The 144,179-nt window shown below is 30.6% G+C and overlaps 1 protein-coding gene and 1 long non-coding RNA gene across 10 annotated transcripts; both read left to right on the top strand.

Moving 5' to 3' along the window:
• Nucleotides 1-40,578: 40,578 nt before the first annotated feature.
• LOC121114036 (uncharacterized) lies at nt 40,579-117,817 on the top strand. 9 transcript variants are annotated; one of them, XM_040707853.2, is made up of 23 exons: nt 40,711-40,959; nt 51,770-51,874; nt 52,358-52,503; nt 99,963-100,212; nt 100,922-101,363; nt 102,127-102,279; nt 102,385-102,564; nt 105,358-105,387; nt 105,531-105,707; nt 107,832-108,068; nt 108,329-108,442; nt 108,700-108,876; nt 108,939-109,106; nt 109,607-110,230; nt 112,752-112,943; nt 113,468-113,631; nt 113,721-113,901; nt 113,967-114,080; nt 114,155-114,862; nt 115,090-115,617; nt 115,677-115,832; nt 116,385-116,798; nt 116,866-117,817. In XM_040707853.2, exons 5-23 carry the CDS (start codon nt 100,928-100,930, stop codon nt 117,294-117,296), a joined length of 5,184 nt encoding a protein of 1,727 aa, XP_040563787.1. In that variant the 5' UTR covers nt 40,711-40,959; nt 51,770-51,874; nt 52,358-52,503; nt 99,963-100,212; nt 100,922-100,927; the 3' UTR covers nt 117,297-117,817. The 9 variants fall into 9 exon arrangements, with proteins under 9 accessions (XP_071743180.1, XP_071743179.1, XP_071743184.1 ...); XM_071887079.1 differs by lacking the exons at nt 102,127-102,279; nt 102,385-102,564; nt 112,752-112,943 and having other exon boundaries at nt 40,579-40,959; XM_071887078.1 differs by lacking the exons at nt 102,127-102,279; nt 102,385-102,564; nt 112,752-112,943 and having other exon boundaries at nt 40,579-40,959; nt 113,462-113,631.
• Nucleotides 117,818-125,571: 7,754 nt separating this feature from the next.
• On the top strand, nt 125,572-126,777 carry LOC139904844 (uncharacterized). Its single transcript, XR_011779092.1, has 3 exons — nt 125,572-125,787; nt 125,838-125,953; nt 126,026-126,777. It is a non-coding gene; the product is annotated as an uncharacterized lncRNA (long non-coding RNA).
• Nucleotides 126,778-144,179: the final 17,402 nt, after the last annotated feature.

Raw genomic sequence — 144,179 nt, 5'->3', positions numbered from 1 at the left:
TACAAACTTGCCGATTATATTTCATACCTTCCTCACAATAAATGAGTCAATATCTTTATCTGACAAAAGGGATATGTTTATCTTATGATACTGAATGTATGACGTCACATTAAAAAGATTAATAGTGTTAGGTTATTTCAATTTGAACCTAGTCCAATATCTCCAACACTTTGGATAGTTGATTTTGCAAATTTACCGGAATGTTTGCATATATCTGAACAATTGTTACGGAATTAAAATGTAAATAAATTATTGATTTTATGAAAATGTTCAAAATACAAAATTTTTGGTAGTATGCAAAATCCAGACTTAAAGGAGTATTATAATTGTAGCAATGGTACTTTTCCCAAGTTGAATTTATGGCTCAATTTTTTTTAGATCTACTGTTGCAGGTTGTCCAACTATGACAAATCGACAATAGAAACCTATTTGACTTCTCTGAGTATATCCTTATCTACGATGTTTGAATCGGAACTCTTTGAAACAATCATTTCTATTTATTAGAAGGGCCTAAAAGTTAAAATATTTACCATAACAAAACCTGAACTGATCGAATTTAGATTATATTAAAGGGGATATTACAATAATATCTTCCTTTTTTCATATCTTCCAGCTGATTGTATGGTGGTAACAAACGATTTTAGATTTGCTCATACCTAATTATGCCAAACTGTCAAATGGAACACCATTCAGGGCGTCCACAGCATTAAAAATATTATACAAATATATTTTTATTTATTTTTTTTGGGGGGGGGAGCTTGGTTTTTGGAATTTTTCGAAAAAAAGTTCAAAATATAACACGTTTTGTAAAAATTTGAAAAATGTAATCTTCCTGAAAAAAATTTAAGAAGTAATTTTTTGGGAAAAAAGAGAAATAACTAAATTTTTTGGAAAAAAATACAATATGGAATTTTTTGAAAAAAAAACAAAATTAAAGATTTTATAAAAATTTCATATATTTATATTAAATATTTGGAGAAACAATTCAAACATTCACAACCCTTTAAAAAAAAGAAAATTCGGTGACAAAATTTCAAAAATTCACAGCTATAAACAAAAAAATTCAAATATTAAATTTTTCTAAATTTTTTTTTTAAATCAACAGCTTTTTACAATAAATAATTTTTTTTTCCAAAAAATAAATCCAATATATAATTTTTGAAATTTTTTTCAAATATTAAATTTTTCGGAAGAAAATTTCAAAACTTATAGATATTAACAAAAAATTATACTATTGGGAAAAAATTTAAAAATTATATATTAAAAAAATTTAAAAATTATATTTTTATATATTTCTTTTTAATTCAAATATTAAATTTTCTAGAAAAAAAAAAAAAAATTTGGGGTTGGGGTCCCTCCAGTCCACCCCTGCGGTCACTCCTGCCATTTGACGCCATCAACCTGGTTGCCTCAAAATAGGGGATTTAAATTTATTTATTAACATAAGTATTCAAAACTTATTTTTTATAACTTTAGATGTTTGAAAAATTCGGATATAGTCAACTTTTCATCCGAAAAATATCAATTTCTGTTATCACAATTTAGTTGCATCAAACACAGTCAAATCTGTTTTGGATACTTATGCAAAATAAATAATTTTGAATATCCCCATTGAGCGGCAACCAATGTTCGATTAGACCCTGTTTTTGACAAATCATTGTTGATTTGTACTCAAAATGTTTTTGGAAGAGGCACTTATTTTATATATATATATATATATCCGTATTGATTGAAAAGCAATATACAATGAATTTAAAAATAAAGTTAGCTGCCAATTAACAATTTTTACTTATAAAAAAAAGGCCTTTTGGAAATTTTCATTCCTATGAGCTCCTATAAAATTGATACCAAAAAAGGGAAAAATTAACTATTTTGTGTATTAAAAATTTGTTATTTAGAACGTTGAATTTATATATAAGCGTATTTTTATTTCATTCGAATTTGACTGAGCGTTTATGGAAAGAGCATAAAGTCATTTCTTATCTTTATTTGTGGAAACATGTGTTCCAATCACATAAGTGTGAATATTATTTTTATTTGAGACCCATAACTAAATATTTGCATAGAGTGATAATTGACTTTTTTGATCTCTCTCCCATGGATCTATTTCTTAGTTGCTTTCATTGCCATTTATTTACCGGAAGTTTTTTTCCCTGACATTTTAGCCTTGATACTAAAAGAATAATGGGAATTGATTAGTCATGAGTATATGTATGTATGCATGTAAATACATATTTGGTTCGTTTTTTAAAAGACTCTAATCAATCTTTACGCAAATAACAAAATTGGAGGGAATTAATATTATTCAAAATAAGATAGGGAAATTCCTATCTAAATTTAGGCAGTTTAAGAATTAACATTAATTTGTGTATAACATTCCTTAGAGTTTATAAAAATAAATTAACATGGATACTTAGGTGATTATGTGTCTTTAAAACTTCCTTATTTCTGTCCTAAAAATAGTATAATTAATTATAATTACCTGTGAATAAGGTCAAGTATTTAAAGGGAACCAAAGGAAGTTAAATTCTTTGCTGGATTGTTCAAATTTGGAACCAATGAAGAATTTTTACACATATTAAAGCCGTTTATTATATTTTTAGTTAAATATTCAGTGAAGTAAGTAATAGTATCACTGAATTACCATTTGTAGAATTTGAGTGATTAGTAGTCAAATGTAACTTTTATTATGTCTATTTCACGCAGGACCGGCCTTAGATCACTTCAACCTATATAGTTCTAGTTATATACAGAGTGAGGAAACAAACTTATAGTATCATTTAATAACGACTCTTTATTTTAATAATAAGTTTTTTTTTAAAGCTCATGTAGGATAAGATGTCAGAGTAGGAACAAACAAGGTAAGCGTGATCAATCTCCTCCGGCCTTGATCTCAATCCCCTGGATTTTCCAGCTTTGGACGTCTTAGAAAATAATGTCTGCGAAACATATCATCCAAATTTGGATTTGCTCCGTCAGTGCTGTCATCATGACAGTGTGGTACACCATGGACACGACTTTAATCATTAAGAGCTGCCAATCTGTTCGCTGGCCTGTTGAGGTGGTTATTGTTTGTGAAGGAGGACATATTTAATAAAAAATATGGATAAATAAAGTATTTAAACATAGCAAAAGTTGGTTTTGAGAAGTTATTTCTTGACTTCATATAAATCACCTGTTTCGTAAATTAATCGTGCAACTACAAGTTTTGTACGACACTTTGTATGAATATTATATAAAGGTGTGGTTTTTTTTGTGAGCAATGCATTTTGTTTCTACAAAATTTAAAATTAAATTAAAAATTTTCAAAATGGAAGGAAAATAAATATCCTCATAAATTTATATTTTCCCCATAGCCCACTCACCATAAAACTAGCCTTCGTCTCCGTAATTAAAATTATCCTTACCCATATAAGGATTTCGGTCCCATGCAATTCGTTTTGCATTGGATACTACTCTAGTTTAGGACAGCCCTGCTAGAAATTTTAGAAATTGATTTTAATATAAACTGATACGCTCTTTTAAAAGTCTGAGATTGATTTGATCAAGAAACAATCTTTCCCATAAATTAAGTCGTTTAAGCAATAAACGAAAAAATTAGATATCATTTGATAATTTAAAAAAGTGGATAATGGAATCAGTTAATTACTATTTTTAGAATTTGAATTGATTTGTACTCAAGGTAGGTGTAATTTTGTTTAAGATTCCCTCAAACTTAGAAAGTCATCTATCTTATCATTTTTATTAATTTTGAAGTCAAATGTTCATCCTATAACTATTTAATTATGCATATAATGTAATCACTTAATTACCATACGCAAAAGGTGTAGTATTTGAGACTAAACTTTTCTTATTAAATTGATTATTCATTCACTTTTAGAAATATGTTAATACATTCAAATTTATTTTCTGAATAAATTAAACTTATCATCATATTAAATTTTACTCGATTAAATATAATCAAGAATTATTAGATAATATTCTGAAGTAAAATATCAATAGCAAGAATTAAAAAGAAAAATAGTTTTGATATAACATCATATCATTAACTAGCTTCTCATAAAAGAAAAGACAAAATTTATGAGATCTCATCTCTCATATAATATGGTCAAGTTTTTTTACCCTCACATTCATGGAAGAGATGGAAGAAGGGGTTCATGCATGAGGAGGACCTCTCTGTTTTATCTTTTTTTGACTTGTTGGTGAAGATTGTTGATAGTGCGATACGATATTGTAGCCATCTCTCTTTTGAATCGGTGAATGGATTTCTCATAACCTCATAACGTTTAAGTTCTATTCAGCCTTTGGAGCCGTTTGAAAACTAACATACTTGGTAGATTGTATACTTTCATTTTTCTGACTTATGCATAAACTTGGGGCTTTTTTTTTTTTTTTTTTTTATGCTTTTAATAAGACATGACATAAAATTTTAATCGTTTGGTCGTTTGACTCAAGATAACTTTTTCATGTTGGCCCTGATATTTGGAAAAATCTATGATTCTTTTCATTTCAATATTTTTCCTACAGGTGAGTAGTAGAATGCCTTAACTTCGGAATGGGGGCATTAGGGAGTTGTGGCCCCATATATAATATGGAAAAAAACAGTCTAAATTTTATCCTACATACTACAACTACAAAATTTTGATGATATTCTAAATTATTGTGCTAAAAAGTTGGTTATTTTTAAATGGGCCCCTCCGACTTAGTACTAATAAGCGGTATAATTGTATTATAAATATTAAAGAAATTGTATTTTCATCCAAAAGAAGTTGAATATTTTTCAAAAGTTCATAAATGGAATCTTAAGATAGTACACTCGCAAAGAAAAATCCTATTAACGGTACTAGCACCTCCCAGCATTTAGAGTGCATTTCTTCAGATATAAGTATGGTTACAGAACTGTATATGTAAAAAGTCCAATTTAGCTATTCAGAGGAAATATTTATGAATTACGTCTCCTCTTTTTCATTCTTGTCCTAAACGATCAGGGACTATTTAAAGAAAAATACTGTTTTTAACACACTTGCAATAAATATGAAATATATATTTATTTACTTGTACCTGAAGTGCTCAAATCTGGTCAGAAACACGACTCAGACTCGGAAAAGGTATACCCGAAGCTAGTTCTGATTAATGATATGTATAAATAAGAGCTCATTTGAGTTTGCAAATCAATGTTGTTCAATGCACTTACAAAGTACAAGAGTTAATTAACAATTTTAGCAATGCGGTTGAGTTTATTTTTTAAGGCTCAAAATATCAGAATTTTGAAGATATCAAAATTTTCCTTTTAGTCTATAGATATCATTTGCTAAATTTGAATCATTTAAAAAAATCTTTAGATGTAGCTCAACGGCTCTTAAGTTTTGAAGTTAAATGTATCTTTATTTTGATGTCATCTGTGTACATTACAGCTTGTTGTGAGACATATCAAATTAATGTACACAAATTATTTGTAAACAATATTTCATAAATTTGTATGATCACATTGTATTTACGTTTAAAAAAGAATGATAAGTGTAATCATATGAATGGTAGCTTAAGGCCTATCTGTCTGTTATTCAGTTTATCACAGACAAACAATTCAACTGATATATACCATAATGCGCATTGTGCAAGGATATTGTTTACTAAGATATACATAAAAGTGCAAATTTGGATGACGCTGGCTTGTGTGTCCTTTTTACGACTTTTTTTGAGGAAAAATACCCATGTATATAACTAAATTTTATAAAATATGTAAGACACTTTTGGGAAATTGAGAAGGAATCTCTTTTATACAAAAATGACATCCAAAGTCAATTGTAGGTACATTAATATAAACTCATACTGGGTGTGTAGTTCAAATCTGGAAAATAAAAAAGAGAAAAATAAGGAAAATACATCATTGGAAATGATAATTTATCTCATAAACTGACGGTGTGTTTATTTATAGAAATAAATTAACGAATCAATCGACAACGAATGAAAAAAACTTGATATTTCTAAGTGTCTTAGAAGCCGAGAAAATACCATCTTAACGTCAACAAGGAATTTTAGTTGGAGCAACTTTGGACGCTGGCAAGAAACCAACCGAGATTGTCATGTTACCACGGATCCTGACCAACTACCCGGACATGAACGTAGTGTTCCAGCAGGATGCTACGCCTGCACAGACGTCAAAAAACGCCCAGAAGTGTTTGGACGACAGCTTGCCTTTCTGACCAAAGAAAATATTGCTTCCTTCTCACCAGATGCCAACCCATTGTACTTCACTTTTTGGGTGCATGTTGAGTCTAAGGCCTGCACTGTTCGTCACCCAATTATCAACAACCTCAAGGACACCTTCAACCAGCACTGGGATACTTTGCCTGAGAACCACATCTGTAATGGGTACAAGGCCTTCTGTGGCAGCCTGGAAGCTATCATTGCTACCAAGGGGGACTATATCCATGATTAGGGTTGTTGATTTATTTGTTAATATTAGGCTACACCTGGTAATTCGCACAGCATATATCCGGAACTTGACTAAGGCAAGAAAGCAGACTATTGACAACGTAAGAAAGGCCATAAATTTTATTGCCATTGAGAGGAAGCCCCCCCACCTAATCACTACCAAGCACTCAGCATCGGTGATGAGCTGGGGATTTGTTGCATTCAATGGACTGACGATGCCACACATCTGGTTCACAACGGGATAAAGGCTCAACGCTACAGAAAATGTCGAAATATTAAGGACCCATTTGATTCCCTGGATCAGAGACTGGATCCAGAAGGGAATGAGGTGTTTCAACGCTTTGTATGCAACGGCACACGCAGCAAAGATTGCACCGTATTTTAGAGACCAATACTTCGTGCAGACCAATAATAGTTTGGCTTCCATGCATTCCAGATGTGAACCCGCTCGACTTTTCCTTCTTACCGAATGCCAAGGCTAGGGCCTGCCGGACAAGGGTACTGAATCTCGAAGCTCTCGAGGCTTAAACTGATAATCATTCAAACTCAATGAGCACCAATCACATTATTAACACCTGACGGAACTTCTGGTGGTGCATGGATACTATGTTCAAAGTCGATGGAGCTACATTGATGATAAGAAATGCTTACATATGTTCCAACATCCGTACAAAGCTCCCATAGTTTCACAATTAAAACTTGTTAGGATTTCCTCAAAGTCAGAAACAGATTACGAATACGTTTTTTTTTTTAAAGTCTGGAGCAATGGATTTTGGGGTGTCATGTTCTAAGGATTTTAATTATCCCCTTCCCTCCCTCAACCATTAAGAAGAGTCACGAATAATTACTAAAATGCTGTAAGGGATATTAAGTATGTTGGATGTATTTGATGATAACTTTGTCGTCGTTGAAACAGAAGAAGAAGGTTCAACTCTTTTTGCTCATTCCGTTATAAATTACAAGTGAAAAATACTTTTTGTTGTTTTTTACAATGATTCCTTTTGAATGGGTAATAATTAGAGTGATATCATACATATGTACACAGTAGATTTTGTAAAAATCTACTGTGTACATACAAAGATAGGAGCGGTTCTTTGAGCAATAACTCGACGACGACTACTTGGCAAAAACCTAATAATTATATCCAATCATCTCGCTTTTAAGCATATGTATGTTCATAGATACTGATCAAAAGAGTTGGTTGGAGACAAAAGACTCGTGTTCATAGGTACATTGGATCATTACATGTGGTAATTGAATCCTATAAATAATACCTATATATAAAATATTTTTTTATGCAAAATCTCCTTTGTAAAAAGAATAGAAATATTTTGTTAGCAACCCCAAATGTATGAATTTATTTTTTATTTCATCGCTAAAATAGTTATTATTCATGTCTCTTTGTGTATCGTTGTATAAAGACCTGATCAGTTTTTTTGTTTTTTTTACATGTATTAGAGTTGTATAAGATATGACGTAAAACGAGTGCGAGATGTTTATTTGTTGCAACCTGACTATGACGGATAATTTCGAATCGTGCCATTTCGTATGAGTACTCATGGGGTTATTCTTACTTATAAAAGGATCTTTATAACTTAGGGTAAACTAGTATGTGGAGCTACAAATTCCTACCAGCTATTGAAATAGTCAAGTAATACACGGTTCAATTATCCGTGTGTACTTGGTTTAAAAAAATACAAAAAAACTTGAAACACATTTCTATAATCTTGTTTCATTTACATCGTTCTGGGTCACAAATAACGAGAGATGTATAAAATATGTCTGAGATAGTGGTAGAAGTTTTTTTAGTTGGGAATAAGTCATTTTTTATCATTTCTATTTAATTCTTGAAGACAGAACATCTACTTAAAAGTAATAACTAATACATGTGATCATGAAAGACAAAGTGTAACAATGAGGGTTTACTCAGAAGTTATAAGTGTAAGTCCTCGCTGAAATTGAAGCAAAGTTAATCGACATCGATGTCATTCCAGCCTATATGTCCTTGCTATATAAAGAGTTGGATTTGTATTTATTTCCTTCCTATCACAGCTGCTTGCAGGTGATTTATTAGAACGTCATGACTACGAAGGTTATTTCCTACCAAATATTTTGCATATTGTCCTGATTATCACGGGTTTCTTTTGTTTTTACATGCCAGTTCTTCATATTTTATACAATTCTAACACGGATACTTTTTTTTTCTTTTTTCTATGTCGAGTATTGACGAAGGCTAAGGAATGGATAATAAAGGGTACTTGCAATGGGAAGAATGTAAAGTTTGAGGGTCTTAGGTTTTCAACGAAATAGAAATGCGTCAAGAGAATCAATAATCAAATGAAGTAATCAGTTGCATCATATCTAATAGATTGCACAAATTGTGAGTGAAGATATAGCAAGAGGTGAGAACTGGTGACTTTGGACTTGCAACTGGACTTGGACTCGAAAAGTTATTTTATGCTTAGCTCAAGAAGAACTTGAACACTGTGGACCTCAACTTCGACTCAAAAGCTATTTTATACTTAACTCAAGAACAGTATTAACACTGTGGATCCTGTATTATTAAAATTATGGACTTGAAATGAGCCCAAAAAAATCTGAAAACTCGAACTGGACTTGTTAAAAATATGATAGAACTTGGATTGTGCTTTACAAAAATATTCAAGGACTGGACTTATAAGCTATAACTTGATACTCGACGTGGACATGCAGTAATATGACTTTTTCCACCTCTAAATATTACATACTAAACCTTTTTTGTGTATCTTTACCTTTCCTCCAAATAGAAAAATAAAAAAAGGACCAAATTTATACTTTAGTCTATGAACCTATTACTGACGAAAAACGATTTAGGACAAATAGAAACAACTCCAGGATCTATTTCATTTATTTATCACTCAAATAAATGAATTATTTCATTATTAATATCAAAAGATTCCTGATACCCCGATAGGGGCAGTTAATTAATTAAACTGTCGTCAGTATCAATAGCAGTAAGGTGTATCAAGGGATATTTAGCTTGTAGACATATTTATTATTAAATATTGAAGAATTATATGAACATATTCAGAGGATTTTAATTACATGAAAAAGAAATTAAAGACAAAATTATCATAACTACTAGGGTAATCGCAATTATTTGTGATAATTATAGAGTCAATGTGGATGTTGGCCCCATATTACATCTGAAACAGCCTAATTTCACTGTTTCTGTACACATTGGACCTTTGCAACGTCTTAACTGAGAAGTGGACCTAATACGGATGAATCCATTGTCACCTCTAAAGCTTTTGCTATCTGATTATATCAAAAATAAATGAAGACCGGGTCAATACGACGAGAGAAATTACAATCAAGCCAGATATACATTTGTTCTAGGTTTCATGAGTTGACAAGTTCGATCGGCAGAGTCAATTCTGACCAGTTAAATATAGGTCACCGCCATTTCCTATCTAATTATCCCTCCATAGACGGCTATAATTCCATCAAAGATATCAACCCCTATTATGCCCTTGTTATATTTAGAAACACTATCAGGAAATGGCAGGTTACCAAACTTGTTTTCAACTCTGTTTTACCCTATTGCCCTAGAAAAAATTGAATATTTTTGAACCTGACACTTTCCAAGTAGATAATATGACATGGTTTTAGATTCGACCCGGGTTTCACTGCCAAAATTGGAAAAATATCAAGTATTAAATTCTTATACGTAATACATGTTTTCAAAGCAATTTTATGCCAAAATTTGAAGTCAAAAATACAAAATTTGCAATGGTTTTTTATATATACTCATTTTTGTCAAGGTATGTCTAATCTGACGTAAATAAAAACCTCTCTTTACCATTTTCAAGTTCTACATAAAAATGAGTCAAATGAGTTTTGAGAGCCTATAGCTAAAAATGAAGGCTTCTTCACGGGTCAACAAGTTAGGTTGATAGAAAAGATAAAGATTTTATTATTGAATGTGACAATAACTGGAATAAAAGGTCATTGGGATTATAGAGGAAATGAATATGCAGATTTACTTGCTGAGAATGGAAGAACTATGCTTGAAGAATCTGGAGTGGAAGTTCCCAAAAGTGCAGTTTTGTCCGAAATAAATAAGTACATTAGGAAAACATGGAAACGGGAATGGATAGAAGACACAACGTGGCGACAAGGAAAATTCTTTTTAGAGGTGCCTACTTCGGAGTAGAAACTTCTTAAAACAGGAGAGCATCTATAAACATGATAATTGGCTTCCTAACAGGACATATTCCTTTAAGGAAGCATCTAAAGGTATTAGGAATGTTGGAAGATGGATCATGCAGATTGTGTGGAGATACAACTGAGACTCCAATTCATATATGGGTAGTGTGTGATGCCCTGGAGATTAAAATGAGGAAATATGGAAGACTCAGCCTAATAAAAAAAGAAATTTTGCTCTACATTGAAGCCGTTAAGAGGACTGGATACTTTAATGACGTTTTTTTTTTAAATCAGTGTTGTTATTTTGATAGACTTTTCAGGACTTTGTTTTGGTTTTATGATTTTTTATTGTAAAAAATGTAATTTTAGTAGATGAAAATATATCCCAGTCTTAGGAGTATATCTTACACGGGTTACTGCATTTAATTGGGCTTCCGTGGCTTTAAGGAGAGGTGGTTACCCTTTCTAAGTACCCTTAAGGCGTTTAGTAGTAAAAGTAACGAGCAACTTTGAACAGTAGCTTCCTATTTTGACAAAGTACGAGTTTGGCCTAAGATTAAACCTTCAAACTTGAGACACCTCAGGTTGATATTCATATACATAGAAGAAAATTTTTTTCAATAAATACAGACACAATCAAAAAGACACAAAGGAATAACACCTAAATTATCACCATTGAATGATTTTTCCCGTTCAGATATTTATGTTGTAAAAAATGAACGAAAAGAATGAACGGAGTTCATTTTACGCTTAATCACCAAGTATGGTAGAAATGCATATAAAATAAGATAACATTGATCTTTTTTGGCATGAATGAGTTAAGAAACTCTTAATTTTCTCCATTTTTGTCTGTCTATTTTTCATAAGATCCATTCAAAAAACAAATCCCAGTAAACTGAACATTTATATTTTATTATTACCAAATTGTTAGATATGCAGAACATGACTTGATAAAAAAAAATGTATATAATACTTTTTCCTTTGTTGCATGTACATACACTTTGTTTTCTTGGCCTTAAGATAGTTATTTTTGAGAGAAGATTAATTTTTCACATCAATAGTACTACCTATATGATGTATATACAATAAGAATACATGAAAAAGATTCATTTCTTTAAACTAAAGAACAACAGATAAGTTGCAACGAAAAATAGGTTAATGGTTTAAATCATCATTTTTCTTGTCAAACATTTTTTTTATTATTATTCTTGCACTCATTTATTCATTGAAACCATAGATAATGACCCTTTTGTGTAAAATTATTTCATATCTACCTACTTGAACACCCAGATACTCCTTTGGTCAAAAAAAAGATACCATAAAATACGTGATACAAATTTTGCAACAAATATTTTTGCCTCTTGAAGTATTACCGCGTGACACATTTGACTCCTATTTATTTTTTTATATTAAATAGAGTGAGGACGTAAAACAAGCAGTTGTATTTAATTAAAAAAAAATTCCCACTTATTTTTATTAACAATGTTTTAATACGAAACCAAAAGACAGTTTTTTTTATCTAATGTCTCTAAGTGTAAAATGTCAAAGCAACAACGAAAAAGGCAACGCGTGTGCGATCTCCTTTGCGCTGGTGTCAGTATCGAGAAGGCTGCATTTGCATCTCCATCTGGACTTCCTTTAGCATCAATAAGTATATTATAGCCCAACACAGCCAAGAAAACCCTAAACTTCTACAGCAACAATATGGCTGACTGACGTCTGACCTTCCTCCATGTGGTTCTTATCCAAGTCAACCCCATGGACCTTGCAGATTTGGGGAACATTTTTTGAAAGAATATCTGACAATGATATCATCCAGATTTGGACTTGCTCCGAGTTGCAATCATGACAGCGTTGTCCACCGTGAACACGACCTTCATAGGTAAGAGCAGACAATCTATTGGTCGGAATTTCCAGGTTGTTGTTGCATGTAAAGGAGGACATATTGAATGAAAAATATAATTTAAAAAATATCACAAAAGTAATTTTGAGCTATGTTTTCTTGATTCTATAAGAATCACGTGTTTTTTTTTATAATTTAGTCATACTACTTCAAGTTTTGGGTTCCCCACTCTGCTGGTTCGAACTTTAACATAAGTATTAACTGTGTATCGCAGATATATATCTAAATAATAATATAAAAAAATAGTGAGGAATAGTGTACATAAGGATATGTGAAAGAAGACACATATTATGAGTCTATTTCGAAAAGAGTCCTTCACTAATGGTACTTTCATCATATTCATTATAAATGATGCCAATCGAGTGTCTGAAGGTTTTGTTAAAAAAAACGATAATCAACCCTGATAGTTTGAAGAATGTTTTGGAAGAGATCAGCTACAATCAGCTGTGACAAAATTGTAGAATTATAATACTAAGTCCTTGTTGGACTCAGAGAAGAATTGTGGATCGACATCGTAATAATTCTAAGAAATAAACAAGGACATGAACAAGAATTACTCGGATGTCAATCCTCAATTTTACTCTACGTCCAACAAGAACTTACAAACATAACTCTGCAACAAATCTTTTATGAGCCCTCGAATGTTCAATCGAGCTTTAAATATAATGGAATATATTTAAGAGAGAAAGTTTACTACTAAAATTTATTCTTCAGATTAACAATTACAAAAAACGGGCAAGTTACAAAATTCAAAACATCACTAGTCGTGATATTAGTTGAGGCTTGAAGAAACGTAAGAAACTCCATCGATGGAATGAAATAAAAGTTTCAACAGTAAGGGTAAATATGCCAAAATTATTGGCCGCAGAAGTTGCCTAGAATCCACCGAATCATATCTGTGTTGGAGTCATTTCAACTCATCCTTCAAAAAACGTACCCACATATAATAATTTTAATGAATAAGGAAATTGCATTTTAAATAAAACTTTTATGCAGTTTTAATTAGGAGTGCATCCTCCTTGCACTCAAATTTTATTTTGAATTTGTAAAGATTGATTGTTCTTAATTAAATATTGTATCTAATATGTTCATATCCTACATGATATTTATCTATATACATAAATATGACGTAGGTGGGTGGGAAATAACAAACATTTACTCACAAAACCACTATAACTAAGTTACGAAAAAAAGAAAAGAATTGTTCCTCATTTTCTGTTAAATTCAAGCCTCTCAATCCCTATGATAATAGACAGTTTTGGCCAATACATTTCACTTTTCCAATATAAAAAATTTATTCTAGATGTTACAAAAATGGTCTTGAAGGTTGAAACTTTTTAACATAATTTGTTTATCAATGGACACCAAACAATTCCATCTATACCAGGGGGAATGATTACTTTCATCATTGAGGGGGCTTAGCCGCCCCCCAAAAAAAAAGGAGAGGACCCCTCGTGTCAACTCCGTCCACTAATGATCAAAACCGATCGAAAATTACGAAGTCCAAGGTTGAAAAAATAAAGTGAAGAAGTAAAAACTAACGATCCCAAAAGTTTGAAAAAGTCTTCAAAACGACAGCAATGTCCTTCATGATCAAAATTAAAACATAAACATTACAATGTAAGCAATTACATACATACATACACCGTTATATAATTATTTATATACATAGGTTTATTTTTCAAATAAATATAAATACCCCATACGTCACATTGTGATTACACTTAAAGAAATGCTCAAAGCTCCAGTTCTGATATGAATTTTTACAAAAGTTAGGTTTTTTATATTTTAATAAGCATCTGTAATTTATTTTATTTATAAATATTGTTTGTATCTTCAAAGACGACAAAATAGAGGCTAAAATAATTCCTCTGCTGGAAAAACATACGCGTCAGAAAACCACAACATGGATCACCAATCACCTCAAGAATAACCGAACAGCGGTTTATGGCATTAAAAAAACAATTGGAAACCCAAGAAACAGTTGCCCAAAAGTCTGGTCAATGTCAGAAACGCACATTAAGAAGAAAGGCCAGGATTATGCTTGTCAAAAGCTGCCTGGCTAGAAATCCAGTGATGACGGTTTTTGGCATGAACAAGAAGATAAATGTAATTGAGGTTACGTTCAGAAGAATAATTAAAGATTACTTGGTAGCAAAATTAAGAGCAAGGAGGAAGAAACATCTCATTACGATGGTCACAATGGAGATGTGGTTATCCAGAGCCAATCTTCTTTTTAATGTTTCCAAGAACATGTGGACACGAAGCTCCCCCCATCTGAATCCTTTGGATTATTCTATGTAGACAAAGGTCGAGAGAGCTATCTGTAACAAGCCTTACTGCCTCTCATAGAAAAATTGTAAAAAAATTACACTTAATTTGTATAATAGAGATGAAATGAGTAAAAATTTTGGCCTGGAAAGTTATTTGACTCTCACTAAAATTTATATTGATATCGTGGTAGATCCTGCCTGTATCATTGCTTGATACGAAGTAGGATGTGCTGATTTCATTCTTTCCACTTTGCCTCCCTCTCATAGCTGCTTAAAACAAATTAAATTGTATATCCTATCAGGTAAACTACACTCCTCCATAACATGTTTCCAATTGTAAAGGTTACATGTCAATTTTCATTTTTCTATTTTTACATGAAAGAAGGGCATATTTTTTAGAACTCTAACCCTTGGCATCTCTTATAGGAATATGTTTTTATTCCTTACAACGCCCTCGAAACACCTTCATGATTCGTTATTTGACTAATTTCCATGTTATCGTCTGAGGATAATTAATTAGTATTCATCTTAACTTTTTTTTAGTACTTACAATTATTATCATACTGGGTTCTATGGAACCTTGAGCATATGTGAGTTGCTCAAATGAATATATACATATTTTATGACTAATGCATTTATGACTAAAATGCACTTAAATACATAGATTCAGGTTATTTTTTTATAAAATACCATAAATATATCTTATGGTATGAGACTACATTCACAATGCAAGGATAATTCAAATACAATTTCATACTTAGGGTTCCTTACAATCTAAGCGTTCCTTACAAAATATTTAAGATAAGTATTTTATAACTATTATTAGTCGTAACAAGTTTAACAATTAATATTAATATCATTATGATCTATTATGAATTATGGAAAAGTATGAATGAAAAGGATAAAGAATCTTGGGCAACCTTAAGGCGGGATTAGCAAAAAAAGACACTGCCAATATTATAGGCGTGCGTCGAAAGATTGTTTATAATGTGGATAAGGCCATGAGCACTTTTGGTTATCTTATGAGTCAAATTAAAGTTGGTAGACAAAGCACAAAAGAGATGCCGACATTCTTACCAGTTTGCGTTTGTGAACTGACAATTAGGAAGCCTGTCAATGAAGATCTTGGCATCAAGAACTTCGTTAAAGTCCCTTGACACCTTAAAACATCATCAGCGTTATTGAAAAGGAAGACAATATGTCGTTTGAATGTTGTTGCCTATCTAATTCCCTGATCTATCGTGCTTGACTATTTATTTTTGTACATTGTCGAGAGAAAGTCCAATTCTACAATTAATTTAAATTTGAATTTTGTAAAAGAAGCCATTATAAGAACTTGGGACATACTTCCTGAAAATCAATTCTAGAAGGATGATAGTAGTTTCTGCCCACCTGTATAAGTCATGATTCCTTGTACACTTTTTACTTTATTAAAAATAATAATAAAACTAGGGGCTTCATAGTAATGATACAAAAAGAATTATAAAAAAAGAGATGAAGGATATTTGAAATTCTACTATTTTACAAAAATTCCGCCCTCTGCCACAATACAGAGCACCAAGGAGGTTCGAAACTTATGACATACTTTCCTCCTCCACCTTGGCCTTCATGACCTATGGTTGTGGGCGTTGGCCTTCCTCTCTACGGCACTCCACACGTAGTAGCCAATTGGGTTCCAATCGGGGAGTTGTTCGGCCACATCTCCTCAGACCAAAAACCATCCACCCCTAATTTGTTGGTTAAATACTTTTGGGTTATCTTGGAAGTATGAGGAAGGATGCCTCATCTTGTATCCATAACCAATGTTCAATACTCTAGGCTGAGGGCAGAAAAGTCTTCCTGCCCAAGATGATTTTATATTCAATGATCTTCAATGTCCTTTTTATCCACACCGGTGGAAATGATTTACCGTCTGAACCAATGACACCAAGCATCACTGCATTAGCTGGTTGTTTCGAACATCCAGTGAATTTTATCTTGGGAGGGAGTGTATGGGAGTCTTGAGGATGTATCGAAGGCTGCAGGAGTAGTTGATTGGTTCAACTGTAAAAAAAGTTTTATCCAAAAAAAAAAATTATCACTCTCCTTTTGGGTTTCTTTAATTTATTAAGGGGATCCTAGATCGTTCCAGTCTCTTTTGTCAGTATAAAACTGTCAACCCTGAACTGTATGGGAGATCTAGACTTGAGGCCCCACCCCTCCTTAACGATACGCTGGACAGCCGTTTTGTGAACCCTGATATTCCTGGCCATTTGGTGGATGTTGTCACGAGGGTTCGGGTCTACCTTGGCCTTTACATTCCTTATGAGGGGATGTGCATACCTATTTTGGTCCTCCCGACCTGTGACGATCGACAAAAGGATTCGGTTTAATTTCAGACCTTCTTAGTGTAATATACAGTGACCCCACTGATCCCAAAGTGACGTGCAATCACAAAGGTATTGTAACCGGCTTTGATGCGCGCAGCATTTTTTGACGAAATTTTTCCGTTGCTGTATCTTGGAATTCCTGAAAGACCTACGGCAGTTTTTCTTACTTCAATAAACACCTAAAAGGAAACCAGTTTTTCGTTATTTCTCACTTTATATAAACGCGCGATATTTAAAGCTTATCACCTGTATAAAAACAGTACAAAGACTTCTGATTTTTTTTTAGTATGGGGCTATGACCAATGAGTACTTTGGATTTAAATGCCCTCACTAAAAAAAAAAATCAAATTCATTTTAACATACGTGCGTTTATATTTTATTCAAATCTAAATATATACTGAAATTGCACGTTCTATGCTACATGCATACACCTCCAATATTTTATAAATACGACTACATTTTATTTCTTAGATCAAAATATTTATATCGTATACAAGATTTAATACTATAAACAGTACACCCTGTGACTTGTTGTCCTTTTTATAAACAGCCATTCAGGGAGACACATTGATATATATTTTTTTTAAGTAAAAAATCAGGACAAACGCATTAATTGTAATACACTTAGATATTGCAACAAGCGCTTACATACTCTATACACAAACAGTTACTTTTAATATTTTGATCAACTAAACATTGAAAATATATTATGTACATACATAAATATACCATTTTGTATCGATTAAGGAAGTGGATAATAATTTAATGGATATTTCTTAATAAATTTCAGTTTACTTCAAAGTTAATTCAATCTAAGATTACCAATAAAAGTTAATTTTCTATCTTGAAGCAATTATTATATTACATCATTTGGCAAAGAATTTAATTGAAGGATAGATAATGATTTTTTTTTTAAATAATGATAAAAACTCTAAAGTCATCATTAATTTATGGAGAGTTAAATCAATGCATCTAATGATGGGATAAAAGTGGAATGTAACTAATCAAACATGTTTTTGTTTTTTTTTAAATATATAAATATGAAGTAAAAATGTCAATATTGGAGCATTTTGTTGGCAAATTATTAGAAAAGTTCTTTCATTGCATTTATTGGCATATTCTAAATCAATATCCAATTTCTCAGATCAAAAATGATAATGATGGAAGACCGTACGTGTCATCATAAATGGTTTAAATAATATTATACTATAGTATGTTTGTCCAGCGTTGCCCGAGACACTAACAAAATAAAACTAATTAAAAACTTTTCTACTTAACACAAAACTCAAAATAAAGAATGTAAAGTTTTAACAAAAATATTGTCATGTTGGTTTTATAAGTATCAGTTTACTAATATTTGGGCACTATTCTTTAACCCAATGAGGAAGTAATTTGCTTTATTCAGTATTAGACGTCAAATTGTAGTCTGACAACCGTTTCCACTGAGCATCAAGGAGCCCTCCTAATATCCCAAAATACACCCCAGCTCTCAGGTTGTACATGTGAAGTAAGGGCCAAAATACAGCTTAAACTGCACTGCCGCCACATTTCCTCACATTTCTAGACACCAGAGAACCGTTTTCATATTCAATGATAAGCCCCAGGCCACATGTTGTACAGGTCAACTGCTGGCCCCAAGTCAATTTAAGTTTATCTGCCAGTGCTTCCCTGAGCATCAAGAACCCCTCCTAATATTCCAAAATACAACCCGGATCTCAGGTTGTACAGGTGGATTACTGGGCCTCAAAGCAGTTTAACCTACATTGCCACTGCATTTCTAAGGACGAAAAACTACTTCTATATACACCCCAAACCACAGGTTGTCTATATGAGCTGCTGGTCCCTGAGGTATGTTAAATTCTTCCCCCACCGCTTCCTTGAGCATTAAAGGACCTTTCTAATATAAAAATACTCAGGTTGTACAGGTGAAGTGCTAAAAAATGCAGTTTAAAGGCTGCCATAGCCTTGAAGATAAAATAAAATGTTAACAGAAACCATTGTTAAATCCATTAAGAGTAACATAAAATAATTCAGCAGTAGTTTGACCGTGATTGAATGACAATTACACACACACAGACAGAGGCCTCCACATTTAATATATAGACATAAATGGATAGAAGCTCTGGTTTGTATGAAGTATAAAAATTAAAAGATGTGGCATAATTAGTATACCAACGATTTTTTGGTGCGAAAAATGTGTTTTTCTACAAACATGTTGGACTCAGAGTATTGTAAAAAGGACTCCAGAGCTGAAGCAAATAAGTTAAAATTATTTGTATATAAGGAACTCTGGATTATCAATCAGGTTGTTCAAAAACGGATAGATCGATATTGCCCTGAGTGTACATTCATATATAAACAGGAAGAATTCACATGAGACACTATTACTGATGTCCACCATTTTGAGGGGCATAAACAACCAAGTTTTAACACAATAAAAGCCCCTTTTGTCTTAGTACTAACCATCCGTTACTAAACTGGGATATTACATACCCCAAAATTTATCAAAATTCTTCTTATTTATTGGAGTCTACATGCATCTCATGGACAATACTTTTAAGTACGCTCCTTAAACATGAAATCTGATTATATCCAATTCATTATTTATCTTGAGAATGCCTTGCTTAGGATTTATTCGTATATTAAGCCATTTTTATTTGAGGCTTAGTTAAGTTAATTGACTCATTTCTTGGCTTTGTCAACCAGATAAATATCACTGCTTCTTTGACCTCCCTACACATCCTTGCCGATCTTGAGGCCCTTTGGAATAAAAGACCAAGAAGTCCACTGTCCTTTACCGGCTTCCCCACCACTTCCAGGCTTCCTTTCAAGGCTCTTGTTGTCATTTTTTGGCTATTTCATCTGGGTCAACAAAACGTCGTGGCTTGGTTTTTCCTATTAATGTCTTGGATCCTTCTTTTTTTTTCCTTCATATTAGGACTAAGGTGGACAACAGTAGCTATAAAATGTAACATTATAGCAATCATTTTTTATAATACTTGTAACCTCATCAAAACTCATGGGTACTAAAATAATTCAACAAAATTCGCATAAAGTAATTTTTTATCATATATATAAATTCAAATGTTTTTATTATAAGAATAACAAATAATATATTTTTGAAACCCCCAAAACTAACGTGGTTAAGATTATTTTTAAATGTGGATTATTTTTTATCATTGTCTTACATTCATACAAGTACTTTTAGTACTTTCATCTAATTTACGGGTGGAAATGGGGGGAACAGTTTAAAAAATGATACAATATTAAAATAATTTCGTGATTTTAATCCTTCAACGGTTTATCATGCAGTTTATTTTCATTTTTGGTAGGTTCTTTTTTTAACCAGATCAACAATTGTGTTATAAAATGGATGATAATTAATTGAGATTTAAAGAAATTAGCTAACTATTCCGGTGTATTTAGATGTCAAATTGTACTAAAAATTTACCCTTTAACAAAAATATATCCCTTTAAGATATAGCTTTATTATATTTGAATCAGACCGCATATTTATTGAAAAAACTTTATTATATTATCGTACAATCGTATTCGTATTTGTAATAGTGTAGACAATATTTAACTATTGCAATTGTTAATTTTCTTATCCTTAATGGATACAAAAATAAAAATAATTTCATAGGGATTTGCATTGCATATTACTTTGATTTCACTCAAATATCACTATGTATTATTGACATCAGGTAGCATTCAATGCAGATGTTTTGAAGTTTCATCAATATTTATTGGAAATTTGTCCATTTTATGTAGTAAAATTATCACCTATGAGCCTATGAGAATTTTAGATCTTGTAATTTTGTATTTCGAATTTCGTCTTTCTATCATTTTACTTTTTGTAAAGTAGATATTTGTTTGTCCCTCCAGTGTGGGGAAGATTATGTAGAGCGTAATAGTATCTTTAATGGCTTGTTTATAATACGGAGTGATGAGTATCTTGACTTTGCATAGATAGTGGTCGTTATCTCCCAATGAAGAAAACATTGACACAGCCCTTACTTAGACCTTTTCAATGGGGTTAACTTAATAGTTTTTTTGGAATGATTCAACTTTGATTTTCTATAGTAGAATTATAGGAGGAAGGCACTAGATAGAGAATATTGCCAGAAGAGAGAGTTGGTTTCATATCAAATTGATCTTAGATAAGTAGAAATAAAATGTTCTTCATTATTCTTGGTACTATTTGGACAATCGAAGACATATAAATGCCCTACTGTTAAACTTTTATTCAATTTTAAATAGACTGTTTTATAAAATGTGATAAATTAAGTATTTATGGTTAATATAACTTACAGTTTATTTCATAAACTGTAAGTTATTACTTGTTTAAATTTCTCCGAAATAAAATAATTTATTCACTTCATATTTTCATACACTGGAGAATGCATTTAGACCAACAACAAAAATACAAATTTGATCAAAATAAAAGCTGATCTATAAGATCAAATTTAAGATTTTAAATTTCATTTATAGCAAATTTTTCGCTACACCCCCAGAAAAAGGCTCACTATCTCAGGAAACAATCATCTAATTGCAAAAAAAAATAAAAAAAATACTTGGGATTTGCAAGTACAAAGAAACATATAAAAATACTAAGTTTCATCAAACTTTTGTGCAATTTGTTGTTAAATGATCAATTTGTAAATATTTGTAATTCCCAGTATATAATACAAGAGTGGCGCCTTCATGCAGTAAAATAATAAAACTTCCTGAATGGTAATCTTATTTAATATATTTATTAGTTTTAAATTCAAATTCAAAATTATATTTGAGTTATAAGAAAAATAAAATATGTTGTAACCCTAAACTACAATATGCGTAAGCAAATCGTACCGGGTGAATTAGAGCTCCATTATTACTTGCAATGAATGCTGTATTATTAACGCTAAATTTTCACAAAATTTACCAGATTTCATATTATTGCTTACAATTAGTCAACAAACAACGACAATGAAGGAAAAAAGGAACGGATTCCAGATCTTCTCCACGCCCATCAATCTGTAATCCCCCACTAACCCACCATACCCCCCCATTTTAAAGGAGGTTGTGAAACCCTGGTTCGATGTCAACTATCCATAAGGAGAATAACGCCATAACAACTCAATCTGAGTCCAAGAGTACCCTCACTGATTTCTGGACCCCTCATTACTGGACTGATCAACACTAGACAATCAAAAATGGGGCTCGGTAGAGAGTAAGGCCTGCAAAGTCCTCCACCGTTAGGTTAATTCTCTCCGTTGAGAATTAGTGGGCTAATATGTCCAATTAATACGTAATCATGGTGTGTCAGACCTTCAGACTCAGACTGGAGGGTATGGTGGCCGAAAAAGCAGGATATTTTGAGAAATAACTGTTGATATTATGAGGTATATTGTAATAAAAAAAACCTCGTGATACTACCTGTTATGTACATGTTGTTCCTGATAAAGTTAATTTTAATCTTACTATCAAAAATGGTACGATTCACCTACGTGCGCTTTACATACAGCAAAGTTCATCTTGTGGCTAATATATGTTTTAATTTATTTTGCTCATGGCCCATTTTCCAGTTTGAAGATCATATATGCAGAGTTCTTATAAATACATTGTTCATTTCTTCAACACGTTCCGACGTTTGACGATTATCAGACGTGCAAATTCACTTTTTGATATGAGGTAAAATTCAATGCACTTTTGATAAAACCATGTTTTTAATTACATATTGTGTTATGCGTGAAGACTGGACATATTGTAGCTTTTTTTTTTTTTTACTTTATTCCTTTTAGGGACATGTATGTTATGCACGTGATAAAATGGAAAAATCATGGTTTGAAGAATCTGATCAGGATCCTTTAATTTTAGAAACTCCTTCTTGAAATCATGGGGAGTTGAACGAACATCTTTTGATATATTTTCAGCTTCATTTTCATACCCTGACATGTCGTGATTAAGCCTCCTCTCAAAGAAGAATTTTAATGTTGTGATAACTCACATAATATTATGTACCTAGATACTAAATAAAAGTAATTATGGAATTACCCGCAAAGTCTGTAATATATTTTTGCGATGAAGGGTCATTATAAATTATAAATTGGTACATAAAACTTGTCCATAAAAGTTTCAATTGGAAAGTTTAGGATCGTCATAAAACGGAACATATTCTTATATGTGTATTTAATAAGAAGTTGGTAGATTAATGAACAAATTTAAGTATTATTTACTACTTTTAATGTCTTGGCATGACGTTACTCCTTATCTTTTTTCGCAAATAGATATAGAGAAGACGGGGAACGTTCTAATACGTGAAACTTGCAACAATCTCTTATTTTTCACACTTCAATAAAACTACTCCCATAAAATTTACATTACATCTGTACAATGAAATGCAGCTTATTGTAGAAAAAAGTCAGAAATTTTTGTCAACTTTTCTTCAAGATATTGCGTAAAAACTGGATAATTATTATTGTAATAAGGAAGTCAGTTTTTCACTTTTTTTCCAGTAAGTCATATTAATATAATTAATGATTATTTTGCTATCAGATTTTAATAGGTGTTGTAAAAATTAATCATTTATTTATCCCAAAAAATGGGGTAATAAAATGTATCTCACGTTGTATACATGCAATTATTTTACACTAGACGGTGCTGGAAAAATCAGATATCGAACTTTAAAAAAAAACCACAGTTTTTGAGTTTCTTTGAGCGATCATCAAAGATGGACACAAGCAATGAAAACATACACCATATTTCAGTATTTTTCTTCTATAACAGCAAAAATACAACCCAGATGACTAAAATTGTGCATAGTATTTATGGTCCTGATACTGTAACACTCAATCACGCGTAATTTTGGTCTCGTCAGTTCTGTTTCAATCATTTTAATGTGAACGATGCAAGGCCAATTGTCGAAAATGTGGATAAATTAATGTAAATCGTTGTGTCCACCCGTCATGTAAGTACTATTTTGATTGCCCATGAAAAGAACATTCATGAAAAAAAAATCCATAAACTATAATGGATTTATATTATATTAATATTATTTCAAAACTCACTCATTGAAAATAATTTTGAAATGTAGTAACTCATTACAAAGGAATAAATTGCAACTAGTGTTACAATTTTCCTCCTATTGATTAATTTAATATCTTATTTGATATACAGAGTGTGGCAATTTCAGTTCCTTTTTCCAAAAGGCAATATCAGAAGTTTTTTAATAATAAAAGTTGAAATTTTGTTTCATAATTTTACTAAGCATTTGAAGTTTTGTTTTACATAATTTCATCAGATAACTGACGTCTCCCATTGTCCATACACTGAATAAATCGTACTTTGGTATTTTAATACCCTTGATATTTTATTCTATTTTTCAATAACTTTTCACTAAGACATTTTGCAGGGATAATTTTTGTACAAAAAGATGCAAAATGTATGAAACAACATATTTCATTTTATAGCTGTAGAGGATAAGTGCTTAAATAATTAGATATGTCGCAAAGGTCATAAATATAATGATTTTTCCTACAAAATCATGTTCCAATTACTTAATTTGAACAAATTGCACCAATTTAAAATTATTGTAAAAGACCAGATGTAATGGCACAAGTTTTAAGCTCTCTTTCTGTAAAGTAATCTGTAAAGTTATTTTTGTTCAAATAATTTAGAAAATTTCAAATAATGAAAATAAATTGAAAAAAAGGATTCTTGTATAATTCAAATTGAAGTAACTAACTAATTTTTATAGGTCGCATCCATAAAGTCTAAGGAGCTAAATTACAATTAGTTTAATAAAGAAATATTTAGTCCTAACAATTTTTGGCAATATTTATTTTCGACCGAAAATGTACGTTCATCACTACTCCAATGCTTAAATCTTTCGAATCCTGCCTCTAGAATGAAGCCACGCCCATCTCGCTCCTACATCTATAGTATGAGTGCAAGCCCCTGTATTTATGTTTTACAGCAAGCATGTTTTTTATCTGGAGGGGCTCCTGAAGAGGGTTGTGATAGTTAAGTACTATGATCTATAATAATGATCATTGAACTATAATATAAACCTCCATATATATGCAGATAGCATGATACATTGAAAGTTAATGATTCAATACCTTGAAATATGTTATTTTGTACTAAAAAATATTCCTTAGCTTAATTTTCTGAATATATTGCTCAAACTTGATTTTTTTAAAGTGCAGCTAACCCACCTCTTAAAAATTAAGCCGAAAACTAAAGGTATTTCATCTCTCTCTGGCCTCACTTACATAATATGTATTGAAACATACCTTAAAGAAGCAGTATTAAAGCTGGCATTTGCAAAGTACTTTAGTGAGAGGACCCCTTCAAAACACTGTTAAATGTCATCTACTTGGAAATGTGTCAAACTATGTTCTTCATTTTTTGTAAAGGAGAAGTTGATTCGTGACCTTGCAGTTTATTTTTGAATTATTTTTGCATATCTTATAATTAGATTATAAATCCATATAAAATTATATCTATAAACCTATATTATTTTGTTCTTGCTTAAAAGATCCACAACTTTTTTCGTAACAAAATGATTTGAAAAGGAATTCATTTTTTTAAAAGTAATGTTCTTACTTTCAGGACTTGTTTTGAATGCATACCACTTTATCTCTGCTGGATCTTGGGACATTAAATGCCTTAGATAATAAAAAATTAATCAAAGTCTAATATTTTTAATCAAAAGGCAAAATAGATAAAGTCTTCTTGAAATCTTGTATCCTATATTTATATATGTATACTAAAGTTAGTTCCTTGAATATAAAATGTTAATTTATGTCACAAAATGTCAATGACTCCTATGTTTTTTATATTCAGCTGTCGATTTTTTTATTATCTTGTTCATTATATGTGTTCTGTTTTAACAGGTAGTAAAATTAAATGAACATTTTTGAAATGCAAATCTCCTGTTGTATGACAATATTTGCTGATAAGAGGTTTAAAAATTAGGGGATTTAGCACCTGAATATAAATTTTTCAGAAAAATATCGGATAAAGGGAAGAACAAGATCGCTTCCAAGCCTCATTTCTACATAATAGTATCGTTTGAAAATCTTCACAAGATTGGAAGTGATTCCTTTCTTTCTATGGTATCTCCAAAACATAGACAAATCTTGTTGTTTTTTTGTTCTTTTCAGTTGGAAATAATATATTTTCTTTTGCATCTAATTTGTGTTGAGAATCTTATTTGGTTCAACTCAAATAGATAGTTGTGAATAAGTAGTCAAATGAACAGTAGTTTTATAGCTGAAAAAAGTTGATCAAACATTAGTTACTTTCGGCTTTTTATATTTTTAAGGAAAGGTTGAGGGATACAAAGTAAAGTGGTAAATATGCATGTCCAATGCCTATTGATGTTTATATCATTTCTACAAGATTATCTAAGATTTTTTTTCTTAAACCACTGTGCTATCCCACGAACATACTTTGTATTTATTAACAGCTGACAAAATAAATCTACAACTATCCCGCATTGAGATAAAAAATATACTGTGATAATGAATTTGACACTGTCAAAAAAGAGTTTACTTGACTAAAATAATCAAATCGAACTTCCAGCTCCAAAAAATGACCCTTATGTTTGCTCAGCGTAAGCACTTTGTATATCTTATGTCTATACTCCCACTAAATTATACTTATTGTATCCCGTAATCTTTCCTACAAACTAAATATAAAATTGGCCCAAAATCAGTTGGTCATCAGCCAATTTTCCCCAATAGTTGTTGGGAATTGTACAATGCTTAGCAAGAACTAATTCAAATTCAAACAATCAACGTTCAATGGAGTGCACGTAGCTCAGTGAACAATATGATTGTGAGAAATTATTCTCTTGAACTCGATGTGTGTAGGCTCAAATCAAGGTCACTCCTCAAAAAGGAAATATACATTATATATATGGACTTCAAAGAGAATATTTAGGTGAGATGTAGTAATTCTAATACTATAATTTTACTTATATTTAATCAGCGGAACTCCAATTACAGGAATATTAAAAAAAAAAACAACGTTATAACACCGATAAACGGAAAAGAAACAGAAAAATTGACAGCTGACAACAAAATACAAGGTAATTGTTTATGTTAGCGAATTAAAGTTGTCTCTGACTTATTTTTTGTGTCCGAAACGTAGATTGGTTGAACTCAAATTAGCCCTTGTTAAGGGCTGCGAACAATCCAAGAGCTCTTAAATAAAGAAAACTCCAATATATATATATAAGGAACTTACTAAATATCACTTGATTTGGAACTTTTTTTCTTTCTCTTTTGGAGGAAGGGATGCAAAATACCTTTACTAAAGATCACATCGTGATAGGCATTGAGAAAAACTTTTATTGCATGCGTAACTCCTTCAAAGTCAGAGTACCCTGCCTCTACACTCAATGTCACATATACATAGGTATTTAGATTCAAAAAAAGATATTCAAGGCACACACTACCTTATTTCCTTTATCGAATACTATATATTCTAAGCCCTCCCTAAACATGTCAAATAACTTTGTTAAAATCATTTCGATTTTCGTATATATTAGTTGGACAAATCCTTAACGAATGACCTTCGAATATGACATGGGAATAAAAATTTAGCATGCAAGAACTCCTTTGAAGCCCGACCCATACCTCAATCTATACTCAATGTCGTTTATATTTAGATTCAAAAAAGATGTTCAAAGCACAGATATTAAATCATTATTTTTTTAAGGGGAGTGTTTAATTACTAATATAATTACCATGGATATAGGAAGTGTAATAATAAACAAGTAAAAATAGAAATGACTCTTCAAATATTTTTGCTAGGTATAAATAGTATCCAAAAAATGTAATCTGGCTATTATATATGTGATACGTCAACACAAAAGCAAGCTATAATTATTTTTCTCAAAATTAAGTTTGTATTATATTTGACGAGTTATTTTATATTTTCATAAAGAAACTATTCCGATTAATCCTTGGGAGCCTCCACCAATTTCACATAAATTCATCAAAAATCATTCCCATAATGAAAATTTTAGAAATGGATGGATTTTATTTGAATGGGGATATATCAGCTATATTCTATGTACATATATGTACACACAAAAGCAAGCAATATTTAGATTTCTCAAAATTACGTTTGGATTGGTTTTTTTTCAACAAATGCTTGTTAACTTTGAACAACAAATTAATATTCGGATGTATCCTTTGAAGGTCCGCAAATTGCATATAAATTAGCAAAAAATACGTCACAATTGATTGATAGATTTTAACTTGAAAGGGACATATTGTGGCAGAATCAAGTCTTTAAAATCAAAGGAAGGTATTAAACTATAGTCAATATTATGGGGTATTTTAAATTTTAGTGTACAAATTATATATGTGATCAGTCAACATAAAAGGAAGCAAGGACAATTCCTCACAAAATATAGTTGGGATTGTATTTTTCAACAAATTTTTGTTAACTTTTAAAAACAAATTATTTTGACAAGTTATAGGTCAATAAATGATTATCTATATGTATATATTACATAATTATTAATATTACTATAGACTCAGTTGATTAATAAAAGAAAAAAAAGGGGTGTAAATTGCTTTAATTTGAAGGTTTAATGGTTATTCCACCAATATATACAATGGTTTATATACATTTTTATGGGTGTGTTACATGGATAATAATTTGATCAATTGCACACGTGTTTTTTATGTAATGAAATAAGACATAGTAACATAGTTCGATTAGTCGGAATAATAGAGTGGAAATAGTTTGTCTGCTTTAATAAAAGAACCGCTCTGAATTGCAATTTAAATGTCAATCAAGCAATCTTCTACTTTTTACTTTTATTTTGCTTCACTTTCTCTTTCATAAATTAAGAGAAACAGATTTTCTAATCATTTTTAGGAAAATCAGTATCATACACCTAATTGTCTATTAAAGCGATTATTTAAAAGTACGTACACAAGTTCATAATATTATATAGATGAATTATTTACGAGCCTACTCAACCTGTTTTTTAAACTTACAGGGTATGTATATGTAGCTAAGAGTTGAAATTGGTACAACCTATGACTGTGAGTACGCACAGCATTTTGTACATGTGATTTTTAATGGTGAATTTTGAGTACTGCGTCTACTCAAGTTTGAGTTTGAACAAAATATTAATTTTGAAGTTAGAGCTAATTCGAGTTTTGATCATTTCTATAGAGGGTAAGTATTTTAAATCCGGAAAATTTAAGGATAATGTATATTATAATTTATTTCCTAAAATTAATTCAGCAGCTCAAAAAGATTTTGCTATTACACGGGATTCATAGTGAAGGGAATCACTGAAACAACCCACCTCTAGCTTCACCACAGCCTCCACCCTGACCCTTAATCTGGTACAGGTGTTGATAAAGAACTGATTGACCATGCTGGTGACTGCCTCGAGAATGGGAGCCCTCAAGGAGTGAACAGTGTTATTTATACTTTCATTGGACTCTCTCTCCAAAACACGCTACATATAGTAGTCCAAGAGGTGCAGATCCGGCAGGCTAGGAGACCATATATATTTTGCTCAAAACATAAAGTTCTTAAAAATGTTGGTTTTTCCTGAATAAATCCTGTTTTAATTATCCCACTTGAACAAACTGTACCAATTTAAAATTTTAATATGACACTGTAACTATTAACATTAATTTCATATCTCTAGTATCCTTATCTAGAGATTTTTTGCCTTCTTTGGGCGTGTGCCCGGTACGGAGTCACAAAATAAAGTCCACACAGCGTTCGTATTTGGAGGACATCTAAAGTAATTTATATGATTTCTTTTTGTTTTGTCAGCTTAATTTGAGGATGTGACCTTACTATCCTCTCTAGAAGTTTCCATACTTCTCTTTCTGCGTAATGATATGTAAACAAGGACTTCAAGCCCTTTAAAAGTCATATATTACTTTATTATACATGCATACATATATATTTTGAAGACATATGTAATTATGAATATTAGTTGTAATAAAAAGTCATAAAATTAAATTTGACTAATAATATACACTTCATTAATGTCTATGTAAGTACATTTGTTTTGTTTTCTGTCGGTTATTTTTCCCACCCTTTCAGTCACGGTAAAGGAGTATTATTATCGTTACTTATATGTAAGTATGTTTATGTAGTCATTGATTTATTAAATCACCTCAACTTTCAAAAGAAAGTTTAAAGAATTCAACTGAAAAAACCAAAAAGAAAATTGTTTTTACAACAAGGCAGTAAAAAGTATAAAAAAAAAATTATATTAACTCGATTAGTCTTTATAAGGGGACTTTCATAGTTGAAATATAGTATGGATTTTGGTATATGAAGACACTATCATCAAAATGAGGACTTGATTTGGTATTCAGCTGACAACTTTTCTACTTACTTACCCCTAATAATTGTGCTTAACGTTGGCCGGTTGTTTTATAACTATTTCTTCATAAGCTGAGAACATTTCTCTGCAAATTTAAAATAATAACTCTATATTGGGTTATAACTGGATACCTATCAACTGATTTTGGGCATTTTTTTTTTTTTTTACTTTTAGTAAAAAAGATTGCCACAAATAATCAAAGTAACGATGGGACAAGTTTTTAAAATGTTGGTCCTTATTTATTCAGTCCGTTCTTGAGACCGGTCCTCAACTGTTGCTCCTTGAATTTTTCCTAAAAATGTGGATATTTTATTAAGCTACTGAGAGCATTGAACATATTTTGTAAAGAATATTAATGTTTTCATCATAATGCAATATAATAGGTGCATTTATATATTTACTTAGTTATATAATTTAGTCTAGTATATAACATATTCATTGAAAAAGGGGGGGGGGGACTTTAATGACGTAACAAGGGAGCAATTTTACCTTCTTTAAGAACTGATATAAGGAACTAAACTGGAGGGGATTGGGGTCCTTACTCCTAAATAAGGATCGATACAACATTAACAATAATAATAATAAAATTTAAAAAAAACCATCACTTTGTGATAATTGTGTAATTGGCTAACTACCAACTGATAAGGGACCTGTTCTCCCTCCACCTTTTTAAGGCAAAGTTAAGAAGAAGGATGGGAAATATAATAAAGGGTTTTCAATGACAGTGCATTATTTGAGAACACGCCTACTCTTTCAGCACTGAATGACAAAAAATTGAGCGAATAGACTTCCGTTATTATGGAAAACTTAGATCGGCAACACAAATTAAGGACAATGAACCTATAAAAAGGGCCATACATTGTACATTTATACAAAGGACCTGTAGTGGACCCAAGATATCAACATTCCCTCCCCCCCCCCTCCCCAATTGAAATTAAGATATCTAAATGTATTTGATTCCAACTACGATTTTCAATTATGCTATTAATGGGTCGGCCATACATAAAATATTTAATTTTTTGTATTCTCTTCACTTCATGTTCTGTAAATGATTTACCTTTCTTTTTGGAATCAACTTTTACAATTTGTTTATACAAGCTACTTTCTATTAGTAAAAATTTTCAACTTGTATACGACATAAATTTATTTATATAATGTGTAAAATTGAGATTTTATACGATTTGGTGCTTTAAATTGCTTTTAACAAAGGGTATGGAACTCTACAAATAAAGAATAATTCTCTTGTGATAATAATTATAATATTTGGTAATTGGATTTTGTGTATATTAATTGGGTAATTATTTAATGGCCTGTGAAAATTAAAATAATAGTATCTGTTGATAACTTGTAATAAAAATGAATGTTGTTACAACTGAATATGACTAAGTTTTTATATCTAGTGGCGTGATGGTGAATAATTCCCTTCTGACCTTAGAATGAAAAAGAGAAAAATAGTTTTAATTTTTATTCATTAAATATTTATCATATTTTAATTATATGATAAATTAAATTAATTAAATTGAGCGACATAGCTCAATGGACAACGTTCTCTCCTGAATTTAATGTATGTAAGTTTGAATCACTGTTGCTCCTAATGTTTATTTATACAAATTCAGTTTATAATCCATTAAACGAATATAAATTAGAAGTTCATAATATGAAGAATTAAGAAACATTCTTTTCAGTTAATGGTGTTAATAGTACAGCAGCTTTTCCTCATTTTCGATGTTTTCTAAGTCTAAATGCAAAAAGTATGCTTTGAACGTAACTCCTATTTAGTTTTTTTGCCACCCAAAAGAAATAATATTTTGAGATGTTGTGTTTGTCACTTTAAGATCTTTATGTACAATAATTTAATTACTAACAGTCAACTACGGAATAGTTTAATGTCAATTAGTGTTATTCAATGGTTAAAGTAAACATGGGCTCTGTTAAAGAGATGATTTAATAAAGAAGCTTTATTGCTTTTAAATGCGGAAATACTGGCTACTTCGACAAGGTTTTATAGGAGGGGGTGATTTGGCTAAAGGGGTTATTTTTACCGGAAAATATTTGTATTTATTCATGAGCATATAAATTGTATTTAATTCATTTGAGTATTAAGAAAGATATTTTTTATGTTTGAATAGAAGTGGGCGTAGAACCCCCCCCTTCCTAAAAAAAAGAAATACATAATCCTGTCTACCCTTAAGAAAAATCTCTATTTCTTAAATATATTTCCTTACAAAAGAAGGGAAATGAAAAGTTTTAACTACAAGATTAAGGAAAGATTTATTCACTTGTTATCCAGGCTACACTAATGAACATTTATGTACCTAAATGTAATTAATTATTCCTTTTATTTCAAAATATAAATGGTCAGTATTCACTTGTAAATATGTACAGTAAACATTCCCATTTATAAGACATGCAGTTATTGAGTAGCTTCCCTTTGAGTAATTTTCAAAAAAACAAAAAACAATAATGCCTTCCTAATGCATTTCCTTTTTTTAATCACACAAATTACGACAATTCATCCGTCAGAGTTGGACACTGCTTCTAAAATCATTTATATCGATTGACTCGTTAAATTATTTTGTCAAAGGACTGACTCATTTTCAACGGTTATTCACACGCAACCTTTCTCCATTGTCTCTCTCGTTAATTCCTGAGTAGTGAACATCCTCTCCTATATAGATCCAAACTTGATTGAACATTTGTGTCTGCTTATAAAAGATGGAGCTTAACTATTTATGTTTATAATGATTTATTGATTAGAAATTTGACCCTAGACGAGTGCGACACTTTGTGTAGTTACAACCTGAACAGTGTAGTTTTATTTTCTAAAGCTGTTATCATTACTTGTTACTTTTTGAGGAAATAATATTTCATTAAAAAGGGTGTGATGAAGAGAGTCACTGATGTTTTTTTTAAGGAGACATGATCCTTGTAGGTCCCTTTTTGGACTATGAGTAAAATTGAGGATTGATATCGGAGTAATCCTTGTTTGTGTCATTCTTAAATACGGAATAAAATTTTTGAATTTATTTTCTTCATTTCACAGCTGCTTGCAACTAATCTAATGGAATGTCTTGACAGCTACGGAGCTCTCCTTTAAAACCTTCTTTTAATTGTCAGAGTTACTATATTTTGTATTAGGCATACAGGAAAAGTCTTATTATTTACAACTCTTTGTATATTATAACAAACTATTGGTCAGAGCTATAGTAATTGATTCCGGACTTGAATCGGACTCTGATCTATAAAAAAAATGAATAGAGCTCTGCTATTAATCCCTTCTCTTACAAATATATTATTACAAGATGAAATGCAATTCATAAATTATTACTTAAAACTAAGATTTGAACCAGTCTTGGTTATCCATAACTTATCTGAGACAGAAATTGCTCGTAATTCAAAGCATTACTGTCTGTATACAGATTTTTATCATGATGTTAAAAGAAATTCCTTCAAAAAATATAGTCCATTATATTAATTGCATCAAATGAATCACTTTTCCATCTTAATTAAGAAAATATTTATTAATTTAAATTGAAATAGCAAATTAAAAAAAAATACTTTTTATAAGATAAAAAAAAAGTCAAGACGCTTTTTTAAAGTGGGTATGTATTCTGAGAGTTTTTTGAGTTCTTTTTTTACATTATCTTTTCTACTATTTCCATCTTGATGTAAAAACATACAACTCAAATGTCCAAGTGCATATATATAATTCGAAAAAATAAATGGATATAAGTCATCTCATTTGAAGAAAAAAAAAACCTTCAAATCAACAATGCATAAAATAACTAAAATTTATCCACAAAAGTAGGTGAGCGAGTCTCAACTCAAACCATGCAAATACTACTGCAATTGACTCACTTTGCAAATTTTTGGTGAATTTATAAGCCTAAGACGAAATAAATTTCCGTGAATTTATGGGCAGCCCTATCAAATTTACTTTAACTTTTGACATTTTTAGTGTTGGGGCTCGCAATAAGGGTGAATTTTGGTGGATTGTATACCTAAAAAGAATAAAACAATGGCTCTCATACTTGGTTAGCACGAGCTATTATGGATTTATTAAGACATGCATCAGATTATATAAAGTGACATACCATTAACCTTAGTCTTTAACAGCCTCTCCTAGAAAAAATATATGTTTTGATCGTTTAAGAACCCACTAGTATTACGCCCTTAATAATGGTTCTCCCTTACGTCATTACTCCATGATTATATTTCCACAATCCTGAGCTTCTCCAACTTATATTTATTGACCATATCTCTCAAATATTAACTGAAGGTAAAGACTAAGCGTTTATAGAGATGTCGAAATAAAAGGGTTCTAGACGTGTAACATGGCGTCAAATCGCTTGTTTCATCTATAGTTATTGTCCAAAAACGACAAATAAATATCAAAAAGGACATTTTGGAAAAATTTTAAGGACGATGAGGCAGGATATAAAACATATTGAAATCCCTAAAAAAATTATTTTTGAGTTCATCTTAAACAAAAGGAAAAATGTGAAAAACAAATTCAAATTAAAAAAATATTTATTTTTGAATCGGTTTAACTTATTATATTTGAGCAATTTGACAATGACTCATGGATGTCTAACTCCATGTAATATTGAATCAGTGGATCAATCAACAGGAAAAATACAATTTTTTTATTTCGGACCTTAGAATGGGTACAAACTTCATAAAAAAAGGGATAAAACCATGTATTTTTTGGAAAAATCTAATTTTTGGAGGTGTTATATGAATAATCTATTGTTTCATACAAATCGGCAAAAACAGAAAGTTCTTAGTCAATAACTATGAATATTTAAAAAAATATCAATTTCTAACCAAAAAAAATTAAAATTCGATGAAAAAAAAAAATCGAAAATTTTGATTATGATCCATTTTCAAAACAACTAATACTTCGTACCAGCTAATCGAGTGGCGTTAAATGTTACAACAATAACAGCGTCACAATTTTTTTAAATTTCCTAATCCCTCCCCTTTAAATATCTTTTTTTGTTTCATTTCATTTTTACCATTCAACGATCTGAAAGACCGATTAGTCGGTCTTACTGTCCTAGTTATCTTTTTATATTCTTAACTCGTAGCTAGGATTAAAGATTATACAAACGAAAAAATAATTAAAGATAGCTATAATGTATAATACTCGAGTATTACTACGTCATTTCAGCTGTTGTAGTTTCCATTAAAGGACAAGCCGGTCGTATTAGGACTGACTGAATCCTTTTATCATGACCGGAGTGTTTGGTTAGTTTTAGACCAGACCAACTCTAATCCCAAGTCAATAAAAGTAATCAACCCATTTTTGAAGAAGATTTGAAATGTAAGCACGTATAATTTGTAATTGAAAGATTTTTTAACATAACTCAAGCAATTATTATGATTCCTTTTCATAACCAATAGAAGGTCAATTAAAAAATAAAAACAATATTTGAACAATTAGGTACATTCTTTTGAACAAAAATAATTTTCCAAAAAATTCCTAAAATCTCTTCCCACACTCATAGCAACGATTTCAAAGCATTGCCTATGATTTGTCGAGGAGCTCTATCAGTTATGAAGAGCTGACAACGAACAAGCATTCTTTTGGAGTCTTTCCTTGTTGTAATCATGAAATATTTATATATTTATTTAGATGTTAATACCGTAATTTTAATTATACTGGTTTATTGAGCAAGTATTTTCTGTATTATCTTACAAGGATGATTTTTGAACACGTAACCCACCTGTGTTCACGAATCCTGGAATTTACAAACATCGTGTGGAAAATGATGAATATTCATTTCAAACTACATACACGGAATTTCTGAACTTTGATTTTTTTGAACGTGAAATTGACTCCTTTAACCTGTGAACAGCTCCCCAAAATAATTATTAAATTATAATTAGATTATTCAGAAGAATCGACTAACTCCCAATTGATTTGAAAGGTTGGACAAAGAGCCGAAGTAACCCAGTACGGTATAAGTAAACTTGTATTATCCGAAAAAATATATGACCCAAACTGGTTTTGGGTACTCGAACTCCAAAACTTATTGTATTGATTAATACTTAATCTTAGTTAAAATAAAAGGTATTATTGTTATTGAACCTAACATCTCTATTAGTGATTAGAGATTGGAGCGACATCTATATACCCAGTTGCATCACCTCGTTATTGAAATAAAACTAATTATAACTAATGATTATGTTTCATTAGTAATAACACTTGGTTATACAATGTTTTAGCATTAGTAATCAGTAAAAATTTAACCATAATCCGGAGCTAATTATAATTAGGTATTAGCTTCGGGTAAGTGCTAATAAAATTAAAGACAAGTACCTGTCAATAAAAAAATTCGAATCTGGATATATTCAAATATTTAAATCTAAAGATCTGAACCCACTTGGATCCGAGACAATGTGCATCCATCTAACCTTTAATCTCAGAACGATTTCGTCATATCTTTCAACATTTCCTCTCATAGAAAAAAAGGCTTTAATCTGTAGGTATTGAATCTTTCATAATATTTTTCCTTGCGATGCAAAACCTTACTAACAGAAAAATTTGCATATATTTCTTTGTCAGCTTTTTCCTGCTTTCCCCTTATTATCAATTTTTTTAGGGCTGATTGGTGGAATTTGAATTGGCTCTTGTTAAGCTCTGAATATAATTGTATTTATTTAAGAACTGCGTAGAGGTGAATAATTTGCTAATTGCAAACAACTGGTTTTTGGGTTGTTTCTATTTATTTTGAAAGAAAAAGTTCAGGGATACGTGCTAGGAATAAGCTTATTCTTCATTTAATTGTTGAAATAGACTAATTGGTCATAATCTGAATCTATGGGACTTTTCTAGTTTTTGAGGAATGGCGTAATTGTCTAAAAAACCAACTAATTACGGCCTTTTTTTAGAGGACAGTTTGATATATAGTAAAATTGATGATATATTAGTGTACACAGAGTTTATCACTTAAAATCAAATTATTTAGTTAAAATCATTTGGGTTTAGCCAATTTACTTTCAAAACACTTATTGTATAGATATTAACGTAGCATTTCGCAACCTTTCCTTTAATAAAAATAAAAAAGACACATAATCAGTTGGTAATTTGTAAATTATTAAATCATTAGCCTTAACTATTATATATTTAACAAAAAAATGAATATACACAGTTTGACAAGTTTTATTGGAGTTCATCAAATCTTACTTCATAACACTAATAGTTGAAATCCCTTCAGTATGACAAATAAATATTTTTTTTATCTTTATACACTATGGTTCAACATAAATACATTGAATAAACACAAATAATTCAGTGCAAAAAACACATATTTCTGTTTAGCTTACAATCTTAGAACCTTTATTACTAAATATAGAATCTAAACGAGCTGGCATAAAATTAATTATATTTTGAAGAGTCTCCAGAGGAATTTTGTACCACTCTCTCTTTAGAAATTTCAAATTTCGAGGAACAGAAGGCAGATTGTCAAGCCTGTCTTTCAAAATTCACTAAAGATTTTCAATTGGGTCGATATCTAGGCTGTTACCTGGCCAAATCAACTTAATCCAAAATTGAAGATTTACTTACTTTGAGCCATTACTCAGTCACGGCAGCAGTATGTGCAGAAGCACCGTCGTGCTGAAAAATCACGTCAGACCTCCTGTGAACCAATTTTCTTAATGCAATTGGACCCGTAGATTTTGTTCTGGCTCAAAGTGGTTCAAAATGGCCTTCCGATATATTTGAGACATAGCTATGAGCTGTCAAGGAATTCTTTGAGGTAGTATGTGAAGGTTAGAGAGCCTAGAAGCTGACATTGCTCCCCCGACTTGGATTCAACTTGGTATCAACGGGCATAGTAGTATTTTCCCGATCTCTTGCCCAAATTCGATCTACCTGCTTGTTTTGGATACAAAACGGAGGAAAGGGTGACTCGTCACTAAAGATAGTATTTTTCGAGTCTTACGGAGACAGTTTCCTAGCCATTTTCGAGAACTCAAATTTGGCCTTTTGAAGGACTTGCAAACAAAAGTTTTTCTCAGATATCAGTTAACAGTGTCCTTGGAGCACGTTTCGCCAGTCCCTGATAAAACAATTTTCTGCAGCTTTGAAGTCTTTTCCCCAAAGATTTGATAATAATATTTTTTGCTTTGGTACTAAGAAGTTTATTCCGTCCCTTTTCAGTCTTGTCTCTTAGTCTACCGACTTCCTTGGACCTTATCCACCATTTCTGAACAGTTCTGTATGGTATATCCATTTCACTAGCAACGTTTTTAATTGATGATCCAACATTTATTCTACACACAGCCTCTGATCGAACCTCCAACTCATGATGCATTACTGGGCTTGGACTTTTAAATCTTCACCTCTGCTTTTGAACTGCAAATGAGTTGTACTGATGGCATATGTAGTTATAAACAGTTGTATTCAAATCTGGTTTTTTTGTGTGTGTACTTTTGAAACTTTTTATGCAACAAGTATATTTCTTCGAATTAGCAGGAGACAAATCGGCTAATTAATCAATGTACCATTTATTTTGAGGCCATAAGATATTGGCAATTGGTTTCAAGAAAAAAATATTGATCAGATGGAAGGCTTTTCAATCTTTGATCAAAATAGACTTACAAAGCAAGTAATAAATAAAAGCTAAGTTGATATTTTATTAATTTGGAACCTATTTTCTTTCGCTTTCTGAAAGAATGTTGATATATATTTATATTGTAGACTTCCTTGTGATGAATTTTAAAATTATAAGAATTGCAATTCGTTAACCCAGCGCAAAAACAAAAGCTTGAACTGAGATATTTGACTTTCAATATTCGCCAAAAAAATTCAATTAGTACAAAGGGAATAATACTTTTTACAGGCAAATTGCTGTCTGTTTTTTTTGAAGTAAAGAAGTGTTGTAATTATATTTATTAACACATAATTACACACCACTGTAGCTAATAGTAAGAATTTCCATCACTATTTAAAATTGGAGTTTCCATGTAGTTCTTGTCATCTCCAATCAAGTAACATTCCATAATTATTTAGTTTTTAGCTTTTATCAATGACAGAATTCTACTAGCTGAATCAGAAAGTCACATAGAATAGTCATGCACTGAATAAACTTATGGTGCATTGCAGTTAGCTTATTTTCGCTTCTGAAATATGTAAACATATATTTATATTGTAGACTTCCTTGTGATGAATTTTAAAATTATAAGAATTGCAATTCGTTAACCCAGCGCAAAAACAAAAGCTTGAACTGAGATATTTGACTTTCAATATTCGCCAAAAAAATTCAAATAGTACAAAGGGAATAATACTTTTTACAGGCAAATTGCTGTCTGTTTTGTCTGTTAATCAACAAATGGGTCAACAAACTATCTTCAAGCAACGTGAAATATACGTAACAATTCCTTGATTTTGACATATCAAAAATACATTGGCTATTTATAGCTAAATTTGCTACAACAAAATGATTTCTTAAATATATCTGAACTTTCATAATTTTCACCATGATTAGATACTGATTTCATGAAAAGGGACTTTTATGTACAGACCAAAATTATTATTTGAGTTAAAGTATTTGTATTTGAAAATTAAAAAAATGCATTGATAGGTTTCGTGACTTTTATATTACATTATATAATGTATTTATTTGTGGGAGGATTTAGAGGATATTAAATTATAGAATCAAGGAGTTGCTTCCGCTTAAAAAAAAATAGGAGCCAATCCCTATCCGGATATGTGGCCAAATTTGCAATTACCTTTGATAATCCCTTAATTATTATGTTTCATATATTTATTTATTTTTGCAAACAGAGGGAAATCCTTTGTGTGTATCTTTGTCATATGATGTGGGATTTTTTGCAAAAGAAATGTTTCAAATGTACATAATAGATAAAATGTATGGAAAAAAAATACCTCATCGCATTTCTGAATAACACACATTGGTTTGTTTTTTTAGCAATGCGGATTTCGATGAGTAAAGATGAGTAAAAATAGTTATTACACGTAGAAGAGTGCGTGTAAACGCTCCCAAGAAAAAGATTCAAGAAGAAGAAAAAAAAGGACTTCTTGATGAATTATAATTTCCGACAACAACAACGCGCTCGTTGAAGTCACCGGCGGTTTTTTATTATAATAAAGCATTTCTATGTATAAGATTGGATTCCTCTTGGAAAAAAATCTACCATAGGTTCTTTAGTTTGACTTTATTTTAGCTCGTGTAAAGTAAAAAATATATTCATTGAATAAAAATACGTCTTTAATTTTAATTTTTCAAATTGAAAAAAAAAAAAATTAGTCATATTTTTCTATAAAAAAAGTTTTTTCGTCAAACGTGAATTCTTCCTCTGTCTATTTCGTAAAGTATCGATCAATCATCATAGGAAAATTGTACTAAAAAAAAGATATAGATCCAAGTCAACACATATTTGTTGAGTTTTTAGGTAAGATAAATTTATATTTATATCTGATTATTTTTCGCAAAAATAAATAACAATAAAATGAATTAATTCATTTATTTTATTTTTGGCCATAAATATACCATTCTCTTCTCAAGTGATTACTAATTAATTAATTTATATAGAGAAATAATTATGCCTCGTTTACTTATTTACATTAGACATAATTATTAATTCGGCTATTTAATGCTAGAATAACATTTTAGGTCTTTAAATTAGTGACTCATGGCTAATCACAAAAAGAGGAAAACAGATAAAGTTTGGATTTCCTATATATAAGTATGGCTTCAAATTTTATAGGATGGGGCACTCTTATATAACAACCCATATTTTGTATCTATAAGGAAATGATCATTCGATTACAAATTAACAAATTTGTAAATTTATAAAGTATTTGTAATATGATTTGTTTTGGGGGAGGATTGGAGTATAATAAAGAGGATGGAGGCTCCATATGAAGGATCTTGAATATCTAAAGCGATCAAATGATCTTTTTTTTTTCCTCCTGTTTTGACCATTAAAAATCCATTGTTATTAAAATTAAAGCTTCAAATGGTCCTAAAAAGTGTTACCTACAATATTAAGGCATAAAATTTTATTTTTTTCTTGTATAAGTATATTTACAATTTTTGTAATTATTGCTCCATGTTTGAAAATAACTTGTTAAGTATGTAATGTCCCATTTAAACCATGAACACCTCTCAAAATATATAATAAAAAGTTAATAAATTAAATATTTTTCTACGAAGTGTTATGAAAAAATTAATTAAATAAAAAATTGATATATGTGACACTTTTGAAGGACAAGAGTAAAGGAAAGGAAGGGAAACAAAATGTCTTCCGTATTGTTGTTATGTAAGGGGGGAGGGAATTAACAGAGTTATTGGTGTGACGTCATATTATTATATATTAATAATTGTTAGAATAATAAGGGTTGTCGATGACTATTTTTATACATAAATATTTTCTCCTTATTAATTCATTGGAAATGTTTGGTATTTTTTTACAAATTTCTTTTTTTTTTATACATACAATGTAAAATCAAATATATGATGGAGTCAGAAAACCCGTCATGGATTTCCTTTTTAATTTGCCATTTGTTAGTGTGTGCTGTATGGACATCATTCAATTGTAAATCCACACACTTAACTGCATTATTCAGTTATTTTTCACTTGATCCGTCATGCAGTTGTAAATTAGAAATTATGTTGAATATTTATTTGATTGCTGAAGTGATCACATTTCATTTTCGCTTTATACATATATGTTTATGGATATTTGCAAAGTTTTTTATACAAAATAGAATTCATTTTATGCGACAGTTATTGGAGTGGATAATATTTGTATATAGAATAGTTATTTACAAATTTATTTATGAATATCTACATATAGTTACCTCCCAAAACACATTAAATCAAATGAAATAACCTATTTTTTATAAAAAAAAATTAAAATGATTACCTATAATCATTTCTTTAATAAGTGTGGATCAAACATTTATGGAATTAAAGGTAAAGTGAAGAAAAATTTATTATTTTGTCTTCAAAATCTTTTTAAAAATCAACTACGAGTATATCCATTAAATTTAAACTATTTATTTACTGATATAATGCACTGGTTAATTAGGAATTTGCCATTAAATGTACCAATGAATCCATTTCCGAATGTTGTTAATAATTACCCCTCTAATCATCGGATTCTATAGGTCGTTTATTGAAGAAAATTATTTAATAAAACTTATCGATCATTAATTGAAGAATATGGATCTGTAAGACGATCCATTTAGAGTCTTTAAAAAAATAGATATAACTACTTTTATGTTTGCTAATTACATGTTTCATAAAACAACTTGAAGATATTGTAGAAAACTGATCAAAAGTTGAAATAAAAGAACTTTTTTATCTACATTCCTCCCAAATATGATCATCTCTCCCAACATATTGTTCTTTATAAATAGAACCAACGAACAAATGATCTCGAAAATAGCTGTAAAAACTATGAATAACTCAAAGCAATGATAATTGCAATTAATAACTAAAGAAATTTGCAAGTGGTATAATCAAAAGGAGATTAATTAATGAAAAATGAGTAAGCAATTTTCTATTACCCGATTTTCTTTTTCTATTTCCTTAAAGTATTTTCCACCGAAGAAAAACAGAACAATTTATACTTTTTTCGACAAATTCCAAGCATTTTAAGCCCTCTTAGCCCTGTTAAACTGACTTGTAGTCAATTACAGGATATGCTTGATGCCTGTCACATAGTATATGTATATAATTTTTGTTATTTTATTCTTGAAAGGGAAACTACATTTGAACAAATGTATCTATAAGATACTTAAAAGCCCTCAGGGCAAGGCTTATATTTTTCTTCACTTTTTACACGTCTCATTAGCCGAAAAGAAGGTACAAGTAATAACAAGTCAAGAAATCAAGACATTTAAAATAGAAGGGAAAATGGGTTTACATATTCGTGTTGAGTTTTGGTCTGGAAATCCTGGTGTAAAACTCTTGAACTAATTTTGTCCATATTGTGTCTACACCGGTCTTATAGTAGTCATATTTGGTCTAACTTCAGCTGATGCTATTTTTGTATTAAAATCAGGCCCTACTAAAAACTTGAATACAAAAAATGTCGGCTTTCGATATTAATTTCAATGCAATCTCAACCAGAATATCGTTCGAGACAAAATTACTAATGACTTGTGTTTTTTTTTCATTAATTATTCAGTCCATTCTATTCTCAGGACCAGTCCTTAACTGTCGTTCTTTCGAATTTTGATTCAAAATCTAAATGGTTTATTAAGTCAAATAAGATATATCGGACATATATGTATTAAGATAATTACACATAAATTTCAAAAAATATATCTGTTCTCATTATATTTTAACATAATACAAGCATAACTATTTTGACTTAGATGTTATATAACTTATTGTATTATGTATCGAAATAGTTCAAAAACGGAAAAATATTTCAATGGCGTCAAAAGGAATGGATTTTACCATTCTGACCATTTTCTTTAAGAACCGAAAAGTGGGATTAGGCTGGTTGGGACCGGACTGAACCGACACGACATTACTAATGAGTGAACCGGGGAAAAATCGATCTCAAACCAAGTCTCATCTCTATTACTCTATTTATTTCATGTACAGGCTTACTAAGATGGGTCACTGGCATGCAATATCACATATAAGCGAGCTTTTTTTTTACACATTACATAGATAATTATTATTTTTACTTTTTTTTTCTGAGTTGAATAAGATTCCGTTTCTTTAGAACCCCCCCCCCCAAATTTTGTTGTTGTCATTGAGCGGACTCATATTTTTTGAATGGAATGTACATCATATTTTTTCATTAAGGCAGAGGTCAAACAATTAATGTTTACTAATATATGAATTATGTGTATATAACCTAATTACAAGGCAATTTAAGTATGTTTGATGGACCACTAATGGCACACATTTATCTTTCTTCACTTTTTCTTTTCTTTCAACTTAGTATGTTATAATTTTCTTAGCATATATATTATAGACAATGACTTAAAACCACAAAATTAGATTTTTGCCATTATTTTTTTCTTATTGTTTTTAAGCCTTCTTTAAAAAAAAAAAGACAAAATCATTCGTCAGGTAAAACGTTGTAAAAAAATATATATACGAATTTCGATTTTTCTAAAGATTTCTTTTTCTTGTATGACATTTTTTTATATAAATCCGAAACTTTGAATTAAAATGATAGAAATTATTCCCTTTTCTTTTTTAGTTCTGGCTAAATTGCAGCCTAATTTACTAAAATATTAAATAGTAAATATTTATTTTTAGAAGTTAAGTTTGTCTACATACATTTAACAACAGAGTGAAAAGGTGTAAAATTTTGCTCTACCTGTATTTGTGTCCCTACCAACATTTCAAATCTCAACACTAGGATTTAGCTAGCTACAGATTTTTTTAAATAGCTACAGATTTTTGGAATGTAAATCGTAAGCATTTAAAAAAAGAAACCGAAAATTAAAATAGTAACCCAAATCATTTGAATAATATTTAAGAGGGGAACAGCTTAGCTGTTAAAATATTTTATTAAAATGAATTCAAGCAGCTTTAAGATATAGTAAGTAAATAAAAGTCTACCTAATTATCAAACAAAACATTGATAGGATTTACCCCCGATGTCTAACCTCAATTCTACTCTGAGTACATCAAAGGCCCTGCACTAATAATTTTCCAACAAATCCTTAACATTACTATCATGCATTTATGACAGCACCCACTCGTGGTTATATTTTATACGTAGATTTTCCGTCCTCAAGAATAAAATTAAAATATTGTTTAAGTTGTATCACTCTAACAAATTCTTGAGATTTACAACTTTATCTATGTACTTGCTAAACGTTAATCCAAAAATTACTGCGGATATTCTAACCTTAAATGTTGAACAAAAAAACAGCTAACTATATTCTGACAATTGTATGCGGAACATGCTGTAGAAGGCTGCTTTAACATCCTAGTTTATATCCAAGATTAAATAGCATTATATTTGGATCTAATTCGCTATATGCGAAGAAAATATTTGTTGGAGTTTAATTATTTACTACAAAAAGAGGCATATATTATTAGCATTATAGGAGATAATGTCCTTATCCAATTTGAATTTTTATCCTTTACTAATATTGTCAATTATATCTTGTAAAGTAGTGGTAACAGTATTTATAATTAGAAAATAGTCCACGCGGAGGCGAAATGATGGAACTTGCTTGAAAAAAAATTCCTACTGTACTATTATTTGAGAATAAAAGGTTGAAGATGCATAAAAAAATATATCGTCATTCCCGCTACATTTATATATTTTGTATTGACAGCTGTCGATTTATAGATTTAATTCCCTTATCAGTGCTTTAACCAGTTATCGGTCGTTTTCTAATTAGTATGTATTGTTAGGATATAAACAATTTAACACAACTTTAAAAATAATAATTCCATAGTTGGAAAGAATTGGTATTACCAACTGATTTTGGGTTTATTTCCCATGTTTATTTTAGGAGGAAAAGTTTCAAAATCCAATAAAATTGATATGGCCATGGGAGTCCCTACAGCATCAATAATTACTTATTATTGCTGTCAGCTGTTGTATCCCTATTATTAGTATTTCAAAGATTATTTTAAAATTAAAAGGAAATATTTTCCAAACATGGAACCTATTATTCCAAATATTAAATAACCAAGTTGCTCAGCAGTTTATGTGAGTGACATAATTGACCAACTAACTATTTCATTTGATCAATATTTAAAAAAAAAGGTTGAGAGATTAAAATAAAATAGCAATATTTCTATAAATAAACTTACTTTACAAATACCAGTAAATGAATGAACATCTTGTTAGTTACCAACATGTTTCAAATAGTACCATTATGCAAATATATATGTACTATAAAAAATGAATAATTTTGCAATTTATTTCGTTTCGTTTGTATTTCTATTATTTTTTATTTTTTTTTGCATACACGTCGTAGATACAACATATTCTATCAAGAAAGAAAAATAAAAAATAATTAAAAAGTTTCACTTTCATAATATGTTTTTATATACTTACATGAAACAATATAATAAAAATCAGCTTTTAAAAGTACTTTAGTATCTTACTTGGTGCAGACATTTGAGATTTGTACAGCTATTTACTTGCACATAATTGTTGTTTGGACATATGGCTAATTAGAGTATAGGAGGCTTTGATTCTCCTTCTCGTTTCCTTAATATTGATATACAGACAAACCTGGTATAACGGCCAAATATTTTAAACCGGCAAATATCCCATTTTCATATTTAGAGTTCTTGCTTTACTATTTTTCCTTACATGACCGCTTATTTGTTACCCCTATGGTACTTCTCTTGGGATATTTATCGACCCCACAGGCTGAAATATCGATTCTATATCTTATATGCATCATATTTTAGCTCCGCCTTCTTTATCAATTCTTGATTAAGCATTTAGTTTTGGTATCCAATTATTTTATAGATAATACTTTTGTTATATCTGTGTTAATAACCAATTCGGAAATTAATTGTCGAGGTTTTAAAGATTGTTTTTCATACGTCCTTACTATGTACATACTCCCCACGTTGTTTATGATAAAAGGGGAATAGAAGTGAAGCGAAAAATGTGTTATTTTCTAAAAAAATCACTACTTGCTTGATAATAATGTATTCACTACAGTCTACAAAGTTTAATATCATTTCCTCAAACTCCCGATTTATATTCGAAATTAGCATGTAAAATCAATCAAGTGATCAACTTATGGGCTAAGCTTATAACTTTTTGATTTGAGATCTTACAAATAAATGCATAAAAATTACTTTTCAACATTATTCTCCATGACTTAAATGCACTTTTATCCATTCTTTTCAAACAGGCTTTCATGACGTGCATGAATCCCTTGTTGCTGATGGATGGGATCAACCCCTGCATAAAAGCCCATTTGGTCCTAAAACCTGTTCCTAAAATATATTATTTTAGTTAGTGAAACAGTTGAAATTGCATGGAGACAAATCTAGAGAATAAGGAGCCTGAGGGAAATTTCTGATATTTTTCTGAGTAACCAAGTCCATGGTGTACTTAGAGATATGATGATGAGCATTATTTTGATAGGGCAGCCCATCAATTCACCAGCTTTTTTGTCTTTTCTTTCTAACATGTTTCAGAAATGGTTGTAGGACATCAACATAGTACTTTGAGTGGCTTTTAGACATTTAGTACTTGTAAATGATACCCTTGAATTCAAACAAGACAATGAGCATTTCTTTCTTCTCACTTCCAACAACCTTGGCTTTTATGGGGGATTAATGAAAACTGGATTCCTTGTTTTCAGGGGTCGTATACAGAACCCATTTGATGAGTGTACGCTGGTAAGATATTGAAAGTTAAAAATATCATTAAGGCCCTTGCGGGTTTCTCAACTTGGACCAGCTGTTGTGCTGCCGTTGTTATTGTTGAAATATCTTTAAAATGGGCAAACAATAAAACTATGGACGTAGTTCTGCCACCCTAGCCTAGTCACCCCTCGTAGAAGATATCTTATGTAAGAACTACTAAGAGTCGATAATTTTTTTATTCCTAAATATACATTTAATGATTGGGAGGGGACAGCTAAAAACTCAAGGAAAGTATTATGATCTGAACCGATGTAATATATTTCATTTCGTTATTGCAACTTTGAGTCTTCTTGAAATAATAAGTAGTGTTGATAAGATTCGTATAAGGGCTAAAATGTAAATATATTTTTATCAAGGTCAATAACCACTCTTTGCAATACACACAATAAAACGTGTTGCATTTCCGCAATAACCTTTTTTCCTATTTTGCACAAGCCTCCCAATGATTATTAAATAAATAGAAAATATATTCAGTTACTACCTAAAATTCACCTTTTGGCAGCTTTATAAGTATAAGACTTTTAGGAGAGATATGTTCATTGTTCAAGGCTCTAATGATTAGATATTGACTCATGGAATACACACCATTATAATTAGCAAAGTTATATCATTCTTGTGCCTCGAGACATAATTATCCTCTTGGTCAGTGAAATAAGGAAACGTGCGTAGGTCATATTATATTAAGACCTTGAATTAAAAGGCACAAAGGATGTTGTCTTGTGAACTTGCCGATTATTTCTACTTCCGTTGCATTAGGATTGTTATTTGATGATATCCATGGGGAAATCTACCCAAAACAGAAATTAATTAAGATTATAAAATAGTCCTGGTACTCAACCAATACAAAGTGTTACACCAATCTCTTTGAAAAGATATTTAGAAGCCCCTTATGACATTGAAAATAAATTCACCCTTGACCATGAAATATACATCCCAGCCATCATATTTCAAACTATGTACGTTAAATGATGTTGAGCCTAATGTATTATTGATTTAATTGGGATTGCACACACCCTTCTATGGTGACGAATTCTCAACCAACCCAGAAATACCAACAAATAAAGATCTGTAAAGCCATTACAGATTTTATCTTTCATTAAATTGGTTTTATAGCCTCCATGAATATAAACGCTATTTCTGTTTATATATTATATGTAGTATTGACTCATGTAAATACATACCCATCTATTAAGATGTGACCTCCTCAAAAGTGGGGATAGAATGAGTCGACTCCATCTTTGTTTTTCTACATTTCTTTCATTCGTAACGAATTATGTAGATTCGTTGCTCGCGTTGTATTCTGTAGGCATGTAATAAAGACATATTAAAGTATAAATATATATATATATGTACTAAGAAATTGTTAAATTCTTCAATTATATTTTTGTATATATATATACATAGTCTGTAAAAAAAAGATAAATAACGATTCAAAAAGAGACGCAAAGAGAGAGGGAATGGATCCCATTTTACTTTTTTTTTCACCCTTTCATCAGATACCCTCTCTTAAAGAGATAATTAAAGACTCATAAAATAGCTCAAATGTGTAATATTTATGTTCGTAAAAATGTTATATTTCGTATATATTTATTGTACAATATTCTATGACCCTGGAAACCTTGGTGGTCCCCATATTACCTATGTATGTTGTAGAAATATAAGTTTCCCTCCTCTTTTTTGAATATAAAGAAAAAAACATTTGGCAGAAAATCCAATCATTTTCCGCTATTGTAATGGTAATACTTTGCTATAAATGACAATACGGAAACCGCTTTTTGCACAGAAAAAAAAATTAGACTAGGGTTATCTAAGCAGATTTTTGTTTTGTTTTTGCAAATAAAGAAAATTATAATAATACTTTGTGATTTATACAGTGATTTTCATGAATGTTAATTATCGGACGTCACAAATGAATAATTATGTATGACACATCCGGTATTTTCAAGAACAAAACAAACATGTATTTTTGACAATTTAAAAAAGCTTTCAAATATAGATTTATTTTTTGTTCAAAAAAAAAACTAAAAATCTGTATATCCATGAGGAGTAACATAAAATATCTTCTTCTTCATCTATTCCAACGATATCCCCACCTATAAGTTTTTGTACATTTTTGCATATTTGCCACTCCTTTTTGCCAACTTCCTTCTTTTTGTTTGCATTGCTCTAGAGTATGATAATTTCCTGATTTGCTGATGATATTTGGTGGGTTTATTACAAATTCTGGTAACAAGTTCCTGTGTTGCAAAAAAGAAAAATCATAATATAGCCATAATGCTGGGTTGCTTTAACCCTAAAGAGAAAATGAGGCTTCATTATTGCAAAAAAACAACAATAACCAAAAAGCAATAACAATATTAGTTAATAATGAGCAGGAAATGTTGGTTTTTCTATAGGGAAAATATTATTTTTTTTGCATTGAATCTTTTTCGCATCGAAATAAATTTCATTTTAACAAATTATTATTTAACCAATCGGTGTTTTTGTTGTCGAAATAGTCTTTATCATAGATTATAAATTTTTTGCAAATTCATTCTAGTGTCAAGTTGCTTATTTTTGCAATAAGTAGTTTGTTTATTTACCTATTGCTAATATTCCTTCACAATGATTTTGCTCTTTTTATAAGTAAATTATTTTGCAATATCCTACTAGTTTGTCATTATAAGTGCCTTTAACATTCTTAAATGGCTTTTTTTTTTTGCAAAAATAACAAAATATGATTTAGTAACAAACATATGTTTGTTTTATTTTTTGGAAAAAATGGGTTTGTGGGAGGTTTAGTGTTTTTATACTATGTACATTGTAGATTAATATAAATTAATTGAATAATCGGTAAATTCTTCTTCTCCTTTATTTTTCCTTTTTTTAAAGAAAAGGGGGAGAGAAAAAAAGGAAGAAAAAATTTATCTAATTATAACTAGGAACTAGTTAAATTTTTTTCCCTTCCCCCCTTTTTGAAAAAAAAAAGAAGAGGAAAGAAAAGGAAGATAATTCAAAATGGTTTCTACGAATAGATTGACAATTTGAACGTAGGATTTTTTCATTATAAACATTACTACATATAAAAAAGACGAAAATATTGAGATGGGATCAGTGATTTCTTACGAATTGAATCCAATGGATGATTATAAATACAAACATATTAATATATAATAGAAGATTTCCTATTGAAAAAGAAAAAGACTCACTTATCGGATGGAAATTGTCCATCAACCTTTCTCCTATCCATTATGGGAGTGACATGACTACTTTTTCATGTCGATAGAATCAATACGATTTCCCATTTTTATAAATACATAGTCTTATTATTCTATTTGTTGTGTTGGTGGCACGATTTGACAAAAAAATATTTGTACATACAGACATAAGAGCAATCTTTTAAATAAAATTGTCAATTGACAAAAATATTTCTATTTAATGAATAAATACTCATTTTTATTAAATGAAAGAAACTAACGGTGACTTTTTTATAAGTTTTACTACAGAGTGATCTCACTTATTAAAAGAAGGATTTTTATGAAAAGATAAATCGGGTAAAAGCATGCATAATATCACGTGCCCCATTATATATAACTATTAAACTTTATGAGGCTCTTACTTATATCTCAGAAATAGTTGAAATATTATTACTTTACTGCAAAAAATTAGGGTGTAACCTGAAGGGGCTTAAAATGATGTTGTTCATTAAAAGTTACTTAAAATAAGTAAGAGGGGTTTTTATAAGCCCATTTTGTTACACATACGATGTATGTATATATATGGCTTAACGTAACACTTATATGAGAGTGTATCCCAAGGGTTAATACATATAAATTTCTTTCACGATTGAGAGTCCATATTCATGATTAGTCTATTTTTTTTGTTTACAGAGTGAGCGTCCATTTTCATCCGTCAACCCTTGCTTTGTTGTGTGTTATAGCAGTGATCTATCCAAAATAGAAGAAGATTCAAAAAACACGAGCTGGATTTAAAAGGTAATTATATAATTTAGAACCATTTGAAAGATCTAAAAATTTGGAATGGGAGCCTTTCTTCCCTTCCCTCTTTTACAAATGTATTCTAATAATAGAATATTGGTATTAATATTCAATAGTATAAAACTGGTCTCAAGCTAAGGCCAAAATTGTCATATTCTTATAATATTGCGAGCTAATTTTAAATTAATTAATGTTCAATACTTCATTTAAAAATCGATCAATTTTAGATCAGCTCAGACGTTAAAATTTCATGTCTACCCTTAACATTCCAAATGTGTATTGGTATCAAACGATAACACTATGAATTGAAATCAAGGTTAAAATAGTCCTTGATTATTGTAAATTTTTAAACTTACACAACCCAACTGTTAAGAAAAACTGCTTTAAATCAATAATATTTCAAGAAATAAAATATTAATATTTATCAACTTACATCAAATCTTTTTACAAAGGTTTTTATGCATTTTTTTTTTCTTACAGAGTAGAGAAGAAGCTCGCGCTATGAGGTATTAGCCTCAAGAATTATATTCTAAAGTCCCATATATATTTATATACAAAAATGAAGTCAATTCAAGCCAAACATTGTCTCCTTATATTCGCAGTTCTTCTCAACTATTTAAGAACAGGTAAGTTGTATTTTATTGTCTATTATAATAAATATGTACAACAAACTTGGTCGAAAATTTTATTATTACATCACAAGACTTTCCAAAGCTGAATTTCAGAATGGTTCAACACCTTTTGGCGGTTCCCAAATTCAGTTGAAACTTTATTAATACATATTTTTCCCCTTATTACCAATAATGGTGAGGAATTTAATACCTGAAGAATTTTTACTGGTATTTTTAAGTTTTAATAATGATCAAACGGTTCATGTTTTGTTTTATTAAAAAAAATTACATTCCACAAATCAAATTTGGTATTTTATCCTAAATATTTTTATCCTTCTGTATCAAGAGTGAAACAATAAAATTTCAATATTTTTTAAGATAGTTATGAATCATTCTCAATACCTAACACATAGTTACTCTTCATAAAAATCTAGTAAAGTGATATTGTGTATATCAGGGATTCTCAACCTTTTTTTAGCAATGTTCCACTAGTAAATATTTATTCAACTCAAGTACCCCCTTACCAGCACAAAGCATTTTTAGCTTCAGTGACAGGGCGTCCGCAGGACTATATTTTGGAGGAGGGGCTTGGTTTTTGGATTTTCTTTTAAAATAAATCCAATCTTTCTTTTTTTTTTAATTTCCAAAAATTAAATTTTTTATGAAGTTTATTTTCAAAAATGATTAGCTATTCTCAAAAAATTTCAAAAATCCTTAGATATTCACAAAAAAATGTAAAAATCCATGTAAATTCTTAAAAAAAAAAAAAAAAATTGGCAAAAAAATGAAAATCTACAGCTGTTTACTAAAAAAATGTGATTTTTTGGAAAAAATATCAAATATTACATTTCCTTAATTTTTTTTTTTTGGGGGGGGGGACAATACAGCCCCTCCAGCCTACATCCTGCGGACATCCCTGAGTCATTTACCACTGTTAAAAATTATTTCAAAATCTTAAGTACCCCAAAAGATACGCGTACCCCCATTTGAGAACCACTTGTCTATTTGATATAGTTAATTGATACTGGGTTTAATTATCCTCTCAAAAAATTCAAATATATGAAAATACGGACATTTTAGATGTGTATAGGTATTGGAGAACCTTTAAAACCAACTCTCTTGATCAAATATTTTACAAAAAGGATTTTTATACCAATGCGCAACTTTTTCCAATTATTTAAAAATTAGAAAAAGTTGATCAACCCCTCTCAAAATGATTGACCCCCATGTACAATTTCCAAATATAGCTTACTCATAAAATATTTTTGGCAAAAAAAAACTGCAAATTTCTCTTTTTATTTGTTGATATTATTTGATCAATCAAAAAATGATTTTTTAATTAAAATTTCGTTTGTTATTCGGCAAAGAAATAAAAAGACAATTTAACTGTTTATTGTCAAAATATATTTTTACTAAGGAATTGTTTTATATTTCCGCAAAAATGAAAAGAGTTTTCTATATATAATATAGTATACAAAAAGTTTTATTATGTTATTCAATATGGAAGTAAAAAAAAGAAGAGAGGAAGAAAATAACTTGCACACGTCACAAAACCAGTTCGGGGTCAATGATTTATAAATGATCATTCAATGGGTTGGGGAAAGAAAATAACGTGCAAAGAATGAGAGATTATGACCAATTGTGTATAATATGTAGCCATATTCTATAAGAAAAAGAATTAAAAATTTGTAAAAAATATATATTTTTTTATAATTTAATAGCATCATTTATTTACTAAAAGAAATGCAAAAAACTAATAGACTTGTAAAACGGAAAAAATGCATCTCCTTGTTGTGAGGTTTTTTTTGTAGGTGTTTTAACTACTTTTAATTAATAATAAAAGGTTGGGTGAGTATATATACTTTCTAGCTGTGATTCCTTTGTTTTTTTTAATAAAATATACAACATATTATGCACAAGTTGTAACTTGTAAGATCAGATTGTACAAGTTACAACCCAAGAATGAGGAGAAGCATTTGATGAAAATAATGACAGAATTGAATATAGAATATATTTTATGACTGTTTTGATGAAAATTTATAATTGATAAGTAGTATTCTGTGGCATGTTATAAAGTTCAAATGCCCATAGTTAGTTATTTTACTTGTAAATGCATAATAAATGCATATCTTTAATAGACAAAAATGAAATTATAGTCTCAATTAGTGTATTGTCAGCCCCTTTTATGCAATCCAATCTTTAGACAGTCCTAGTGAACGGTTATTAAGACTGCCAGTCCTTCAGACTGTCAGTACTAGAACTGATTTAAAAAAAGGAATAAATGAAGTTGAGTGACATTATCAAGCAGTTTTCAGTACGAAACTGGCCTGGACCGAAAGTAAACTGGACAAAACTGAAGTCTTCAGTCCTTAATAAGGATTCATACAACACTAGTCTCAATTAATAGTTGATAATTTAGATGACCCATGTATTAATGAAAGAAAGCGTTATGACATGTACAGATTGTAACTTATATAATCTACTTGTACAAGTTACATTTCTTGCAATATCCTCATCTCAAGTACTGTAAGCCCTTCATTTATAACTATTCATATAGTTTTTACATTGCAACTTGTACAGTTTGCTTATACACGTTACAACTTGTACACAACATTTGTATATAGGAATTTTCATATTTCGAACTAAATTCATAAACATATTGAGTTATATTTCTGTTTACCGTTCAAAAAAAATTTACAACGTGAGAAATATTTTAAAAAAATAAATTAAGAAAATGAGAAAAATTGAATGCAAATATTAACGGAAATAAACTTTTATTTATTCTTCCTTATTTACTGACTTGGATTTGCTTGGAATGTTAGTACTGTTGTTGTTCGGTAGGTAATTACCAGGTATTTTTTTTACGTAATGGGATCTATGTTTGTACCTATCAAGTATGCATGTGTCATCATGCATTGCTTGACATATACACCAAAAATAGAAGCATTTCGGATGTCACGTTACTTTGGTTGGCTTATTATATAACAATGAAAATTCCTGGTCTGAAACTTTAAAGAATAAACGGATCAGCTATTGAACATTGTTCATCAATATTTGTGAATAAGTTGTAAAACTTATTTTGAGTAATTGGCTCCCATGTAAAGTTGTTTCGTTTTGCAAAATGTTCTTTGGAGGAAGCTTAAAGTGCAAAAAAAATCGGTATATCAAGATAAAAAGTTATCAATGACCCTGTTCTTAATTTTATTGTATCTTCAAACTTTCCACTAAAAGTAAATAGGGAGGGGGGAAGACCCATAATCAGTGCATAGTTAGCTAATTTTTCACAATAGTATAAATATTATTTAATCACTGTTGAGAATTGTTCACAGCTTTACAAGAGTTATTGCCAATTCAACCAACCTACTTTCAGGACACTAATAATGAGAAAAGAAGCGAAAAAATCAACAGCTTACAGCAAAATACAATGTAGACTTTTGTATTAGTGATGTACATAAAATAATTCAAAACTTGTTAAAATGTTGATCGTTTTATTTAAAAAAAAGAAAAAGAAGAAGAGCTCATTCAAAATGGCTTCCCTAGATTGACAATTTTATTATAAGAATGGAACTAAAAAAAATATAACAGTTCCTTATTATGAACACGTAGATGCCTTCATTTTGATTCATTTCTTCATGGTTTTATTTGCCTCACCTCGCATTTTAGGCAATGACACCAAAAACTCTTCATATGTTTGTTACCCATGAATAAATCTAACACATTATATTTATTGCAAATAATATTATGAAGACTCCGAATTCCTCAACTTGATTTTCTCCATTTATGTACATCTTTCTACATATATATTTGTGTTTTAAGCATCAGGATCATCATTTCCCTTGTCACATTCATAGATTGCACGCATTTTGAATCAAATTCCTTAGCATTCCTTTGAGTCATGATATTAATCTTGCTGTTTTGAAAAGGATATAATAGTAGAGGTTTTGTAGAAAGAATATTGATCATTCTAAATGTTTAACCACAGAAGATATATATACACACGGAAGATTGGTACATAACTTTTTTTTTTCTTTTCGTTTCCTGTTCCTTCCATAGTTGGTTAAAATATGGGCGATTTTGTAGAGAACCATAAACATGAAATGAAAGAGGGAATTAAATTGCAACAAAAAAATTGTGAAATAAAATGCTTTAAGGAATGAAAATACTTTTTTGATCAATCAATATTATGTCATCAGAATGATAATTAATAAAAAAGCCTTGTGGTCCTTAAAACATTCATTTACACGACTTTTCAATTCAATTATCCCATTAATTTGATTACTATTTCAATAATATAAAAAATAGCCCATACTTGGTCTGTAAAAAAAAAAGTATGAAGAGTATTTTTTGCTTTAACAAATTAAAATCTGCTACTTTTTGACGTAAGAAAAATATTATCCCAATGTCAGTAGATGTTGTAGGAAAGGGACCATGTACATAGAAAAATATCTATGGAGTAAAAAAATCATTTTAGGGTACTTTGGGGGGGGGGGGGTATGGAGGGGCCATTGAGGATAGAGAGAGAAGAGAAGAAAACCCAAGCTGTTGACGTTGATTAATGGCTTGATGATATATATATATATATACATATATAACTATACAAGGGAATTGAGTGAGAAACAAAGGGATATGATGCGTTGTAAATAGATACAACCATTTATTTACTAAATAACAAGTAAACTGGGAGAGTCCAACGACCCATCTCTTGTTAAAAAGGAGTGGATTGATATGTGCCTATTTGTATTGGGTAGTTCTATCTTTATAATCGAAATAAATACAAGGGTTTAGCAAATTGAAGAAACAAAAAGTTGGTTATATAAATGTAGCAAAATGTAACTATGATAAATGTACATAAATCACCCAACTTCTCGACATAAAGCTATTGATATCCACCAAATTATGTTAAAAATGTATCTACCTATAACTAAAATGGATACAAGAGTATAGTAAGTTGGATATGGAAAAAGATTACTCGTCAAAAAGTGCGGGACTGCACTTATTATAAGTACACATAAATCACTAAATATCTCCCCTCACTGAAATTGAGTCTGTCTGTATTAAGTATATAACCATAACCGAAATAAGATTCAGCAAATTGGATGGAAATATATGATTGGTACACAAATGTGGAGGACTACGCTTACTACACATGTACATAAATCACTTAACCTCTTTGCAGAAGGATTATGTAGATATTAGCAATTTATATTCATAATTATGAAAAGGAAAGCGGTGCATGAAGAACGGCAAATTATGCTAAGGGAAAAATTACGTCACCATCAGCAAAAACCGTTAGAAGAAAAAAAAATAGACTCATAGTAATTGAAGGATATTTAGTGATAAATTGCATCGAATAAAACGAATAAACAACTCTTTTTTAATTTAAAAAGGAGAGATGTTCGTAGCCATTTTGAAAATTGGTCCTTGTAATGGGTTTGGAGAATCTTCTTGGACCGGCTGGCTTGCTACAAAACACACATATTTATAACAATATGTAAATATCTATCTCTAAGCAACTCCCGTTTGTTTTGTTAGTATTATAAAATCTTATTTTTGAGAACCGCACCTTTGCTCCTAACCCGGTTTTGTTTTTATCATTAACTTTTAACAACATGCTTTAAAAGTATCAAAGTATGTAGACCTATAAGGCCAAAGTAAAAATAAAAATGACACTCCAAACTTCGAGGAAGTACACGTATAGTGTTGTTATTTACTTAAAGTCATTTAAATAGATTATTCAAACTTATCTGTATCAGTACATAATATATTCAACAGATAAGCAACCCACAAATATTTTTACGAGTTTATATTACATTTTAATTATTTCACGAATTATAGTTAATTTCTCAATAAAATTATTATAATTACTCATTTAATAATTTGTCTCATTACCTAATAGAATGAGAAATTCATAGATGGTATTTATAGTATGTGCCGTATGATCACAAAAGGATGGTAAAATGATTTTTATTGAAGTTCAGTGTGGATTACATTTGTATTCTATCAACAAATTATTCTATTTAAACTTTATCAGAGCCGCAAATTGTACTTAATATAACCAAAATTGATTGTCATAATAAAAGAATCATAAATTGATAGATTTTATTTGAAAGGCTATATTCAGCCCAAAATAAATATTTTAAACTAAATAAAGGTTCTCAACTGTATCAAAACAGTTCAGTTACTTCAACTCATTCCAGAAATTTAAATACAAAGTCCTATAGTTGACCGAAACAAATGCTTATGAATTTTTGGGGGGTATGCAGGGCACCCTGGGTGTAATGATAGCCTTTGGGCTAAGAAGATTTTCAAATCATTGAAATGTATTGACAAACAGTAAAAATCAAGTCATCAGTAGGTCCCTGGCCTTTCGTCCTTATATTAAATCGGCCCTGGCTGTATATGATGTAAAACATTTGTTTGTATTTTGTATTTTTTTTTTTTCAAGATTATTTTTATCTTCACTCGCCAAATAATATGTAATCTAATCAAAAAGAGATATATGTATTATATGCTACCATAATCGATTATGGATCCACTCAACGACAACAATTTATTCCTTTTCTTTTCTTAAAAGGGAAGTCATTAACTACATAGGTTAGTATGCTCCTTTAATATTCATAAAGAAAATACAACCCCCATAACATATGTACATAAAGTTCATTGGGTCAGGTCATATGAAAATTATAAATTGAAGAATGAGCTATGAAACAATTGTACATTGAGGGGGAAATATCATTTTCTCTTGATTCGAAAAGGGATTTCCAAGAGTTGATCCACCATAAGATCTTTAATCTTTACTCCCCTATTCAACCTGTCGTCAAATAAAAGAGCATAAAAACAAACATAATCAATTGAAATATATGTATAGTTAGTTATTCAAACTCATTCCTAACTATTGTGTAATTTAGTGCTGTTACTGACGTCCTATTGCTCAATAAGGCGACGACATTTTAAAGGCATAGTTTTTGTTGTATTAAAATAAGTACGGGATTGATTCATTTCTTTAAGGACTAAGATTTGACCCGAAATCATATTAACTTTAATAAGTACAGAGTCGAATACTACAATAATTCCATATGGAGTTGTGTTTGACTCGGAATAATTGGCATTGAATACAACTCTACTAGTAAGAGCCTAGTGTAGATCAATCAACAGCTATCAAAACATATATAGACATCGTTATATTTCCAAGGATCAAGATTGTTTTTTTTTAGCCTTTCTTTCAAAAAGAAATATAGGTCCAAAATCAGTTGGCGGTAGTTAGATATTTCTTCTAAGTTGATGCTAGTCTTTCTCCTTTAATGATAGTAAGTTAGCTTACAAAGAAGCTAGTTAGAGTTCAACTAATCAACTATCAAAACTGCAAGTATAATAATAGGAAGAGAAGTCGAAAATCGACAGCTGGCAAGTGCATATATTATTAACTTTCATATAACTGATCTTAAACTAACAAGTATGAAGACTTAGTACATATTTATTCCTCAGCTATTGATTTTTTTAATAAATGAGAAGTCTGGGGGTTGATTGGTTGAACACGAGCCATCGATTTTTAACAGATGTGAACAATTTCATGCTATTATAGTTGATGAAATGTCCGATAGGTGAGAAGAATTGACGAGATACTACTAACCGATTACTTCCTCTTTTCATTATTTATAATTACGGAGAAGGAAAGGTTGAGAGATACAATTTTAATCACATCTTAGTTAGTGCGGTAACATCATGTTGAAAGAAACTACAAAATAAATAATAAATAAAAGCATCCCGAAAAGGATTTATTCCACAACTTTAAAAAATGTTAATCACAGACTTCAAAAGAAATAAATCATGGATTCATCACGAAATTACGTGACATGGTTTCTAAAGTTATTGTATCAGTCCATACGTATGTAATTATAGTTAATTCTTTGCGAAATTTAATGTATATATAAGTATAGGTATATGAGCATGCAGGTATTGTAATAATACTCCATTAATTGATTGAGGGGAAAGAAATATTACAGTTATATATTTATTCGCAAAAAAAATGAAGACATTTTCTCATGAATTCTCCTTCTATCAACACATGCAATTCCGAGTGAAGCGATTAATTATTATAATAATTAATTTCTTTACACCATTGTTCGGACCGCAATTATGTATGTGGACCTCATGCTTGGCTATGTAGCTATGTCCCAATGTTATACTTCAATATCCTTTTATGTATAAAACGTGTACGTTTATATACATAGCTGTTAAACAATAGTATATAAAAATACATATTATATATAGAAATGTACGTCGTCAAATTAACAAAAATTATTTGATTTAATATTTGTCTTGATTTTCTCTTCATTTTATTATTCGCACTCCAATTCCCAATTATCCATAAGCAACAAATTATTCTCAAATAGTCTTTGGTTTCCGTATACTCATATATAAATACATACTTATGTTAGGCATGAACGTTTCTTGAGCTACTTTTTGCAATTTTCTACATACTTATGTTACATGGCAATTTAATTACATACCGCAATCCTTCCTTCAAAACGAGACAGAAAAAACTATTCCTTAAAATTGGACTATAGATTGATTTCATTGGCGTCATAAATTGCATCAGAAATGAAGAAGACACCATTTTGGAGGATCAAAGTTGATATATTTACTACATAAAATGAACAAATTTCCAACACATCTTGATGAAACTTCCTCAAATGGCTCGAAGAATAGATAAAAACACAGCATCTGCATTTAATACTAGTTGATGCGAATGATAAACACTGAAATGTGAAGTTAATCAAAGTAATATCCATTCAATTTCCTAAATTTGTACATTATTTTTGTCGTTGAAAATTAAGATAATTTGAGAAAAATAACATATTATTTCCGATTAAATAGTTAATTTTTATCTACAATACGGTAATAAGATTATATAACAATATTATTCCCTATTTAATACATTTTAGGGTCATGTATATATGTTAATAACACAAGTTAATTAAGGATTTTTTCACTATTTTCCTTAAAATTAATGAGAAAGGTGTTTCCTCACTATAAAATTTGGTTTTTAGGATCCAAAATTGGACGACGTCAAAATTGTGACGTCTCGGGAAAAAGCTCTGTTCTACACTTATGTACAAGTTTAAGTTTAATCCATCAACTTAATAAGTTACAAATCTCGAAGAAACATCGACAATTAACAAAAAAAAGTTATTGTTTTGGAATTATCAAAGCCATAAACCATAAAAAAAAAGATAAAAAAAACCCACTCTTTGTCCACTTGGTTTCTATCTTTGGAGGACACCATTGTGATATGTATTTAATATAAATATGTGTTACTATATGATAATATAATAATTCGTTATTGTCATGCCTAAGTAATGGAGAACTGAAGGCATATGGTACGTAACAAGTAACAAACTATATTAAAACAATGATATCACGATAAAGTAAAAATTAGCGCAATGGTTATGTAATATATTTTTATAAGCAAATGAGGAATGAAGTTCATGAAGAAAGGATCCGGTGAGATTTATTGTCTGTTGTAGATCTTCTTTCATCGGAGCAGCGTACAAAAATAAAGCCTTAATGTGGGAACTATTAAACAGGGTTATGCGTACATATATGTACATACTTCACAAATTAACGATCTTCAAATCATGATGAAGGATCCATCTAACTTTATCATCACACGTTTTTCAATAAATATGTACAACTTCTTGTATGTACCTATACATGTGATTTAATATTATATCCGGTGGATTCATTAGAGAGTAGTCATATCAGGAGCCACATGAAATGTACAGGATTTCACCACCGATACACTAGAAAAAAAATCAATACGTGAGGGTTGAAATTCGTCTGAAATGGAAGTATGGAAAGAAAAGAAAATCAGGTATATTTCCTTCTGAAACATTAAAATTATTTTGATATTTTACAAGATCGAACTGCTTTTAATATGCTATAGGATATTTAGAGTATCGCTCAACCTTTCCTTTTCTAGTACAAACGAAAAAGCTGCCCCCCCCCAAAAAAAAAAGCTCAGTTGGAAGTTAGCAAAAATGATTTCACTCTGTTCGTCATTTTTTTTATTGGAGCTGTTCTCATCCGACGTTACCGCAATAACACAACAATTTACACTGAGTTACGACAGTTTCGAATTATTGAATAATAAGTCCACAGCTGCAAAAGTCGCCAAAGTCAGTTGAAGGTTTTGGAAATAAGTCAATCACAACAACTGTTTCTTCATCTATTAAGTATCATACTAATCATATAAACTTGAGACATTTGTTATAAAGAAATTGATTATGTATTCCAAGGATCAAGTCCGAAGGATATTCAAACTAAGTAAAGTTTTTTGAGTGCGTATAATTCAAAATTAAGAATTATATATTGCCAAAATTATTTCAAGAGAATAATACAGTTGGATCTATGTGACAAAGAACACATGATAAGTTGTATTCCTGCCCTTGTAGAAATGGGCCATAAGTACCTACAATATAACTTACTACTTCATGTATTCATCAAAGAGAATAACAGATCTGGGGTTATGGAGTCAAAACGAATGACCCAACTTGGAATAAAAAACAACTTTATGGAGTTGAAATGAGTTCAAAATCACTTTTAGGACTCAAATAAGCCTTGATGAAAATATTCAAAGAATTAGACTTGAACTTTTTATCTAAGGACGTTTTACAGCTCTGGAGAATACATCAGGGAAACGAAGGGCAATACATCCACACCTAACAACAGAATACACTCTAAATTTGTATGTTAGTAAGTTAATGCTAAATGTTATGAAAAGGATAAAGGGACCTTTGTATTATTTCTTCCTGTAAAGTAGTTTCCAAGATATAGATATATAACGGAAATACGTTAAGCCCTATAAGCTATAAATTATGATGATATAGAAAGTATCGAATGCAATCATGTAGCATGAATATGTCTTATTATTATAAAAAACTTGAAGAAGCATGTGAAAATAAAATAAACGACAAAAAAGTGTAATTTTAGACTTAATTTCTGTAAAGAAAAAAAAAGTACTTGGGATTTTCTCATTTATTGTTCCAGTTATTTGAAACATAATTTTATGCAGCTCTCATTAAATGAATACATTTATAGATGTAAATGGACAATGGATTAAAGAATAAGTAGATTGGTATATAAACCGTTATTAAGGCCTACGTCCATGAAGCTAACGACTCCATACATATATATATAAATGATTTTTTATTATTAGGATTTCTTTTTGTAATAATGATTTTATTACGGATAGATATCGAAGAATTTATTAATAGATAAAGTAATTTATCAGACATTCATTATCATATTCCACTTCATCAAAAAGAATCCCAATTATATTTTGGAATTTTTTTTCTCCATAAACCAAAAGGAATAAAAAAGATTATTATACCTTAGGCCAATTTTTAATCTTATCATGTCGTGCCTCCTGTACTGACTGGTGGATTTTAGTTATCCTCTTTGAATTGATATTTTTCGTAGAGTTTCCCATATCTTTAACGTCAACACAAAAGCTATCGTGAACAAATATGATAAGATAGGTGTTTCTTTCTGCCATTAAAAATACATATGTTATAAATGGGTCAAATTATAACACAAATTGCCTTATTTGTCATTGTTTTGAATACTTAATTATTAATTTTAGATTTCTTAGACTTGTATGTAGCTTATTTGGCTTTGTCATTTCGAAAAGACCAAACGGTTTATCTTATATTATATTTATTTTTATAATGCAATTTTGGACTTCGTGGACTTATTTTATACAAATACTTATCGTAATTCAAAGTATTGCCGTTCTATTTTAACATTACGATATGCAAATCTTCATTCCTACCAATGGATAAAATTGTTTCACTTTTTACAATGCACTGTTAAGCATTCATTGTATCAAAAACAAAAACATTTTGACATGTATATGCCCATTTAAAAAAATAAGACCCTTTTAAAAACCATAATTCATAATTACTTTCCCTCATTGGAATGGAATACATAATTAGCAACGAATGACCTCCACGGTGAAACTTTTATGTCGTTTGTTTAAGTAATATAATGGGTTTTCCCTCGTGAAGACATCCACTTGGCATGAGATCTATAAAAAAACAGTATAAAATATAAATCAGTTATATTTGCAATGCAAATATTAGCATGTACAATTGTTGTTTTTCTTATTACATAGGTGACATTTTCACATTCAAAAATGGTTATGAACCTTTTAACGCCATACGTGTCATATTTGATTAATGAGTTTTCAAATCCTGGATTTGAGTAGTTTAACTATTTTTATGCTAAAAGAACTTCATGGATGAAATTGCTAATATATAATAAAGAGTTAATTTAATAAAAATACGTGTAGATTTCTTAGGTATGTCCTTTCAGTGTTGCAAAAGTATTGCCTCATCGAAGAAATACTAGAACCACGTCTTGTTGTTTTTTTAATTATTAACATGGTTTTACGTGTGTTATGTAAAAGAAATCTTTCTTTTTTACAAATATAAGATAAAAAATCGGTTAGCTATTTTTTATAAAAAATACTTTTTCCATTTATTAATCAAAAACTCGAAAAATCTTCGATTTTGACTAATTTTCAAAAAAAAAAACACATTTTGGTTCTCAGAAAGAGAAAACAATATATTTACCAAAAAATTAGTAAATTCTTACCAATTCAATAACTAATTGTGCTCTACAGGGTTAAATATAATATTTATTACATGTGTCTTTTATTTGTCTTGCTAATAACATCTACATAAAGATCAAATGTTTGGTATAAATTCTATAGTTGCCCCTATTTTTGAAATATTTAAAAGTGTTATCAACTATTATTTTGTTGGGGGTTAATTTTGGGATTACATAATCTGTCATGTGCAATTCATAATGAACGTATAATGTATGTATAGGCAGAAAAATGTAAAAAACTTAGCTTTACGTATACAAAAAAAAAATTATAAAAATAAATGTTCTTTTTTTAAATATTTAATTTAATTTCTGACTAAAATATGTGGAAATAATATGAGTATATAATGCAGTTTTTTTAACTTGAAAAAGTCTTGAAATTAGGCCTATACTTATGTATGCAATGATATGAGTTTTGTGAAAATAAGTCGTGCAAAAATGGATATATTTACAATACAAACCGTTCTAATATGAGTCTCACAAACCACACTATACAGAATTAGTTATCATAAAATAATTACGTATCCTATTATACAAATATTTATAAAAAAAAGTAGGAAACCAAAATGAAAAGGTTCGTATCTATTCAATTTGAATAATGTAAAAGAAAATGAGGGAAAAAATCGTGGTAAAGATTTGTATTCATCAAGATTTTCTTTACTTTACTCCTTCTTTCCTCTCATTGGCTATAAACCAAGTAGAGAAAATTATTCAAATCCGTCCATCCCATGATGATTGAATAGTCTTTTGTTTTGCAATGTTATGGTGTCGTGAGTTACACACTTCTGGGTGGTTTCCTTAGACACGGTCCTCATGATTTGTGTGCTTGTTGTTGCTGCTACCGCAGCTCACAAGATAAACCACACACCACGGGAAAGTAAATGAAATTTACCTGCATATGTATGTACAAAAAATAAACAGTGCAAAAAAATACAACTTATAATGTGTGAAAGGGAATGGGGAAAAGTTGACTTTAAAATAAAGGAAATTCCATCGGTAATTTAGTGACTTGTACTTGTATTAGGGCCAATGGATTTTGCAAGTTGAGAGACTACTTGACATTAAAAAAAAAAAAAAAAATTATAAATTTTTACTCTTTTTAACAGAAAAAGGTCCAAAATCAATGGATAGTCAATTATTTCCAACTGTGGAACTATCCTTCAACAATATCATGGAATTGATCACAGTGCTTAACAAGCTACTATCCATAGTGACAACAGTTGATTGTTCTACAGTTGATAGACGATTGAAAAGAAAGTTATTATTTACTGAAATTAATTAGCACACATTTTAAAAAACGACTTTTATTATTAGGGATCCTAAAATATTGACGTCACGCAGTAAATCTGAAGAACAAGTCTGAATCTGACTCAAAATCCGTCTTGTAGAACAATATTTACTTAATGAAATAATCATAAATATCCAACTAATTATATCATCATCCATTTATCTTCATCAATTGTTATTAGAATTTACTCAGGCCTGATAACAACTAATGGCAAACTATTCTCAAACATGGAAGATACGTTTTATTAATGGGTCAATAGAAGTATTTGAGTATAATATTAGTCAAAAGGATGCAAATTAAAGAGATTGGAGAGGACGGATTTTAACTACAATGGTAAAACCTCCACAATCAGAATTATAATGGAATAAATATGCATTATAATCATTCAGAATCTAGCTCTTGTTGTTTAATTTAGATTTGACTTCATAATATATATACATATATATAGAGAGAGAAAGAGAGTTAATTGTTTCTTCAAGATTCTCATTCGAAACCTGATGAACTGCGCAATCATGATAATAATGACCTTAAATGAGTTTAAATACTATATAATTTAATTATAGAGAGTGTATAATCAAAAACCAGCTAGATAATATGTAAAGTTTGGAAAAAATACTTCCCCTCTGAAAGGAAAAAAAATATTTATTAATATTAATGAATCTACTAATTATAATTAGACAAATTCTTCCTAACGTGAACCTTTGTATAGGCAATGATGTCTACGTATCAGAATAATAATCAAGACCACCAGGTAGTAGGCATATAATTGTATGTAGGTCTTGTTGCAATAATCATTAAGATTGAAAAAATAACAACTACATATGTGTGTATATACATAATCAAATTTCTTTTCTACTAATTCAAGAAGATACGGCAATTAGAAAAGTTATTGAGTAATGGTTATGGGCTTTTAACCCAATTATTATATTTTTTCTTTTCCTTTCTTACATGGGTCTTTAAAAGATATGTACATTCAAGTATTGTTGAAACTTGGCCCCATATCCATTTGGTTTTTCGGTTTGATCTTAATTGATTTTTGTTGTAGACCAATTTGGTGCAATATTTTGATAGAAACTGCTGCCTAAGACTGTTGAGCTAAATTTAATCGGTTTTTAAGTCATATAGCTGGGGTTTTTTTTGTATTTTGTCTCACTGATTGCATGAACGTCTGCAGGTGGTGGACTGGAGGGGATGTAGTCCCTCTGCCCTAAAAGGGGGTAATTATTGCTTTTTACCAGAATTATTTTGCTCGGGATTAAAAAAAATAACCTGAAAATAGGAGTAAAAAATTTTACGCGAAAATAAGGATAAAAAACTTTTCCCAAATTTTTTTTTCTGAAAGGTTACCAATTTTTTGAGAAAAGCTGTGGAGTTTTTAAATTTGTTTCCAAAAAAATAAATTTGAAATTTCATATAATTTTTTCGTAAACAGCTGTGGATTTTTGAATTTTTTTTACAAAACATTTAATAATTGAATTTTTTTTTCAAAAATTCTAAAGAGAAAATCTAAAAATAAATAAACAATTAAAATTAAACTGAATTTTTTTTCCAAAAAATGTAATTTTTGAAATACTTTGTGAATAGCTTTGGATTTTTCAAAAGAATTTTAAGATATTTAAGAGCAAGAGCAATAATTACTCAGATGTCGATCCACAATCCTACCATGACTCCAACAGGGACTTACAATTATAAAACATGAACATAAATACTTTATATTTAGATGTTCTCTCCACAAGAAACAAAAAATAATTATAACAGTTTTGGAGAAAAAAACAATATTTTTGTATAATTCTACGGATGAAACACTTTAAACGGCATTTGACTTCATTTAACAATGTTCAAAACACGCATGACGTCATTAACATTCTGTAAATAAAATCGCTCAATACACAATTTACTTAGATATTGGTCCAAACCGAGATTTTAAAGGTCCAATAACAATTATAATGCTCTTAGAGAGAGGTATAGGATGTGTAGGACATACCTCAACACTTGAATATAGATTTAAGAGTGAAATTTTAATCCTAGGACGAAACAGCAAAAAAATCAATCATTCAATCTACAAATCATTTCCAGTTTGTATGTACACTCACATATTTATGTATTTACAACCCATAAACTTAATGAGGGATGTCTTAACAACGGCAACACATACGAAACAAACATTCCATGATGGTTGTAGGGCTAATTATCATAAAAGTGAAAATAAATAGTTAATTGGTATTATAATAGTATGTGCTGCAAAGATACACAGAGGGGGTAGGTACATTGCTATTATTCATGAAGTAACAACAGGATTTCTCATGAGAAGGAAAGGGAATAAGAAACCACACGGGTTAATAGATTCGTTCTCTCAGAATAATACATAGAACGGCAGAGACTTCATTATTATGAGTAGAGAGGAGTTTTCCCTAATAACAATTAAGATTTAATTATTAGTGATCAACTTAAAAGGAAAGAAAGTTATAAGGAGGGAGAGAGAAGAATGGATACAAAATGTATAAAATGAATATTCAAATTCATTTTCAAACCCTACTGCCTATAAAATACCCACTATGATAATGACCTTGTAGGCATTAGACGTTTTAATTAGTCTGCATATCCTACCCATAACTACATTTGACAATAATGTGGTAATTAAAATGACTTATGTTGTAACTAAATAAGACGTGTAAATTGTAACAAGTTACAATTTGCTCACAACATATGCATTTCATATTTTTGGGTGAGATGGGGGAATTATTTTGAAGGAGTGAATATAGAATTGAATCCTATACTATCAATCATTCAATCAAATAGGATGATGATATTAAAAGTATATTTATAAATATACAAATATTCAGTAAACCCTTGGATTAACAAGTAACATCCGTGTTAGAAAAGTGTTCAAGGTTCAAAATATTTCCATATCTAAACTGAAGCTTAGTTATTTATTATACATAGAGTGGACAAAATAAGTATTAGATTTTTAGTTACTTACTCTAGGGGGAAGGAAATTTTTAACCAAGAATTATTGTTGCATTGACCAGCGTCCTTTCAGATGCAGGGAAGTTGTTATATCAACTTAGCAGAGAAATACCTCCAAAACATAATGTTTCCGACCCCACACTTGATGGTGGGGTTGGTAATCTTGGGGTTATACCTAACATTTTCCCCCTGGACACATATTTTTTTGTTCGAATAATGTATATCACTATTAAAATAAACGTATTACCAAAATTTTAAATTATTATTTTTTTTTTTGTGAGTGGAAAACTAAGAAAGTTGACAAGGGATCAAATACTTATTTTCTCCACTTTACATATTGATGTCTCATAAAGATGAAGGGCTCTCACATTAGAGGTGTGAACCTTTTTGTAAGAGTGATAAAAATAAAAAAACTTACTGCATACTATTCAAGAAAAATGATGTCGTTATTATGTGAATTGAATATGAAAGATGGGTGCTCAAAACACTCGCAATTATAAATATCACTGTATTTTATAAAAATGATTTATATAATACTAGATGACGTAAGAAGAATCATACTTCAAAAACAAAACAATCCAAAACTGCCTTATAGGCTTATAGATATAAAATGCAGACAGCAAGGATCAAATTTGTATTATTTTGGATGTTTATTAAATCATACATAAGCTAAAAATAAATATTTGAGACTTGATATTGCATAAAATATATAAATTAGTATCAAGCAAGGGTCCAATGCGCATTAGTAGTGTACTTGAATATATAGTCGTATTAGCATCCGTATATTATATCCAATTGCAAGAGGAAATAATCGTATCTAGATCTCAACTTTTTAAATTTTGATAATTGTATCTCCATCAGTATTTGCATATCTGTATTTTTAGATATTCGATGTATCATGAATGTGCAGTGTTGGTTGTCCAATAGACCACTTATTAAACTGTTGGATATTTTGTTAACTACTCCAGAACTCATTAAGAGGAAGCCTCAGGCTTAATTGTTGTTAGAATTTAAAAAAATATATACACCAAAAATTTATTAATTATCAACCTATAATATATGATTTAGACCGTGATTATTTGCTGCCAGATCCTCTTTTTAATATAAGCTCGAAAAAAAGACAACCAAGAACATACAAAATTCATAACACATGTGCTGAAAAATTCTGGGCTTAAGAACGAAAACACGTTGTTTTTTTTGTTCAAAATTGCCTTTTTTAAATGTATTTTTTTAAGGTTTTAATTAACTGAAAATAAGGTAAATTTTTTTTTTAAAAAAAAGTGCCTTGTATGTGTGAAGCCCAGGACCTTTTCAGCCCATGTGTTTTATAGGTTGAAGACCATGAAGATTTCTTTGGAAAAAAATGGATATCAGATGGAAAATTGATAAATTTGTAATACTTTTGCGCAGACGACTACCAAATTTAAGTTGATTGCATATGAAACATTAAGTTACAAATTACATATTTTAAAAACGTATGTACGTCGTTTATACGTGTCTTAAAAAAGATATTAATAAGCTGACGACTGTGCGAGAAAAGTGACTCGTATATAAGGTATAGAAAAGAGAGAACCAAACTATTTGGTAGTTTAATAAAAGGAGTTTTTAGTGGAGGTAAAATAATTCTGGCCGAAGTATAATTTTCCATGAGTAACTGCAATTCAATAGTACACTACTCGTATGACTCTTCAAAAAATAAAACGTATCGAGGGAAGATAAGATAGATAAAGTCATTCCTTGAAAATACTTGGGTAAATGACGTCATCAGAATACACTTAGTGTAGTAGCAACAACATCTGTTGTACATCCACCCTCGTGACTCACATTGCCTTAAAAAAATAAAGCATCCATATGAATCAAATCGAAGGTTAAGGTGTTTATTGATCGTCTTACAGGAATTTGTATATTTATGTAACAATAGACATGCGTACTTTTATAAATAAGTTACTTGCCTTTAATATTCATATAAGAACATTGATTTAAATTGTCTAGAGCTTCCATTTTGATAAAATTATACAGAATACAAATTTTTATAATTGGTAAAACGTTATTTGTTATATTAAACAGAAAAAAGAACTAAAATTAGTGGATAGTTAGCTGAATAGTTCCTTGTGTAGGAAAATATCATTTGAGTTTAATAGTAGAACAGCTGAAAATCCAAAATACAAACATGTTTTTGTTGTAATGAAGATTGCATGAACACCTTTATTGTATCGTACAGCCTTTTCTCCAAAAAGAAACAGAAAAAGACCCAAAACCAGTTGGTAGCCAATTTCGCCTTAACTATGGAATTACTTTTCAACAATTGATGGTAATTGTTCAGAGCTGAACAAGAGTTAAGTCAAATTTAACAAATGAACGTTCAAAACATTCATTTAGGGAGAAAACAGAAATGTTGTCAGCTGATAATCAAATACACTGTCAATTTTTGACAAATAGAAATATACCAATGATCACCAATTACATTATGCCAACTAAAAAAAATGTCAAATGTTGTGTAGACGTCCATAATGTTTGTATACTATACTTGTACAAAAATAGTAGAGGGCAATTCGTTTCATTTTGAGTTCCTGAATATTTTCATCGAATCCAGTTCAAGTCCACAGTATGTAAAATATACATTAAATAGTAATTTATATCCTTTAAAATGACATTCGAGTTCAAGTTCTGTCGTGACCCTCAGTTTTCAATTCCAAGTCAAGTATGGAGTCTTAAATTGTGGGATCAAATCAGAATATGGATCAAAGTTTAAGTTTGAGTGTATGCCCCCCTCCTTTGATTGAGAATTGTTCATAGCTTTACAAGAGCTATTTATAATTCAACCAATTAAAGTTTAGTATGTGGGATTATACCATAGAGATAAATATACATAGTGCAAAAAGCAAGGGATTTTTTTTAAAACCAAAAGTTAGCTGACCAAAACAATAGAAAATATTATTATCGCTCCAGATCTTGTAGTGAATTAACCTTTACTTCATTAAAAACTGAAGAGTTCCATGAAGAAAAATATAATTAAATGACTACATTTATGGAAGGAATATAAAAATATTTTAAGCACCCCCTATATCCTTAACAATATCAATGTATTACTACTACAATTTCAACTACGATGGCGTCAACTTCTTCTTCAAAGCGTCACACTTTATTTTATTTAAATAGGTTACACTGTGTCACATATAGGAATACACGAGAACAAATAATGAGGAATTACATTCCGTGTAACATGAAAGGTCAGCTGTTGCATAAGTGTTCATAATATTTATAGTTGTCTAATTATGAACAAATTTGTAACTATATTTAGGTCTTAAAAAATGAAAATGAAATGTTGTATTGTTAATACTTACAACTCAAAACACTTCATTTACACACATAAAACGGTATCTCACGCTTTTTTTTTTTGTTTGGGTACAGAGTAAGTACATTCCTATTTGTACTATACTTATTTTCCTTGCGTTATTATAAACCCATAAATTAGCTTGTACTTTTCTCTTATAATTAATTCTTTTGTTGTGTATTTATTAGATTTCACTTTAACTCGTCAAAAAATGTAATATATTTGTGTACTAAATTTGTAAGTTATGAATCCGTTCGACATTAATAACAGACGATGAGGTTTCGTGAGAACTATTTCTACATTTCCTTATTATGTAGTTGACAGGATACAATGTGTCTTCAAATCCAATAAAAGTGGGAAATATACATTAAATCACTTGGTAATTAAGCAATATTTCCTGTATTGTTGGAGTCGTCTTCATTTAATTCTACAACTGAACAACAGATCATTCTAATAAAAGCATATTCCTAACAATGACGTAATAGGAATTTAGCTCTCTCAAAGGTTTTATTTGATTCCTGAGTCGTGAACATCCCTTTGTACTAGACTTGAGGATTTATGAAGGAGTTATAATTTTTAAGTCCTTGTTGGAATCACAGTAGAATTGAGGATCGACATCGGAGTATTTCTTCCCAATGTCATTGTGCATTCATATTATTAACTATTGAATAGTCAAACATAATTGGGAAGTCGAAACAATTGATTTTAGACCTCTTTTCCTTTTTTTTGGGGGTGGGAGGGAGAAAGGTTGAGAGGCAGTAGAATACAGATCAAATTGTGGTAGAGGAACAGTAAGGAAACAGGGACCCATGTACCGGATGACTATAATTGTGGTAATTAAAATATTTGTATGTACACTAACATATTTTGAGGACAATCACAAATTCCCATCGTGGTCATTATTACTTATTACTTCTTTGCAAAATTTATATATATATTTTAATTATTTGTTAATGAATTTTGACAAGTATATAATATAATATTCCTAAGGAAATATTATATTATATCCTATATATGATTAAACAGTTCTATAACTCTACTGATTCTTTTTTTTTTTTAATTATTTTCTAGGTATGTACATATACGTTTGTGGTGAATTCGTTCGTTTGAAGGTTTGATATCATATTTATAATTTACATAGTTACGTGTCTTGGACTTTTGAACGGTATTTGTAGTGCAGGAAATGAAGTTGATTCTTCATAATCCTATTGTATCAATTAATATAGTATGAAAAGAACTGAAAGTATGGATATATTGTATATTTATATAGTTTTCCTTATAAAAAGAAATCAAACTGAGACTCTCTCCCCTTCACTAAAAAATCACTAACAATAAAACAAATTCCACAATTTATACATCAATGATCATGTAAGTGCCTCAGTTGGGGGCTGTAGGTAATATGTGGAGTCATAAGGAACAATAATCGTTTTTACCTTTTCTTTCTACAAAAAAAAAAATATGTTAGTACAATTTAATATCTACGAGTATTGCCATCAGGAAGACCCTTATAATTTTTTATTTGATCTAATTCGTTGTCTGGACTGTTCCTGAGAGAAAGATCCATCCCATGAAATACTATTATATCGATCTGTGTCATTATCTACAACTTCCCAATTATTATGTTGTGCCCCTCCCCTCAAATATTTAAGAGCTTTGGACGGCTCTTGTTGATGACAGCAATTGTGATTACTAGAGCTGTAAAAAAAATACTGAATACAGGTGAATGTAAAATGATTATAAAAATTTCAATAGTAACCCTACGTAATGTTTTGTTGACAAAAATTTTTGATTATATCATTGGATGTAAGTTGGAGCAATGATCCAACAGATTTGGGCAGGAATGCCGAATAAGACAAATATAATTATAACATACTTTTAGAACAAAATTGTAATTTGAATTTGAGGCGCACCTTTATTCAGTATTTTCTTACAGCTCTAGTGATTATAAATGAGCAAACACTGCTTATATGACATCAGTTCTACATTAATTCATTTCCTTAATGTAATTGGACTGGCAAATTGTTTTAATGGTTCACATTTGGTTCAAACGAATTAAATAACAATCAATGGTTTGAGAAAGATTACATTTCTTCCTTAGACTGGTTATTGAACTAAATATTTTTATAATTTGATCTAAAAGGAATCAATTCGAAAAACAACGATTGGGACTTAATTTAACTCTGTAATCTATATTGTGAAGGGCTATTTATCCATTTATTTATTTTATAATATTATATTCAAAAAGGTTTATGAAAAAATGTATGTACTACAAATCTGTCTATCACCAAGACATGAAATGTAGTGGCCTTTAGGGCATGCATTTGAAAAGTTTTATTTATGTTTATTTAATTGAAAATAAAGGAATAATAACAAGTTTGTTTCCAAAATAGGATTATTGTTGACTTTCATTCTCAATAGGAACTATTAAATATACACTGCTGAACCACAGTAGGAAAAGTGAAATTTCTTCATTACTTTTATTTTTGCATATATTTTTATTGCAAAAATATATGTGTCTATGACAATATTTATGTAGATATAAATTTTTTATGATTGAAGTTTCGAATCTTGCTTTTATGAATATGAAAGTATTATATTCAATGTATTTATGTAGGAATTCGGGGTGGTCAGTTTACATATTTCTAATTTTTCAACACGATATCAAATTAATTTGTTAATAGAGTTTGGATCCAGATATCGTAGACCGGTCAAAGACCGTTTTATTTTTTGTAGGACCAAAGTATTTATGTACAAGTTCTGTATGGAGCTGTCTTGTATTAAAATTCGGACTACACAAATTCTGGGTCATGATCAGTCTAACAAAAAATGTATATGTGTTTTTGAAAGTGAAATTTTGGTCCACTGATTGAAACTCCAGCTTAGACAGAAACATATTGATTTCAGACTGAGTCTCAACACTAGTCATTATTACATTAAAGTAGATTCAATAGGCAAGAGAAAACAAATAATAATATATTATCTGCAAGGGGGTGTGACAATTAGTAGATTGTTGTATTAAAAAAATAGTATATGCTGATAAGAATGTTCAAAGCGCCCTCTATCTGAATAATATACACTTATATTTTGTATTAAATAATATGTTCATTAAGGGAAGTTGTACTATTTTTCCGTAAGATGGTGCCACTGCGTGTCGCTTTGTTTACAAACAAATTTAAGTAAACAACCCTCTTGCCCCCATTGCCTTATATAAAAGTTTCATCTATGTTTTTTTTTACAAATTGTACAAGTAAGGGCGTCCACAGGGGGTGGGGTGGGGGCTGTAGCCCTCTCCAAATTAAGAAATTTTTATTTTTTTACAAGAATATTTAATATTTAAAGTTTAAGTTTAGAAATTTTTCTCAAAAAATTTAATTTTTTGAGAATGACTAGATTTTAGAAAAAAAAGTTATATTTGAATATTAACTTTTGAAATTTTTATTCAAAAATTTAATTTTTGAAATTTGTTTTCAAAAAATTTTAATTGTAATTTGAATTTTTAAATTTTTTTTTCATATAATCCTGTGGACACCCCTGCAAGTAGTAATCGGACGTTGTTGCTGCTGAATGAGTCCTCAACAAATATCTAGGTATATAATTAGTGTGTAATTAGCCCCATTTATTAGAGCATAGTCATATTTTGATCATGTTTATAGATTGTTTTCATGGGAGGAGTAAATTCCGGGCAGCCCACACTATTTTTATTTTCATAGGTATACATTGTTTTATATGCATGTAGCTCATTAGAAATTCCATTAATATAAATATATCTTGTAGTGTGGTACGAATGAAAATTTTATTTTCCCTATAATAATTGATTTCAAATCTATTATTTCTCGATTTTTTCTAATAAAAATATATATATGTACAACGTCAAATTTGTTAGTTCCCACGTTGAGTTTTTTATGTTCTAGATATAGTTTCAAAAAATGAGTTGAGCAATATCTTAACATTCTGGTATATGATTCAGTGCTGTGGATATAACGAGCCGTTTAAGACAGGGTCGGTTTTAGAATATGTGGAAAATATCATTTGTTTGTAATTCAGGCGATATGGATTATAAAGATCAGTTGTATGGATCGTAGTTGTCTTGTTCAACAAGCACACACACAAATTATCTTTTAATAAAAATAAATTGAATTGATCTTTTGAATTTTTTTTCTTTAGATTCTTGTTTTGTGATGTTTTTACAAAATAAAAAGTGGAAGGGTAATAATCCTTCATAATAATGATGTTATCAGATGTACCTGCAAGATTTTTAAAGGGATGTGACTTTGATTTTTCTTTTGGGGAGGGAGTGGTTTTTTTTTATTACGATTTTTTTAAATACCAAATTTGAGAGAAATAATTTTCTGGATAATTTTGACGAATACCCATTTTTCATATACAAAAATAATCTAAAATTGTATAAACTTTCAAAAAATTTGATATTAAATAGGATAATAGTAATTTCTTATGTCTATGGGTCTGGCACCACTGGTCTAGGCCATATATATATTTTTTTTTCTATTGGTTAGATAGAAATTCACCAATTAGGTATAAATAGGCATTTAACCACATCATTTAGTGGGCTTGACCTAGTAAATGCAAGTCAATTTACATAACAAATTTTCTTCTCAATGAGCGATCTAAACACAATTGATTTCAGGAGAATAATTTCTCCCAGCCACGTTCTTAGGGTTTAGAACGAGTCGTTTATTAAAATATAGGGATCGATACATCTTTAATTGTATTGAACACTTCAGCTTGAGACCTGGGGCACATTATCTTGTCTCTTCCCTTAAAATCGGCATTGATTCAAGGTAGCCAGTGCTAAAAACTAACTTATGTGTTCTCTTGTCAAAAGGAAGTGGTAGATTTTATTTGTAAAAGTGCCAAAGAAACTGATTGAATCCGAAATAAATAGAAGATTTCCCAGAAAAATAACGTATTTTGATTAGTGGAGGGGTTAGGGTGTGTATAATTTTGAAATTAATACATTTATGAAAATATTAATGATAACTACTTTTTATCAGTTATACAAAAAAAAAAGTCCTTGGACATTATGTGAAAAAATAACTTGTCTGAACAAAAGAGAACAATAAACAACCTAAGTGCACAAATATTTTCATGATTTTTGGCGATAATCAACTTTTAAAAGTGAAACGTTTTATTCCATTGAATATACATTAAAAAAGTGAAAAGTTTTTTGCTAATTATACAAGATTATGATGAAAAAAACCTTTATATAAATATTTATTTGTTGCTTTTTTATAGACAAAAATTACTAATAACCTTTCAAAAAGTAATTTATTTGATTATATTTTTGAATTGTTCTGAATTCTTACTTGTTTTTATTTTTTCCTTATTTATGTTTAAAACGTTATAAAACAAGTTTTTTTATCTCCTTCTATGGTCAATTTTCTACATCTTGATGCATCCTACTTTTTGAAAAAAAAATGGTTTCCAAGAGATTTAAAAAAAAACACATTTATTTTGATTGCATTTTATATCTTTTTTATTATTCTTGAAGGGTAATTTGTTCATATGAGTGCTGTTCTCATTGTCTTGATAGTACTATTTTTCATTTTATCACCCAATGTTGTTGTTTTTTAATACAACTAAAGTTTTGAAATAAATCGAAAAGGTTTTTTTTTCTTTAATTTTTGAAGGTTTGCAAAAAAAATTAATTAATTCTTGATAATTGGTGTTGTCGTTGGAAAAATCTGGTAGTATTTTACGAATTTGATTTTAAAACTTTAAAAAAATATAATTTCATATTTAAGTTGGAAAATTTTGGGAGAGGGGGAATCAACCCTTAAAGAAAAATCCTTTCATCTTGTGTCTATAATTTAAATATGATATGCAAATTATAAGACTTTTTTTTCTTACTAGTCATTTTGGTAATTTTCATCTAGGTAAGGACCATACTAATTCGTATGCTTTTGTTGAAAAGAGATGCGCCAAGTAATGAATGTGTTACTTTGTTGAATATAGATATATCATAATAAAAATCGTTCGATATGTAATATCATTTCATGATACAATACACATATTGCTAGAGTCCTAATATATACTACCGTCCAATACTTCTTTAATCCCCTCAAAGACAAAATCAATGTACGAATTTTAATTATATGTCATATCACCAACAAATATATACTGACTCATACGAAGGGAATCGACTGTAGGCATATACTTTGTAGCGTTTTTCTTCACCATTTTTTTTTAAAGAGCCTTATGTAACCTTAAATATATGCCTACATACTTCATAAATGCATTTTCATTTATATATATATTTAGGTAATATGTAAGTGTTTGACAGTCTCATCAGTGAAGTCAAACATATGTATAAAGTATGAATATTTTATGTTTTGCATAATCTCTCTTTAATTGAAAAACATCGAAGTAAGGAAAATTTCTAAAGAGGGGTTCATATGTAGTACAAAGTTTATAAATTTTAAATTTTGTACGGATTATAAATTCTTGAAGTATGTAGACAAAAATACGTGGGTGGATTTGTTACTACATATAATTATGAGAATGCAACAAACATCAGGAAATGTTATTTCTTGAATACTTTTTAGTCAAAACATTATTCACCAGGTGTCTTCTACAGGATATTTTTAATTTGGGGGATTCTACTTTTATTGACAAAAATTAAATTTTTTTTTTAAATATAACATTTTCTGAATAAAAATATCAAATATTAAAAATTTTTGGGAAAAATTTCAAAAATTCATACCCATTCACAAACTATTAAATTTTTTGGAAAAAAATTTGCAAAATTGTATTAAATTTCCTTGAAAAAATCAAAAATTCCTTTATTTGGGAGGTGGCTACAGCCCCTCCAGCACCCCCCCCCTCGTAAGGGACACCCCTGATCACAAAAATGATAGCCAGTAAATTCATCTTTTGTTTTTCAGGATTAAACAATTTTCTTACTCATCATTTGTAAATAATCATTGATTCTCAGCAAAAAATTTGTTGAAGTATAGGGACATATAAACAAGTTTATAGAGAGGTATGGAATGTCTCGTATAGGCTAACACGTTGAAACAGCCTTTCTAATCCTATACCGGGTGTAGCGAAAAAAATATTACACACTTCCATAAATGTTTTTATGAACGAAGTTTATCTTATTTTTTTTTTTTAAGCTTCCGTACTATTAGTTGAACAATAGACACATGAACAAGCATATTGTTGTAAAAAACATCAGTCAGATCAAAGATGTCTGAAGAATGGGACAAAAGAATCTGCATAGAAACTATATTTATTTGTCTCTGATATTAACATACATGGTGAATTAATTTTTTACAGATTTTTTAGCTATTTACTCTAAAGATAATCCGATTTTAAATGATTTGTTAGCTATATATATCCGACTTATACAATAGCCACCTGGTAATAGTGATCCCGGTACACATAAGTAAAGATATTAAAACTCATTTCCGGATCATATTCTATTAATATGCATTATAATCATTATTTGCTAAAAAGGGTGCGTGAACTGCATGGACGATGGATTTTCTCGAAAATCTACCTCATTCCATTTTCTATTTTTTCTTTAATATACCTACATACAATATATTATATGTTGTATACACTCTGAAATTGACATGAGGGCTTGTCTCAATAACAAATAAACCTAATTAAAATAATCATGCTAATTTTTTATCTGCTGCAAAAGTAATTTTCTCATAATATTTTTATACAAATATGATTATTCTGCATGTTTTTATCTACATACATAACTGTTTTGTTTGTAAAGTTAAAGGATTGGTTAAAGAAAAGTCTTACTTTGTACAAAGAAATATATTTAACTATTCTCATCATAATGAAAAAGTCGTGAAACGACATTAAAAGTCCAAACTATAAACACATTTCTGACACATAAAACAATAAATGTTATGATATAATTTTTGATATGACGTAAATAAGTGCCTGGAATGTACAAATGTAGACATTATGTAATCCATATCCTTGACACGAAGACATCCATGGCAAATTTGAATTGGTATAATAATACTCATGGTATAGGTAGAATAAAAAAACTAATCATTATTTTTCCTTGAAGGGTTTTTGGTACCTATATAATTACTTATTATTTTTTAACGAATATAATTCTTTATGTAATATTATGTGCATTTGAAACAAAAGTATATGAAGCTCCATATATGTGATCTGTCAACACAAAAACAAGGTACAATAATTAATTCAAATATTGAGTGAGGATTATTTGGTACTCTTCGAAAAATAAATGCACAGGCGTCCACTGGGGGAGGGCTGAAGGGGCTGTAAATTTAATATTTGATTTTTTTTTTTAATTAGTAAAATTTTTGAAATTTTTTTCCACAAAATTTTATTGTCTATGAATAGCTATGGATTTAAGATATTTTTCTCCAAAAAACTAATATTTGATTTTGATTTTTTATTTCAAAAATTGAAATTTGAAGTAGATTTTCCAGAAAAATTTCAGTTTTGTCTAAACAGGTATAGATTTTTTTTTTAAATTTTAGAGAATAGCAATAGATTTTTGAAATTTTTTTCCAACAAATTTCATTTTTGTAAACAGCTCTGGATTTTTGTAAATTTTTTGAAAATTTAATTTTTAATTTAATTTTTTTTTTACAAAGAAAGTTAATTTCTCAAATATTTTTCCAAAAATCCCAAAAACCAAGCCCCGCCCAAAATATAACCCTACGTACGCCCCTGAAATATCAATTTATATCAACAAATTATAAAGACGAATCCTTAGGAGTCTCTCCAAATTGCAATAAAAGTAGCCAAGATTGACTGTCATTTATTTGAAAGGCCATATCGGGGCGAATACAAGCCTATTTAATCTGATAAAGGTTGTAAACTCTAGCATAAATTAATGAATAGTTTGACTCATCCCCCAAATTTGAATAATAAGACTCAAATATGCATATGAAATATTGGACTGTATGTATGAAACAAAAAAATAATTTGAGATTTTCTCCTATCTTTTATTATCGTTAAAGATTTTGTATAAGTTGACGCAAAGCATATACAATCTTTAACGTAGAAAAACTTCATTTTGTTAAGACTCAGAGACTGATTGCCTTTAATGACTCTTTCACGCATAATATAATAGTCTATTGAAGGTAAATTAATAGCTTCCATTCTTTTTTGACGACCATGTGAAGTACGCACGTATATTTGACTAATAGAAAAACATTTTATTCATATTTATGTAAATAAATAATTAGGTACAAATAGCCAAATGGAGAGGTTATACAAGTGAGGCATCATTTTCGTACATACATGCCCTTCTTTTCATAATGGGTATTTTGCCCTTTCCATATTTATGTGAAAGGGTTGAGGGATACATGCAAGAGATACCCTCTAATTAGACAGCTGTTACACCTGCGTATCAATCCTATGTATGGCCCTCCAAAATAGTTTTAATAATAAGAAAAATAAAGTGGATATTTGTATGTAGATAGATAAATAATTGTTTAACAGGAGTGGACCTTAAATTTGAGAATAATTACGTATTCATTAAATAATAGTAATAATATTAAGTCTTTAATTTTCAAAATACATAAATGATTTATAACCATTCATCCACTATTTGTGTGAACCATCAGTACAAAAGCAGGATAAAATGTTTTGTCTTGAAAACAGAGTATTCTTCAGTGAATAATTATTTTCAATTTTTATCAACAAGGATTATTCTGATTAATCCTTTACATGCAGCAATAATTCTGTTTAAAATAGCACAAATTCAACGTCACAATGGAAGAATTAAAAATTGATATCTTTGACTTAAAAGGGGGTTGTACCGAGAACAAATTTAGTTTCATGTATCACATGAAATTTTTAATCTATAATTAATAGTGTCGTATCAGTCGTTCGGTTCAGTTCAGCCCAATCTTAGAGCTGGTCCTATCAGTTCTTAGGACCGGTCCTTCTGACTGTCAGAACTGAATTTAAAAAAATTGAGTGACGTCAACAAGGACCAAACTTTATAAGTTTTTAGGTCTCAACTAGACGGGAATACAGTCTTTAGGCCTAAATAAGGACTGATATAATATTAATAATTAACATTCTTTTTGGGGATATCTCAACTCATACCATTAATTTGAATATAAAGCCTTTAACAGTAGTAAACAAAAACTTTTTTTTCTTAATTTTTAGACTTTAATTGAGATGATGACTTCCTGATGGTCTCCAGTGGGCTTTTTGATAAATCTATATGATTTAATGTTATTTTTTGCTTGAAAAAATCTGAATAACAGAAGAAATGGTAAAAAATATAGTTTGTAGATACATAAATATAGATTAAAAAATTTTTTTTAATCATTTATGTATCTTTTTCTGAATCAGAGAAAATGTAAATAAATGAAAAATATCGAAAAAATTAACCTTTCTCATTATTCCATAACGGATTTTATGATATATTTCGTTTTCAATCTAAACTCTTATTTAAGCTTTTTTTAAATCTATGTGATATATTTTTGCGAATTTTACTCCCTTTTTTCGAAACTTTAAATACCGACAGCTTATATGCTATTTCTTAGGATCCGGCCTACCATATTAATTATATATTATAGTAGGTTTGATTATTTTATAAAAAAGTAAATACTATTTATTTATTTTTTTTAATTTGTTCCTACAAAAAATTGAAAAGTTTTTGAAAAAAAGACTCATCCATAGAGCACACATAAAAAATTAATTAATCAAAAGGTTGTTTAAGATATGTTGCTGGCAAAAAATACTTTTGTATATCTATTAAGATAGCAAACGTATTCATAATATATAAAACATGACTCTCAGTAGACCACAAAAACAGACATTTTGGGCTATAATGGTTATTATACCTATGTTTATTCAGGTGGAAATAATCAGCTACACATCATCTCAATCCAAGGGTAGAAATGTGTGAACTAGTTTAATTGACCGGAATATGTCTACATAGTTGCAAAGATAATAACATATTTTCTACTTTCTTGTCTCACAAAATATATTTATGAATCCATTGGACATTTCTTATTTTTCGTTGATATTTGTTCAGGATTGTTTTGTGTGTTAACTCACCACATACCTTCTAATTGTCTCATTTGTATTATCATCGTTCAAATCTTCTTCGTAATGATATGAAGTTTTTCCTTACGGCACGCAATATCGTGTTGCCTGTAATAATGTATAAATAAAAAAATGAAATATTACACTAAATATAATTGATTTTCATTAAAACGTAGACGTAATATGTAGTATGTGAATACTTTAGAAACGAGGGTAAAATCCGCGGCTCATCTTTCTCTGCTGTATCTATTTACCATTGTAAGTAAGTAACACAATTGGTCACTTTCATTTTTTAATACCTATATGTAAATACTTTCTTCGTTTTTTTTTTCTTTTTGTTTTTCTTAAAGAAAATTGAAAGTCAATTATTTTTTTCTTTCTTTTAAAAACACTTCTTCTTTCAATGAGGTTGAGTTTAACTACTTATTATAAGGGCTTTTACCCTACCTAATCAACATACATATACTTAATTTATTTGGTTATTATTTTTTCTCTTTAAAAAAAAAAACAAGGGTATGCAAATCATACACGAATCACTTAATATTCCATTCTCGTAGACTAACAGGCCTTTATATAATTGAAGTAAACGATATTATTCCATATGGGATGTAAAAGGCACTAAGATTAAAAAGAATGTGTGCATGTTATTATTAGAGAATCTATTGAATATTATGTATCAGCAATATACTTTAGAGTATATTAAAGGTATAAGGTTTGATAACTCTTATTCTGTGGGACATTGTAATGTTCAAATACCCATGTAGTTATATTAAACAAGAATACATCATAAATACGCAACTTCAATAGATAAAAATTAAATGACAGTATTGATTTATAGTTGGTAATTAAAATGACCCACGTTGTTATTGAAGGAGGCAATATGAGACGTAGAAATTCTAACTTGTACAATATGTTTGTTAAAGTTACAATTTGTCCACAACATATATATATATCTTATATTAAATATACTTATTTTAAAAAATGAACAAATTTTTAATCTTAGTTCAAGAAACTTCATTTTATTGCTTAAAAATGGGGGAAAACGAACTTCATCGCAATGGTGAAGAGTAATTATATTTTTTTAATGACAAAAAAAGGGAGATTAATTTTGCTGAATTCATATATTTCTCAAAGTCAAGTGGCGAAATGTGCCTGTTAGCTAAAGAAAATTTCCCTGTCTGTGTGAAAACTTTTGAGATATCAGTACAAATGATTTTACTTTATCATTTTTCTTCGTGACGTATGCAATTTATCTTCCCTTTGCAGACTTTACCTAATCAATTCAATTAAAAGATGGAATGTATAGAGATTGCGTAATTAGTTATAGAGTAGAATTCATGCCATGCCAATACAGGAAGTGGACAAAAAGTTTGATGAGTAGCCAATTATATTTAGATAAATATTGATCACGTAGCCTTCGTTTCGCCAATTGGCTTATAAACTTTGATTTGTCCACATCAAACTTGAACAAAAAGGGTTTTAATTGTTTTATATGCTACTTCCAGAATGATGACGTCATGATTGCCCTTTTACTCCAAGGCAAATTTGATATTATGATTTATGATCTATCTATTTTATGTAGAGGGACATGCACCCCAACTTCTTTTTTCCAAAAGTCAAAAAACAAGTTTTAAGAATCGAAAAAGTTTTATTTTTGTTTCATAATGGTTGTGCACATTTAAAGCTAAAGCGTTGAAAATCATATCCCAATGGGGAATTCCCTCATTTCCCAAACACTGAAGAAACAAAACTTGGCATTTTAATACCCGGTGATTTTGTTTTGTACCTTTTAAAGTTACTCTTCATTCAGAAGTTTCAGAGGGTTATGCATTTCATAAAAAAAGATGCCAAATTTAACAGTCAATAATCATTTGTCATATTTATGGATTATTAGTTGATTAAGTAATTAGTAATTGGGGATTCCGCAAAAATATTAAAAATGATGGGTGTGCCAGCTGTTTTAACTACCCAATTTTGAATCTTGCCTCTAGAATGAAACCACGACTACTTCCAAAGCCTGATTACCACACATTATATAGAAAGAAGGAGTGATTTAACCCCACAGTGTATATAATTTTCTATTTTGCTAAGAAAGCTAAGAATGTATGGATAAGATTGTAAGACTAACCCAGTGCTTTAGTGCCATGTACCAACTACATGTCCTTATGCAACCTTGTTCCAACATGGTTAGTAAAGATAAAACAACAGCCTACGTAATAATATTCCAACATTTTGCGACATAATAATCTCCCTTACAAAAGAAAATCATCTCTCATTTCATGAATTGTTATGTAATTTGCCAGAAGAAAGAAATTTAGGCCGTATCTCCCATACATAAAATGAAATATTTAAGGGCCCCCAAATTGCACCCATAATTTATTAAATCATTGCTCAAAACTTAAGGTCGCACAATGTGTCTTTTCTTTTTAGGATTAAATTCATTATGTATTTAATTGTTTTTTTTATTATGTAGTTTATATTTTGCCCATGTTCATATATATATATATATATATATGAAGGAGATAGCCATTAAATGACTGTATAGCAAACATGTATACACATATGTAAAGTCCACTCCTAATACCCATAAAATTAATGTGCATAAGTACGTATTTGGTTCGTTTATTAGAGTAGGATATAATTATTTAATAAAAAGGCCCAAAGTTTTAAATTTTTGGAGAGGTTTTATCAAATAATTAACTCTTTTCCTTGGAAACGACCTTATGTTACATCGATTATAATTATGTAGTTTTGAGCATAGTAATTTACAGCTTCATATCCTTTTGTTTTTTAATACCGTGATACAGAAGTTTATTTATTTATTCCTTTCATAAATATTTCATAAGAAACAGATCTTTATTGTATCTCTCAACCTTTGCTCCTAAAAGAGATTACTTTTATTCGGAAAAAAAACACCAAAATCAATTGGTAATTAGCCAATTCTTCCTGAATATGGAATTATTATTTAACAAAAGCTTATTCAAATTCAACCAGTCAATCCTCAGGGTACAGATAAAGTGTAAAGAAGCATAAAAATCAATATTGTACAGAAAATTCAGTGAAAAAATTTATTTTATGGAAGATATGTCGGGTGAAGGGAACTGATTGCAGCTTGGAACAACAACTCATTCGATTTTAACTGATTAACATTTAAAACACTAAAATAAGCTATTAATTGCACAAAATTCGACAGCTCACTAAATAATACAGTGTAGAGTGTGAGGACTCAAAAAATTGCAGTAGCATCACACAATAACAAAAAGGAAATTCGTGTACATTCTGCGACGGTGTCAGTGCCGCAAAGGCTGCAAAGAACGTGTGCATCTCCATCCAGACTGCCTACAACATTAAGAAGAACACAAACTTATGCAGCACAAACATGGTTGACTGGCTGATATATCTCTAAATATGTGGCCTTCCTCCGTCTCTGACCTCAATCACCTGGACTTTGTAGTTTGTTAGGGCACCTTTTGAGAATAATGTTAACTGCACCTCTCATACCAATTTGTATTTGTTTGTAGCTGCGATCATGACAGTATGGTTCGCTATGTATACTGCTTTTATCTTCAAGAGATAGAAATCTTTTTTCTGGTGCGTCGTGGCATATGGAATACAAAATATAGCTAAAGATAGTGTGCAAGCCTATAAAAAATTGGTTTTTTTTAGTGTTCTTTAAACCGATTCCATAATAATCACGTTTTTGTCCAAGTTTTGGGTCCCCACTCTGTAGATTTTTATGTTATCGAGATAACGGCGTGAGCTAATTGCCGTTCATGAAGCAAACTACACAAAATGTAACAACTAATGAGCTTAACTTTTACGTGACAAATTTATCAATGACAACCCACTAATAAATTACCTACTTCTTCACCTGATCATGTTCCTCTTACAACTCCTAGTTGGCATGGTTCAAGGATAATCCATGAATGAATTATACTTATTTCATCATAAAGCAATCCGAAACAATACTCCATAAATATATTTGTTTCTTTGTATTTCACAAGTAAATCATTTTATTGTTCCATAACTTCCGAATGGGTTTTTCTCTTCAGTTTCTTCGAAAAAAGATTATCTTTGTTTCCATTTTAAATCACTTGGAGTTATCTTATTGTATCTTAGATTTCCGCATTGAAGGAGTTTACAAAGGAAACTGTATATATATATAGTATGCAGTGAAATATTTGGGGGGTACTGTGGTGATAAATAAACGCAATTTGATTAAAAAATAACATTGTTTTATTGAATATAGATAAAAAAAACGACCCTGAACGACGTCATGAAGACAAATAGGGTTGAGTAAAAATACAGCTCTGGGATAAGGATTGTCTTCAATTTATTTCAATTGAATTATGCATAACCTGCCTTACCTTAACTCAAAAAATGATGAAAATATTATACATATTAAACAGTCAATTTATCATGCATAGGTTAAATAAGATCCACAGAATACGGTAAAGGATATGTGTTTATAATATTCATAGGTACTCTGGTCAAAATATTATCTTTGTTCACAGGTTTTTTATACTCTTCAAATTTATGTTTTGTTTATTCAAGAGTGTCATTTTATGGGTAGGAGAAGCAAGTAAATGATTATTCATATTATGTAGCGTTTGGTTTCTTGGACTTATTCTTGTTTCAGTGCTCATTTAGAACTGAAGACCCATCCAATTCAGTCTCCCTCCGGTCTGGTACAGTTTAGTCCTTTACTCAACTTTATTTCTTGTTTTTTTTTTTAATGAATTCTAGTACTGACAGTCCGAAGGATCGACAGTCTTAAGGACCGGTCCTAAGACTGATCAGGACCGAACAAATAAGAACTGAAACAACACTAGTTGGACTCCATTTTAGGTGGTTCCTATGTGTACACATATTAATACATTTAAGAATAAGTAAAAGTTTTTGTCTTGTACATCAATTCCATTGAAATATCTTTATAATGATAAACCTTGTATATTGCTGGGGTTTCCCTCCACTTTCATCCATTCTAAAAAAGAATGATTCTTTATATTCAAATTGGTTCCACAAAAGGAACCAATAAGGACCTACATAACATTTTCTAAAGATTTTTTACACAACATAAAAATTATACGTTTTTTTTTTGTTTTTGTTTTGTTTTTGTCACACGTCGATTCGTTCATTAATAATTACTTATCATTGTTAAAGTTTAGAATTAGGCCTTCACCATTTTTTAACTGTGAATATTATCTTATGAATAATAGTACAACATAATTGTCTAATTAATTTTTAATTGATATACTCTCGCCTTATTTTAGCATCCTTGACTATGCAAAGTGGGCTATGGGAGCCTCATAGGATTCATTGGCAAAATATTGTGAAAGACTTTTGTATACTAGCTGCAAGTCGGTGACACGAATTATTAATTTTAGCAAGTAGATGGATAAAAAAATACGCATGTTGCTAAAATATTTTTGGGGCCTCTGATGTCATTAGGAAGACGTTATAAAATAAAAAATCTTTTCCCGTCTTTCTTTCAATATATATCTGGGTTTTTTTTCTTCTACCTTCATTTTTTGTTTCTATTCCCCTCTATTCAGCCGTGCAACGTGGGCCCCCTTTGCTAGTATATATGTAAAAGAACCTATTTATATAAGTAACTGATAAAATTTTTGTGGTTAAGCAATCTCCCCCCTCATCCCAAAGAATAAAGGTAGCAACACCCCTGCCTAAGTAATTTAGTTTTTTTTAAGGGACTCTCAATTTGTACCACTCTATCTACTTATTTATATAATTTACAGATTTGATCAAATTTTACATGAAAACAGATATTTTGAAAGCCTCTCAAGTCAGAAAAAAGCTAGTAAGAATATGTAGTATTTTTTATTATAAAGGATATCATCAAAAAAATAAGTACACGTGTGCAGACATTTTGGTAAATATTACAAATTCTGACATATTAAACTTTTTTACCCATGTTGTCAAGTGAAGTGTTGTATTGCAAAAGACAATGGAATGATATGATGATACATGAATGTAATGGAGTCGTTGTTTTATGTTCCAAACTTTAGTCATTCTTGTTGTTTTTATTTTATTTTTTTTCTTCTTAGCCACAACATGTGGATAGAACATAAAACCCCCATAAAAACCTAATATCTTTGTAGTTTTATACTTACATCCACAAAAGTATATAATAATACGTGGTGGTCTGAGAGAGTTTTACTCACTTCATGGACGAATCACGTAGATTATATATAAAAAAGCTATTATTTTTGGTTGTTGTTAATATGCCGGTTTCTTAGGGAGCATACATACTTATTATTATCATGAATGCTTTAAAATGTATGTACAACATGGCTTATTTAAAGAACATGATAAATGCTCAAGTATGTGGATAGATTGACATCTGTTCATAAGTCATTCTTCAGTCAAGAGAAAGAAATCAGATACATGGGAAGTGAATTAACAATGTCTTGAATTAACTTTTTGTAATTTTAGGTAGACTATTTATTAGTGATGGGTCGAAGATATAAAATGAAGTAATGCAGATTTGTGGATAATTTAGATTATTCACTTTTGTAGATAGGGACGGAGCGGTCTGACCTGTCCCTAACCGCTCTCACTATAAATATATCTGCAGTTCTCATTATGCCTTAACTCAATAGAGACTGTTGAACGTCCGGCATGACTTGTCTGCAAATGCACGGTGGTAAACTCAATAGGATTTTAGCCGATAGTTATGACTGAAAACATTATCAAATGTGAGAAATCCCTGCTTAAATCAAAGTTTATATAACAAGAAAATGATACCACAGAGTCATTTGAGTACGTCACAAGAAAAAATGATAAAGTTACGTCATCTGTGGCATCTCAAAAGCGATATCTAGCGTTTTATAGCTTTGTTGCAGAAAATTATCCAAGTCCTGCACATACTTATAAAATAAAGAGCCCACGTTATGAACATTGTCTGATCTAATAGAAAAAAACAATAGTAATTATATCTTTCTAAAAAGATATCCAAATATAATTTCTACTTGATCTGTCTAAACTACTTGCACATGTAAAGGCCCTACCTATATTCTATTCTTCTTTGATATGCCCCACATATTCTGAAAGTTGTACTGATGCGATTAAAGTTACTAATACGAATGTGCATCACTATAAAATGTAAAAAAATCCGCGGATGTGAAGATTTGATACATCACAAATATACAAAGTGTATATATTTGGGCCCTCTCCTCTATGGATGTTCAAATAGTCCTCTCCTTATAGCCCATAACCTTTTGCAAATATCCCTGGGCAATTTCACGAATGTTCTTTATATATATTAAATTTACCTTTCTGTTCATGTATTTACGTATTACAAGAGTTTTATTCATCTTCATTCAGAGTTAGTTGACCTCAAGAAAAAAGTCATGGAAATATTTTCTTGTATTTATTTCTTTTTTCTTTGATTTATGAACTCGAAGTAGCTTTAAAAAAGGTGATTACATAGCATAAAACATACTAAGTAAACGGAATTAAATAAGTACATCTCTATACATAACATAGTATTCAAAAACCACTCATTTTCCTTTTGATTTTATGACTTATATAGACACTACCTAATATGATGTTTATCATATAATCATCTTATTAGAATAGTGATGATTAAGTGAGTGTGTGATCATTATGAATCATCCTCCACTACTACCATAATCATCTGTCATCATAAATTAAAATCCTAGAAGAAGTATCTTCTTCATCCTTTAATCGAATGTGTATTTCATTTTCTGAAGAAGAGCCAATGTTTATTGATTTATGTTGTTTTTCTTAATGGTAAGGCATACCGGGTGCGGCGAAAAAATCTTACCGCTTCGTTTTAGCTAAATAAATCAAGTTTTTTGTGAATGCAGAAAAATTGTTCTGGTCAGACAAGAAAATGCGATTTGAAATAGAGGATATGTCCAGGGAAAAGAGGACTGCCTACTATTGAAAGTCCAAGAGAATGAATAATATGGATACCATCAACGAACTTTGGTTATATCTTCTTTTCCTTTTTGGTGGAAAGGTTGAGAGAGATAAAATAATAAATATCAGAACTTGATTGTTGCAATGTATTACACAAAAGGAAAATATGTTTCCTTGTGCTATTCATCAGTGATCATAACATTCACTACTTATTTTATATAACTTAGTATATTTACTTCCTTGAATTAATCTGCAATAACTATCAGGTTCAAATATGCTCCCATCGAATATCAACAAGAGAGATAAATGTTGGTATTAATTTTATTTATACTTCAAATGCTATCCTATGTTCGTTATGACGACTAATGTATTTATTTATTTTTGATGTTCCATCCCTTGTTAGTGTATCTTCACTTTCTTTATTGTAAAAGGAAGAGGGCAGGGGGAAGGGGGTATTTATGACTTCACATGTTATTACATTTATTGTACATAATATTATAGATTGGGGATTGCAAACCACATTTATGTAGAATCCATCAATTCAGCTTTTTGTAACGTTTCTCATTTTGTTATCAAGGTTGAATCTTAAAGTGCCTATGATTAAATATATACTACGTTGTTTTATTATAACCTTACATATTAATTTGTCTTCATGTAAACAATACAGCCATGGACTTACATACATAATATGTAACTCTTTTTTTTTACTGGTTACAGTCACTGAGTTCTTTACAACTTTATTTCCATTTTGAATATTACTTTTTATTATTTTGTAGAAGTAGAAGAAGATAAATTATTATATTTTTGTATGAAAGAACTAGACAACATAACTAACCTGCAACGGTTATAAAATGTAGTTACCTACTCTTTTACATGATGGAACAAGAGGTTGAAGGTGCGAACAAAATCATCACGAAATAAGTAAAAACTTGCCACACTTACTTCTTTTTATTACAGACGTCTATTTTTTGTATAATATATCGTCTATATCCTCCCAAGACTGATCATTTTTATCACACGTCATAAAAAGTGTTGAGTTAGTACTTTTTAAGGAAAGAAAACTACTGTCCTATAATTTTTTTGGTTCGATCTTAAATAATTTTATGTAAACCGATTTGTATCAATATATCTATTAAATGGATCAAATTGTAATTTTTCCCTTATCGTGAATACATTTTTTCGGTATCATCCGAATGACCGAATTTTTTATTTCTTCGCTTAATCGTCATTCATGTATTTATTTATGTAACAAAGTGTCTAAAGACATCTTGAAAAACACCTTGAAAATATATAAAATACTAATACAAACACATCAACTGAGTAATACGTCATAACGCACATGACATCATCAACAATGGACTACTCGTCATAACAATCTAGGATCATCAAAACGACTCCCAACGCTAATAAGTATAAATGGGTTTACAAAAGATATTAATACAAATATTATTATTATATTGTGTCATTATGTAATGTTAAGTTTTCCGAGAAACCACATTCTTTGACATGAGACAATACCATCAATTTCGTAATAACAAAGGATTTTGCAAAAAGAAAATTGAAAATCCAAGAAATTACATATTTGACAAAGCCATAACAACATTCAGTAAGAAGAAAATTTCCGCCTGGAATCAAAAGGTCAACAACAAGGTGGTTACTACTACTACTTCAAACGAGCGTTTACATAATCACATCTATCTCGAACTTGCATTTTTGTCTTCTTTCCCCCCATTGTGTGCCCCATTGGGTATATATTTATGGTTTCCTTCTTTCTTTGTGGGAGATGCTATTATGTAACCATGATTATCTTCGAGAAAATAGGAATTTTCTCTTATATAGCTACGTACGCCCAAAAACATGTGTTGAGTAAGTTGAATCTTTTCCTCTTTTGTATTGAGTTAGAAACAACTTCTTCCTTGAGGTGTATTTCCATCATTGTTGGAAAAGATGTGTGGCTACACAATGAGACATACTTCATTTACATTATATAAATAAATATCTCCAAATATAATACATTTTTGATGCTTATTCAGAGGCGCCTCACATGTCCATATTTGATTATCCATCAATTTAGAATATTGTATTTTACACGTGTGAGTGATATGTATACCAACCTATCTACGCACCATTTTCTCGATCTAACTTACGTATGATATATTCAAATTTTTACTAATGATATATGCTATTTTGAAGGTCACACGTCTTTAACAACCACACGGTAGTGACGTTGTTTTTCCAATTTAAGGCATTAAATCTCAATTCTATATAGATAAGTAGTACATTTTATCTAAAGGATGTTTACGATTTTATCTATCTTTGAGGCTTCAATCATTTGTTTTGAGATATATAAAAATATTTACAGCAAAAACTATTTTCTATTGTCGTTGGTTTTGAGTTATTTTCCTTTAATAAAAGCCCCTATTTGCTTCTTCCTCACTATTACCTAAATAAGAGACATTTTATACAAATGATATACACCAGAGATGGAAAAATATCCTCATTCGACATGTCTCAAGTGTTTGTTCACAATTCCCAGTCCTTGAGTATTTGTATCGAATTCTCTTTTAAGCACTTTTGAGTGCATAATTATAATATAGGTTCCGTACTCCATAGTATTAAAGCCTTTTTTGAGTTCAGTATAAAGTAGCTTTTGAGTCCAAGTCTAATTGTGAGTCTTAGCTATTGAGTCCAATTCAAGTCTCGAGTCTTTTATTGTGAGATCAAGTTGATTTACTATTAGTTTTCAAAATATGGACTAAAGTCCAACTAAGCTAGAAGTATGAAGTCTAAGTTCTCAAATTTGCTACATACTTATTTGGATATCTCATTTGCCAGGAAATGATTTTAAAGTGGGATCCTGAGGAAATATCGAGATCATGTTAGTAAATGATAAAAATTGTGAAATTTAAGTAATTTTTAATATAAGTAAAATGATACATTTTAATCTAGTCCTACCCATCTATTATCAATTATAATTTTTCCATTTGTATCCTTATCATCAATAGTACGCGATTTGTACATTAGTAGTATGTGATAAACAAACTAATTTGTTGGTGAATTATAGATGCAGGTTCTTCAAAAAAATTGAGGGTCTAAAACAAAAATAAATCCTGATAGAGAAACTTATAAAATAAAAGTGTATATTGAAGTTACAAACTATATGTTTTGAAGGTCATAGCTGTTGTTTAATGCAAGACCTTCTAAAAGACGAACACCACATAGGCATAGTTATCTAAGGCCTACCAAAGATTCCCCCTCCTATGCTCACACTTTGCAAATTATCGAACTTACTTAGCCCAAAAAACATGGAGATTATTTTTACTTTGTCTCAGTTTTGTAGACAAATTAACCTAGCATTTCGTTTCAAGGTCATTTAGTTGTCATTATAGGTGCAGTTTCCATGCATGTGTGCCTCTTTCCTTCTATATACTTATAAATACATACTTTGTTTTTCCATTATTATTTTCTACAATCACATTATTCTTCTTCTTATATTGAGAAATGGATATACTGGGTGCGGCGAAAAATCTTTACACTTTTAATCTAGAACATTATCAAGATGTATTTCAGTAACCAGTTGTAATAGGGTATGTCAATAAAATAAAAATGCCAAATATCAGTCTTGGCTACCCTAACCATCGATGTAGACACCCTTGGCAGCAATGATGGCTTCCAGGTGGTCACGGAAGAAATTGTACTTATTGCGGATGTAGTCCCCAGACATGGCATCCCAGTGTTGGTTGATGGTGTCCATGAAGTTGTTCATATTTGGGTGACGGGTGGTGTGGGTCTTGGACTCAACATGCAACTCAAAAAGTGAAGTCCCAATGGTTTGGCATCTGATAAGATGGGGGCCACATTTTCTTTGGCCAAAAAGGCAAGTTGTTCTCCATCTTCTTCTCGGCCTTTTTGGACGTGTGTGCAAGCACACCATCCTGTTGGCTGGAACTCCACGTTCATGTCCGGATTCATGTTTGAGATCCCAACTACTTTGCAATCTCCTTTGATTTCTTGCCATTGCCCAAAAGTGTACGGAGATAAATTCGTTGGTCACGTTCAAATGGCATTTTCTCGGCTTCTAAGACACTTATGAAGATCTAATTTTTTTTTTTTTACTTTATTTTTAATATTTGACCGGGACAATTTTACTACATTCACAAAAACCTTCATTTATGTAGCAAAAAAAAGGTTAAGATGCCGCATCCAGTATGTAATTAATTTCAAAGTAAATCTTGTTTTTTTGTAAGTACATATATTTTTGTATGATAAAGATGTTAATTTATTTATTTTTGTACGTAGAATGATTGTATATACGCTTATAATTGCAATGATTATGACTCCAAGTCAAGTATGTATGTATGTGCAAACATAGCATAGTCATTATTCAAATATAAACAAAGTAAGGATCGTACAAAATAGTAAGAAGTAGATCCCTACTTCTTAACATGATGTATCATAGTTTGTCGAAAAAATTAACTTAAGTAGTACATACTTGATGAAGATTCATTTAGTGTTGAAATGATAGAGATAAAATACATAGAGAGATGATATTGAGCAATAACGAGGGAAATTCTTTGACGTCGTGATAGCAGAGTAGGGAAAAAAATAGTTGACCAAAACAATCGAAAACAAAGTATTTCCCACTATAAACTCCAACAATTTTATAGCATTAGTATGGCCGTTGCTAAAAATATCGGTATACATATATGAAGAGTAATTAAGCCTTTCAATCTATTAATAATCATGTATTTGATTCATCTCCTGAACCAAAACATATATTAACCCAAATTAAATCAATTTCAAAATGTTATGCAGGGATAAAATTATATTTAAATACAAAAATTGGAATCAATATTAATAAACTTCATATAAGGATCTATTCAAAACTACTTAAATAACCTATCGACATCTCTAAATTAAAATAATTATTCAAATTAATGATTATATTACAAAAAACTTTTTTTTTTTAAATATTTGAAGCGCTATCTAAGTTTTTAACATATGTAACTATTACAATTTGAATGTCTTGGTCAAGTAATTCTTCTTGTTTGACAGTGTCAACCATTTCTTCACATCATCACTCTAGCAGCCTATGTATTGATTTCTTTGTTTGAGAGACTGTCTGAACCGGTTTAGTGTTAAGTTAGTCCTTAAAAATGGATTTGTATAGATATATAACCGTCCTCTGACTCTGAACTATCAAAAAATAGTTTGGGTACGTAGCATGTAAATGTAAAACTTTATATGACGTCATGCAATTCAAAATTAACCTCATCATCTGTTATCGTGTTATATTTTTTGCAGCTCACAATCATGGGGACTGTTTAATGTTCAGGAAATATGAGACCAAATGTCCACAATAGTAGCATTCATTGTATTTGACATCATTATCAACCTTTAATTCTTCACGATATTACTTATACCTTTGATCTTATAGTGTAGCAAACGTATTGCCTCATCGATAAAATGATAAAACGTGTTTTTACAAATGTAATTTTAGAGGTGTTGTTATATGGACTAATAATTAACTTTATTCATAAATATTCCCTCTAAAGGTTGGAATGCTTAATTCGGAATAGTTAGACAAGAACTACATAAATGCATGTTAATATTACTTTTATGCATAATTTAATAACTTATAATTTTGATGTAAAAGTGCTGCAAATAAGGAACAAGCACACTTTATTCTCTTCTTCTTTTTCTGACCAAGTAAAGGCTATTTTTTCTATTAGTTAGGATATGAAAAAGAGAATTAAATTAAAACCATCGTGCAATGAATCTCTTTAAGAGTTAAAATAACTACTTTTTTTTGTTATTATTCTGTTAACAAAAATAAATAGATCAACCCAAAAAAAAAAAAAAAAACTATTTCCTGAAGATATGAATTTGATTTAATTTCCTATAGAATTTATTTATTATTCTACTCTAAGAAATCGCTCATAGTGCGTCAAAAAAAGAGTGCGTGTTCCACGTATAGAATATTTTCAGCTTGAACTAAAGGACTATTTTTCTATAGAGACAATAGAGAAAAAGTTTATAAAACATCTTTGTGAGTACAGGTTTGATTGTTTTCATTTTATATTATTTTTTTCCTCATTACGTAAGGACTTTTTATGTTTTTTGAGCAAACCCATAATTGTTGATACGTATTTGATGAATACTCTATGAGCTATGTCCATATTTGGTTGTGCTCCACACTGATGTGATATTGTTTCTATTTATGCACATAATATCACGTTGATTTGGACCCATGGTTTTTTATCCTTTAATTTTATTGTAAGTGCTGTATCGTTTCGTATTTTATCAAAAGAAACATTTTGAGGTAGGTTCTAGGAGAACCATTCTTCATAAAAAAACGTTTCTTAAGAACCACTCGAATAAATAATTACCAAGGACAGTTATAACATGGAGCAGTTGTAAGATGATCTTTTTCTCCAACATCAAAATAGATACAGAAAAGAAATTACTTTTGTAATTGCAGATTATTTCATTAACAAATAAATAACTTTGTCAAATTTTCTTCGAGATATCGGATTAAGACTGATTTTGAGGGTAAAAAGTAGTGTCTTAGAAGGAAAAGTATTTGTGTAATTATCAAGTCAGTTTTTTCCTACAATTTATATCATTTGAGTTATTAATTATTTTTCTATGAATTGTTATAACTTTTGTCAAACTTCAAAACTGACTCATTGACATTTCTACGCTCAGTTCAAGGGGAGAGTTGCATTAAGGGCTGTAATTTCCCTCCTATTGTTTATACGAGCAGTTGCTCTTCACAAAAAGCATATTTATTTACTAAATTTTGAAAGCATGTTTCTTTAATGCCCTTATTTAAAAGACCAAGTCGACAAATAATCTTTTTTTATCAATTTAAAATGGCAATTTTCATGTTTGTTTTTTTTGTTTTTTTTACACCAAGCATTTGTTTCTTCAACTCATTTTGGATTTGTATTGACTGTTGCAACTAGTGTTGAGTGGCTCTTTATTTATTGTTTCCAACAGAGCACAGTCTTAGGACCAGTACTTTCATTCCTTGGGACCAGATCTTAAGACCTTTGGTCCTTCGGACTGTCAGTACTAGAACTGATTTATAAAAAAAAGTTGAGTGACGTCATCAAGAACCGAACTTGATAAGTTTGTAACAAAAATGTCTTTTTCTTTTTGGAATTTAATAACATCATTTACTTACTAAAAGGAATAAAAAACACTAATGGCATTTATAAAACTTTCAAACTGGAAAAAAATGCATCTCCTTGTAGTGAGTTTTTTTGTAGGTGTTTTAATTACTTTTAATTAATAATGAAAGGTTGAATGAGTACATATACTTATTTGCTCTCATTCTTTTGTTCTTTTTAATATAATATGCAATATATTTTGCACAAGTTGTAACTTGTCTGATCAGAATTAACAAGTTACAACCCAAGAATGAGGTGAAGCATTTAGAGTACTTGAGATGAAAATTATACAATAACTCAGTATTCCTTGGATGTTCCATAAATTATTGGTACAATTTTAAGACCATGTAGTTCAAAATTAGTAAATGATGGGTTGTATTCTGTAACACATGATAAAGTTCAAATGCCTACAGTTATATTACTCCTAAATATATAATAAATGGGTATCTTTAATAGATCAAAATGAACTGATAGTCTCAATTATTGTTGTGTCAGTGCTTATTTATTCGGCTTAGCGAAATTTGGTCTATGGACCAGTCCTATCAGTCGTTGGGACCTGCCCTTAACACTGTCGTTCCTTTGGACTGTCAGTACTAGAACTGATTTAAAAAAAGAAAGTGAATAAGGTTGAGTGACTTCATCACAAAGTTTTCAGGACTGAACTGGAACGGACAGAGACTGAACTAAACGGGACTGCAGCTTGCAGCCCTAAATAAGGACTTACACAACCCTAGTTATAACCATCTCTGGCTACACCGATAGTTGCCACATTTGACAGATTGTATTAGAATGCAGTTTGTTGAACGAATACTGAGCTACAAGAATTGGTCTTCCCTACTTAATTCTTATCGGATGAAGGGTATTTTGAAGCATCATTAGTCTTTGATAATAGTGTACATAGGTAGAATCAACCAACAAAGGGATGAATTAGATAATAAACAATGATCCACTGCCAAATCAATACTCTCCTTCACTAACTCACTAATTGATGGTAATTAAATATGTATACCGTTCATAGGTAGATCTTATTATGTACATAGCGTAGAGATCTTTCTCTATTTTTCCAAACAAGCTTTTAATCTCAATTATTTCTTTAATTTTTTTTCAGTTGAGTCCTCTCATGTCACAAATGTGGTACATTATCAAGCAGTGCACGATATGTCGAGGACTGCACTGGAGCCTCCACAGTGGAAGACTGTGCTCCAAATGAAGTTTGTGTCGTTTTTAAACGACTGTATAAAAAGGGTTCAAGTAGCATTCGAGGATGTTTTGATAAGTCCCAATCACTACCAGGGATAAAGGACCTGGATGCTAGCTCTGAATGCAAATTTGTTCCTGAGAAACGATCCTCTGTAAAGGTAATTTATATATTTTACTCTATAACGCCATATATTCATATTTGATGCATGAGCTTTCAAATCTTCGTTTTGAGCATTTTCACTTTGATTTTTTGAAAACATACAAATTTATGTTATTTGCTATTACTAATATATTTTAAATGTAGTATTTAACAAAACGTAATGGGAATTGCTTACTCATGATTTTTCAGTGTACCAAACGTATTGCTTCATCAATAAAATGTCAAAACCACGTGTTTACAAATGTAATTTGAGAGGTTTTATATAGAGAAAATCATTAATTGTATTCATAAACATTAGCAAAAACAGTTACTTTAAATAAAATGGCTCTCAATTTATAAGCAAAATCTCGATTAACGCTCGTCAAACTATATGGGTACAATATTTATGTACTACATCCGTTTTTCTAAAACCCTGAGGGATACGAGATTTCTTGATATCTCTACATTTTTGCAATAGATTATACTGAATAAATTTTGTCAAAAAACACGTTAAGGTTCCCTATATGTATAATCGATTAATTGTTACAGCCTTAAGAGGCAGGGTGAGTACAATTGCACCTAAATACTTTTTATTTATATGATGACTGTATAAATAATATATTTATTTTTTTAATTAGAAAATTCTGACAAGGCATTAATCTTGAGTTTCTTATTGGGTTAAAGACTCATCTCATGTTATGCACTTACATTAATTTGTGTATTTTTAGGCATGTATGTGTAATTCCGACTTGTGTAACGACAAGGAATATGATCTTCATAAACAAAGAGCCAATCGACTATTTCGAAATCAAACGGGCTCATCGCCCTCAGCGATAAAAAACAGAAAACGCGCTAAAGTCACAAAGGAAGATGATAAGGAAGACACAACAACAAGTAGGAATCAGGGAGTAGTTGGTTCAGGTTTGGGGGTTGAAGGGGTTACTGGGGAGGAAGACGATTATTTTATAGAGGAAGATGGTGAATTATTTTTCGAAAATGATGAGGATTACTACGGAGAAGAGCCTGAAATAATTGATGAAGAAACTCAAGAAGAAATAGAAGAAGAAAGGGATTATGATGAAGCACTGTATGATGACTTTTTGCATCATGCTCAAAACATTTCAAATCAAACAAATATGGAGGCAAGAGTACCAAGACAGTCCAATGTTGGTAAGGGTGATCCTCTTAAGATATATATAATTATATTGTTGAGAATGAAAGCTTATACAGAGGCGTCCACAGGGGAAGGGCTGGACGGGCTAGAAAATGTAATAATTAAAACAAAAATTCAAGAAATTTAATTAAATTTTCCAAATAATTAAATTTTTTGGAAAAAGCTATGAATTTTTGAAATTTATATTTAAAATTTAATTTCCGAATTTTTTTTTTCTTATCAACTCTTAATTTTTAAACTTTTTTTTGGAAAAATTTATATTTTTAAGAAAATAGCAATGGATTTTTGAAATTTTCCTCAGAAAATTTTAATATTTGAAATTTTTTTCCAAAAAAATTTCTGTTTTTTCTGAACAACTCTGAATTTTTAAAATTATTTTCCAAGGAAATCTATTTATTGAGAGTAGCTATGCATTTTGAATTTTTTTTTATTCAAAAAAGGTAATATTTTGTGAAAAGCTGTAGATTTTTGAAATTTTCTCCAAAAAATTTAATATTTGAAATTTTTTTCTGAAAAAATTAATTTTTCAATTTTTTTTCCAAAGCCCCCAAAAAATATATATGTATATATTCCTGCGGACGCCCTTGTTATAATATGAGAGTTGAAATGATATTTTGATACGTAAATGCTGTTGTTTGAGTTGGGTATTACATATTGTACAAATATGTAAGCCGTTGTCAGCTGAATGGATAGCTATGTGACTTTGAATATTGTAACTATTAAAAAAATGATAATCAAGACATATTTCTTATGCTAAAGGTAGAATAGAGTGCTATCAGTGCGGGAGTTTAAAAAAAGGCGACTCAGAACCCTGTGATCATTTCAAAAGAAATGATCTCTCCATGAGAGCATACTGTAATTATGGTGAGGGCTGCTTATTGTATACTTGGATGAAATCCTCAGGTCAAAGAGGTAATTAGATTTTCTCACTTTTTGAAACAAAGAAATAAAAAATTGTAAAGATTATTTTGCCTTTAAAGTAAAAATATAAAAGAATATCCATTTCATACCGATCAGGAATGTACCGAGAGTGTTATCCCCTGGATAAACTACTGGGTCCGGCAGAGAACCCTATTGAAGTGACTGAGGATTGCTCTCTTCAGCCTACACAAAGAGATAAGGAAGCAGATATTCTTGCTTGTCTCTGTACTACCCCACTATGCAATGACGTTCCAAGCATGTCATCTGTAGAGCCTGGTAAATTTATACATATATATACATGAAAATGTTATTCCTTGAAAGGCTCTTTTTGATTGATTCCTTTATTGCATACACATTATACACCTGCATAAATAAATTGTCTTATGAAAAGTCCTGTTCAGATAGCACCTATCACATGATCTATGAGTTTACTTGTGTTTCTCTCTTGAGTCTTTTTGTGAATGTTCCTTTTTCAATGTCTATGTTTGTTTGTATTTTTGTCATATTATGTATGTACATATGAAAGTACTTTTCACTCCTTAAGTAATTTCATATTTTGTACTTGTGTTGCTTTAATTAAAGCTATAAATCAAGTGGCGAAACAAAGCCCAAGTGATGAATATTTGTCCAACTATACCTAGTATGCCACGCGATAAGTTTTTGTCTACTATGGGCGTTGAGTGTACTAGAATATTACTCTTTAACTAACTTTGCAACTTTGAATTATTCTGCAAAGTGTGAAAAAAAGAGTTGTATAAAACTGATTAAGAAATCAGTCGTAGGACCGATCCAACTATAAGTATCTTTGGTATCATAAAGATCTGACGTGGGGAAAAGGATACTCATAATACAAAGAATTTACTCACGTTTCGCCATTTTGTTTTATACCTTTGGTTTGAATAATTAATATTTTTTTACACTCATTCCTGCGTTTTTTTATGTTAGTTCCACATGTGTTGACATGGATATTTGTATTTATGTATTTGTATTTTTGAACTCGTTTTCTTGAGGTGTGTTTCTTTGTTTTGTTTATTTCAGCCAAAACATCTACTAGACCGACACATAAAAGACTTTCTCGTAAGCCCAGAAGGGCAGAACTTGACGGAAAGACTTCCTCCACGACTTCGACTAAAAAAATGTCATCACTTAGAGAAAGACTTGCTATTTTTATGTCTCAGTTTGGTAAGGGATTAATTAGAGTTTACATGTACATACACAAAACAAAAGAGGGTTTCTCTCTCTTTTTCTTTTACATAAATAATGTCTTGACATACACTCGAGAGATTATTCTAATAGGGATTTTGGGCCTTTACACCGTTCTGACTTTTTCCACATCTTTTGTATATCTATTATTTAAATCTAATTTATAGGTTTTCCTATGTTAATGTATGTGGGTTGTTTTCCTCAATTCTGATTGTTTTCTTTCTCTTTTCTGTATTTTAATGCATAATGATGATACATCTAGTGCGTCAACACAAAAGCAATTTGGAACAAAATCAATAAAACTCTTTTTATTAGTGATTACTTTTACGTTAATACCTATAATACAATTATAAACGATTCAATGATTTATAAATATTCTAATCAAACTCCTTGGATAAGTTAATATACCACGGAATGGGCACTACTGGACGGTCCAAAGAAATCTGAACACTTACTAATTAACTAAGTTAAGAAATTGAAATTACTTCATATTTCGATATATAAAAACATAGTTACAATTAGTTACAAGACAAAACAAACTTGAGTTCTTTAGCTTACGAAAAAGTGGAGAAAAGGACATTTTCCGTGAACGACAAATTTCCATTCCCACACTCCAAGCAGTTGGGCATCTCCAGTACCACAGTCTACGACGTTAGTAAGTCAAAAACGTTGGAGTGGAAGAAGGGTTCTGTCAAAAAGGCCAAACTGGTCCCGGAGTAGTTAAAGAAAACAGACCGGGCATATCCCTTCAATTCCATGTCGACCCATGCAAGAGATCTCGGGGGTTCACATCAGACTTTCCAGTGGTGGACGGAAAGAACCTTGTGAGGATGGAGAGGCCACTTTTGGCACCACCTATGAGAAAAACTCATCTCCTCCGTTACAAGACTGTATTGAATGAGTCTTTTGAACTCTTTTTTTATTCTTTTGGCCTCCCTACATCCCTGATGCCAACCAACCTCCTCGATTACACCTTTCGGATGAAAGTCCATGGAAATGCCTGCAGTGTCGATCATCCAGACACTGTTGCCCTGAAACCCATTGTCAGCCAGCACTGGGACGCCATGACAGAGAACTACATATTTAGCGGGTGCTTTGCTTCGAAGCCGTCATTGCCGCTAATGGCAGCTTTATTAAATATTAAGAGAGCCTAGACACACGTCTATCTATAGCATTTATTTTGCTTAAATTCTATTGTTTATTAATAAATTTTATCTTTTTGAAGTTTAAAATTCAAAGTGCTCAGATTTTAATGGACCACTTGGTATTATCCAGAACCGGAGTGTCAAGTACATTTTGGTATGTCTCAATGTGATCCTACCAGTAAAGAAAATGAGGCTCTGGGATTGATAATATATACCTTTATTCATATTCAATATTCTTATTCAAAAATGTTCAATTATTTTTTGCATATTCTAGATTGTATGCCTAATTGAATATTTAAGCTGGCTCTCAAACAATACCGGATTGAAGGGGGAGGGATATGAGTAAAGTTACTTCAATATATGCAGAAATCATTCTTAATTGCTTTTGTGTTGAGGGGCCACAAATATACTTATTAAAACACACTCAATGACTTAACTACATAGTAGTGTTGGGGTTCGGTCTGGAAATCCAGGACAGGTCAAAGAAATTTAAAATAATTTTAACTGAATACCATCTCCAGTACCATTACCTTGGCCAGTATCGTTTTAAAATTATCTCTCTCTATTGATCCGGTCTTATGTTGTCGTTTTTGAAGTTTAGAGAGAAAATCACATAGACCGAGCCGAACAAAAAATGAGGGTCTCGGACCGAGTCTCAATACTACTAGAACACTTACATACATAATTACGTCTTATTTTTATTTTTTTATCTCTTTTATAGGAGCAACGCCTAACTTTAATTTCAATCAACGTAAGACATCTTATTCTAAAAATTACATGACGGACATTTTGATTAAACGACTTTTTTTTTTATTCTCTCCTTTATATATAATTGATCTCACACACATATTATCTATCTATCCTGTGTCCGACATTACATAACTACACGATTAGATGGACGAATTGACTGTAAATGGAGTGACTTCTCGTCTTGGTCAGACTGCTCACAATCCTGTAATGGTGGAGTTCAGTTTCGTGAGAGAAAAATACTCATTCTTGCTCGACAAGGGGGTTCGCCCTGTCGAGGGGAACGAAAAGAATCTCGAGTTTGTAGCACGCAGCAATGTCCTCGTAAGACTCTTAATAAAAAAATTACAAATCTACTATCTTTCCTTATATAACTTTTTTTACTTATAAAAAATACGTTCTTCCATACTTATCTATCTATTTCCTGACCTATCTCTTCCCATTTCTACTTTCTAATGATTTTGTCCATTAATTATTATTAATTTACTTTCTATTTTACATTTATTTATAGGTATATTTTTTAATCATATTTACGATACATAATTCGATACTCTTTATTATACAAAACCCAAAAATGTCTCCTCAAAAAATGCCTCCTCCCTGGCTAAATTTTGGATTTAACCCCCAAAATGTAATCGTAGACTCTTAGTTTAGTCATAGTCCTTTGCATAGTTAGTTAGTTGATTAATTAGTCTTTAAAAGACTATTAATATACAATATTCATTTTTCACCTGATTTGATTTTTGAGGAACACTTTCAATTCTCGCACAGTAGCCCCAGTATTTTGATTTGCCTTTAATAGAAAAAACAAGCACTCATTGCTACTTCATAAACGAATAACCATCTGTCAGCCATGTTTTGTTTTTTTCTTACTTGGTATCTATCATCTATGTACACTATTAAACTTTTTAAATTTTAGTAAGCAGTGATTGTATGAGAATTGTTAATGTTCTTTCAAAAAGAATCATAAATAGTTTTAGTTTGGTAGTTGATTTTTTATTCATAGATTTGTAATTAATTATTTGTAGATAATTAATATATGTAGTTGGGTGTTTCTTTCTTTAATGGTTGGCTGATGGGTAAGAATATTCTTTATGAAGTGGCTTACATCAGGGAGTACTTTATATATAAAACGCGCACTCTTTTTTACCAACTAAAGGCTTTTTCTTTTAGAGTAAAAGGGCATTGAAATGTTAGAGGGAATGGAATTAAAACAATTCTGCAATGAATATCTTTAGAGATTTAAATATTTGCCTTGCTTGATTCATGTATATCATCAGAATTAGTCATGTTCGGTATTCCGGTACTATAGTGGCACTGACGCATATAAAACGGCAGCACACTAAACTAATATTGAAACTGACACTTGTATCATTTTAATAAATAATTAAAAAAGTTTTTTTTTTAAATTTCCTGTAGACATTCATAAAATGATTGCTCTAATTCCATTACGCCTCTTTCATTTCATAACTATTCTATGAAGAGAAAAATAGAAAAAAAGCCTTTGGTTAATTAAAAAAAATAAAGGGGAAGGATTAGTGCTCGTTTCATGCATAGAGTATTCCTTGCCTACATATAGCACTAATTATTAAGGATGTGAAAAAAAAAGTATATTTTGGTAACTTACTGGATATTAGTACTGTTAATAATTATTTCTTCCTATCTTGAAAGTTTGTCAGTCATTATTTATTCGATATAATAAAGTTTTAATACCAGTCCTTGCGAGTAATGCTTAAGACCGTTGGTCCTTCAGACTGTCGTTAATGGAACTGGTTAAAAAATGAACAAATACAGTTGAGTGATGTCATCAAGGTCCGAACTTTATCAGTTTCAGGACTGATATGCATGACTGAATTGAACTGGACTGAGACTGAACTAGACTGCAGCCCTAAATAAGGACGGATACATCACTTATTTCTAGCGTTGGGTCGGTCCTTATTTAGGTCGAGTCTGGTCCCATCCAATCCCACTTGGCAGTCCTTAAAGAAGGTAAATCGATCCTTTTTGACGTCATTGAGGGGTTAAGACTAGACTGGGTTAGACCGAATAAATAAGGACTCACACGACACTAGGGATCTCTGTCTGCAGATATGTCGTCTATTTAAGTTTCTAAAATATACATTTCTTTTTTATTTACACTCCTGAGGATTTAGACAATTTTCCCATCCCTACTAATTATAATATACCGTCGTATGTATGTACTCTTGACAACTCCTGGTGTGATTTGTACGTACGTCCTAGCAAGCAATAGTATAATAGTCCATTCACAATTATTTTAATTGATGTGTATTATTTATTCATGTACCTTCATAACTCCTTAGTTAGAAAGTAGATCTTGTCTAATGTCTCCATTCTAATACCTTTATTTGTTCCTAAATATATAATCCTACAATAGACTTACATATAACAAAAGTACCAATTGGTTATCCATATACTTTATAATTATAGCAGACTTTGTGGGAGACGTTCCAGACGTTAACTGTCCCCTTGTCAACGTTATTGGAGCCACATATGCTAATTGCGATGGACGCTACAAGGTTACAAATAATAAAGTACCTTGGGCCTCTGAAAGGCCCGTGTACAAACATACACGAAAGAATCGATACATCTTTTGGAATGCCGGAGGTTTGGGTTGGTCTATTGGAAAGAGAGAATATCTCAAAACCGGAAGTCATTGGCACAGAAGTACATGTCCAATTTGTAATCAAAGGATTTCCGATCGTGGCTGTTGATAATTTGATTTTTTTGTTTTTGTCCTTCACTTGATCTCTATCTATCTTTTCAAAAACTCCATTTACATTTATATATATATCTTTAAAAAAATGTTTCGGAAATCTTTATTTTACAATCTATATATTGTTTGTCCATTGTCTTACCACTTTGTTTTTTTTTATCTCTCTCGTTCCTTCTTCCACCCTTTATCTACCACATTCAACCAATAATAGGTGGCCTAGATACAGATGAACCATGGGAAGGAAAATGGGAAGAAGGCGTTCGAGTCGAATGTGTGGGTGGATCTAAAAAATCCCCGAGTTCTGCTTCCACTTCTGATGACACAGGTGGATTTCAAATCTGTCAAACTTTTTTTCTTTCTCTCCCTCTTCCTTCAATCTTTCAAATATTTCAAAATCTCTACAAATATTTATTTTCTTATGTTTTTTGTGAATATTTTTACAAAGAAAAAAAAATTCTAACCATCTTATTTCCTATCTTTATTTTTTCCTTTTCCTCCAAGGATTATACTTTCATATAATCCGTCCTCATAGATTTGTAGCGTCCTTTCCTGATCCAGATATTTTTTTCTCATGAAATATAGGTTCTGTAGATTGTCTATGGAGCAGCTACGGTCAATGGAGTCGATGCTCTGTGTCTTGCGGAACAGGAACCCAACAAAGAAAGCGAATGATTCTTCAACCCTCGACCAATGGTGGAAAGTCTTGTCGTGGTGATGCTATTGAAAGTCGACAATGCAATGCTGGAGCCACATGTCCAGGTAATAGATTACAATGAGATTTTTCGGCTTGTACTTTGATTGTCTCAACTCCTCATACATAGTAAATTGTGAATGGTCCAATTTTGGTCAATGGTCATCATGCTCTGCTACTTGTGGAGGAGGAAGACAAACACGCCGCCGTAATATCCGCAGAAGAGCTTCTGGAAGTGGCCGACCTTGCCTTGGTGAAAAAGCAGAGACACGATCATGTAGCACGAATCCATGTTCAAGTAAGACATCCCCCTATTTTTGAGTTTCCCTCCGTCCCGAATACTCTTATCATAATCTTAATATCCTCGCAAATTGTAAATTATGAGCAAACTAACAATTATAAAATTATATTTAATAATGACAATGGCTCAGGGCCATTGTCGTTCTGTACAGTGTATTATAGCTTTTAAATCCATACTTCACTTATATACATATTTAATCAATATTTTGATACTGTTTCATCTAAGAGACTGATTTGTTTATTTAGTACATAGTATATTGACACTCTATGTATTATATAATCGAAGGGCTCAATAACTTTTTTTTTAAGTTACATACCTATAACATAACATATGTAATTACTCTACTTTATGTAATGGGCTAAACATAGATTTACTACCATTTATTGAGATGATTAATTCATTTTCAATTTCATAGCCTACATAGTAGTATTGATTCATTCATAACTTTCCTATTTCCTTCCATTTTTTTTTCCTTCAATTAAACCAAAAACTTGTAGTTAGTTGCGGTTGGTCAGACTTTACACCTTGGAGTGTTTGTAGTGCCACCTGTGGTCCTGCCACTCAAAGAAGATTTAGGACTGTCATTCAACAACCCAGTGCTGGCGGGGAGTCATGTAATCCAAACGATGCTTTCATGACTCGGGATTGTGTGGACCAAGAACCATGTCCCACAACAACGACCACAACGACAACCACACCAACAACAACACCCGAACCCTCTACGACAACACCCACGCCCACACTTTCTCCTAATGACATATTAGCCAGCACCCGAAATATGTCCTTTGCTGATTTACTTTTTCAAGGATTTGGTGCTAAAACAGAGAGTCGTCACTCTTCTTCAAACTCTGACATAGACAATTCTATTTCTTCCTCTTTCTCTACTATACCTACTTCTTCCCCACTTTACACTACACTTTTCCCTTCTTCTACTACAACAACAACCATAACGACCACAACCACTACTACAAGTACAACCACAACCACACCTACAAGTACAACCACTACTTCCACCACAACCACTACAACGACCACTAATACTCCGATAGATAATGAGGTGAATGCTGCCCTCAAGGATCAACCCATTCCTGATGATGACCTCTCAACAACAAATCATTCGAGTGAGTAACAACAAATCAATCAAAACAAGCAAACTAGTGTTGAAAGTCGGTAGTATAGACGTAAGGGCTAGGACAAATAGTGTTGTATCGGTCCTTATTTAATCGGTCCAGTTCATGCCAGTCTTAGGACCACTCCTACTGTCCTTTGGGGGGTGATCCTGTCCGCATATAGGACTATAAGTACTCAAACTGATTAATCAAAGAAGAAATAAAGTGGAGTTACATAATCAAAAATCCAACTTTATCAGCTTTTAGAACTGATCTGAACGGGATTCTTCCTTTCTAAATAAAGACAGACACAACACTAGGGACAAATATAATGGCACCTTATTGGCTATTCATATATCAATTACCAAGGGATATGTACCCTTTTATTTACATACTTCAAATGGGGCATGAGCGTTGTTTACTATTTTTGATTTGTAAACAGAGTGGAAGAGAGTGGCACTTTCTTGAAGGAAAAGAATGCAACTCCTTAGATGATAATATTATTTAATATAAAACATAGGTATGTTACTAACATAAAAGGTGCTTCAAAAGATTTATATTCTGCTAACAAGCCATAGACTTTCCCACCACCTTTGCAGATACTAGTTGTTGTTTCATTTCATAATTCTTCATTAACTTTCGTAAGCAATTCTAAAAATGTATCCTTTTTCCAAAACAAGGGACATGTATTCCAATTATACGTTTTTTACTGAATGAAATCTTATTTCGTTCTAGTAGATATTCTTAAATGATTTACATAAAAGCTGTCTATAGATAAATCAATAAATAATGACCACATAATTTTTTCTTTCATATTTGAAGAATCAACATTATATGCTGATATGATGATGTGAAAAAGTCATGTTAGTAATCTAAAAAATAGTGTTCTTTTTAGAAATTATCTTTCTTTTTGAAAGTTCATACGTCTTCAGCAGGGACGGAACACTTATAACACTACTGATATGTAGTTTCTTGGAGTAGATTCAGTACTCACTCTGAATGTAAGATAAGACGGATTCTCGGCGAGCGCCTATCATTCAATGCATAGCTACTTGTAATCAGTATTATGCATGGAGATTTAAAAAATGCTTGAATCCTGGCGAGTTTGTATTTTCCAAAAAAGTGCGTGTTGAATGCTTGTAAATAATTTATATTCTAACTAATCATTCTCCACGATATTGAAACTTCAAACGTTATCAGCAGGCAAAGAGTACCATAGTGATCTTTCCCAACAGATATGTTGTCTTAAGGAGGTACCATATTTAAATTACCTAATCTCAGGTGTGTATTTTACGCTCATGAGGAGTCCAGCAATTTTCACCTTTTTAATTATGTTTTTTTATACACACGAGAAACCCTTCTTATCACATCTATAATGATTTCATAATTACTTGTATTTAATCGTAGGGAAAATATCACGTGAATATTTACCTTTGACAACGGTGTTTTGGCCTCAGTTTGTTTGCTATTTGGTTTCTTTCTAAGCAGGACCACGGAAAAAGTTAATGAAATAATTAGATAAAACTTTGTAGGAAGGTTTTATATGTTCACTGTAGGAGGTCATTAAACTTTGAGAGGTCAAGGTAACACAAAATGTTAAAAACTCATAATCGACAATAGTTGAGATACATAACTCAAATCATCGTTAATTTAGGGGGAATGATTTTAGGCGGAGGTTTGCGCTCTACAGAGTACCCATTCTAGTTTGTATATTTAATAGCCAATTTGATGTTTACATATTTAGCCCCTACCTCCACCCCAATTAAGGAACTTTAACCTTTAAGTGGAGATTTTTGTGTCATTCCATCAAATTATGCAAAAAAAAAAAAAAAAAAAAAAAAAAAAATAGCGAGTAACAGTGGATTTTTGAAATTTTTTTCCAAAAGATAAAATATTTGAAATTTTTTTGGAAAAAAAATAATTTTCTTTGAGTATCTACGGTTTTTTGAAATTTTTTCCCAAAAGATTTATATTTTTTATAAATAACTATTGATTTTTTTTTTAATTTAAATTTTTGTGATTTTTTTTTCGAACAAATTCCAAAAACCAATAGATATATATAAATGCAATCTTGCAGGCACCCCTGATATTTCTTAAGAAGGCAACTCCACGACTTTCAACACTAATAAAATTATCTCTCCTACGAAGCAGCTGAAGGCTGCAAATGTTTATTTATTTTTTTAGCTTATATTTTTAGTCCCAAGCAAATTACCTTTATCCCATCCTTATATATCCGTCCTCCACTTTGCATATATGTACATACATAGTTACATAGGTGTACTCTCTACGTACACCCCATAACCATTTCTGTCATTTGTTTGTTGTCTCTTTACCTCTAATATTAATAATAACCATTAATCATAACGTACGTCTTTAAAACAATACCACAGCATGGGTCATATTGATAATTAATTGCTTATAAATATTTTTTTCTTCTAAATGTACATATTACATATTTCGTGTCGATTTTGTTTGTTTTTAAAAAAAATAATAATAATCCAATCTGTATAAATATGCTAACGCTAAAAAACAGGATCCTCCATCAAACGAGTGCAGGATTGTGAATGGTCCGACTATGATACTTGGTCAGTGTGTAGCAAGCCTTGTGGCGTAGGCGTTCAGTATAGAAATCGATCCATTGTTCATCCGTCAAGAAATGGGGGGAATGAATGTCCAGGAAGAGCATTTCAGTCTCGTATATGCAATCGTCATACGTGTGGCTCAGGTCTGTAGATATCACACAAACACATACAAAAAAAAAAAAAGCGACGACCAACGGACTTGATATTTATAATGGACGATAATTTTATTCATAATACAAAAAAAAAAAACTCAGGACATATTAAAAACCGATCTCTTCCATCTGATAGGATATTATTTGTACATTCATAATTCTCTTATAGATTTATTGTACCTAGTTAATTGATAATTGTTTGATAGTGGAACGGCGGTGATGGGAGCATGTAAATACCTAGTTAATGCCTTACCTTAATTTTATGTACATTCCTAAACTAACATCATTCTTTTTAAACGTATCTTTATTTCATCTCCTATATGTGTTTATTTTTTATTTTTAATTTTTATTAGTGAATATTCATTTGTTCTTATAATAATTCACACTTCTTTACATGAATTTATCTACAACTCCTTTTTTCATAATTATCTTTTGGTTTGAAAAAAAAAAAAAATCGAACAAATAAAATAAATTTAAAACGTATTGATATATATCCTTTCTTACTTGAGGAGCAGACCAATGTTGTGAACGAGTGATTGTCAAAGCCAATGGAAACGCTAAATTGGATCAGAGTTTGTATTTAGGGGCATATAATAAAATATCGGATAGTTATAATGGAAGATTTGCCTATGAGCGTGAGGGTCGTGAGCAGCTGTATATTTACTTCTTTAAGAGTCAAGTACGTTAATTTTTTTTTTTTTTTTTCTTATTAGAGTTTTTCTTTTTTTTAATAATTTGATTTGGGATATATTCTTCCTTTTCTATTAGGCGGATAGTTTGAATTTGTGGGTTATTGGACCTGAATTAGGGCAATTCATTGCTGGAATACGTAATGATGGTCAAGAGACTTGTATACATAAGACAGCTCAAGAATGGAAATATGCTTCGAGAGCAGGTGTTTGGAAAGACGATGATCCCACTCTTGCAGTCGAGTGTTTCAATGGAGAAAGTAGGATTTTGACTTTAGCAAGGAACTTTTTGTTGCAGATAATACCATTCTTTTTTTCAATTTAGCTACTACAACTACTAATTCCAACTTTGGAAATCGTCAACAAATATCACGGAGAACTACAGTCTCTACAACAACCACCACACAATTATCAATCATTCGTAATCGCCCTGAAGGAGGTAAAATAATCCTTTCTCATCCATGAACTGCAAATCTAATAAATCAAAATTTAATTAACATTTATTCTTTATAGTCAACTGTGAATGGAGCCAATACGGAGAATGGAGTCCTTGCTCCAAATCTTGTGGAAGAGGAATTCAATTTAGAACCAGACGCGTCGCAGTGACTCCCAAAAACGGGGGATCTAATTGTGTTGGATCCAACAAAGATACTCGATCCTGTAATGTCAAATCTTGCAATTTTTTTACAACCACAACTAGGCCTCCTACAACAACTACAAGACGCCCAGTCGTGAAAGCAAAACCCATTGACCCCAATCGCCGAGTCAAATGCTTTGCCTGCGGTAGTCTCTTTTCGACGGATGCCCCTGAGTGTGACAAATTTGATGTCTCTGCTTCTCAACAACAAACGACTTGTGCTAGGGGTGAGGCTTGTCTCTGGTACTCGTATCACAAATCTGCAGGAGATATCGCTATTATCCGTGAATGTTTCTCCACCTCAATCCTTCTGGGCAGTATTGAAAATCCTATTGCTCCCAGTCATGAATGTGTTCCTAGACCCGTTGAAAATGATGACTCTATCATGGCCTGTATCTGTGCCACAGATTTTTGCAATGGTTACGATGGAGGAAGTCCAGTTAACCTTAAGACCACCACTACTCCTACTCCTTTGAGATTGCCACAATCTCAAACTGAGAGACCTAGGAGTCAAGTTGGAAGACCTCAAGCACCATCTCCTAATGATATAAATAGAAATACTCTCCGGCAAAGTGGAGGAAAGGGTATGTAGTTATGAACAGTTAGTTGTTGTCCATTTGACTCGAAAGAATAGGGCATGAGAAAACTAAATAAACATCAATAGCCGCCAGATGGCGAAAATGTAGCAATTTGTAGTTGTAAACTAACGACTAATAAGTAAACAACGCTCATACCCTATTGTCTGATTTAACTCTTTCACTTAATGTATATATTTTTCGGGGATTAATGACATCCTTCTATTTATTTCTAGTTCTCTGTCATCAATGCGGAAGTTTATTCTCTGGAAGCGGAAATCCACCATGTGAAGAAGGTAACGCTGGAAAAACTGAGTATTGTAAGGAAGGAGAGGCCTGTCTCTGGTACTCTTGGAAGAAATCGAATATTGAAACCTCTATCATAAGGGAATGTTTCTCAAAGTCCATACTTCTTGGTTCCATTGATAAGCCTTTGCAACTAAGACGCGAATGTGTTCCACAAGACATATCCGAAACTCGAGCTTCAAATATTTATGCCTGCCTCTGTGACACAGAAAGATGTAATGCTAATGGAGAAAGAAGTGTGGAATCAGATAGTAGTAGTAACGATAGATTTGACTCATCACAAGTCAACCAAGAGCAGAATAATAATAGAAATCGGAATGATAACAATAGCAAAAACAACCAACAAACCAGTCGACGCCCCACAACCACTCGAAGACCCAGCTTTACTCAAACAACTCCCTCTTCTCAGTTTAGAAGCCCTTCCACTCCTCCTCCCAGATCACAAAATACCTTCTCTGGTAAGGATTTACATGTTCCAATCCATAAAATGTACTGATTTTATTATTTTTTTATAAAGGAGGACCAGGGCTTCAATGCTATAGTTGTGGAAGCTTGTTAAATACTGACGCCAAATGTGACAAATTTAATCCAACAGATCCCACTCAAATTCAAACATGCAAAGAAGGAGAAGCCTGCTTACTTTACAAATGGAAAAAGTCCTCTGTAGAAACAGGTTCGGCAAATACTTATTTTACATATACTTATAGGGTTCCTCTTCTGGGATCTTGGAATCCCTTTTTCCCTGAACTTTTCAGGGTTTTACGTCTATACAAAGTTCTAAAAAAAAAAATATTTTGTAGGAAATTTTGCACTTCAATATTTCATAGTATCCGCGATCTTAATGTAATTCATTCACGGAAAAGTTTAATGCATTTTTAAGATTCATTTGTGATAAAGTTTGTAACAATTTATGCTACGTTGCAAATGATGTACTTCACAAAAAAGTGAAGCCCATTAAATTATCTATAGCAAACCATCAAACGAATATTTAATTATATGTTCCCTTTCTAAAGTGGATTAATTTTGGACCTTTCACGACTAGCTTACAATATATTTGTTCTCTTTACAACATAAATAAACTACTTAAATTTAACAGTAATTTTTTAAATGTCTACCCAAACTTTCCCGGGATCTTGTTGACAAACAATTTTCCGGGAATTCAGGAACCCTAATACTTACTTACTTCTATGTAATTCCACTGATTCATGTACACGTCTTCTTTTAGCAATACTCAGAGAATGTTTCTCAAAGAACGTTTTGTTGGGATCATTTGATAGTCCTCTATTGCCTACTACGGGATGCAATATTCGCGATATATCCGAACCACAATCCTCATCTATTGAAGCCTGTCTTTGCACAACAGACTTTTGTAATGATGACTTAGGTCGTAGTCCAGGCGGTGATGCCACTTCTCAGATTCAAGAAAGACAAACTACCAGAAGTAGATTTACAGACACAACCAATTCCCCAACCCGCAGTCGATTCTCTGAAACCACGAAATCCTCCAACTTCTTTGAACGAACAACTAAAGCATCTACGTTCTTTGATCAAAAGAGTAGGGCCAGTACCCCTGGTTTCCGACCCGACTTCAATGATCTACCAGATAAGTTCGAATTCAATAGGAATGACAATTTGAGAAGTAAGTTGCTTATTTAAGTATTTGCCTTTTTTACTGTATTAACATTGTCCCCTTTTGTCATATATAGAAACAAGTTGTCCACGAGGCTACACACTCACTCCTACTGGATGCTATCAAATATCTGATCGACGAATGGGCTGGATCGAAGCTAAGAAGCTATGCGAGTCTGAAAACGGAAATCTGTTAGCCATCGATAATGAAGAGGAGCGACAGGCCATACTCGAACTAATTTCCGAATCCTCTCCTCGCACTCGATTCGAATTTTGGCTCGGAGGAAATGATATCGAAATTGAGAATCGTTGGGTCTGGACGGGTTTTGGAAATACGATATTAGTACCGGACTTTGGATGGTTGGATCGACCCGTTCCTTCAGTTGAAGAAAATTGTTTAACATGGAGTATTACCCTCGCAAGAAAGGGATCAAGGAGGAGATCTAGTGAAGGATGGCATTCAGACTCTTGCTGTAATGCCATTAAATATATATGCGAGCTCAAATAAGCTTTTTTATAAGTGAAAAAAAAAAGATTGCGGACTTTTCACGGGTGATCTCTTTATTCAGAAATATTATTATTTTTATCATACCTACTTCAGATAATTATTATTATTAATTAATTAATTAATTATTATACTTGTTGGTAATTATCTCAACTGTCATGGTGATTGATGGGTTAAAAAATATACTTAAATATTACTATGTGTAATTATTGTGAAGAAACAAATTGTTATGAAATCGTTTGAATGACTACTTCTCCCTTTTCGTTACTACTTACATTCATAATATTTAATCGTCTTTTTATCGTGTTGCAAGGACTTTTTTTAGAAGTTGCCATAAACTACATAAGTTGTACAATTATTCTGCATACTTAATAATACTTGCCAAAATTTCTATTTTTCTTTATAATAACTGCCCTTTTTTTGATGTACATAATTTAAACATACGATTCTTATATATTTTTATATCAATTTATTATTATGAACTGTCTGTACTACTTGAATAGAAAAAATTTTATGACTGTGTATCCATACGTTTAACCATATTTATTTCATGTATATCCGCAAACTCAGTACTAGCGGTTTTCATACTGCCAGGTGTATACATCTTGGGGTGTGATAGTTCTTCAAGAGGAGGACACCAAAACAAAAACAAAAATAACCTAGTATTCTTAAAATTGTGGGATAGGGGCTCAAGGGTTTCTTGTGCAGTTCAAGAATTGAGGGGACAAATTCATATTAATGACGTCATTCATTATAGGGGGGCTTGCTCGCCCACACTATAAAAGTACCAGTTCCAAGCAAGGAAAAACTTTTTAATGAATATTCTTAGTATACAGAGTGGGGGATTCAAAACTTACAGTAACGAGTAATTACGATTTCCTCTGTTATTTTAAAATGCAAGGCTTCAATACGCAACCAAACAACACCGAAAACAAAAGTTAACAAGTTTTGTTTTTTATTACATCTCCAATATAAAAATGTCGGAGCAACAAATATAAGGCTCCAGGTTCAATGCTCAGAAGGCTGTTGAGAATATTGGCACTCTCATCCCGACTGGATAAAATGTCAAAAAGTCAATTACAACCCCATACATCCAAGAAGAACCAAAAATTCCGCAGCAACAATATGGTTGATACTCGGCCTGCCTCCATTTGGATTTCTTACAGCCCTAACTTCAACTCCGCTGAACTTTACAGTCTGGAGTGTCGTGGAGAGAATTGTCTACCTCACCTCCTCATCCAAATTTGGATTCGCTCTGCGCTAGCATCATGGTAACGTGCTACACCATGGGCCACCATCTGTTTATCGGCGTATCGAGGATATTATCACTTGTAGAGGAGGACATAATGAATAAAAAATATAGCCAAATATAGTATTTAAACATATTACAAATTGTTCTTGAGTTGTCTTTTCTTGACTCCATAAAAATCATGTTTTTCATAATTTATTTATACTACTGCCAGTTTTGTTTCTTCACTCTGTAAATTGAAAGTGATCCCGTGTAGAAAGCATAGTTGTTAAACAAAATATATATATTTTTTTTTTTATTGGAAATACCTTCAGCAAACTTTAGCCTAGGCTTCAAAAATAGGAATAACTAAACTTTGTGAACAAAAACCCTTGCTCCTATACCTAGGTATACACACAATTTGGCTACAATAAGGCCTACTTCCAAGGATATGACTTCATGTAAAAATCCCGCACACTGGTAGTTAATTTTTTATTCCTTTTGGGATATTGTTTTGACCATCTGTTTTTTTATCAATTTTAGCTGATGTATAACAAAAATAAGATGGGTAGACGTACCAGAATTCCTAGATTCTTTTAAACCAAACCTTTATATGTATACATATATATATGCTTCCATAAACCAAGGAAATAGCTCCCAGTTGGTGGACACTCAAAGTTTGGTTCTTTTCAAATGATAATTAAGTTCAAAATACCATAACTTCGCCCAAAACATTTGATACCAAAAGACTTGTAAAAACAAGGACTATTTTGTTTTTTGTTTACAAAATACCATTATAATCAATGGGATCTTGACAATATTTTAGTAAGAAGTTCCAAATGGCCCCACATACAAGCCAACATTTTGATTTTGTCCATTTTTTTAAGATGATTTGAGCAATAGCTTATTTTTTTTACATATTTGATATTATTTTGTAAGATAAACAGCATGCAAAATAGATTAGTTCCGAGTTTAAACCTCCAAATTAACTAAGTCGCTCTTATTGAGCCTTTGTGCGATGACAACATAGAAAAAGAAAAATAAGCCGCTTGGCTTAGTTTGGCAGACAATGAATAAATATTCTTATCTTCAGAAGTTTAATACAGCTATTGTTTTTGGTGTAATTTTAGATTTTATCTCAAAATCCGGAGAAAAAAAATAGCCTATTATATTATTGTTTGTTTACGCAAAATATTGTGACTAAAACAATCTAAAGTTAACAGCTGAAGGTGAAGGAACAGTTTCTCGAATACGTTGTCTATATTTGTCGGTATCTGTGGCTGGGGACTTTGAATGCTACATTTGATGCCACAGCTGGTTTTTAGAGGTAAACATACTGACAAAACATGATCAGAATCTATGAAATGAGTGCAGTGAAATATGTATACTTAAAACTAGAATGTTTGCTATTTTTTAAAGTTGATCAAATTCAAAATTATCATCGATCATGAAATATGTTTAGGTGTTGATAATGAACTCCTACTTTTTTTGCTGTGACATACTTGTGAAGTACTTTGTGAAGTATTTGGTAATAATTTTTTAGCTTTATTTGGTAAGTAAAAACTCATGAAGTAACTATAGACGTCATACAAGTATAAATAAATAATTATGGATTTTCTAATTAGTCAGTTATTTATATAATTAAATTTTTTGAGGAACAAGATACAAATGACGATAAATATACATAGTTTTTAAATCTTTGAATAATCAGTAAATTAATTCATGATATCAGACTTTTGAAAGTTTTTATTCAATTTTGATTTTGAGTGATTTGTAATAATCAACGGACACGTTGCCGAATGAAAACTTTGACGAACAGACACATTACTACAAACACGTCTTAATATTTATAGACTCAGAGACAATCTCAGGATAGAGCAGTGTCAATCAAGACTGTTCCAGGTACATAAGAGCTTCAACACATTACATCTAAACGATTGATTTATTCGCATTGTCCATTGGGTCTCAATTGATTGACTTCGTCTCTTCTTCAAACATTTTTCTGTTTCTAATGTACTATTTATTGGGTGGTTGTCATTATTTTTGTCGCAACGGTTTAATAGCGGTCCGAAAAAACTGTTGAAGCATCTTTATAATGAAATAATCCAATTATTAATCATTCAACACTTCATCATTGCCATTCGTTGTAAGTAATTAGGCATTTTATCTTTTAAAGTTCGTGTAACATGAATGGGACTCATAATTACATGATGAATACTTGACATGAGTCAAGAGTAAACGAGTACTTTGGTAACATATCCATTCCATAAAGTGGTTATCCACTTAATTATTTATTTGGCAAAATTGTCATTTGCTAAAGTGTCCGTTTGGCAAAGTGTCCACACCCGTTTATACTACCGGATGATCCATTGAAATCTGAACCCTAACTAATTCAATAATTAGCGATGGTTGAGTGATAAAAATTAATTTATATGGCAATATAATAAAGTATTAAGAATTGGTTACAAAGCAAAACGAATCTCAGATCTTTAGCTTACGTACAAGTCCAGAAAATGACACTCGAAAATGCCGACAAATTTCCACTCGTGAACTCCAATCAGTTGGGCGTCTCCAGGACCACAGTTTACGCTGTCAGCAAGTCGAAACGTTGGAGAGAAAGAAGTAAAAAAGGCCAATCGGTACAAGGAGGAGTTAAAAAAACAGCCAAGACCAATCCCCTCAAGTTTATGAGGGGACATCCAAAAGATTTCGGGTTTTCACACCAGACTGTTCAGAGATCTATCAAAAAAGTGGGTGAAAAGAGCCAGGCGGAGGTGTAGAGTCCACTTTTGACACCAAAAATGAAAGACCCACATCTCCTCCGTTGCAAGACTATTTTGAATAAGTCTTTTGCGTTCTTTTACACCTCCCTACAGCCCTGATGCCAACACCCTTAGTTACACATTTTGGGTGTATATCGAGGGAAAGGCCCTCATCCAAACACCAAGGCCCTCAAAGCCTCAACCAGTATTACATCCTAACCGGGTGCCAGATATTTCACCGCCTGGAAGATAACATTGTAGCTAAGGAGGCTATATTAATGGTTTAGAGAGTTCAGACACGCATTTATTTATAGTATTCATTTTGGTAAATTGAATTGATAAATACTTGATTATATCTTGTCCAAGTTTAAAATTCAAAGTATTCAGATTTTAATGGACACTCAGTACTAAACCGACACCTTTTTTGTATCAATTTCTATCTATTTAACATATTATGCATACGGTAAGTACTAATCTATTGATTGCTCATAGTTCAAAGAAGCTCCTTCTAAATTTTATTATATTCTTTGGAGCTTGTTATCTATTTGATTAGTTCACACTAAAATCTTTTGATATATTAAATTCGTTATGACTTTAGTACAGGGATTTAGAATGAGCTATTTTAACGGAATTGAATTGGAATAAATCCCTACTATAGGCTTATTATTTCCCATCCATTTTTAAAATTATTTTATCAATTTGTTAATCCTCTAATCCGCCGTTATTTCTCTGGGATATTTATCCGCCTCAGAGACTGAAATATTCATGTAGTATCTTTCATGTATCATTTTATACATAGTTATTCCTTCTAAGTAAATTCTTAATTTGGCATTTACTTTTTATATCCTATTTTTTTGCTATGTTACTTCATTAGTTTAGTAGTCGTTATCTCTATTGTATTTATCAATCTTTTAAACGAAAAAAAAACATACATAAAGGCCCAATAATCAATTGATAGCTCCAAGTCAATTCTTACAAACTATGGAAATGTTATCCAACAATTTTTGTGTATTGTACACAATTGAACTAGACCTATTTCAAACTCAACCAATCAATGTTCAGATTAATGATTAACAAAATAAAAGCAAAAACGTCGACAGCTGCCAACAATAGACACTGTCTAATTTTGTGTTAGAGAAGTAACGCTTTGTTCTAGAATTAACTAGGGAAATTTGAAAGAAAGTTTCTATGTGGACTCAGGGGGGTTTGCAGGGAATGGGCTGGAGGGAATGTAGCACAAACCCAAATTAAAGAATTTTACTTTTTACTAGAAAGTTTAATTTAATTTTTCAAAAAAAAATTGCCAAAAATTTAAATTTTTGAAAAAAATTTATCTCCAAAAAAGTTCAATTTTTCAAATTTATTAACATAAAATTTAATTTTTTAAATTTGTCTCCATAAAATTAATTTTTTTGTGATCAGTTGCGAATTTTTGAATTATTTTTTTTCAAAAAATTTAATTTATCTAATTGTTTTCCAAAAACTAAGCTTCCACCCAAAAAATAATCCTACAAACGCCCCTGGTACTTAATTTTTATCTACTCCAGTGATGAATTTGAAAAAGGGAGACGGAAGAAAAGACATACATTTTGTATAATGTATGTCTTGTTCAATAAACATTATGCACATAGTTAAAAAATAATATGATTATCCAGTATGTCAAAAAAGAAATACATAAATTTAGCATAGTCGCGCTGACAATTGGAAGAATGTTTAGGAGAAGAGTAAATATGAGATGTAAGAAAGAAACACAAACCATCTAGCAATAATATAGGCAGGATTGAATGACACCATTCTCGATCCTCAATTCTACTCCCAGTCTAACAAGAACTTTACCTTTCAACTCTGCATTGTAGAAATTTTAGGGAAAATTTTTCAAAAATCCAGCTTTGTTTAATCAAAGCCTGAAATTTTTTGGATAAACATTTCTAAAATTAAATTTTTAACGTAATTTTTCTTCTTTTTTTTAATTTTTAAAATTAAATTTTTTAGAGAAAAATTTCAAAAATCCATAATTATTACCACAAAATTTAATTTTTAGGCAAAAATTTTGCACAATTTCAGAAATTAAATTTTTTGAAATTTATTTCCAAATATTACATTTTCTATTCAGAATAAAAGATTACTTAATTTAGGAGGCGCTACAGCCCTTCCCCTGTGGATGTCCCTGCATGATGACTCTTAATATTAAAAGGAACTCACACAGATATTGAGGTTACAGAGTATCTTCACAATGAATGATCCTTTAATTAAAAGGAAATAAGATCCAGTATGTAAGGCGAAAGAGTCTCTCCGAAAAAGTTGAGATTTCTGAACATCGAGTTGAAGAGAAAAGACGTCTCCCTGGAATATCAAGCGACAAAAAAGAGAAAATAATTAAATAAAGATGATAAGTAATTAAATCAATCGGATAATATCAATTAAAACAACCTAATCTAAGATTTATTTATTTTTTTCAAAAGCTGCAAATTATGGAAAAATGCTCTTAATGTGAACAAATTGTTGGAGCTTAAATTGTTTAAATCTCATAACTTACAATTCCTTGTCAGCTTCATGGCTTTAAAAAGTATTGCGCAATATTCCTCAGCGTCATTACTTAATGTTTGTTTATCTCTATGAGAATAAGTAATGAGATTTGAATATTATAATAAGTTAAGTTCTTAGAAATAAATTTTATGATGTTTTATTCCAAACTTATACACGTCGAATCCTGTAAAATGTGGAAACTCATGTTGACTGTATTAGTTGTAATAATCACTACTCAATATTATTTATAATCTTGCAAAATCTAAAAGAAGGAATTGTTTCATCAACTTTTTGATGATACATTTCATGCTTAAATAAAACCTACAAAATATCTGTTAACATATCTAATCTAAATTATTCATTCATTGGACGTATTGTAATCCTCAAATGATCATATTTAATATATATATAGGACGACGCTTTTTGATAATAAGTAGTGATGAAAATCGTGTGTATTTTGTGCATATTAAAAAAAAAGAAACCGAAAATCAACATGGTAACTCTAATCATTTGAAGAATCAGCTGATCAGCTGAGACAAGGGAGGAGGAGCGAAGGATATAAATAAGGAAATTTTCTAGAATTACTCCGATGTCGATCCTCAATTCTACTCCGCGTGTCCAACAAGGACTCACAATTTTAACTCCCCAACAAATCTTCAAACTTACTCTCCGTCTTTTATGAGCACAGAGGATTGTTCATTCAAGTTCATTATTTCCTTAACAACATACATCTATTATCGTATCTTATAACTTTTGTAGAGAGTAAAAAATCATTGAAAATCGGTCAAAATAAAGTGGATGTGTTTGTTTGATTAGCTTATTAGATGACCCACTGATAACTGACAAAGAACTAGGTTGTCAGTAAATCCTTTCCTCTTCTTCTGATCGAATATATGTGACATTTTAACACTTTTATATATTAATTTATTTATATATCTTATAATTATTAACATTCGGTTTTTTTAGTTAAAATAAAAGTAAGTAAAACATTTTTTTAATGTGAAGGTTTTTTTAAACCCTTAAAATTTTTCATAACATTATGTTTTTCACCTGACAGTATGTGTAAGAGAAAGCATAAAACGAATATAAGGAAAAAATAAAAAACAACAGACGAGCAAATTTGTGCAAATCAAAGGAAAACTGGAGTGGGAACTCCATTCAGGGCAATTCCTCCCCCCTAATATAAAATTAATTTTGTATCTCAATTTGTTCCGAATTTATGGTCAATTATGCATTTCTGACGTTTTGTCTACCTCTATTTTTTACCTCACAAAATTTAATGACATGTTACTTTAGCCATATATAATCTTCGTACCAAGTTTGATTAAAATCGATCTTTAACTTTAACCAATCATACACTATGACGTCAATATTAAAAAGCGGGATGGAAGTCAAACATCAGTCGTACACGCGTTATGGTATGACTAAGGTTGATAATTTTGGTAAGGATACAAAAACGTGCAAGGAGAAGGGAATAAATACTTATGGCACCATTGAATAAATGATATACATCTTCTTCTATCAAGAACGTTATCAATTCCCGCCTTTAGTATTCAATATTAATATAATATTAGATGCTGATCGTCGAAAAATAACTGAATAAAATGCCTAAAATAACGTCGCCTTCGGTCTGGATTTCTGGAAATTGAGGCCCAGGAATATGGAAAATACTTACCGGACGAGAAACAGATGGCTTGTCGGATTTGTTGATATAAATATGCCTTTAGTCCCCGTCTAGAATTAAACGGCACTCATTATTCTCATCTCATATCATGAGCATGGATATTCATCTATAAAATCAAGTTAATAATGAATACATTATTTCAGACTTTAACTCTGATCTCACAAAGGTGCTTATTGCATGTAATATAATCTTATCTATTGCTAATCATCCTACGTTCAAAAAAAATTATGGAGAAATACACTGGTAAACCCGTCCCTTCCCGAGGAACCATCATTAAATTAATGGAGGATGTTGGTAATGATGTCATTTATAGAAATACCCCCATTGTAAATTGTGAAATTAAGATCATTTTCAGCATGAGTAGAATCATCCACACCAAATTACGATCAAAGTTATTAGTAAAAAGTATAAAATATTTACTAATTTCGAAATGGAACTCTGATTTTTATATTATCTAACAGTAAGTATTATTTTTTTAAATCCAATCATAAAATATGATTCTATTTCATTATATTCATAATATGATCATTAGGTTTTCCAATATTACATAGTCAATAGATATTAATTTTGTATCTCTTAAGAATTAGCTATGGTTGATAAGCTCCAAGAAATGGGGTTTAGAAAACTCATAAAAGGCAAAAACAATTGCTTCAATTGTCACAACAACGGAGGTAGTTGCATTGGGTGTAGCATTATAATTAGCAATTGTGAGTATCCTTCATGATAATAGTATGTTGTTATATAAGCATAAATAACGGGGATAAAATACTTTTGATACTCTTAATAAAGAGTAATATTGCCCGACATTACTACCTAATTAGTTTTTGCTCTAAATCTTTACAATTGATTTAATTCTAACATTTTTTTTTATTAGTATATTTATTGTCCAATTTTATGATTTTGACATTTATTATTAATAATAATTATTTAGATCTCATCGGTAGAGATATATCTATCCTGTGCACAATTGTATATAGCAACTTCCACATGAAAAAAAGGGGTGATTATTTTTGATTAAACTCCATGTCTGGTTTGTGTTTTGCAACTTAAAGTTATGACATATTTAACTGAATTCCGATGTCAAAACAAGAAAATATTATTTGGGTCAATCTATTATTTCAATATTCTGCATTTATAATTTATTGTTATTATATGTTATTTGATTCTAATTGTTTAATTTTGTATATTTATAATAAATGTATGATGGTTTACTTTTTAGTATGTAGATTATATTTAATTTAAGCCTTCTCTTTTAAACTTGTAACTTCAAATATATTTCGAACTACTCTACTTTGTCGTTTCATTAGTTATTATTCTGAGTATAGAGAATTTCATGGAGTGTGACGTTTTCAAATCTACTGTAACGAATAAAAAAGTAAAGTCAATTATACGTAGTATATCTTAATCAAATATTTAGCAAATAAATACTTTCGTTATACCCTCAAAAATCATAATAAAGCAGGCGGTTAATAATCACATCAGTATTTTAAACAATGACACCCTTCTCCTTGCACGTGATTTTCTCTACAGGATTATCAACTTTATGTATAACTTTAGTAACTAAAATTTATACCTATAAAAAAAAATCATCTCGGAAATTCTTCATTCCCATAAATATCTGTTAAGTTGATAGCCAAAAAAGGGGGGGATAAGTTGACTTTATGCAGATATTTTACCTCATATTTATTCTATGTGAAGTACATATTTTAGGTAGTAAAAAGTCACCCTCTGAGAGCATGTTGACTATAAGCGTATTTTTATTTTATCCGATTTTTTAAAATATGGATTTGACTATAAAAAATCGATTGAATACTAGCAAATTTGGCTTATAATTAAAGTATATAATGAGTACCTACATAATGTTTTAAATAAAAAGTATAATACACATTGAAGATTCATTTGAGATGAAAGTATTAATGAATTACACTGTACAAATAATGTGTTATGTAAATCGACAAATAACAATGTAACATATATAACAAACTTAAGCAAGAATATTAAATTAAAACTTCGCCTTGAAATGAGTAGAACATAAATTAATTCTGAATCTTTAACAAATGTATTGGTAAGATTTTTTTTTTTCAAAATTATATTTCCTTTTTAAAACACGTCAATAAATAAAAGGTCGTAATATTTATTACTTCTTATATCATCTTAGAATTTTCAGTGATCCTAAAATATATAAGTTTATTTTCCAGGATCTTGCTGAAGGACAATCTCCCGGGAAATGATTAATTCTAGCACGTACTAACTTATTCGTTTCTTAATTTCTTGCTTCTTCTATTAAAAGGAACGGAACATACAAAGCTATAAAAATCACGCAACCTCCACAACATTTTTTATTATATTTTTTTTTCCCTACTTTTCATCGTTGTTTTAATTATCCATGGTTTACAATATTGCTATTATCAGGGGAATCCTTCGGATTATGTTTTGAGGAGCTTGGATTTTGAAATTTATGAGAAGAAAATAGGAAGGTTAGAAATTTTTGAAAATACTTAATAATCTATTGTTATTCACAAAAATTTGATTTTTGGAAAATATTTTAAAAAATTAAATTTTTAGGAATTTTTTGTAAAATGTCATAGCTATCCATAGAAATTAACATTTTTTTGAAAAAAATTTCAGAAATCTATAGCTATTCTCAATAAATTAAATTTTTAGGAAAAAAATTGAGTAAAAAGCAAAAATTACTTAATTTGAACCACTCATTTCAGCCACTCTAGCCCACCCTTGAGGACACTCCTGATTATTGGTCAATACGATTTGGTAATGAGAATTGAAATTATAACATTGATGTCCCAATTCTTAGAAGCTCCAAAAAAATTTATTACATTATATATTGAGTCCGTGAAAATGCATTTAATATGTATATAAAACCCAAAAGATCAAATTATTGATAACTTGAAAAAAAAGTAAATTAAGTTTTTTTTTGTTTTTTTTGTTTTTTCTTGGCTTGATTGCTCTCGCTCCAATTCCATGGATGATTCCTAGAAGCTACGTTCATTCTTCTAATACTAGATACAAATCTTTAATTAAAGAAGATGAGGAAAGAAAGAGTTAAATAATGTATTAAAAAAATGAATCCAATATGGAGGAATCGTTCATTCTATGTTAGAACATCATCATATGTTGTTGAATCGTACAACACGTATAATTGGTTTGCACATTCTATGCATGGTCGTTCATTAAATGAAAAGGATGCCAAATGTTGCATAGTATTTGCAACAAATGCACCTTATTAGTAATGATATTAATATTAAGGCTAAATTAAGAGCTTTGATACAGAAAAAGAAATGAAATTAGGGAAAGGATTCAAATATTGCCATCAATTGTTAGTCATTAAAATATATATTGGTACAAATACAAGACAGAAATCTGGGCTTGGATATTGAGGGGAAAAAATTGAACGTTTGAGCACCTAAAAGGAAAAAAGTATGAACGCCATTCATTTCTGCACTTTTTCTTCAAGGATCAAGGCTAAAACCAAATGGGAAAACAATGATCGCAGAGGCGTCCACAGAATGAAGGTTTTTCTGGGGAATTCTAGACACATGGAATAATTACGCATGCAGCTTAGCTTCTTTTTCTTTTTTTTCATTATTTCCCCTCTTGAAGGAATTAAGTGGGGTGATTTTTTTTCCCCTTTTTTCACAACCAATCACTCCTTTTATATTCCCCTCATGTAGGAATAAAAATTATGCATGATTATTCCAGGTATCTAAAATTCATAAATGCACAGATGAACGGAAAGGGTTTGAACGGATGTAAGACTGATATTAACATCAAGGCTAAATTAATAGTTTTGACACAGAAAAATTAAATTAAAGTAGGGAAAGGAAAGGATTCAAATACGTAGTGGCATTATACAGATGAGATATAAAGTCCCGAGCTTTATTAATAGATGGTGCTTTAAAAAATCACCTCATTTTTAGTTTATACCAAGCTTCAAAAGAGAGCTTTCAAATGTCATACCAACCCGTTCTTTAGTTTGTCAGTTATTTTGCTAAGGGTCATACTACTTTTAATATTAATGAGCAATGAGTCAAAAACTATTTTTTCTTTTAATTTTCCACTGATTCTTGATGCAAAAAAATACCATTCAACCTAAGCAATGTCTTGAAAAGTGTTATGGGGACTTTGCTTCATAAAGATAATATTTAAAAAATATAACTAGTGATTTATAGAAAGCCAATTTTGAACGAAAAAAACTACGTGTTTTCTTTGTTAAGCAAGGAACTTTTCATTCCATATCTTATTTATATCATAAAATCTACATTCCTACAATTACAAATCATAAATAAAACCTCACGTATAGAATTCATTTACCGTTAGAATGGTAAAATCATTTTATATCATGTGTTATTTAGAATCTAACAACGCATATTTTATACATATAGCATCTTGGTTAACCAAAATCATTCCATCTGACCAACGTTTTAATTAACCTTAATCAATTCAATTATTTTTTTAATATATAAAATCAATTTAAAAACCCTCAAACAACTGCATACATAGAACAATCAATTATAATATCCCAGAATGGCACTCCTTAGCAATTGCATTTTATGTTTTGGAGCCAGCATCTCTTATCCTATTCAATTGACGAGAATCATTAATGAACAAAAGATACTCCACAGAGATGAAAAATAGTGAGTATTTTTCATCCAATTGTTAATCCTGGCTAGATGGCTGAAATTTTTAATTCTGTGACCCGGCTCAATCCGATTTTTTCTGCAACATTTTATCCAATTTGACTAAAATATTTAATATTTAATTATTTCCTGCCCTACATACATTTAGAAGTTTATTCAGAAAATTGATCATACACCTTTCCACTCATGAATTACCTTTTAAATTCAATTTTAGAGAGGTGTACTATTTAATAAAAAAAGAGCTTTCTGGAATATTGTGTGAGACTTGAGATCTTTGGAATGGATAGACTTTTTCTTAGGAAGAAATATTAGATGAAAAGTTTTTAAAAGAACTAAATTAGCAAGTGATAAAAGAGTGGATTTTGTACATAGATGAAAAAAATATTATATATTCTTTCAAACATATTTGTCAAGTTCGGTCAGAGTATTAGGAATAGAGAAAAATTAGTCGTCATTATTCCAAAGAATGTATTTACTCAATGTGATGGACGTCTTTTATGAAAATAATATGGAATGAATTTGATCTGAAATATTTCGCAACTCAACAACTAAATACACACGCAAAATATCTAATAAACTTTATGGGGACGATTATGAGAGATCTAACATATCAACGACTATGTTACCTTTATTTTATCTCGCAATCTTCCCTTCGTAGAGGGGAGAAAAGAAGCTTCAAAATATTCTGGTAGTTGGTCAAATTGTGGGATAATTCTCCCTTAAATAGTAGGGAATTATTCACAACATAATAAGAGTTAATTCGAGTTCATGCAATAAAAATTAAGGACCATCAATGAAAATAAAATTAAAATGGGTTTTTATAGTTGCTACCTGAATATATGTTGTCATTATTCTAATATTCTTGAAGAGAAAACATATATAACTTATAAGTATAAAGTAGTCACAAGTGCAGAAAAGAGGAGGAGTTGCTCTGAGGGTTTGTTGTAGGGTTATAATCATAATCAAGTAAGAAAATTTACTAAAAGATTGCATGAAATCCCAAAAAAGTATCGAATCTTAAATCTCAAACTGATACATTCATATAATTCACTAATTTTATTCCCCTAAAATAGCATAATTGTTATAGTATTATAGTCATTTATACTCCAGCTTGAATTTTTTCTCTTAACAATCATTTACTTTTAAATACATAATTTATGAGTGACTTACTCAGACATGATATTGTAATATTTTTGACATATCCTCACTTTTATTCTGATTTATAAATTCGATTATTTGTGACTATACGGTAGGGATGCATTTCGAGTATTTTTTTTAAAAGCAGGATAGACATGTATTGCAGGTGTCGGCAACCCTTTGGAGGCTAGGGGCCAAATAGGTATGTAGTTTCATGGCATAGGTCCAAACACCTATCGCAGTAGAGTCATGTTGGAAAACTTGCCTATATTTAGATGACTGTCCATGATAAGATGGCGGCCCAGGGGCCCAACCTCTACCTTATTAGGTAATTATATAATATAATATAGTTGTGCACATAAAAATAATAATTCATCGTTTTAATTATTGGATTGTTCTAAATATAAAACTATATTCAAACTGAGATTTGTGTTTATTTCCTTCCTCGCGCAACTGATCTAATAAAGCATCATAACAGCTAAGCTGATCTCCTCCTAAACATTCTTCAAATCGTCGAGGTGATACTGTTAATTTTCTGTGTTTTTTTATTATTACATACCGTAGACCATATATTGTGCATACAGAAGGGATCTGTGTAGGGAAAAGACTAAGTATACCGATTAGAAAAGGAAAAACGGTTGATGATTGTCCTCTTTCTTCTTCTTCTTCTTTTTTTTATTTATTTAATATGTCGTTGGGCTGTTTATGTTTCCCTCTAAAAGAAGAATTCTTGTCTATCTTTGGGGTAAATTGATTTAAAAAAGCATACTTAATAAAATAAATATTGATTTGAATACAATTATAATATTTTTCCCGCAGTAATTTTAGTTTTGACAGTTATCCTTTATATAGCATTAATTCATTTTCTCCTCCTAAAAACTTATAACAGGCACCTGATATTTACAATGGTCTTAATTCAGTAATACCATATGTCTTGTTCCCCTTTCTCCACACCCTCTTACAAAAAAAACATTTCTAGTTTTGCATCGATGCTGATGAGTTATGAGCACAGAAGCTTCAACAGAGAAAGGGCAAAAGCATCCACCCTTTTGAAAGACAATAATAATGAAAAGTTATGTGAGGATGTTGACATCAACATTATCAAATCATTTTTGTAAAACTGACCCCACCCCCCTTCTCCATAAACCTGGTTATGAATTAGAGTGCAGAAAGTAAACAATTAGTAACTACTGAGACGTAATCATCAGCATTTCTCGCTGAGTTTTCAAGATTAATGATGGAGTAAAAAAAAAAAAAAGTATGACGTTCTTCATTTTCTTTGTCAACTCTTTGGAAAATACTTTTTTTTAATTTTACACGCTGACGAGCCTGTAGGGTATTCGTTTTGGTTTGGGTTTTTTTTTCTTCTTTTTTTTTTTGGGGGGGGCAATCACTTCCAATATAGTAAAACCAATAGATCAGATTAGCTTTCATGACGTTTCATTAGAATGAGATGAGATAAATTAACACAAATACCACTCCCTATCGATCAATGGTATAGGTAGAAATGACAACGTTGTCCATCCTTAATTCCACTCCAACTACAACAAGGGAGTTACAATTATAACTCCACAACAAAATTTCCGGAGTTATTCTTCGTCTTTCATGCACTAGTGATTAATTTATACTTATTGTTCTCTCTTGAATAATAAAAGAATAACGATACAGCGTTTGAAAATATAAAATCTCCTTCAAATAGCAATTAATATAAGATCAGGATCTTCAAATTTTCATATTTTTTAACATATACATATAAAAACGTATACATACATTAAAGCCCATGGATCCACATCTATTTAGCTTTAGCAACAAAGAATGATAAGAAATAATAATCATTAATAGATATCATTTTTACATCCTTGTACATTCATTTTTTCTGACTCAATAATTGGGTTAGCTTAACTTTTGGATGGAAAACTATTGATCTACAATGACATTATTTGACATAAATAAACATATGAATTATATCATGGAACCCAGGGAATGTTATACCAATATTGTTATACGGGAAGCCATAACTAAAATGCTCCAATGAATGCTTTGAATTTATCACGTCATAAACATCTCAATCGAATGCATATTGTAAATTATATTCCTTAGGTGTAATGTTCAATATATGATGTACTTTGTGAATAAATATGTATTAGACTGTCCCGTTATCGCGTTAATATTTTGTGGTCCCTGGAAAAAGACTTTTCAACTGGGAACAATAAAAAACTGTATTTAGCAAAGTTAGAGGCCTATTTTGCTATTTTTGGCGTGGTCCAGGCTATTTGAACCCTTATTGGCGATATATTTGTTCATGGATTCGTACTTGAATTTACTTAAACTCGAAAAGTTAGATTCTAATGCATTTCTGTGTCCATCTCCAGCCTTTGTCCATGCCCAAATCTCCATTACAACCAAGAGGGACTTTGAAGAAGCGTTTCCACTGACGCATCGAGATTTTGAATTGATTGAAAAATAGAAAACGATCCTTTTGCCGAGTGTTTTGCTTAAATTTGTAAGGGCTGGTATTAAGTTAACGAGTATTGTGCACTTTATATTAAAATGAGTGTATGACGTCATTTTGAATTGAAAATAATCAAGGTGGATAGACGATGTAACTAAGTATCAAAATATGATTTAAATAAGCAACGGCTTATTTTTTATGGATCCATATTTACAATCAAGAGAGCAATATTTATCGCTTAAGAACAATTTGTCTGAGCATGCGTGGATCCTTTGAATGATTAAAAATAATTTTCACAATATTTTTTACTGATAAGTCGACAAGTAAAATATATATAAGTACAATTTTTGACTCATAGTGTCATATTTGGAGTGGTACAAGAGGCCTAAACATATCCAATATTCACCCAAAAACGGAGCAATCTAATATCCTGGTACCACTGGGCAGTGAAATCCCCTTTATGGACTATTAGAGTTGGGAAATATAAAACAAAATGCGAAGGTCTTTGGAAATTTGACCTTTAAAAAAAAAAAACAATTTAGAAATAGCAAGATATATTAGTTTATAAAAATACGTCATTAAATGAAATATTGACACAATTCATTATTAAAATGGATAAAACAAAATCATATTTTTTTTATAAAATGTCAATCGATCAATATTCACCAAATTTTATTATGAAAGGCCAAAATGGAAAAGTCCCTCTATATTAAAAAAGCAAAGTTTATGTCTATGAACTAATGTTTGTTTGGATGTTTGAAAAAAAAAAAAAATTACAAGAATATAGCCATATTAATGAAGTCTCGCGGGCGGTTTGCATGTAATACCGATTGTGTATACATGGCTCAGTGTTTATAGTGATCCCTAGTATACATGATATACAAATATAGTATAAAGAAGAAAAAAAAAGGATTATAATATACAGGGAGCAAATTATAATTCGAATGAAATCTCAGAAGCGTTTAGTTCAACTCATATTAAAAAAAGACAAAAAAACGGAATGTACTTTTTTATAAAATTTAAAAAATAGGTAAAAAAAGTACTCCTTTTCTCATAAAATCATATTGATTTTTATTTTCCAAGATTTTATTATTATTTGTTCATAATCATGGAGTAAATGTCTAAGTATTGAGTAACCACGTGTGAGTGTGTTCATGAAAAATGGTCACAGTAACACTAAGGGTTTATTGGAGAGTAAGTTATATTTATACTATTAGAGCAAAATTGGTATCTTTGTCGACAACTAATAACATAGTAGCCTTTTATATATTTTCTAAAAACAAGTCATTTCATGGTAAAGTTAAAAAAAAAATCAGATATCAGAAGGAAAATTCATAAAAATAATAAATATAAATTGGGAAACTCCACCTCCCCAAAAAAAAAAAAAGAAGTCAAACCTTGTAAAAATCAGTTCTTTGATCGGCCTAAGCAGAATATGTCTATATGCAAAGTGAGAAAAATATTAAATCAGAAAACGGGACAATCTAATATATGTACATGGATATAGGCATAAACACGTAGAAACTACATGTATCATTTATGCCTTTAAATATGAAGCTATATACATCTATGTATAAAAGTAGTTAACACATAAACGAATATCAATGTTCATCAAAACTTCATTTGAAACGAAGATAATGGAAATTATCATAAACTCCATAGAAACGACTACTTTATAGACAATGAATGGTCAAATTACAACCTTACTCTTTCTATCTTCTCATGATGCACACTGGTTTAAATTAATTATATGGCATATATCTGTAATTACCTACAGTCACAGTCCCTGCTACAAAAGTAAGTATGTATCGATCCATGGCTGCGTGAGAGTGAACACAAATTATACATAACTAATCCTTGATATCTAATACAATGTAATTAGAGATATAATTATTATATAGGAATTACACGGAGTGAATATGTAATTTATTCAATATTGCAATGCATCCTTAGCCCTCCGTTACTTCCCTTCAAATTAGTGTTGTGTCTGTCACAAATTATTCGTTCCAGTCCAGTATTAGGATAGGTTATTGAATGTTTCCTAAATATGTCGATGGTGTATTAAGCAGAGTGGAAAATAATGCTATTCACCGGTATGCTAAAAAGAAAAGAAACCAAAAATGAACGTGGTAACCCTGACAATCGAGTAATGTTTTTGGAGAAAAACAGCTTAGCTGTCATGACGTATACTGGATTAGATGTAAACATCCCTGAAAGGGAGAGGGGGAAAGAAAGTAAACACACATCCTACTCTGTATCTATTGTAAAACTATTGCCAAGAATTACTTCGGAGTCGATCCTGAACTCTAGTCTTAGTCCAACCAGGACTTTTGATCATAACTATAATTATAATCTTCCAACCAATGTTGTTTAGTTAAAAATGCTTACAATATTAATCCATTATCTTAGTTAGTTTGTATCAAGGTTGACTGACTTACCAAATATTCAAATTTGAAGAAAAGGGTCCAATCCTAGATCATTTGTGTCCTAAAATGGTAAAACTTTGAACAAATGTATGAGAAGAGTAGACGATATGAATCCATGATATTACAATATTAAACTGCCATGTTTTCTAAATATTGAAATCAGATTATCTTCTTAATTACAAAGTGATTATTGCCAAGAATTGGATTCATTATTATGTGGGACTCCAAAGAACAATTCCATCGTCATCATCAAAACCAAAAAAGATTACCGAAGTTTGATGAAAAATGATATCAAATTTAAAACTAGAAACTAACGTTAATTTTATAGCATGTCCTCCTTAGTGTTTTAATTTATACACATTTTCATTTCTATTAAATACAAGGCGTATATTAAGGGTATTTTTTTTTTTAAGTGTATTTATTTTGAGATGTATTGGACCTACAATTTCAATTTTACATACTTTTCTAATGAAGAACTCCAACATGTTTTAAATATAATACTAAGCCTGTAACAAGAAAAAATAAATATAACAATTATATTTTATCTTTTAACATTAATTTTCATTTTATAATTGTTATAATTTTAATTCCTCTTTCGCCGATAAAGAAGAAGAAAAAAAATAGATTTATGGCAAAATTTCAAGATTTTTGTCAGGTGACCTTTGAGATTTTTGGATCCAGGCCTTTAGAAAATTTATATTTCAACAGCATAAAAAAACTGTATTGACAAAAATAATTTGAAGCTTTATGCAAATTAAATAATTGAATCAAATCCTAATACTTCTAATTTTATGTCAGATATGAACAAGATGCAAGTCTGCTGCAATCTCTAACTCCAGATTGATAGCCTTTCAAATCTTGTTATAAAAGCCATTCCTTCTCGCTACACCATCACAAAGTAATTGGAGCCCCAAAGTAAAGTAGTGTCGTCAAAGATTACGAAAGAGCCTGTAGAGAATGATAATCTCCTTCTCTTAGACAAAACTATGATCAGTGACTTCAGTATTGATTTGTACTCTCTATGGGCATTGTTAGGTTGCCATATTTAATAAACTTGAAAGATGTTAAGAAGGCCGACAAAAGAACAATTGAATGCAGTATCAATTGTATCATGTATCAATGATGCAATCAATGAGTCAACAGTAATAACGTTATCCATTCACGGCATATAATACCTTTTTTATACTGAAACTTGTACGCACAACTTAAATATGTACTGATGAATGAGGCCGCTACAATTTTTGTAGAGGATATCATGAATAAAACCTTCATAGTGCAATCAATATAAGAAACCAAATATTAAGATATATTTTAAATATTATATTCGTTTAATATGTTCGTAATTTTCATGAATTATCTTGCATATTTATTGATATCCTCTTCATACTCCATAAATAACTATTCCTTCTAAATACAGTCAAAAACTGTATCGGTCATGCAGTTAATACTAAATATACTTACAGATAAGATCCATTAGATCCAATATTCAAAGCTGTACTTCAGTCAACTTTTTCAATGTTCAGGCAAAGTTCAAGTCCTCATATTGAGGGTATATGAGGAAATAAGTAATCTTTGCATCTACCTGTAGTCTCGTCTAAGGCAAGATATCCTTTCCCACAAGGTCTTCCTTAATCTTTGACTACTAATTTACTTTTGGACTCCATTTACTTTATGACGGCGTAGTGATGATGAAAAATAATACAAAAATAATAACGACAGCTTCAATAAATAAAAACATATTAAGGCAGGGAGCACCCTCCCTGAATCAGGTAACAACTGCAAAAAGGGGGACTCTATAGCATTTTATACAACTCTGATATTAAGTCAAATATCTATTAAACAAAGAACAAAAAAGTACGAGTGGACCAACAGTTCTTTCTTTTCTAAGTTTTAAGGTAGTAGATGATTACTTAGACTTGGGAATTTACATCTCTCGTGATCTGAGATTTAAGAAGCATATAGACTAAACTATAAGGAAGGCGAATCAAAACTTGGGAATCATTCAAATAAGTTTGCAAGCACGTAGTCCTTCGTTCATGGGGAAACATTATGTCTTCTCGATCTTAATGTTCAGATCTGTGATCCGTCCAGAGTTTAATGGATTAAGTCCGTGAAAAAGGATAAGCTACGTTCGTGTCGTTTTTTCTTCATTGGGCATGGATAGTTGTCGTTGTCTCCCATTGAAGAAAAAACGGCATAAGGCCCCCCACCCACGACTTGACTCATCACTCTGTATCATATCACGAGTCATTACTCTCCAACAAACTGTAAACAAAAAGATAAACATATCTCTCCCCCCTGGATACTAAGCAAAGGCTACCTCTTTCACGAAACGAAACTCTCTGATCACAACATCATCTACCTCCCCAAAACCTAATAGACATAAATCAGAATTTTTTTTATTATAGATAAGTTGATCTTTGGGATTATATACCTCTATGCTTTCGTCAGGAAAGTGAGGTTGACCTCTAGCGATATTTAGTTAATTCTATTTTGTGTAACATACCACAATAACGATAATCTTTAAACTGTTATTTTTTCTAAGCTTTACTCATCCCATTCTCATTTCAACCTTCAACATTACTGAGAAAAATGTAATCAGTTGGTCATTAGCCAATGAAATCAGTCTTCACAACCGAAACGTGTATTTACTTATTATTAATGTTGTGTCTTGACGAGGTTGATGGACACAAACTAATTCATTAGAGGAATCCAGGACGACCAAGGAGTAACGTGGAGGAAATAAGAAAGGTATGATTTATAAGTAACAAATGATGTATATTATATTGAGACATAATACATACTTCTCCGACATACATTACGGATCACAGCCTAATTATACTATGAGATCAAACAGTACTTTATATATACTTATTAAATAATAATAAGAATTAGAAGAAGAGGGTGGAAGGAGAGAAGGTCCTTTTATCATATATAACAATTAAGTTATTGACAGTTTCGTCGCAAATAAACCTTCAGGACACAAATATTAGTGTTGAGTTTCGGTCTGGAAATCCTAGACCGGTCTGAGACCGCTATATTTTTTGTTGGACCCAATTATTTCGGTCTAGATTGGTCCAATGAAAAAATTCGGTATATTTGGGTCCCAAAAAAATCGGTCTAGACCGGTTTTACCGATAAATTGTTTATAAAATGACATCAGATGTTTTTTTTCAAATACAATGACATTATACTAAGTTTAAATAGTTCCTATTAATTTTGATCCCGCCGTCTTTTATATTTATACAGTATTTGTTCTAGAACTTATCGTGTACTTTTGGGATTTTTTTGGACAAAAATGAATGATAGTTGATTTGCCCCCTTGTGACTTTTTCTGGTTCCCAAAACTGAAGAGACCTATGAAAGGACGGAGATTTGCAACGATTGAGGAGATAAAGACTGCATTGCTGGAAGAGCTCAAGGATATACCAAAAACTGCTTATGAGACGTGCAACGATGATTAGAAAAAGCGTTGAATCAAGTGTATTGTATCTGAGGGGAATTACTTTGACGTGGACAACATTTTTTATTGATGTATAAATACCTATTTTTTTCTAAAAATACAAAGTAACCCTCCTTTTTGAGCTCAACTTATACAATTGAATCATTAAAAAGATGAAAACATCTTCAATGCCGTCATGAGGGATCAATTTTACCTTCTTTACAGACTGTCCAGCGGGATTGAACGGGGCTGTATTGGAGTTATGGATAAGCACCGACATAATACTACTTAAATTCTAACACGGGTACTTCCTTGGGATTTTTAGTCACACCAACATTAAGATTGTCATTTTAGTACATTACAAAAAGTATATTTATATCTAAACTTTTCTTAGTATATCTAGAGTAACTAAGAAATTACGATTAATTATGTAAAGAACAGATATTTATTATATTAATCCCTAATCCATCCTGAATACAAACAAACCTATTCAAATTTGAAAAGACATTTACTTTGTAAGGTCCAAGTGAAAAGTCAAGATAGGTAACTTTTACAAAAGTATGTGGCGACGTTTATAAATATGGTGTTCAATCATTTTGAATGACAAAGTTCCCAAAATATCCTTAAATGCTTAATAGATAAATAAAAAAGTCTTTGTACCTTTGATAACAATCTTCAACATCAATGTGTAATATTTATGCTTTTATTCTAATATCGTTGTTTTTATTCGGGATATAGTCGGAACTATTCATAGTATGTTTCCGTCTTAAAATCGTTTACCTGTAGGAGACTGTTATGATTTTTAGTAGACCAAACTAATTTGGTCTACAAAAAAAGTATATTCTGGACTGGTCTCAGCGACAAATTCGGTTTAGATAAGTCCCACAAAAAGATTAGTCTCATTGAAAATTCATCTATACGGATTCAATAGATTAAAAAAAAATACGACGTCATATGTATTTCAAAATTGTGAGAATCGGCACAATTACATCATATGAAGTTAAATGTGTTGTATAATTAATAAAAAATGGTCCACGATTTGGAACGTATTAAATTTCGGTCTGCGGTGTAGGTTCACGGTCTGAAACTGAATATCGGTCTAGATAAAATCACTTAATACCTCATTGGCATGGGACCGAGTCTCAACACTAATAGTTACCAATCACAATTCACATAACAAATTAAATTCCAATAATCTGTGTTTCAATGGATCAAATGTATTTATTATACATATAGATTTAACTGCCAATGTCTTAAAAATGTCAATACAAAAATCTGAAGAAATACATTGCAATGTAAGTCTCATTTTTATATTTATGAAACTCGATCTGACTCACGAACTATGACATCCCTATTTTAAACTAAGATCATAAAACAAAACAAAATATAATCGATTTAAAAATATGGTTTGGTTTTATATTAGTCATTAAATGTCATTATGCTCCTCTCATGAATGTATGAAGTCCATGCAAATGAAACTTTTTAAGGGCCACTCAACAGGATACTCAATTCTACATACATGCTATATATGCATATGACTTTAAAAACGTGCATTAATTATTTTAACTTCATAAAAACTAAATATTTGTAATAAGGATGTAACAGTTCCCAAATTTTGTAATCTTGTCCTTTCCTAAATCTTAATGACGCGACTGAACAGTCTCTTCGAATTATCTTTGCTAAATTTCATTATTATAGATATGAGCCAGTGACGTCACCACCAATCCATCTCCTTTAATTTTATAAAAACGGTAAATACTTTAACTATATTTAAATTAGGAATAATCTCAAATTATTCTCGTACTTAAAAGATTAAAAGTTTTACTAAATCTCGTCAATAGAGAATGACCAAATTAAAAAAAAAACCCGTAAATATCCACAAGTTGGTGCAGATTTACTAAGCTATCATAATAAACAAACTCCTAATAGACAATAATAAATACAGGATGGCGCGGGGTATGCAAACAAACAACTAATAAGCCGGGACGCCATGATTTGTCCCACTGGTATGTAAAAATAAAAGAAACTGAGACTTAGCGGATATTAAGCCAAATAAGATATATCTAGTAAAGATTGAATAAAAAAGAACGACATTTCCATAATTTTTTCCATTTGTAATCTTAAACTTGTAATTTTTTATCTACGTTTTACCCATCCCTACTTATACCTATTTTCATTGCACCACTGAACATTTCTGCAAAAATAGAGCTTAAAAAGATGTTACTAACCAATTATTTCAGTCTACTCAACCGTAGGACAATTATATTCTTATTATAAGGGTTATTGGCAGTTAATCAAATAAACATCCTGAACACTAATCACAGATATCTTTATTGCTATCTCAAGCTTTCTTACTAAGTATAAAGATGGAGTAATGTTAAATATTAATTGGCCAATGTCTCCCATTGGATGGACTATTCTTTACGCAGCTATAAATTCTAAGCACTTCCAGAATCAAAAAACTGAAAAATAATATGGTAACCATGACAGTTTGAAGAATGTTTGGAAGGAGAGCAGCTTAGCTGTTATGACGTTTCATTAGAACAGCTACGAGTAGCTGCAAGAGGAAGGAAATGAAGTGCGAATTCCACTCCGGCAATAGCATTGACATAAAGGGTGAAATTACTCCAATGTCGAGCCTCAATTCTACTCCGAGTTCAACAAGGACTTCTAACTCCCGGGAAAGTCATCATTGTTACTCTCCGTCATTCATGAGCACACACACTTGTGATTACTTTATACTTAAATGTTCTGTCTTCAAGAATTGTATTAATAATAATGATAGGAGCTTTGGAAAATAAAGCCCTTTCAGACTTCCAACCAGAAGAAGCCGCTCCCACTTTCTAGGACATGTTTTATAGACCACAACTAATAAGTAAACAACATGCATGTCCAATTGTTACGAACGGGGAAAATGTAGAGAATTATAGCAGATAACAAAAGAAAAACCTAGTGGTGTGTGTGTGCTCTTTTTCCCCTTTTTGTTCACACTTTTATTGATCGTCGTGGTATTAAAATCTCGCTCTGAATGATGAGTTCCCGCCTTGCCTTGTTGTATTTTTTTAATACATAACAAAATAACAATATTTCCCCTGGAATAGTACTACCTTACATCTTAAAAGTTCTCCTCCCAATAGCAATCATACTTTTTCTACTTCAAAATCCTGTATACAGACAGTTGATATTAACAGGTCTTAATCTATCATCCCGCCTTCTTCTCGAGCTCTGAAATGTTAATCCTATCTCATTAGAGAAGTAATTTAGTCGAATATTAGTGAAAAGTATTCCCTTGATGTAAAATTAGGGAAGTTTTTTAAGAACCAATAACAGGAACCGGCTGGATTGGATTGATTTTAATACGTAGATATACCCTACCTAGAAAATGATTAGACCGAATGTATTTTCACAATTTTTTAAATACAAAAATTGAATTGATTTATAAAATTCTACATTTGAGATTACATATGTATGTACTTGTCATATACTTTGCAAGTGGAAAAATACATTTTGACTGGATCAGAAGCACATGTCGAAATGATTGCAACTACGTATATAAGTACCTATGTACTAGGTACATACGTAATTAGGAAGAATAAAGTCATTATTTATGATGGAGAGAAAGTTATAACTTATTATTAATTTTCATTTGTTTATGAAAGTTCTTTTGAGATATATGTAATAATATTATATTATATACTTAATTCATTTGAAGAATGGATATTTTCATAATATTTTTGTAATATATTATGTACATATTATTTTTCTTTGTTTTGTACTCTTTGAATCCAAGGGTCTTAAAGAATGTTCATTCATTTTTTTTACGCTACGTTATTCCATGAACATTCCAAGTCTGAAAAGAACAACCCATATTTTCGTAATGAGTCATTACGGTGATGATAATAAATAGATTAGAAATACATTGCACTTAATTATACCTATCAGTATCACACGTAGTGTACTTGATTGTATCTTGCAACATTTCCACCAAAAAAGAAACAAAGAGAGGCCAAAATCAGTTGGTAGTTAGCCAATTCTTTCCAAATATAGAATTGTTTAAAAAATAACTGTTGATAATTGTTCACAGCTTAACAATAGTTAACATTTTGAATAGAAAGAACTCGATCTTACTTCCTCAAAAATGCCCATGGTATACATAGAATTTTCACGTTAAACTTACAAAAGCAAATTGGAGAATGTAACGTCATCAAGAAAAAATAGAATAAGAACTATGAACTTTTTTAATGAAAGAAAAATATGTACATATATGTAATTTAGTCCTTATCAATATGACCACCCTTCTAATGTATAGTATAACTTGGAAGAAATTAACGAATAATTACAAAGGTGATTCCAAATAGGACTACATATTTACTATAATATTCCTAGCCCAAGATCTACATATTATGTAGGTACTAAACATTAATATATAGTCTACTTAGTTCTAGACACTGGTATTTCCGGTGATATATACACACACATTGACTTATATGAAGCATACGTAGGAGGAAGGCCTTGTGTGGTGACAAGTAGAATATTAGACAAGTTAAAAAGATTCCATTTAAGCTTTTTATGGG

This window comes from Lepeophtheirus salmonis, chromosome 3 (genome assembly GCF_016086655.4).
Source record: "Lepeophtheirus salmonis chromosome 3, UVic_Lsal_1.4, whole genome shotgun sequence".
NCBI classification, from domain to species: Eukaryota; Metazoa; Arthropoda; class Copepoda; order Siphonostomatoida; family Caligidae; genus Lepeophtheirus; species Lepeophtheirus salmonis.
The sequence above is the reverse complement of the archived record's forward strand: the minus strand, read 5'-3'. Positions and strand labels throughout refer to the sequence as shown.

Coding starts and splice junctions, on each gene's coding strand:
- LOC121114036 (XM_040707853.2), top strand. CDS start 100,928: ATGTGTAATTCCGACTTGTGTAACGACAAGGAATATGATCTTCATAAA. Junction 108,877..108,938: donor TGCTGGAGCCACATGTCCAG/GTAATAGATTAC, acceptor CCTCATACATAG/TAAATTGTGAATGGTCCAAT. Junction 114,081..114,154: donor TCGTAATCGCCCTGAAGGAG/GTAAAATAATCC, acceptor TATTCTTTATAG/TCAACTGTGAATGGAGCCAA.